This window comes from Homarus americanus, unplaced genomic scaffold (genome assembly GCF_018991925.1).
Source record: "Homarus americanus isolate GMGI-L3 unplaced genomic scaffold, GMGI_Hamer_2.0 scaffold32583, whole genome shotgun sequence".
NCBI lineage: Eukaryota > Metazoa > Arthropoda > Malacostraca > Decapoda > Nephropidae > Homarus > Homarus americanus.
Genome location: NW_024713129.1, coordinates 5772752 through 5916930, shown reverse-complemented (window position 1 = coordinate 5916930; position 144179 = coordinate 5772752). Strand labels below are relative to the sequence as shown.

Here is a 144179-nt window from a genome sequence, read left to right as displayed (position 1 = left end):
TGTTAGCAGACCGTAGCGGTGTCCGGGGCTGCCGCACAGGAGCAGGTGTCCTCCTTCGCCCTGACCGCATGCAGTGGTCCTTTCTATTCCACTTGTATTTGTACTGACAAGAAGAATTCCAATTACTTTATACTTATTTTCAAATACAAGGTTGTTGTAACCATGTTTTTTCTTTCATTCCAATATGCTGGGCACTATGTGTTCTTCCTTGTGAGTCATTTTCTTTCATTTATTGGCAGTATATTTGTTCTGCGTGGTGAGATGGATGATTGATAAGCAGTATCTTCGCCATACCGATTTCTCGGAAAATTTGGGCCGTTTACCCTCCACTTATACTAAAAATTCCTAGCTACGTCATCGGGCATCAGTAACTTCGGGTACCAGCGACTTTTATATGGTACCGCCAACCCTTGTGTATCGTGCTGAGAGTGTACTTTCTCCATATTTAATGTTGTGTGGAAGCTTCACCATTGTTGCATAACTCATAACTAACTTATAAACAGAAAATAAAGTTCTTTATGTTTGCTACCGTTGTAATTTCGTAGTGTTGTTTTTACCAATTATAGTCGTTAAAGTCCGGTTTCGCTGTCAGTACCCGTAAAAATAAATAAATAGTGATATTTAATGTACAATATTTGTAGGCCTATGTGGTAAATTCAGCATCACATATAACTTTTTGTGTCTCTTGTACAACGAAATTTCACCAAATCCGACTTAAAATTTAACCTTATTTAGCTTAACATTATAATCTTACATAATTTACTCAGACATAATAATCTCATCTAATCTAACGGGATATAGTCTTATCTAATCTAGTATTGCGTAACCTAACAAATATAAGCTTATTTGTCCTAACCTTACATAATATTCCCTTACCAAATTTCTAACCTAATCGAACACATTATAATACCTAACCTTATACAGTACAGTATTAGCAAAGTTATCCTGACCAAATCTAACACCAAAAAAATTAATAAAGTAAAATAAAATAATTTCATACAAATACGTACGCAGATTTCCCTCTCGCATTGACCGCTTGTTTGTATAATGACGACAAAACAAATCTGACTTTGAAAAACAAACATTAAGTGTTCGTTCATAAACTATCTCCCTTAACCCCTTCATTACGGGGAAGCCACTTTTAATGTTTTATTTGGCAAACGCCAGGCAATTTTATTCAGCAGAAAGGGGGCCCCGTATAGATTACACAAGTGGTTAGACTCGTGAACATTTAACTGTTTGCTGGGGAAGTGTTGGTATTAATGTTATAACGTATTACTCTGCTTCAACAAATAAGATTTAAAAGCGCGTATTCTAGGTTAGTAAATGCTTTAGTCGTCAACAATTGAAAAATTAAAGAAAAATATCTTTAAAAAAAAGCGTAGTGGAAGAGAACACTTCCTAAAAAAATGACAGTGATGCGAGAATTCGTATATTAAGCGCTTAACTAGATCTTCTATTCTGGTTCATTTCATATCATTACTCTGTCAATCCATGTAGAAATTATATAAGCGAGGCGTGACAAGCCCAACTGTATATAAAAAGTGGTATGTGATGAAATAGTTGGGTAGTATGGTCAGAGAGGACGTGACCGTGTACGTGAGGGAGCCCAACTGTATATAAAAAGTGGTATGTGATGAAATAGTTGGGTAGTATGGTCAGAGAGGACGTGACCGTGTACGTGAGGGATACTGAGGAACTTCTGCACGTACGCCAGGCTCCTCGTACACACGCACGTTTACCGACACCCCCCTCATAAATTACACGCGCTTATGATCCTTACATAAAATAGATACACTTATACCAATGTACACATCCTCCAACACATATACATCTCGACAATAAACTTATACGTACACACTTCTATGATTCTTAAAGATACACAGACAGATATAAACACAATAAACACACACACACACACACACACACAATAAAGGCCGGTTCACACTGGCCACGTTTTGACGGCCGTCTCTGACGTAGTATAGTCATTGATGATGTCACGTAAACGGTGGTCCGTTCATAAGGGGGAGTTAAAAGGTAAACAAACAGGGGTATCGGCCCACACATGCAGTTAGTGTTTCATCCTGCTGTTCGATCCACATTATAATGTAGATGTTGTCCCTTTCATTTCCTTCTTGTCCTACTTCTTTAATATCCTGTTGTGGAATTCTCCCCTACAAACGCTGTTTGTCGCTGAGTAGCCGACCCCACCAATTCCCCAGTGTATGCCTCGTGATCTAGGTCAACCAGCGCCGCCATACATCACGGAGCGGGGGTCATCTACTAAGCCACGCCTACCCCCGCTATATAAGACCTGACCTCGTGGTGACCTGTCTTTTTCTACCTACACCAACTAGCCAGCAACACCTCCTCCTCCTCCTCCGCCTGCCTGGCGGTCCTCGCTCCCGCCGGCGAGCATGGCGACCCACAAGCTGTCCTCCTCTGAGCACCCTCACCAACCAGCTCTCTCTACATCACGCTTGTAACCATGCTGCCTTCCCAGCACCAAGCTGCATTGTACATCCAATACAACATGTATACAGAGAGCACATTGTGAGTTTCCTTTCTCCATCCCATCCTGAGTGAACACCAAACTACCATACCCCACAATCCCTTCATTTTCTTTATTTTTCTTTATTTTCCTTCTCTTCATCTCTTCCAGAGTCCATCACCTTCTAGCATGGGTATAGTATGACGTCATCAATGGTTATATTACGTCAAAGACGGCCGTCAAAACGGGCGAGTGTGAAACAGTTTAAGAAAGTCTAGATCTTTTCTAGATTCCAGACTTAGAGTCTAGACTCTAAGCTCAGACTGCTTCGTTAATTACGTTCGTGGATTACTATCACGGATTATGTTGATAGTTAACGTCCGCAGGTGATGTTTTTGGGTCAGGTCTAAGGTTAGTGGTATTGCAAAATGTCCGTGCACAGTGACCGTGGATATTGTTTTGGATTAAGAGCGCGGCGGTCAAATGGATAAAACGCACGCCACCTGTTTCCGGGCTGGTGGCTTGATTCCCGGGAGTTCCCAGTTCACCCAACTGTAAATGGGTACTGTATTATACAGCACTTAAGTTTACAACTTATGGAATTGAAGGTGGTCGAGAGCAGTACCGACCATGCTGCTCCATGTGTCCCGAAGGCTTAGTATACTGTACTGTGTACTGTATCCACACTGTTCCTAACTCACGTTTGTGGATTATTAAGATTCATTGTGGTTTTGAATAACTTGTGGGTATTGTTAACGTTTGTATGTATATCATCCGAAGGGTTTGTCTGTAGGCTTTGTCAAAACAATTACTCTATCTCCAATGTAGAACTTAAAGAAAGATTTTCATGAAATTGCATGCGTCTCTTTTTTTTTTTTTTACCTCAATGGAAGGACGTAAGGCGGCGTCACCCTCGCATTTCTACTGTCAACTTTTTCATTACTGTCACCTCTTTTCACGAATCGTCGGAGTTGTCGTTGGCTGTTTGTCAGACGGTACAGACCAAAGACTATAATAAGTCTTTGGTACAGTCCGTCTGCACTGACAACTCGTACAACTTCGGCAGCTTACCAGTCAACTCAAGATTTATACTTAAAATATAAAGCCAGAGATTCGCCAGCCAGCCTTCGCCGTGAACGGACCTCTCTTCAGACCCCTCACCGCCAAAGCAGCCAGCCTTCTTTCTACTGTTGACGACCGGACCACAACTCGACCTCTCTGTCTACCACTGGACTTCCCAGAAATTCTGTTTGGGGCAACGCCCCTTATGGGCCTCTGCCTTTGGAAAACGACCACGACTGCCACCGGACTACCTCACGAGTATTCAGGATTGTCAACCCTAGTTAGCCCTCCCCAAGGGTAGAGTGAGTGACCCACACTCCTGCTGGAGGGCAGCCAGTGCCGGATTAACCATGAGGCACTTGTGGCACTGGCCTCAGGCCCCCCGACTCTAAGGGGCCCCAAATCCAAACATTCTCGAAGTTGAAGCATATAAAACATGAACTTCGTTCAACGATGTCCTAGCAACGTCTCAATTTTCTGTCTCTTATGAACATTGAATGTGTTATTTTGCAGAAGCTTAATATTGATGAAATCATTGATAAATTTTGGTATATTTTGTTCTTGCTATATATATATATATATATATATATATATATATATATATATATATATATATATATATATATATATATATATATATATATATATATATACCTTGAGGGTAGGGGGCCCCAAGTTGATCTGTGCCTCAGGCCCCTATTAAGCGTAATCCGGCCCTGAGGGCAGCTATTGATTAGCAGTACTGACGTGGTTTGAGGTCTTTCTCTCTTGTTGAAATCCTTCCTTACTTACCCTGGCCGTGGCACCTGCTTATATTAAAGTATCCGTGCTGGAGCCCCTCCCGTGGAGCACACCTCACAGTAGGTGGGATTGTGTGTGTCCGTTGGAGGTCAGGGGAACACAGGCCAATACGGCAGTGGAAAAACAGTGATAGTGCAGTTACACCACTGTCCGGGAGTCGCCTATAGGCACACTAAGAAGGGTCTTGAATAACCTTCTTTATCACCCACTATTAATACATGCTAGGAAGACATGAACAAATAAACCATGGCTACCAAGGTTAGACTCAACATCATAGACAAAAGAACAGCCCCTTCACGTTCTCAGATAACTGAAATAGCTTATGGTACACTCAATGTACCCTTCACAAGGATTTTCTCATCGAACGATGGATACACTGCAATATGCAGGGACTACAGAGACGCAGATACCATTCTGAGCCCCGGGGAAATGCAAGCCTTTGGAGGCATAGGACTCCAGGTCATCATGCCTCAGAGGTTAAAGCAAAAAGATCAGTATTTGTGCGTGGACTTGACTACGAATTTGGAAAGCACTCGGCACAAGAAATAAAAGAAGAACTAGAAATAAAAAACAACTGATTAAAAGTCGAAGAAGTGGTAAAAATAAAGCAATACATACATTGCTTAAAGTTGAGATTCAATGATACTTCAATGGCAGACAAGGCCCTGGAATCTGGAATCTTAGGGTTCAACATGTCAGTACTCCCTAAACAACTAGAAAGGGAGAAATACGTTAATATTCTCACCTACTTTATCTGCTATGCACATGAATCTCATTCAACAAAAGACTGTCCACAAAAGGAACTTAAAATATGCTCCGAATGCGCAGAAGAAGGCCATACTTTCCTGGACTGCAAGTATCAAGCCAAAGCGTGTATAAACTAAAAATCGGAAGCAGCCAGGATATAAGACCCACAGAACCCTAGCAATGGCCTGTCCATACAAAAAGAAAATAATAAATGAAAAAGTAGCAAAGGAAAAACAACAACAAGAACAGAAGGAGAATACAACATATGCTGCTATTGCAAAGAAAGTAGTTGAAGAAACAACACAACCACAGAATACCACTAAAATTGTACTGAGCGAAATACGAGACTACAAAGTGCTCATCTTCCTATTATATTCTCACATAATGAACATAGGGAACCCAGGCACGTTCGAAGTAGAGATGAACAAAATGCTTGGAAGAAACAATCTCCCAACAATGAGTTTCCCAGACAACTCAGCTTCTGGATCTGTGCTACAAGCGTCCCACTTAACCAACCCAGATGCACCACAAGAGACAGACAACGCAGAAGAAAAAGGAGCAACAGAGCAAACACCAGCCGCAACAGTACACGAAACAAACGTAGCTGACAAGGCAAAGTCACAAATGATGGAAACATCCACCCTAGGTACAGTACAGAGGCAGGACCTTCAAAATACCATCCAAAGAGAGACAGGTGCCGTAAGGAAAAAAGTCACAACAGCAACCGATAAAATATGACGACCCGATGGTAAAATTATCTGTCTGTTCCCCTGTCGCAAGAATTAAAGATAAAGTCATTGCATCACAATCAACCTTGATATCGTCATGTAGAAGACTGAGTCACTGGGCAGGGAAGGTCACTTCACTCCACACGACACTGCCACTTTTCTTCCTTGTACAAACAAAAACCTTTCCCGGATTACCGAAGATTAGACTCCATCTTATTTCACCTCAAGATTAACCACCCTCACGATAACGTAGCCTAACTTAAACCAACTCAACTCCCAGGTAGTTAGGGTGTTTAATCATCAAGTGAGATAAACTAGGTATTGGCGAGTAGGGTTAAAACCGAGATAAGGAAAGCAAAGAGGAATAATGAGGTAAGGATAGCAAGGGAGGCGAAGACAAACCCCAAAGGATTCTACCAAATGTATCAAACTAAAACACGAGAAAAGATTGGACCAATACGGTCAGACTCCGGCGAGCTCACTGATAAAGACGGAGAAATGAGCAATAATTTGAATAAATATTTTTCAACAGTTTTCACCACCGAAAATTTAAACATGATACCCGAGGCACCGACCCTATTCAGAGATAGTGAAGAAAACAAATTAAGTGAGATAGTAGTGACTAGTAACGATGTTAGTAAGCAAATAGACAAACTAAAGCCTAATACGTCACCTGGTCCCGATGAGATATTTGCCAGAGTATTAAAGGAATGTAAGGAAGAGCTTAGTATGCCCTTAGCAAAGTTGTTTAACATGTCCTTAAAAACAGGTGTAGTACCAGAATCCTGGAGGATAGCGAATGTAATACCGATTTTCAAGAAGGGGGATAGATCACTATCCTCTAACTACCGCCCAATCAGTCTAACATCAATAGTAGGCAAATTACTGGAAGCAATCATTTCAAACTCTATTCGAAATCACCTGGAGAAGCACCAATTGATCAATGATTCCCAGCATGGCTTCACAAGCGGACGTTCTTGCCTAACTAATCTATTAACATTCTTTTCATCAGTTTTCGAATCGGTGGATTTAGGGGCACAATTATGATGTGGTATATCTCGACTTTAGCAAAGCCTTCGACAGAGTCCCCCACGAAAGACTAATTAGAAAGGTAGAAGCTCATGGCATCAAAGGTGACATCCTTAAATGGATTAGGGCGTGGTTACAAGACAGGAAGCAGAGAGTGAGCATTAACGGCACTTAGTCCCATTGGAGCAACGTCACAAGTGGAGTTCCCCAAGGCTCAGTACTTGGACCATTATTATTTATTATATACATAAACGACATAGATATCGGCATAGACAGCAACATAAGTAAATTTACTGATGACACTAAAATAGGACGTGTTATTAAATCTGACGAGGACTCGGCAAAACTACAGGAAGATCTAAACAAATTTTTCGAATGGTCTGAAAAATAGCAGATGAAATTCAACGTCGACAAATGTAAAGTACTCAGTATAGGAGATGTAAACAGGGAAACCAGATACCAGATGAACAACGATGCCATAGAGAAATCCGACTGCGAGAGAGATTTAGGAGTAATGATAAGTAGGAACCTTAAGCCAAGTAAACAATGTGTTTTTGCTCGTAACAAGGCTAATAAAGTACTTGGGTTCATACAAAGGAGTGTTAGTTACAAGACTAGCGAGGTCATCCTAAAACTGTATCTTGCTCTTGTGAGACCACACCTGGATTATGCAGTTCAGTTCTGGTCACCGTATTACAGAATGGATATAGAATCCTTGGAAAGAATTTAGAGGAGAATGACAAGACTAATCCCGGGCATTAGGAACCTTGAGTATAGAGACAGGTTAAAGCATCTTAATTTGCACTCCCTCGAGAGACGTAGAGCGAGGGGCGACCTGATAGAGGTGTATAAGTGGAAGGCAGGGCTAAACAAAGGGGACATTACAAAGGTACTCAGACTATCCAACCAGGAGCGAACTCGTAACAATGGTTTTAAATTAGACAAATTTAGATTTAGGCGTGAAATAGGTAAACACTGGTTTGGAAACAGAGTAGTGGATGAATGGAACAAGTTACCAAATATCATCATTAACTCGAATACGCTGAATAACTTCAAACATAGGTTGGATGCTTATATGAGCAATAGGGCTTGGGTGTAAACGGGACTGCCCAGTATGGGCCAATAGGCCCGCTGCAGTTTCCTCCTTTCTTATGTTCTTATGTAATCTAGTCTATCTCTGAAACACCCTCGTAGCCACCGTTCTAACTTACAGAAATTAAACCACAGTCTCGTTAAGCTTCCTCAGGTCTGAGGTGAAATATTAATGTAGCCTAGTAAAATCATACCCAAGTAAGCCATAATTTAAGATTGGTATTGATTTTGATATAAGTATATTATTATCAACCAAACCATTCTTTTTTCAATTAATACATAATTTTGGTGTGTCTGGGTATAGATCATCCCATGATAAAGAATGAAGACAGAAGACTACCCGACCGAGGTTAACAAGTATGTCGTCAGTCGGTATCTGATAAAAATAAATAATAATAATAATAATAATAATAATAATAATAATAATAATAATAATAAACGGTTTGTTGAAAATTTTTGCAGCCCGAACGCTGAAAATATACATTGGACATAAATGACTTACTACATACATTGGTGGTTTAACAAAAGCCTTCATTAGAGAAAGGTGAAGGAACATACAGTGAACATACAGATTAATGTTTACACACGTAGATCATGTGAGCTGAGGTGTTGAACAGCAGACACGCAGTGTAGTAACTCCCTCACAGATGGCGTTATGAGGGGCATCACGTGGAGTACTAGTTCCCTCACAGGTGGTGTTATGAGGGGCTTGACGTGGTGTAGTAATTCCCTCACAGATGGTGTTACGAGGGGCCTGATGATGTAGAAGTTACCTCACAGATGGTGTATGAGGGGCCTGATGATGTAGTAATTCCTTCACAGGTGGTGTTATGAGGGGCCTGATGTGGTGTAGTAATTCCCTCACAGATGGTGTTATGAGGGGCCTGATGTGGTGAAGTAATTCCCTCACAGATGGCGTATGAGGGGCCTGATGTGGTGTAGTAATTCCCTCACAGATGGTGTTATGAGGGGCATCACGTGGTGTAGTAATTCCCTCACAGATGGTATTATGAGGAACTTCACATGATTCTGTAGCAACTCATTCACTATGTGGTGTTGTAGCATAATGGGGACACCACGTGGTCAGTTGTCACAGGACTTCACTCACTCAAGTGGGTGAGGTGTGGTCCCAGGCTTCTCTATCGTGGAGTCTCAGGGGAATTATCACTGGGTACCTGGGACCTCACTGTGTGAAGGTTAGCTTGGGTAAGACTCAACTGCCGAGTTGTTTTTCACTGACTTAAGCACTGTTCACCACTATTCAACACTGGTTCCATTCCTTTCCCAAATGAAATAGTAACTTCTGGCGAGAAGTTGTTGATATTCCGGTGGGGAGGAGGGTTCAGCGGAGGGAGTTGGTATGGGCCAGAATAACAGTTGACGTGGCTGCTGCTGAGCAGCGCCAGGTGCGTCTGACCCGTCTTGACCCATCGGTGTGTGTGTGTATGTGTGTGTGTGTGTGTGTGTATGTGGCACACAAGGTGATGTAATGGGTCTATTGGGGCAGCATTATGTTAGTGTTAAAGTGCAAGCACTGTTTACTCCCTCTCGCTTTCAGCTACCGCCCCTAGCTAGCCCTTGTGGTGAACAGGGAAGCAACTTGCACAAGTCTTCACCTGCCGGCACACAGCCTCTTCACCATCAAGACTCCTGCTGTGCCTTCTCATGGCAACACACGGTAACTGGGGTGCCTCGTGGGCCCAGGCTAGACCAGCAGGGGATCTTAGAGCAGCAGTGGGCCCCAGAGGAACGGCGCACAGGCCCACTGGCATGTGGACACACTCTGGCACCTAACAACCACTGCCCCGCTGCCTTGTGGATTAACCTTGGTAGGTAGGTATAAGGCTACGGGAGTAAACCCCAAACGAAAAATCTGCGGTGGAGCCCCGCACCAGGCAGACATGCCTACAGAGTTCCAACAAGACCCCAACGGCGGTATAGGCAGAAGAGGTGACCAATATGGAAACCCAACGACTACACCTGCGGATGAAGGCAATGCATGATGGACAGGCTACTAAGGCAAAACCCAACAAACTGGGCTATCGGCAATCCATTGCTACTCTCCCTCTCCCCAGTCATTGCAACACTTGCACTATTGGACCAGGAAAAGGGAGAGCCAAGATGTGTGGTTGCAGCCTGCGCTCCTGCCTCACCACATAAATCAAATCATGCATAGCCATTATCCAGCTCATCATACTTCTCATCATTATCAAAACCCCTATACCCCCAAAAGTCCTATGGCGAAGGACGAGTGGCGACGAGGAAAGGCAGAGATGACTGCTGGGAGTCTCTAGTCACAACTCTGCACATGGGCGGCAAAGATAAGATGGTCGTTTATGCACTGGGATCTAGGTAGCAGTGCAATCCGGTCCTGTCTATGTGACTGAGCAGCCCTCTCGATGACCCAGTCTGTTCACCCCACATGGAGAAAGGGCTAGAAAATGTGCCCTAAACATAGGCTGCCGAAGGAACCAACTTGACTCTTCAACCGCACCCAGTAAGGTCATCCTAATGTGGTAGAAAACATAATCATAATCACAGATCCTCCCCCCCCCAAAAAAAAACAAAAAAACTATACAACCTCTTATGGTCGCTGCATGGAATGTCAGGACCCTTCTGGATACTGACACAAATGAGCATCCTGAAAGAAGAACTTCCCTTGTGGTCAAAGAGCTGGGTAGGTATAACATCGATATAGCAGCCATTAGTGAGTCCTGACTCCCAGACGAGGGTCGACTCACAGAATGGGGTCTGGCTATACCTTCTTCTGGAAGGATAAGCCTGATGCGGAGAGAAACCGCATTTATGGAGTTGGCCTTGCCATCCGCCAATGCATCCTACATAGGCTAACTGAAATGGCTGTTGGGATCAATGAGTGCCTCATAACTTCTTCATCAGTGCATACGCCCCAACATTGGATGCAGAGGATGACATCAAGGAGGCCTTTTATGCTGACCTTGACAGAGTGCTAACTTTTATCCCCAAAGAAGATAAGGTTGTGCTCCTAGGCGACTTCAATGCAAGAGTTGGCAGAGATGCTGACAATATGCAGGGAATCATAGGGAGAAATGGACTAGCCAAGTGTAATCCCAGTGGCCTACTCCTCCTCAACAAGTGTGTTACACACAACCTCACTATCACCAATACCTTGTTTAGGCAAGCCGATAAGTTAAGGGTTTGTGGCAACACCCACAATCCAAACACTGGCTACATTATTGTCAGAGAACGAGATCGCCGAGATGTCCTCATCACCTGAGCCACGCGTGGCTCAGACCACTGCGACACTGATCATTGGCTCACCAGAGCCAAGCTCTCACTTCACATTGCCCCAAAACGGCAAAAGCAAAAAGCCTTCAGAAGAGATTTTAACAAGAAGTATCTGGAGGATCTAGTGGTAGCACATGCTTCCAGAGAGCAGGTCGAACATGGGCTGATAAACAACCCAACAACAAACAACCCAAATCCCAGTGCCGAAAGGGCTATTCTCGACAGTTTCATGACAAAAACCTGCAGAGAGACCCTCGGCCAGATCGTAAGCATACACCAGGACTGGTTTGGTGAAAATGACCCGGAAGTCAATGGACTCGTCAATGATAGACGTGGTGCTTTAACTGACGGGCATAACAACCCTCTTTCAATGCTAGAAAGCGCACTACCATTCATTGCTCATCCGAAACACCGATGTGGATGTCCTGACTACCCAGCAGGTCCCCCAGCATCCAGAGCTGACCCACCTCAGCTATCCTCCATCCCTGAATGAGGTAGCTTCCGCCATCAAACAGATGAAAAATAACAAAGCCTCAGGGCCTGATGGAATTCCAGCCGAGGTGTATAAAGCAGGAGGACCTCTGCTTACCAGCCGTCTCCACTCTCTCCTGGAGAATATATGGGCAAAAGAGGAAATCTCCCATGCTCTTAAAGGCGCCCCCATCGTCAATATTTATGAGAACAAGGGAGACCGGTCAGACTGTGACAACTACCACAGGATCTCGCTGCTGTCCGTAGGTGGCAAGATTATCGCCTGAGACCTCCTAAACAGACTTCTTCCTGAGGCGGAAAACTTCCTCCCAGAATCTCAATGTGGCTTTAGACCATCACAGGGCACCACTGACATGGTCTTTGCTGCCCGCCAGATACAGGGAAAGTGCAGAGAACAGTGTCGTGACCTGTACATGGCCTTCATCGACCTAACCAAGGCCTTCGACTTGGTAGACAGGGAAGCCCTCTGGCGGACCCTCAGCCGTTTTGGCTGCCCACCTAAATTCATCGCCATTGTGAGGCAACTCTACGATGGCATAAACAGCAGTGTCCTACACAATGGTACCCAGTCTGAGTTCTTCCCCATTCAAACAGGGGTAGAACAAGGATGTGTACTGGCACCAACTCTCTTTTCCATTTTCTTGTCTGCTTTCCTTACTCGTGCCTGTGCCAAGTTAGCCGGTAGGGTGAACATCCAGTACCGGAGGAAAGATCTTTTCAACATAAGACAACTCCAGGCAGAAACAAAGGTGTCCGTAGTTTCCATTACTGAACTTCAGTATGCACACGACCTCACCATTGACGTTCACACTGAACGCGACCTACAGGAGATCCTGAACACCTACGCTGATGCTTATGCACACTTTGGCCTTGAGGTGAATTTCCGTAAGACTCAGATTCTCGTTCAGCCTGCCCCTGGCTCAGTCACACCTCCACCATCCATCCAACTTAACGGCACTACCCTCTCTAATGTTACAGCATTTGATCAGATGTGGATCTCTAGCCTTTGGCAGACTCTGTACCCGTGTCTTCAGCTGTAGGGAGCTTAAATTATCTACAAAGTTGTGCATATATCGAGCAGTGGTCCTCCCCACCCTGCTATATGGCAGCAAGACATGGGTACTTGAAAACTTTCACCATCGTAGTCTATGTTCCATCCCCTGAGTTCGCTGGGAAGACAAGAGAACAAATGCCAGTATTCTCGCTGACACCAACTGTAGGAGCAGCGAGGCTACCATTATCCATGAACAACTACGTTGGACTGGCCATGTTACCCACATGGAAAACAGTAGACTGCCAAAGCAGCTACTTTACAGCCACCTAACGGATAGTAAATGTAACGCCGGTTGGCAACTGAAAAGGTATAAGGACAGTCTTAAGACAAACCTGAAAAAGTGCCAGATCGACCCCCTCAACTGGGAGACGATTACTCCACACTGTAACGCTTAGAAGGTGTCAATACTTTCGAGTTAGCCCGATTGCATAACAAGGCAGACAAGCGCCAATGCTGGAAAGACGCTGCCGTCGCCCCTCCACACGTGCAACATCTATGGACGACACTGCCGGTCCCGTATCGGCCTCTCTTGTCACCTCAGAGCTCACCAACGAAGGTGACATCCCTAATAACTCGTATCATTGTCTCATAGCTGGATGATCGTCATGCTCGATTTCGAGTGATAGCTCAGTAGTAGTAGTAGTAGTAAGGTTTCACATGGGTGCGGCGGTTGTGTGGATACAACCCTTGCCTCGAACTCCAGCAGTAGGTCGTTCGTTCCTCGGGCTGTCCTAGTACCTAAGTCTACAATTTGGAAAGTGTAGGTGGTCGAGTGCAGTACCGGTCATGCTGCCTCCTTGTGTACCGAACGCTTACCAAACAGTGTACTGTATCTAGGGGTGGCTCTAGTGGGGTCGCGAACAAACAAACGAGCGGCGGACAACCATCCCGCTCGTTACCGACCTTACACCGAGTTTGTGGTGTACAGGACGCACGTATTTACTCCAGACCGGGCCCAGAGAGAGAGCCAGCCTTCTCACTGGGGCAAATGCACACGTCCTGTCCAAGAGTAAATGTAAATAGTATGTAACTGGTAACAGTAAGACGTTTAAAATTGCAAATAACTGTACAGTATATATGAGATTTCTTTTCTTGAATGTAGATCCAGAGGTTTGGCGCCCTCCACTATATTTACAAAATCAAAGAGAGGATGCGATTAACCTTCCTGCGTTTGATGACAGACGGTTCGACACAGCACTGACCCACTGACTGCATTAATTGAGACCGAATGTGAAAAAGACCTTGGTGTGTATGTCGACAATGAACTTAAGTTCTCGGGCCATTGTGAGAAGAAGGTGAATCAAGCAACGAAGCTAGCAGGTCTTATAAGAAGGTCTTTTAGATTTCTGGATGGTCCGTCGCTTGTCACGATCTTCAAGAGTGAGGTGCTTCCCCGTCTGGAGTACTGTCACCCCGCCTGGTCCCCAAGGTATGCTAGAGACTGTCAATTGATTGAAAATGACCAAAGGAGGGCCACCAGACTGGTGCCTGCTTTACGGAACCTCAGTTGCCCAGAGAGATTAGAACGCCTGCAACTACCTAGCTTATACTACAGACGGGCGAAGGGTGACCTAGTGACCTAATCGAAGTGAATAAACATCTCAGAGGGCACTACTCGGTCGTTTGTCCATACCTGGAGCTGGCGGACGTCTGCCCCACAAGGGGTCACAGTTCAAGGTTGAAGAAACCACAAGTCCAGAAAACAGTGAGGGCAAACTTTTTTGGAGTGAGAGCGTTGTTACGGCACCGAGTGTGAGCTTATTCAAGTCCAGACTTGACCAACAAGGGAGCAGGTTCCGATATATCCAGGAGCCAGTTTATGCCCAGTACTTACCAACAGTGCGTAACAGAGACGTGACCGACCGTCCAAGTGGATAACGAGCCGATCAGTGGCGAAGAGGATAAAGGTAAAGGTATTAGACAGGGTGGGAGACGAGGACTCAACGCGTTATGCACCCCGTCAACCACCTTCCCCAACCTTCACCCATCTGGAAGTGGTTATACAGAATTTTCAGTCACACAAAACTAATCAAGGTCATCGTTACTACCAGGCAAGTTATGACACAGGGAGGGTGTCATAACTGATCGTACAGTAAGAACACTGGTAAGACCATTTTGGGATGACCTACTGTAATACAAGTCAGCTCATCATCCAACAGTATAGCGATCATAGGTACTGTTTAAGCAAAGTAGTGGAGTTAGTACTGTATATGTGCCCAGGCTTTTGGCGTGATGAGAGTTTCAGCATCCTGAAGCCGCCCCTGCCAGTACAATACATTTCTACGCCTTCCTCCTAGTCCCTATCAAATTCACTTTTTCTCTCATCCCCCATTACGAAGAATCTGTGTAGATAATGTGCAACTTCGGATTTTTGGTAGTCATAGTATCATATTACGTGCTTGCTAGGTGAGCTGGCTGTCAATTTGACGGTCTCCTCGAGACTGCTTAGGGCTCTGTAAGTTTACACCTCGTGACTTATCTTTTTTTTTTTTTACTTTTTTATTCTTTTCGCCACTGATTGCCGTTAGCCACTTGGACGGTCGGTCACGTCTCTGTTACATACTGTTGGCAAGTACTAGGCATTTGCTGGTTCCTGAATGTGTCTGCTTATTAGGTAGTAGGTAGTAGGCAGCTATCAAACAGGGAGGTACTACCGCCTGGGAAGATATTGGAAGCATAATTTGTTGTCTAATGGTAGACTCTGCTGCCATATGGCATCTAAAGTTTGTGACCAAGTCCCAGGTTGCTGATCTGACTTTCTGCCTCATTTACACACAATTTCAGGGTCTCAATCGTTTCTCTTCTTTAACAACGCAACATATACTGTATTTCCTTCTTTACACCATGATCTGTTCTATTTTTGTAATTTTTATATTTATTTATTTATTTATTTATTTATTTGTTTATTTATTTATTTACTTACTTACTTTTTTATTCATTTATTATTTACTTATTTATATATTGTTAGAAAAAAATCACCCCTCAGGCCCCGATGTGGGTCGGTGACCTGTTCCCGGCTGCACTAACTTGAAAGAGCTCACGCTCGGTGCCGCTGCAACACTCTTTGTCAGAATGTTCCAAGAGTTTACCAATCTCAATCCGAGAAAAGTAAGACGAATTTTTCTTACACTTACAATTACAACCTTTTAGCCTCGCTAAAATAGATTCGAAGATAGGTTGATTAAACTTTCGAGAAACAAGAACGTTCCCTTGCATACAGTAACTCAACCATTGAAGATGAAACAATCGATTGTTGTTGTTATAACGTTATAACTGCGTTTCAACAATTAAGCTTTTAAGCACGTAACTAGGTCAGAAATTACACTATCCCATCAACAATTAAAAATTATGAGAGATACAACTTTGTAGATTCAAATGATATCTGTACCAAGGACTCTAGACCTTGATCTGTACCTTAACAGCGGAAGTCGTGCGATCGTGCTCCCGCTAGAGACCAAGGAAAATGGCCGCTTTGGATCGTTGTGCCATGAGGGAAGAGGAGGGGAGTGTGGGGAAGGACGACCTCCTTGCCACGCTGTTAAGGCAGCTGGGGCAGTTGAGGAGTGAGGTTGACACTCTAAAGGGGGAAAATGAAGCCCTCAGGACGGAACTCCTTCAGGTAGGTGTCCTGCCTAGCAGGACACCTGCGAAGGAGGAGCAGGCGTGGAGAGTGGTTGTCTCCAAGGGGACTAGGGTCAGGCTCAGGAAAGCTGACCAGGGTGTGGAGTGCAGTAACCCTTACCAGGTGCTGCAGGAAGCTGGAGAGGAAGAGAAGAGGCAGGACGGTATGGATCAAGGAGAGGAAAGGGCAGTTGTACAAACCCTGCCCACAGGTAAGGTCGTAGTAGTTGGTGACAGCCAGGTGAGGTTTATGGATAGGGCTTTTTGTGCGAGAGATAGGAAACGTAGGACTAGGGTATGTTTTCCTGGGGCTGGGATAGGGCATATAGCCGAGAGGTTAGACAGAGTTTTGTCAGGGGAGGGTACCAATCCAGTAGTGTGTCTTAGTGTGGGAGGAAACGACATAGGTAAGGTTAGGAGTGAGGAACTTTTCAAGAGGTATAGGGAGGCGCTGGGGAAGATTAGAGATAGGGGAGGGATCCCGATGGTATGTGGTGTCTTGCCTAGAAGAGGGGTTGGTCGTGAATGGCTGTCCAGGGCAATTGCTATTAATTGCCGACTGGAAAAACATTGTGCAAACAATGGTTGGGCATTCATTGATGACTGGCAACGATTTTATGGCAACGACTACCTGTACTGTCGCGACGGAGTACACTTGTCTCGTGAGGGGGTAAAGACGTTGTCTGCATCCCTGGAGGGTGAAATTGTCACTCCGAAGGGGGGTTTTCGCCAGTAGAGAGGGGTCGGGGAAAATGGGAGTCAAAAAACAAGCAGGTCCTGGGAAGTAGTGAAACAGAAGTAGATAATGCTGAAAATATAGTTCGTCATAATAACAAACATCAAAGTAATAAATGTAAAACAGATAGAAACGGAAGAAATATATTGAGTGTTTATTATACTAATAGTAGAAGCCTGTGTAACAAAATGGACCAGCTCAGGGCCATTGTTAGTAAAGAGAACATAGATATAATTGCAATAACGGAAGCATGGATAAATTCAAACAGCAAGCATTTTTTAGCAGAATTTCATATTCCAGGATATAACCTATTTAAATCTGACAGAGTAGGAAGGAGAGGTGGCGGTGTAGCAGTGTATATCAGGGTGTCATTAAAAAGCTGCAATAAATCAAACATTAAAACAAATAGCGACAATGTAAGTATTTGGGTAGAGATTGGTGAGGGCAGTGAATCCGTAGTCATTGGTGTTATATATAGACCACCTAATTTGAGTAGGAACGATGGTAAATTGCTATGGGAGGAAATAAAGAAGGCATCTAATAGAAACAATGTATGTATTCTAGGCGATTTCAACTTTTCGGGCATAGATTGGAAAAATCAACTTAGCGATAATGAATCTGAAGATTTTCTAGAAGTAGTACAAGATAGTTTTTTATATCAATTCATAAACTCGCCCACTAGAGGAAATAATATCCTCGATTTAGTTCTCAGTAATAATGAAAATCTAGTAAAAGATGTTGGGATTGGAGACGAACTAGGAAACAGTGATCATAAAGCCATATATTTTAACATAATATGGGATGGCAGGAAGAAGGAAAATTCGGCCTTGATCCCGGATTTTAGGAAGGCTAATTACAGTAGCTTAAGGAGAGACCTAAGGGATGACCCTATGGTCAAAAGATTAATCCCCCCCACACCTCTGGAAACTGTCAACTTAGGACGGGAGAACCCCGAATTTAATTTAGCAGCTACTTATGAACAATTTATTGCGACAATCCATAATGCTCAAAATAAACACATCCCTAAAAGAAAATTCAGATCGATACAGAACAAACCAAAATGGATGAATAATAGACTCTTAGATCTTCTAGGGAAAAAAGAGGTATATAGAAAAAGGATTAGAAAAGTAAAATCACTTACTTGGTTACTATCAGAACCTAACAAGACAGGTAAAAACAGAAATTAGAAGCAAGAGAGAATTATGAAATCAGGTAGCAAAAGCGAATCGAAAAATAACCCCAAAGCTTTTATCAACCTTATATAAATCAAGGTTAGAATACAATAGGTCCCTTAAAACTACATTGGGAGAAATGACTGATGATGAGTTAGAAATGTGTGGTACGTTAAATAGTCATTTTCATCGTATTCACAAATGAAAACCTAGCACAGTTTCAAGTTCCATAAAATTTATATAACGACAGTATAGAAAATATGTTGATGAATATCAATATTACTAGTAACGATGTGCTTAAAGAAATTAACAAACTGAAGCCTCATAAATCGCCTGGTCCAGACGAGGTATATGCTAGAATATAAAAAGAATGTAGAGATGAGTTGAGTAATCCATTAGCAGTTTTATTTAATAAGTCATTAGAATCGGGCCTAGTGCCAGAAGCTTGGAAACTTGCAAATGTAGTTCCGATTTTCAAAAAAGGTGATAAATCAATTGCATCAAATTACCGTCCCATTAGTCTCACGTTAATCATAGGCAAGTTGCTAGAGTCAATTATTGCTACAAAAATCAGAAGCCACCTTGAAACATTCAACTTAATTCATTCTTCTCAGCACGGTTTCACCCAGGGACGTTCTTATCTCACAAATTTGCTTAGCTTTTTCTCAGAAGTATATGAAGCGGTAGATAATGATAAGTCATATGATATAATTTATTTAGATTTCAGTAAAGCATTCGATAGAGTCCCTCATGAGAGATTGATAAGGAAGGTAGAAGCACATGGAATAGGTGTATCATTATTAAAATGGATTAGGTCATGGTTAACTGGTAGGAAACAAAGAGTCAGCAGAAATGGATTTAAGTCAGACTGGGGTGCGGTCAAAAGCAGAGTTCCCCAGGGATCTGTATTAGGCCATCTGCTGTTTGTTATATTCATTAATGATCTTGATTTAGGTATAACTAGTAGGATTAGTAAATTTGCAGATGATACCAAAATGGGGAGAGTGATAAATTCAGACAGTGACTTTGAACACCTTCAAAGAGATCTAGATACCTTACATGAGTGGTCAGTAAACTGGCAAATGAATTTTAATACTGATAAATGCAAGGTACTACAGATAGGGAAGACGAATACAAACGTTAAGTATAAACTAGGTAACACGGAAATAGAAAACTCAGTTTTGTGAAAAAGATCCTAGGTGTGTTGTTAGCAGCGACTTGAAACACAGAAAACAATGTGCTTGGCACCAACAAGGCAAACAGGATTCTTGGGTTCTATATCTAGGTCTGTAGTAACAGAACTGCTGACGTTATCTTGAAACTTTTACCTAGCATTAGTGAGGCCACACATGGATTATCTTGGTTCGGTCTGGTGTCCTTATTATAGAATGGACATAGATTCTTTGGAGGAAGTACAAAAGAAGAATGATAAAAATGATCCATAATATTAGAAACCTTCCATATGAAGAAGACTGAAAAGCTTAGGCTTACATTCATTAGAGAGGCGTAGAGTTAGGGGAGATATGATAGAGGTGTACAAGTGGGTAAGTGGGATTAACAAGGGTAAAATGGAAGATGTTCTGAAGCTCAGTAATAACGAAATAACTAGAACAAATGGATTTAAATTAGATAAATTCCGATTCAGAAAGGATATAGGCAAGCACTGGTTTGGTAATAGAGTTGTGGATATGTGGAATAGACTACCGAGTGCTATAGTAGGATCGGGGACGCTAGGGAGCTTCAAGACGAAGTTGGATAGGCACATGGAAGTGCTGGGATGGGTGTGAAAGGGATCTGCCCTGCATGGGCCAGTCGGCCTCCTGCAGTATCCCACTTTCTTATGTTCTTATGTTCTTATGTATGATGTTATGGGGTATGAGTTATTTGGGTTCACACTCAGGATGGGATGGAGAAAGGAAACTCACAATGTGCTCACTGTATACGTATTGTATTGGATGTACAATGCAGCTTGGTGCTGGGAAGTGGCAGCGTGGTTACAAGCATGATGTAGAGAGAGCTGGTTGGTGAGGGTGCTCAGAGGAGGACCAGCTTGTGGGTCGCCATGCTCGCCGGCGGGAGCGAGGGCCACCAGGCAGCGGCGGAGGAGGTGATGTTGCTTGCTGCGGCTGTAGCTAGAAGAAGAGGGTGGTCACCACGAGGTCAGGTCATTTATAGCGGAGGTAGGCGTGGCTTAATAGTTGACCTCCTCTATGTAAGGCGCGCTGGTTGACCTAGACCACGAGGCATACACTGGGGAATTCGCGGGGTCGGCTAATCAGCGACAAACAGCGTTTGTAGGGGAGGGATCCACTACAATATCTCAACTCCGCAATCTATTAAGTAAGAGCTTGACGAGTGATTATCATAAAGGACGGGCGTCATAGAAATATGATAGACTTACCTTATCAGCTTCAAGCCAGCTAGCATACCTAAATCTTAGCTAAAAAAATATTTATAATTCCTCATGCTTATCAACACTCTCAAGATATGTTTAGTACTTCACTTCCAAGGTCACTGATATCGACAACGCATTTCATAGTTTGTTTCACTAACATGATTCACACCGTCATCACGCTGGTTTTCTAGAGGCAATATTATATTTCGAAAGCATTAATTCTTCATATAATGGCATGCGACCTTGGCGCTGGTGTTGATTAAGGTTTCAATAATGAAAAGAAGGTGAATCAAGCAACTAAACTTGTAGGTCTCATAAGAAGGTCGTAACGATCTTCAAGAGTGAGGTGCTTCCCCGCCTGGAGTAACCACCCCGCCTGGTCCTCGAGATATGCTAAACTCGGGCAGTAGTCCCCAACCTTCTATAGGCTCTGGGCCACATTTATCATTACTTTTACTGTTATCCTCTTCACCACTGATCGGTTCGTTAGCCGCTTGGGCGATCGGTCACGTCACTGTTACTTGGCAAGTACTGGGCATGCACCAGCTCCTGAATGTACCTGAACCTGCTCCAGTGTTGGTGAAACCTGGTCATGAAAGAGCTCACACTCGGTACCGTCACAACACTTTCTGGTAGATTGTTCCCAGAGTTCACAACTCTCAGTCCAAAAAAGTTTGCCCTCACAGTTTTCTGGACGCGCGGCTTCTTCAATCTTGAGCTGTGACCCCTTGTGGAGCAAGTTCCTTAGAACACATAACACAAATCCCTTTACCACTGACGTCAGCTACACCATACTTGTCGAGGAATGATGGATTGATAGAGCGTTTCCGTTTCTTGGTGGCTGGCTCCGATGATGTCTTCAAAAACCTATCCATAATGCCTGGAAAATATATTGCATATAGTACTAAAAATATTTCAATTTTACAAACACTTAAGATAAAATACAGTGTGCTTATAACAGGCAAATAATTGGTAATACGCAAAGAAATTAAAATACACGACAAAGTGAATGCATACAAAATACCATGACATAATTAAATTTGCTTAATAAATCAAGTAGCGCTGAGTTGGCCTTCATCTGATATTGCAAATTAATTTTAGTGTCACAAAGTAGGCCGTGGCCGATCAATTTGTCAGACTCAGTGCAGGTCCACTGGCATAGCACTAACCTACTGATAGTAAGGATTGTCCTTACTAAGGATTAAACTGGTGAGGCTGAAGATAATCCACAAGCGTCGGCAAGAGCAAAGGTTGCAACCTGTTTCCTGGCCTGGGTCGGTGACCGTATCAGGCCAGGTACCTATAGGTCACAACCTTTGATCTTGCGGCATCTTGCCGCTGCTTGGCAAGTGTCGGCAAGATCAAATCATCATATGTTGCGACCTGTCACCTGGCCTGACAGTCACCGACCGGCCCCACCCTTTACTGGGGGTGGAGGTAGGCGGGGTACTGCACAGCTCAACTGTTCTAGGTTAGTGGTGGGAGAGTGGGAGGGACTGGTCAGTTACTCCACCCATCCTCTCCCCATGTGACCTTAGCTGGCAGACCCAAAGGACCCCAGCGACCCCACCGACCCCATGACCTCTTTGCGACCCTACCTAATGAGCCTTCCGACCCCAGGTTTGGGAACCCCCGGTCTAGATATCTGAATGACCTACTTATAACACCCAAAAATTTATTTGCCTAATTTACCTTCTTCTCGCAATGGCCTGAGAACTTCAGCTCATTGTCAACAAACACACCTAGGTCCTCACATTCAGTCTCAAATAGTGCAGTTTCTTCATCCCGCCTTTAAGAGCATGGGAGATTCCCTTTTTTGCCCATATATTCTCCAGGATAGAGTGGAGACGGCTGGTAAGCAGAGGTCCTCCTGCTTTATACACCTGGGCTGGGATTACATCAGGCCCTGAGGCTTTGTTAGTTTTCATGTTTGAAGGAGGTTGCTACCTCATCCAGGGATGGAGGATAGCTGAGGTGGGTCAGCTCTGGATGCTGGGGGACCTGCTGGGTAGTCAGGACATCTACATTGGTGTTTCGGATGAGCAGTGAATGGTAGTGCTCTTTCCAGCATTGAAAGAGGGTTGTTATGCCAGTCAGTTACAGCACCACATTTATCATTGACGAGTCCATTGATTTCCGGGTCATATTCACCAAACTAGTCCTGGTGTATTCTTTCGATCTGGCCGAGGGTCTCTCTGCAGGTTTTTGTCATGAAACTGTCGAGAATAGCCCTTTCGGCACTGGGATTTGGGTTGTTTGTTGTTGGGTTGTTTATCAGCCCATGTTCGACCTGCTCTCTAAAAGTATGTGCTACCACTGGATCCTACAGATACTTGGTGTTAAAATCTCTTCTGGAGGCTTTTTGCTTCTGCCGTTTTGGGGCAATGTGAAGTGAGAGCTTGGCTGTGACGAGCCAATGATCAGTGTCGAAGTGGTCTGAGCCACGCGTGGCTCAGGTGATGAGGACATCTCGGCGATCTCGTTCTCTGACAATAATGAAGCCAGTGTTTGGATTGTGGGTCTTGCCACAAACCCTTAACTTATCGGCTTGCCTAAACAAGGTGTTGGTGATAGTGAGGTTCTGTGTTACACACTTGTTGAGGAGGAGTAGGCCACTGGGATTACACTTGGATAGTCCATTTCTCCCTATGATTCCCTGCATATTGTCAGCATCTCTGCCAACTCTTGCATTGAAGTCGCCTAGGAGCACAACCTTATCTTCTTTGGGGATAAAAGTTAGCACTCTGTCAAGGTCAGCATAAAAGGCCTCCTTGATGTCATCCTCTGCATCCAATGTTGGGGCGTATGCACTGATGAAGAAGTTATGAGGCACTCATTGATCCCAACAGCCATTTCAGTTAGCCTATGTAGGATGCATTGGCGGATGGCAAGGCCAACTCCATAAATGCGGTTTCTCTCCGCATCAGGCTTATCCTTCCAGAAGAAGGTATAGCCAGACCCCATTCTGTGAGTCGACCCTCGTCTGGGAGTCAGGACTCACTAATGGCTGCTATATCGATGTTATACCTACCCAGCTCTTTGACCACAAGGGAAGTTCTTCTTTCAGGATGCTCATTTGTGTCAGTATCCAGAAGGGTCCTGACATTCCATGCAGCGACCATAAGAGGTTGTATAGTTTTTTTGTTTTTTTTTGGGGGGGGGAGGATCTGTGATTATGATTATGTTTTCTACCACATTAGGATGACCTTACTGGGTGCGGTTGAAGAGTCAAGTTGGTTCCTTCGGCAGCCTATGTTTAGGGCACATTTTCTAGCCCTTTCTCCATGTGGGGTGAACAGACTGGGTCATCGAGAGGGCTGCTCAGTCACATAGACAGGACCGGATTGCACTGCTACCTAGATCCCAGTGCATAAACGACCATCTTATCTATGCCGCCCATGTGCAGAGTTGTGACTAGAGATTCCCAGCAATCATCTCTGCCTTTCCTCGTCGCCACTCGTCCGTCGCCATAGGACTTTTGGGGGTATAGGGGTTTTGATAATGATGAGAAGTATGATGAGCTGGATAATGGCTATGCATGATTTGATTTATGTGGTGAGGCAGGAGTGCAGGCTGCAACCACACATCTTGGCTCTCCCTTTTCCTGGTCCAATAGTGCAAGTGTTGCAATGACTGGGGAGAGGGAGAGTAGCAATGGATTGCCGATAGCCCAGTTTGTTGGGTTTTGCCTTAGTAGCCTGTCCATCATGCATTGCCTTCATCCGCCGGTGTAGTCGTTGGGTTTCCATGTTGGTCACCTCTTCTGCCTATACCGCCGTTGGGGTTTTGTTGGAACTCTGTAGGCATGTCTGCCTGGTGCGGGGCTCCACCGCAGATTTTTCGCTTGGGGTTTACTCCCGTAGCCTTATACCTACCTACCAAGTTTAATCCACAAGGCAGTTTGGGCGGGCAATGGTTGTTAGGTGCCAGAGCGTGTCCACATGCCAGTGGGCCTGTGCACCGTCCCTCTGGGGCCCACTGCTGCTCTGAGATCTCCTGCTGGTCTAGCCTGGGCCCACGAGGCACCCTAGTTACCGTGTGTTGCCATGAGAAGGCACAGCAGGAGTCTTGATGGTGAAGAGGCTGTGTGCCGGCAGGTGAAGACTTGTGCAAGTTGCTTCCCTGTTCACCACAAGGGCTAGCCAGCGGCGGTAGCTGAAAGCGAGAGGGAGTAAACAGTGCTTGCACTTCAACACTAACATAATGCTGCCCCAATAGACCCATTACATCACCTTGTGTGCCACACACACACACACACACACACACACATATACACACACACACAAATCAGATGCCGACTGACGACATACTTGTTAACCTCGGTCGGGTAGTCTACTATCTTCATTCTTTATCATGGGATGATCTATACCCAGACACACCAAAATTATGTATTAATTGAAAAAATGGTTTGGTTGATAATAATATACTTATCTCAAATTCAATACCAATCTTAAATTATGGCTTACTTGGGTTTGATTTTACTAGGCTACATTAATATTTCACCTCAGACCTGAGGAAGCTTAACGAGACTGTGGTTTAATTTCTGTAAGTTAGAACGGTGGCTACGAGGGTGTTTCAGAGATAGACTAGATTACCTGAAGATTAACACCTAGTTTATCTCACCTGATGATTAAACACCCTAACTACCTGGGAGTTGAGTTGGTTTATGTTAGGCTACGTTATCGTGAGGGTGGTTAATCTTGAGGTGAAATAAGATGGAGTCTAATCTTCGGTAATCCGGGAAAGGTATTTGTTTGTACTAGGAAGAAAAGTGGCAGTGTCGTGTGGAGTGAAGTGACCTTCCCTGCCCAGTGACTCAGTCGTTTACATGACGATATCACGGTTGATTGTGATGCAATGACTTTACCTTTGATTCTTGCGACAGGGGAACAGACAGATAATTTTACCACCGGGTCGTCATATTTTATCGGGGCAAATTTCTTCCCCAATGTTTCTTAGGATATTCTGTCGAATAGACCTATTTACCAATATATACCTTCAGTGTGTGTGCTGTACTGTAAATTGCATACCTTCACTGTCTATAGAGTACTGCACATTGCATACCTATAATCTTTAAGTTTTTATTTGCTGTTTCTAACATTGACACGGCACAGTTTATTATTATTATTATTATTATTATTATTATTATTATTATTATTATTATTATTATTATTATTATTATTATTATTAAGCATTCAATATCGGATAGCTCATCAGTTACACCTAACTCGTCTCCCTGAAGGTCCAGTCTTCAGGGCCGCCCCTCATGGGTCCAGTCAGAGCCATCTCTCATGAGTCCAGTCAGGGCCATCTCTCATGGGTTCAGTCAGGGCCATCTCTCATGGGTACAGTCAGGGCCACCCCTCATAGATCCAGTTAGGGCCATCCCTCATGGGTACAGTCAGGGCCATCTCTCATGGGTCCAGTCATAGGTCCAGTCAGGGCTATCTTTCATGGGTACAGTTAGGGTCATCCCTCACGAGTCCAGTCAGGGCTATCCCTCATGGTACAGTCAGGGCCGTCCCTCATGGGTATAGTCAGGGCCATCCCCCATGGGTACTTTCAGGACCACACCCTCATGGGTCCAGTCAGAGTCATCTCATGGTCTAGGCAGTGCCATCCCTTATGGGTACAGTCAGGGCCATCTCTCATAGGTCCAGTCGGGGCCATCTCTCAAGAGTCCGGTCAGGTCCATCTCCCATGAATCTGGTCAGGGACATCTCTCATAGGTCCAGTCAGGGCCATCTCTCACGAGTCCGGTCAGGTCCATCTCCCATGAATCTAGTCAGGGCCGTCCCGCATGGGTACAGTTAGGGTTATCCATATGGATACAGTCAGGGCCATCCCTCATGGGTTCAGTCAGGGTTATCCTTTATGGATACAGTCAGGGCCAATATCCCTTACGGATACAATCAGGACCATTTCTTATGGGTACAATCAGGGCCATCCCGTTTGGATTCAGTCAAGGCCATCTGCAAAGATAAATGAAGTGATATACTGTATGTACTTGTTCAGGGATCATCTCAGTCGATCTTTGTTGCACTTTTTCTTTGGATATTAAGTATTTTTGGAGGTAATGTTTCCGTGTCTGTATACGGTAATCCAGATGGGGAATCAAGGACGTACTCGAAAGACCAATAAAGTTTAAGAAGCATTTTCTTATCTTTGTTTTCGAAGGTACGACTTATAATTACTAAATCTGGGTTGACTTTTTTTTCACTGGTGCTTCCACTTGTTGCGCCGCCTCCAGTGACTGAACTTTCACAATTCACAATACTTAGATATTTTTTCTTACCAACTGTATATATATATATATATATATATATATATATATATATATATATATATATATATATATATATATATATATATATATATATATATATATATATATATGTGAATGACACGAAAGCGCTTGGGAACTTCGTGTTTTCTTCCTTCCTTGTGGTTATCAGCATATACCTAGATCACGCGCACCTACAGTGATTTACTTGCATATATATATATATATATATATATATATATATATATATATATATATATATATATATATATATAATTGTCACACAAATATGGATACCATACTAGACCAGTTCCAGTTAAGCTTTGAAACATTTTGAAGCTCTGAAGATAATTATAATTAATGAATTATAGGAAGTGGGTCGATCGTTTCTCATTCAGGAGCTTAATGAATTAGGAAGAAATGAAACTGGGAACTATTGTCATAGATATTGTGGTTCATATTACAAGGCCTCGAAGGAAATTATGCAAAGCATCGTGACAAAGCACTATTATATATGTAGTCGCCAGACAGTGTCATATGGAGTAACTACATAAGAAGGTTTGTGCATAATTTGTTATATCAAAAATAATATCCATTTCAAATTTAAGTTTTCGTAAATTGATAGTAAAGATTAAAAACGAGTAGTTCCAGGACTGAGTCAGTTTTTTTTACACATCTCAAAACTATTTCTTCAAACAAAACTTGATGTGTCATTTTCAATACAAAAAAGTTTGACTCCTAGATTTTCATATGTAGTTCTTAAACCTGATAGGATATATAAACTGCATTAAACTACTTGTCAGCTATTTTAAGGTCAAGGAAGCTAGAGTTGTTGCGTGTGTGTGGGTGGCGTTTGAGTTGTTAGTTAGCATATTAATCGCAACCTTGTTTATGACGGTACTATCTTTTTGTAGCATTTAAGGCTTTATTTTTATTTACTTTAAACGTGTTTATAGTTTCTACTGATAGAGAAACCCGAGGGAGTTTGTAGAGCGCAATGCGACAAAAGATAGTCAAGGGTAGCCAGTGAGCTGTGAGCTGCTGTACTGCTAGTTAGGTGCGGGCAGTGGTGAGCTGTGTTACATAAAGTTCACCTCTACCCCGGCCCACATCACTCTGTACTACTTCTATTAAGGTAAACCATTTCCACAGTGTTAAGGTGCTTCTGCTGGTTCACCTGGTTGAAGGGTTGTCACAGTGTTTTGAGGTGAGATAAACGGGGATTGGTGACCTACCCTGGGAAACTACTGTGTACTGTTGTTGCGGGACTTCGTTTTGAATTTAGATAAAAGGAAATAAATGTACCCAAATGTAGCCGCAAGTCAAATAATGGTCCTACATGAATAAATCGGGTTACCAATCACTTCTTGACTAGTATTTGGTGTCACAAAGTCATAAAATATTGGAAAACGTAATTTAATCTGAGTTAATAGATCAAGTGCATGTACCTAACCTAGCCTAGCCTAACCTAACCTAACCTAACCTAACCTAACCTAACCTAACCTAACCTAACCTAACCTAACCTAGCCTAACCTCGACTAGTATTTGGTGTCACGAAGTCACAAAAAATTGGTAAACTTAATTTAATCTGAGTTAATAGATCAAGTGCATGTACCTAACCTAACCTAACCTAACCTAACCTAACCTAACCTAACCTAACCTAACCTAACCTAACCTAACCTGACACAACACAACTCAGATTAAATTAAGTTTACCAATTTTTTGTGACTTTATGACACCAAATGATAATCGAGAAGTGATTCACAGCCCGATTTACGCTTGCACGACCATCATTTGACTTCATTGCGACTACATTTGGGTAATTCCTCGCTCCCTCGGTACATGCACGCGATGTATTAACTCAGATTAAAGTAAGTTTTCCAATATTTTATGACTTTGTGACACCAAATACTAGTCAAGAAGTGATTGGTAACCCGATTTATTCATGTAGGACCATTATTTGACTTTATTGCGGCTACATTTGGGTAATTAGTCGGACCACTAATATACAGTATTCTATAGTTACCATGCATGGAACTCTAAATGGATTTTTAAGGAGATAAAGCAAAAAAAAAAATTAATCTATAGCTTTCCATTGGAATTTTACAGTGTTCAGTTTACTTAGACTTTTTTTATTTAACCTAGGACGATACAAATTTGGGGAGATATACATTGTTTACTTCTTACTAGGCCAATCAAAAGAAGTGTTAAATTTATATGATACACATGTGCTTACAGCTTTGTTGGAAAATAATATTTTTGTAATTTATTATTTTTTTTGTACTTTTCGATTTCAGGCTTAGTACTTTAGGGTCCTTTGTTTTTTGTTTTGTCTTGGTGGGCTAGATTAGGCTTACATACCATGGGATCCAGTCGGGCTTGGATAAGAGGTTAGGTTAGGTACTTCTGGTTTTCTGGTTAGGTTAGATTATACATGTATACAGGCATCCCTTGTTTAACAGTGGGGTTGTGTCCTCAAAATCCAAACGTTATATGAGCGATAACAGCAAAGCATGGAGGGTGAACAATGGGTTCAGACGGCAAGGAGGTAATCACTAAGCACAGTTCTGTATTCCCTAATGATATGAATGAACGAATTTTATATAAACGGTTTCAAAGTTAAACAATTGATTTATTAGCACCAAACTTCTTTATAAATGATGTGGTTTAGAGTTAAAAAATTTAGTGAGCAAAAGGTGAGCCAAATTTGAACATGTTTCAAATTGCATACGTCAAAAGCAAACAAAATTTGCTATGATAAACAATAAAATTAATGCATAGCATATCATAAATTACATTACAATAAGTGCACATTTTATGTACAAAAAATAGCTCCTTTCAAACTCAAACCATCATCTGGTCAGAAAAACAAAGTGTAAGCATTTGTCACAAAAAATAGAGCAGATGATAATAATGTTATTTCGGCCAACACTGCTCACATCATGATCACAACAACAAAGGCAAAGCACTTTACAGTTAGAAAAACATAGCAAAAATTGCTTCACAGTCACCAAAACAGATACATTGTGAATGTTAGTGATGTTCTCTCACTGTAAGATAAAAAAAAACAAAAAAAAAACACTGATAAGTAACAACACCGTTACTGACTGATAATCGTTGAGCTACATTGGACATGTGTGATCACCATGGACCAATGCTCGGGATTGTAGTGCACCGGGTGGTGGCGCACGGGTAAACCGCAGCTGATCAGTGCAGCGAGAGATGCGCTCTATATTCAGCTAATTTTTTTAATCGTAAATAGGTGGAGGTGGTCGTAATACATTACTGTACCATCGTTCAAGCGAAATATCATAGAAAGGCAGATTGTAAATTGGGGGTTACCTGTACATTTGTTGAATTGATGAGTTCCTTCATTGTGTATACCTGTACTTATTTAATTTATTGGTTTAACATGTACCATACAACTTATTGACACAGCTTATAAATTTAAAGAAATTTGCTTAGAAAATAGATGTTTTTAAATTATTTTCTTCACTCTATGCTACATTATTGTACATTTTGTTTTTAACATAGTTCATGTAACTTACTAATGTACATTTCAGACAAACTTAAAGATAACTTTTATTTTTAAAAGAATGTGTTTTTTGTTTTTGTTTTTTTATACATAAACTCAATACCTACCTGTTACAGTACTACATTCAAATATTAATGTGTAATACTGTGCCATACACATAATCTGTATAATACTGTACTGTAGATAAATTTTTCAGTGAAGGATGAAATTCAAAAGCCATTTAAGCATAGGAATAGGATTCCTTCCAACAAGTCATTTTTCATGTTTGACCGTCTTTCCCGGAGAATGAACTTCAAAGCTGAAAAAAGGCTGTTCAACAGATAGGTACTTAAGTACAGTGTAATGCTGACATGGTGTATGCAGTTTCTTGAATAATGGCAGGAAAATGTGGAATCTCATTAAAATGATGTCAACTTTCAGCCTCTCTCTGAAGTTTTCCTTAGTAAAGCATGCTTGATTTATGGTTGTCTGAAGTTCAGCTTCTGAGTTTGCCAATGTGCCCTTCTTAACTTGTGTGATGAATTTACTTCATCCGGGTAAAATTCAAACTCATCTTCTTCAAGTCACACAGTGTCTCTCCATTTTCATAGCATGCACTTGCAATTTCATGTTTCTTTTGTTTTTATTTTATGAAGTTCAGTTTCATGCCTGTGCAAGTGAAGCTTCATAAGCCAAAGAGCCATGGACTCCAATCCTCTCTTTCCCTAGATCTTCTGGTTTTCAATAACCAGGATTCGATAACAAGGGTCAACATTAACCACCACCAAAAAGAAAGTGATTTTCATCACAGCTACTGTACCTCCCTCCTTTCCCTAGAGCTTGCAATGCTGCCAGAGAATGCTTCATTCCTATGCCATAGGATTTGAAGCAGATTTTTTCCAGTGTTTGAGAAATTCTCCTGAAGTTGAACTCTCTGCCTGCAAACGAGTACAGGTTGATAATCCTTTATCTGAAAACCGAAAGTTGTTTTTTTTTTGGGGGGGGGGCAATTTTTTTTTTTTTTTTAAACCAGGAATTAGCCCACCCAGGCATAGATCACTGACCCACATCGGGGCCTGGGGGGCAAAAATGTAATAGTAATAATAATTATTATAATAATAATTATTCATAGTAAATAAAAATTTTAATAAAAATACACCAAAATAAAATAATAATGATGACAATAATAATAATAATAATAATAATGATGATAACAATAATAATAATAATAATAATAAAATTAATAATAATAATAACAATAATACTGTAATAATAAAATAATACAGTAAAGAAATACAAGAATGAAAAAAGATCAAAAGTGAGAAACACGACATAGACCTATGAGTTATTATTATTACAGGTATTATTATAATTTTTATTATATTTTCGCCCCCCAGGCCCCAATGTGGGTCAGTGATCTATGCCCGGGTGGGCTGATACACACTAAAAAAAAAAACTGACCATTCTGAAAACCGAAAAATTCCGAAAACCGAAATGCCTCTGGCCCCAAGGATTTCGGATAAAGGATTGTCAACCTGTAGTGAGTTCCTGGGTATATTTCATGTTATCCTGAAATGTTCCATACTCCAGACTGTTTTAGAGAGATACAAATCCTGATTTGCAGCACTCCTCTCCTTGCACACTTCACAGAAAGCTAAATGTCTATCAAGCATGGCATTTAGACTCTTCCATCTCGCCTATTATCGATGACAAGCATTAAACCAGTTCTTTTCTTCATCAGAGGAAGCAAATTTTGTACTCTGAGCTTCCACACAACATGTTGAGCTTGTGACTGGGACTTTAATCCATACCTAATAGCTTATTGGAGAGTGTGAGCAGTATAATTCTATGTACAGTACACAGAATCATCAATCCAGTGGAGAGGAACATTTATGCCAGGATGTTCTGTCTAGTTCTCTGCATCAATTTGTACTTCCAAGAGAGAATCTGCATTTCCTAGTTGTTCAGCCTCCAAGTTTTGGTCATCGTCCTTTTCTTCCATGTCTTCCTCTTCATCATTGTTCAAAACCTTAATTGTCTTTATCATATTAGAGCCATTATCCACACTGAAAATCAGAATGTTTTGCTTTTGTATACCATAGTCTGTCAGAGTTTCCTGGACAAGTCGTTTCATATCCTCGATCTCATGTTTGCCTTTGGCGTCTTTTACTGCAACTGTCTTCACGCAGAGGTGATTTTCCTCGCAGTACTGAACGTTGATCGTGAGATACGATATCATCAACCTAGTTCCACAGTCCATTTTGACGAAAATAAACTTCTTGCTAAGAAGTGACCTAAGCTCCTGGTTCTTTTCTTAAAATGGGCTAATGAGGTGGTTTTGTATATGTTCTTGATGAGTACGTATTTCCAACTTCCTTGCTAGATCACCAGCAGTATTCTGAAATTCCTCTTCTTCAAAAAATTTAAGTGTGACCCCATTACCACACACCATTTGTCACAACTCTTTCCTGAATGTTTTAGGGTTGATTTCAGTGGTGACCTTCTGGTTTCCACAGTAGGATCCTTTGAGTTTCTCTCCACAACTTTTCCCCCCACTGTTGACTTCTGTGCACACAGTTTTCCTTGTCGAAACTAAAGTATTCAAAAACTCTGTTTTATTTACTGTTGAATGTCATCAGGACCTGACAAAAAAAAAGATAAGCTGTGCAGTAGAAATTCATTAAACACTCAGTACTAGACACTTACTGGATATCACTTAAAAATTATGTTAATTAATATCTTAATTTGTGCTTGTTAGCACGGCGGTTGAGTTGATACGGCTCTTGACTCCTGTTTCAGGGGTCGGTGGTTCGATTCCTGGGCGTTCCCAGTTCACACAGCTGCAAATGGGTACCTAAGTTTGCATGGTTGAGAGCAGTACCGGCCATGTTGCCTCCTTGTTATGCCTTTGGGATCCACTTTCACTTTTTTCAGCATGACAGCAACCGCAGAAAGAATCCAATTTATCTCCACCCTTAATCCTTTCACTTCGATATTTGGCTTGATGTCTTGTTCTAGCTGTCTAGCTTAGAGAAAAGAAAGCCCTAAAGCAGTCAGGATTAGAAATACTGTACTGTAATGTATCTTAAATGATCATTTAATTGAAATATAAATGTTAGTATAATTCTAGGTACTGTACCTAATTCCTGATAATTTCATTCAGCTGAGATAAAGCACTAGCACAGGCAGATACTGTATTGTACAGAATCCCTGAGTACTCTGGGAGTCAAAAATATATTGCTGTATCTGAAAAATGCCAAATAAGTGATTTAGTGTAACTTAGGCAACTGCATACTATTCAGACAAATATTCACTTGTGTAATCTTCTGTACAGTGGAGTCTGCATTTTCGCGGTCAATTGAACCCGTGGAGGCCCCGTAAAATGAGAAACGCGTAAATGAAATAACAGAACATATGGGATTAACTGAAATAGAGACTGGGCCGACCCCCAAACTCCACTTTTTCCGACACAATATCTACATTGTAGTAAAAATAACATTTTAATTTTATGATGGTATGCACACATAATTAATATTTAAGAGAAATACAGTCGCCGGTTAATGTCCATTCAAATAATGGACTCAACTCTCTTCCCACGCTCGCTGGCTCCTCCCTCTCTGAGAAATGTTTGGGTGAATACAGTAGGCTTACATTTTTAGTAATAAATAATACCTCAGACTAAAGTTAGGATAATATAATTGACATTGCTGGATTCCTTGCAAGACAAGGAATATTTTGAATATAAACATCATATATTTTGCACAAAAGATAAAATTTTTGCTCTTTCTAATCAAAATTTTTAAATTAGATCTAAAATTTGTATGTCTAATGCAAATTTTATGATGTTTATATTCAAAATAATCACAATCTCATAAGAATTCCAGCAATGTAAATTATATTCTGGCCGGGTAATTTGTATGAATTTTATGAGCTAAAACAATATCTTCCGTAAATAAACAAATTATACTTCACCCAGACACTATCTGTCAATCAAAATACCCCACCTCCGCTCCTCCCCCCCCTCTTCCCACGCTTGCTGGGTCCCTCCCTCCCTCCCCCCCACCTTCCCTCCCTACCAGAGAAATGTTTGGGTGAAAACAGTAGGCTTACATTTTTAGGAATAAAAAATACCTCAGACTAAAGTTATGATAATATAATTGACATTGCTGGATTCCTTGCAAGACAAGGAATATTTTGAATATAAACGTCATATTTTGCACAAAATCTAAAATTTTTGCTTTCTAATCAAAATTCTTAAATTAGATCTAAAATTTGTATGTCTAATGCAAATTTTATGATGTTTATATTCAAAATAATAACAATCTTATAAGAATTCCAGCAATGTAAATTATATTCTGGCCGGGTAATTTGTATGAATTTTATGAGCTAAAACAAATATCTTCAGTAAATACAGTAAACAAATTATACTTCACCCGCGTAAATGACCAAATTTACCACGTAATTAAAGCATTTCGATTCTGGCAAGGCACCGCGTAAATGACCAAACGTGTTAACCAAAACCGCGTAAATGCAGACTCCACTGTATATCACTTACATACAAAGGTAATAATATTCCCAAATATTGGAGATAACAAATGTTTACAAGTTAACATGGAATACTGGTTGGTATCTGAAGCCATAAAACAGTGGAGCAAGCAGTAGGCTACACATATACTGGTACTCCTCAACTTACGACCACCTGGACATACGACCGCCGCAGTCTAAAAAAAATCAAACTACGTATTTTCGAGTCCCGACGTTAGAGATCGCGCTGTGTACTGACAAAATTTTCGTTTGTAATTCCCTTTGAAATGGCTGGCAAGCGTGAAAGTGAGAGTTCTCGTGGTGCTTAGAAGAAAAAGAGACACCCATTTTAGATTTTCTATGTATTATTTTCGCATTTTCGACTTACGACCTGGTCGTCGGTCCCTAACCCCGTCATAAGTCGGGGACTGACTTTACTGTACATTCAGCTTGAACTACGGCTGAAGGGGACCTGGCTTTGTACTGTACACCTGCCATTTTCAATGAAACATACGCATCTAGAACGAGGTAAGGTGGATCTACCCGCCCGCAACCGTCACTGTCAGTTGGTGGTCCAAATGGAGTCGGGGAGATAAAAAAAAAAATTTTCAGGGGTTTTATTTAGTGGTGACAGAGGCCTCATTATTGCTATTACGCCTTGAAACCGAGCCAGAACCAGAAATCAGTAGGATTTTTGGCGATTCCTGTTCAGGATTCAGTTCCTCTAAAATATACTGGTTTTGGGTTCTGGTTTGACTCCACATCACTGCTGTAAAGATAAGCATGCAAAGCAGTTTAAGTTTACAACTGTAACAATTACTTTCACTAGCTATATTCTCATTACAGTACAGTATGGTATGTACAGGTAGTCCCCGACTTACGACCGACTCGACTTATGTCCACCCACACTTACGACCTGCTTCAGTCGTACCAAAATGTGGTCAAATTATGTATTTTTGAGTCCCAAAGTCAGTACACAGACAAAATTTTCATCTGTAATTCACTTTAAAATGGCTGGCAAGCTTAAAAGTGAGTGTTTTGTGGTGCTGAGAAGAAAAAGAGACCCAAATTTTCGATTTTCTATGTGTTATTTAAGCATTTCCGACTTACGACCATTTCGACTTACGACCTGGATGTCAGTCCCTAACCCCGTCGTAAGTCGGGGAGTACCTGTATATATGATCATCCTTGGATATCTTATTTATTTACATTCATGTATTTTTTTTCATTCTTATTCAATAAATATTTTTTTGCTAATGTACTGTGTATACAAAACAAACATATCTGGTATACAGTGGGGTATGCTATAACGAATGGATCCTACTACGAATATTCCTATAACGAACGGTTTTACCTATAAAATTGAGAATGCTATAACGAACGAAACTCCTACAACGAGCATTATTTAAAAAATTTTTTTTTTTTTTTACTAATTTATTGTTTTTTATTATAAGTATTAATGATATTCTTTATTTCAGGGGTTTAGATGCATATTTATGCACTTTTTTACAATTTTTACAATTTTATATTATATTTTTCAGTGTTAAGTGGTTGTATTTGGGGGCCTGGAACGGATTAATCCTATAACGAACGAATGCTATAACGAACAAGGTTCTAGAACCAATTAGATTCGTTATAGCATACCCCACTGTATTATGACAAATGACAGGAGAAGTCACTCGTATTTTATATACAGTACCATATCAGGAAAGCAGGGCTACTTGTGTGATGCAAGACCATAGAGCACATGTCAAAATCATTCAACTTGTCATATTGTCTATCACAAAAACGTATGATAGTTTTTTGATGGGTGCACATACACAGTTCAGGTATACAAACAAAGGTAAAACAGTAAGGTGGCCTTTCTTTGTACTGTACAGGAGGTCCCCGACTTATGAACGAGGTTAAACATAAAATTTACAGCATTTTATTTACCTGATGACTTATATTTTACTTTAATTGACTGTATTTTGTCATTCTTTTTCTTCTTTTTCTTAAATTAAATGTTTTTAGATGTATATAAGGACTTAGGCTATGATCTAGTGGGATTTTTAACATTGCTTTGTAAGTACGGTATGCACATGGCATGTGTTCCGACTTGCGTACAAATCCTTAAGAACGTCCTCAGGAACGGAACCCATTCGTAACCTGGGGACCCCCTGTACAGTTTTCTAATGAAATTAGCCCACCAGGGCACGGGTTAATGGCCCACATCAGGGCCTGGGGGCAAAAATATAATAATAGTACAGGGTAACAGAAATAATTAATAAAAATGTAAAAAAAATACATAAATTTTAAAAATTATAACAAATATTAAATGAAAATATAATACAGTACTGTATAATATAATGATAATAATAATAATAATAATAATAATAATAATAATAATACGTTAATAATATTAATAATAATAAAAGACTATAAATTAAAACAGAAAAGAAAAAAAGATCAATATAGTGAGAAACAATATACAGTAGATGCTTGCCATTCGTGAGGGATAGGTTCCAAGGAATGGCATGAATTTGCAAAACGGCGAATAGCCATTTTTATAATATATTGTATACCTATACAGTGGTCCCTCGGTTAACAAACTCAATCCGTTCCAGCAGGTTGTTCGTTAACCGAAAAGTTCGTTAACCGAAACCATTGTTTCAATGGGTTTTTGGGTAATTGGTTCCAGCTCACCAAAAATTTCCTAAATTCAACAAAAATGGTAGAAAAGTTCACTTACTTTGAGGTGTGTATGTAGAAGGCTCCTGGATGATGATGATGATGGGAATTAGAATGGGGGTGGAGGAGAAGGGAGAAGAGAAGGCATTGGGGTGGAAGAGAGGTCACCCTATGGCACCATTTCACCCATAAAATTTTAGTTCTCTTGGTGTATTTCAAGATTATTTCTTTAAATCAACACTGCACTGCATTATATATTGTCAATATGTAAAATATATTTCAAAATGACCAATAATTTGCTTGGAAACACAGAAATAAAGCGTTTAGTTGAAGAGAGTCTCAAGCAAGAAGTTACCTCCAGTGAAAACAGAGAGAGACTAACGCCTGTCTGGTGTGTTAACAGGCTGGATGGCACGCCAGAAACTTTTTCTTTACCTTCAATTATGTTCAATAATTGTTAAAATGACTAAAAAAGTTAATATTAAACTTTTAAAATTATTGAATAGTATAAACTTCTTGATATTTACTAAAATAGTAAGGAATTTAAGCCCTAGAACCGATTAATGTATTGGCGGACTGATACTAAAGCTGGTTGCCCGGCCAGTGCAAGCGAAAACATGTTGAGGTCAGTTCGTAAGAAATTCGTTAACCGAATTTTTGTTCGTTAACCGAATTGAAGATTCTTATGGAAGGCAGTTCGTTAACCGAGGCATTCGTTAACTGAGGGATCACTGTACAGGTATTACTTGTTTGTGCATTTGCATGCATGCAGTGAATTGGATTTTTGCTGTAGCTATTCTATGAAGGTAGAAAAATTGATGGCCATGATTTTCAGCTTTTAGTATGGAAAAGTAAATACAATTCAATAGTTGAGATTATAGTAAACTGTTAATCATATACAGTAATGCTGTTAAATTTTGTCTGAAATACCAACACTTAAGATATAATTGATATACCATACCTTTCATGACAGGCAATTCTCACAGGAGAGAAAGGCAAGACAATTTTCACTCCTGGGTTATGTAAGATATGTACTGTACAAAGTTGTAGATAAAGTCATTGATAACAGTGTGAGGCAAACCTCCAACACTGCTCAATCAGTAATCTAGAAAAAATCTCAGTAAATTTCACCATTGAGTATTAAGTACAGGTACAGTATACAGTACAATACAGTATTACCCCGCCTAACGCGGTTTCACTTAGCGCGGTTTCACTTAACGCGTTTTACCCGTATACGCGGTGCCTCGCCAGAGCTGAACTTTCACTTAACGCGGGTTTTTTCCACATATACGCGGTGAGTGTCCGGCTCAGATGCTATTTTTAGATTTGCCCCACCCGCCACCCTGCCTGACTGCCTGTTTTAGCTCATAAAATTCATACAAATTACCCGGCCAGAATATAATTTACATTGCTGGAATTCTTACAATATGATGATCATTTTGAATATAAACATCATAGATTTTGCATTAGACATACAAATTTTAGATAAAATGTTTACTCTGAGTAAATATGTTATTTTTTGTGCAAAATATATGACATTTGTATTCAAAATATTCCTGGTCTTACAAGGAATCCAGTAATGTCAATTATATTATCCTAACTTTAGCTTGAGGTATTATTTATTACTAAAAAGTTAAATATTCTGGTTTTCCCACACATCTCCTTGGGACGGTTGGTGGGGGGGGGACCGACCGACCATCTGTTACCCTGTGAAGAATATATTTTTTTTTTATTAACTGAAGATATTTGTTTTAGCTCATAAAATTCATACAAATTACCCGGTCAGAATATAATTTACATTGCTGGAATTCTTATAATTTGATGATCATTTTGAATATAAACATCATAGATTTTGCATTAGACATACAAATTTTAGATAAAATGTTTACTCTGAGTAAATATGTTCTCTTTTGTGCAAAATATATGACATTTATATTCAAAATATTCCTGGTCTTACAAGGAATCCAGCAATGTCAATTATATTATCCTAACTTTAATCTGAGGTATTATTTAATACAAAATGTTAAAATTTAGTTTTTTCACCCAACTCTTTCTCTTGGTGGGAGGTGGGGGGAGGGTTGGGACTGACCACGCGGTTGGAAGAGGGGGGAGGCAAGGTGGGGTACTTTGATTGACAGATAGTGTCGTGAAGAATATTTTTTTTTTTATTAACTGAAGATATTTGTTTTAGCTCATAAAATTCATACAAATTACCCGGCCAGAATATAATTTACATTGCTGGAATTCTTACAATTTGGTGATCATTTTGAATATAAACATCATATATTTTGCATTAGACATACAAATTTTAGATAAAATGTTTTCTCTGAGTAAACTATGTTATCTTTTGTGCAAAATATATGACATTTATATTCAAAATATTCCTGGTCTTACAAGGAATCCAGCAATGTCAATTGTATTATCCTAACTTTAGTTTGAGGTATTATTTATTAAAATTTAGTGGTTTTCCCCAAAAAATTTCTCAGAGAGGGAAGAGCCAGCAGTGTAGTGTGAGAAGAGGGGGAGGGAGTTGAGTCCATTATTTGAATGGACATTAACTTGGCGACTGTATTTCTCTATTTCTCTTAAGTATTAATTGTGTGCATGTACCATCATAAAATTAAGATGTTATTTTTACTACAACATAGTTATGTGTCGTCAAAAAGTGGAGTTTGGGGGTCGGGCCGGTTTCTATTGGAATTAATCCCATATGTTCTGTTGTTCACTTAACGCGGTTTTCACTTAACACGGTACCCTCTGGGTTTTATTGACCGCGTTAAGTGGGGTACAACTGTATATATGTATTTTTCAATATTATTTATATAAAGTGTGTATATTTCATTATACAGTACAATAATTCTAAAGGTACATTATCCAATAGTGGTTTTAAGGAAAATCCTTTCATGCACAATTAATTCATTGCCAAGCCACTTTGTAAAAATGTGATACTGTTACAAGTACAGTACAGGACTGTCGTTGATAATTGTAAACAAATGATTATCTTTCCCTCAAGCTCATATGTACAGGTAAATGGTTCTTGAATGTGGTCCCATATTCACTCAGTTTTGTTTTCCATGTACAGTACTGTATGTCTTTTTAAAACTTGTGAAATTTAATGTTCACTTATTAGAAATACTGTACAGTATACTTTAAATTAGGATGAGTAAAAGTTCTATACATGTATTTCACTTTTATTCCAAGTACAGGTAATTACTTTGTTTACTCACAGAGTGCCAGAATAACAATCTTTATAAAGTACTTTATGAGCCTTTTTTTTAACTGGATTGTATGATTTGGCCATTTTAGATAAACCTAGATAGCCATTGTGATTCTTTTGGTTTGCAGGATGGAGGGAGGACCAGAGAAGGTCATGGAAGCAGCAGCTGAAGCTGCAGAGGAAGTTGGGGCAGAGCCGCTGGTGGGTATGTTGGATGTGTTACTTCTTACTGTGCTTGCTGGGGTGTCCGTCTACTACTTCTTCTTGCGAGACAACAACAAAAAGGAAGAAGTTTCGGCCCTCAAGAGCTTCACCATATCGTGAGTAGTGACATTTTATTTTTATTTAATTTTTTTCTCTTCTGGCATTTCTTTGGGGGTATTGTAGGGCCACCCTCCATTGTTTACTTTGTTAACCACGAAAGGTCACCAGTTGACAACAGCTACATGGGCTTTTATTATGTACAGTAGACTCGCAACTTACGAAAGGGTTACGTTCCTGGGACTTCGTGTAAAGTCAGAAACACTCCTAGAAATCCCCTAAATTGCACATCGCGGAAAGTTAAGTCGCGATAGGGTCGACGAACAAATCTCAAGTGTCCACGGACACTTCAGGTTATTTCACGCCAAGTTAAGTCCAATCCTGCCTTTACAGCACACGAAGTGAAAGAGAGAAACCCCGTCTTCTCAGCCACGTCTCCTTAAGCTGTGTTCGGCAACCCTTACATGATGCCCTTGGATTTAAGAGCGTCCGTGCACCGTTGTAAACCTCTATTGACGAAGAGACAGAAGGAAAATAGAGTGAAATTTTGCAAGAAATATGCAGTGTGGGGCTTAGAATCATGGAGGAATGTTTTGTGATCTGACAAGGCTACATTTTTTGTGACTGGCAGTGGTGGAGGGAGGGTGTACCGCCCTCCTCACTCGGATGCAGATTTCCCACAGTACACAGTGAAGACTGTTAAGCACCCTGCCTCACTTATGGTTTGGGCTTGCTTTATGTATTATGGTGTTGGCGAACTAGTAATCCTCCCTGAGAACCAGATGATGAATCAGTACAACTATTTTGAGCTGCTCAGTGATTTTTTACCTGAATCATTTGATAAAGCTAAGGCAAGCCTTTTCATGCAGGACGGTGCCCCATGCCACACTGCTAAAAGTGTCATACAGTGGCTCAAAGACTGTGAGGTACCTTTCTTTAATGACTGGCCTGGCAGTAGTCCAGATCTCAACCCAATAGAAAATTTGTGGTCCATTGTTAAGCATCGTTTGCGCGACACTGACACATCATCAATCTCGAAGCTAGAGGCAGCTATCAAGGATATCTGGGCAAACTTGCCACCTGACCTCTTGCAAAACTTTGCTAAAGGACTGCCTGAAGTGCAAAGGGAACTTTACAAAGTATTAATTGAAGTGGTAAATGTTATTTGACTTTATTTATATAACATAACAGTAAATATGCATTTTTTTTAAGCAGGCGAACTAACTTTCCGCGCAGACTGTATGTGTGTGTATATATATACAGTGACCCCTCGTTTAACGAACGCCTCGGTTAACGAAATTTCGGTTAACGAACTGCCTTCCATAAGGATCTTCAATTCGGTTAACGAACAAAAATTCGGTTAACGAATTTCTTACGAACCGACCTCAACATGTTTTTGCTTGCACTGGCCGGGCAACCAGCTTTAGTATCAGTCCGCCAATACATTAATCGGTTCTAGGGCTTAAATTCCTAACTATTTTAGTAAATATCAAGAAGTTTATACTATTCAATAATTTTAAAAGTTTAATATTCAATTTTTAGTCATTTTAACAATTATTGAATATAATTGAAGGTAAAGTGACTAGTTTAAAGCGCAGCATCCAGCCTCTTAACACAGCAAACAGGCGTTAGTCTCTCTGTTTTCACTGGAGGTAACATCTTGCTTGAGACTCAAACTAAACGCTTTTTTCTGTGTTTCCAAGCAAATTATTGGTCATTTTGAATATATTTACATATTGACAATATATAATGTAGTACAGTGTTGATGAAAGAAAATAATCTTGAAATACACCAAGAAACTGAATGGGTGAAAAAATATGGTGACTCTTCCATCCCAATGCCTTCTCTTCTTCCTTCTCCTCCACCCCCATTGTAATTCCCATCATCATCATCATCATCATCCAGGAGCCTTCTACATACACACCTCAAAGTAAGTGAACTTTTCTACCATTTTTGTTGAATTTAGGAAATTTTTGGTGAGCTGGAACCAATTACCCAAAAACCCATTGAAACAATGGTTTCGGTTAACGAACTTTTCGGTTAACGAACGACCTTCTGGATTCAAACCTCCCGCCATACGCCATGTTGTGTAAGCGGCGCGAACATGGTGCGCACAAGGTCGCCCAGTCATCAAAACATTACCAGTTCTTCACCCGCCACCCACCACAGCCGGCCCAAGTCAGTGATAGTGATAATTATGGTGAGGATATGGACTTATATGGACTTTGGGGAGTTTGACAAAGAGGCCCTGCAAGCCTCTGTGGTGGATAGTGATACAATTGATGCAAGTGACACAGGTGAGGGCCAATAATCTGCCCTCTGCCTCGGAACCAACCGCCCATCCCCGTGTGCCCAGCCATTTTTTCTACTAATGTAAGTGTTAAAAAACCTAATATTATTGATATTTCTCTTAATTATTAATTGTGTGTGCATACCATCATAAAGTTAAGATAATATTTTTACTACAACATAGTTGTGTGTCGTCAAAAAGTGGAGTTTGGGGGTCGGCCCGGTCTCCATTTCAATTAATCCCATATGTTATGTTATTCACTTTACACGTTTCTCACTTTACGCGGGACCCTCCGGGTTACATTAACCGCGTAAAGTGAGGGTTAACTGTATATATATATACACACACACACACACACACACACACACAGTGGTCCCTCGGTTAACGAGCACAATTCGTTCCAGAAGGTTGCTCGTTAACCGAAACCATTGTTTCAATGGGTTTTTGGGTAATTGGTTCCAGCTCACCGAAAATTGCCTAAAATCAACTAAAAAGGTAGTAAAGTACACTTACTTTGAGGTGTGTATGTAGAAGGCTCCTGGATGATGATGATGATGGGAATTAGAATGGGGGTGGAGGAGAAAGGAGAAGAGAAGGCATTGGGGTGGAAGAGAAGTCACCCCATGGTGCCATTTCACCCATAAAATTTTAGTTCTCTTGGTGTAATTCAAGATTATTTTTAAATATCAATATGTAAAATAATTAAATTGACCAATAATTTGCTTAAACACAAACTTAGTTGAAGAATCTCCAAACAGATGACTGGCCTGTATGGTGTGTTGACAGGCTGTTTGGTAGCCAAAAAACTAGCTTCCTATACTTCAATTATGTTCAATAATTGTTATAATAAAATTATAAAGTAGAGGATTGCTCGTTAACCGAAGTTAAGAATCTTATGGAAGGTAACTCGTTACCTGAAATCTCATTAACCGAGGCGCTCTTGAACCGAGGGATCACTGTATATATGCGTACATAATTATACACTAGAACTTATAAATCACTACTGTAATGTGATACAGGTGATTAATTTTTATCTCTTGTGCAAAATATATGATGTTTACCTGTACAGTGGTCCCTCGGTTAACGAGCACAATCCGTTCCAGCAGGTTGCTCGTAAACCGAAATCATTGTTTCAATGGTTTTTTGGGTAATTGGTTCCAGCTCACCGAAAATTGCCTAAATTCAACAAAAATAGTAGAAAAGTACACTTACTTTGAGGTGTGTATGTAGAAGGCTCCTGGATGATGATGATGGGAATTAGAATGGGGGTGGAGGAGAAGGGAGAAGAGAAGGCATTGGGGTGGAAGAGAAGTCACCCCATGGTGCCATTTCACCCATAAAATTTTAGTTCACTTGGTGTAATTCAAGATTATTTTCTTTAAATCAACACTGCACTGCATTATATATTGTCAATATGTAAAATAAATTTCAAAATGACCAATAATTTGCTTGGAAACACAGAAAAAAGCTTTTAGTTGAAGAGAGTCTCAAGCAATATGTTACCTCCACTGAAAAGAGAGAGAGAGACTGGCGCCTGTTTGCTGTGTTAACAGGCTGGATGGTGTGCCAGAAACTAGTTTCTTTACCTTCAATTATGTTCAATAATTGTTAAAATGACTAAAAAATTTAATATTAAACTTTTAAAATTATTGAATAGTATAAACTTCTTGATATTTACTAAAATAGTAAGGAATTTAAGCCCTAAAACCGATTACTGTATTGGCGGACTAATACTACAGCTGGTGGACCGCCAAATGCAAGCGAAAACATGTTGAGGTTGGCTTGTAAAAAACTCGTTAATCGAGGGATTGCTCGTTAACCGAAGTTAAGAATCTTAAGGAAGGTAAATCGTAAACCGAAATCTCGTTAACCGAGGCGCTCGTTAACCGAGGGATCACTGTACATATATTCAAATTATTCCGTCTTGCAAGGATTCCAGCAATGCAAATTATATTCTCCTAACTTTAGTCTGTGATATTATATAAGATAAAAACTTTAAGCTTAAAACCACCCAACCCTCGCTGGGAAGATGGGGGGGGGTTTGATATGTTTGACAGTTGGCGTCGAAGGTCAAGTGCGTATTTATTTATCAATCCTTAAGAGTGACTAAGTTTTTCTCTTATAAAATGTTACTGAACTGACCGGGGAGAATATAATTTACATTGCTGGGATTCTTGTAAGATAGTGATTAATTTAAATATAAACATGCTGTAATTTGCACTAGACACAAAAATTTTATTAATAATTTAGTACAGTACATGTACAGTACAGGTTTGCACTTAGTACAATTATTTCTTTTACTTTTCCTTAGGATGGTGTGTGCATGTATTTGAATAAAAATAAATGTAGAAATTTATGTAAATCTACCCAAAAATACAGTTGAAGATCTTGTACATTACTAAGATGTACTACACTAATGTACTCAAATTTTTATCTCGTGCAAAATATGTATTTATTTATTAATTAATTTATTTTTTTATTATTATTTTTTATTTAAATTTTCTATTTATTTTTTTACAGGGATTAGCCCATCCGGGCACGGGCACAGGTCACTGACCCACATCGTGGCCGTGGGGGCGAAAATTTAATATAAAGAAATCTCACTTAACGCGGTCAATAGAACCCAGAGGGTCCCATGTTAAGTGAAATCCGCGTTAAGTGAACAACAGAACATATGGGATTAATTCCAATAGAAACCGGCCCGACCCCCAAACTCCACTTTTTGAAGGCACATACCTATGTTGTAGTAAAAATAACATCTTAATTTTATGATGGCACATGCACACAATTAATACTTAAGAGAAATAGAGAAATACAGTCGCCAAGTTAATGTCCATTCAAATAATGGACTCAACTCCCTCCCCCTCTCACACTACACTGCCGGCTCTTCCCTCTCTGAGAAATTTTTGGGGAAAACCACTAAATTTTAATAAATAATACCTCAAACTAAAGTTAGGATAATACAATTGACATTGCTGGATTCCTTGTAAGACCAGGAATATTTTGAATATAAATGTCATATATTTTGCACAAAAGATAACATAGTTACCTAGAGAAAAATTTTTATCTAAAATTTGTATGTTTAATGCAAAATATATGATGTTTATATTCAAAATGATCACCAAATTATAAGAATTCCAGCAATGTAAATTATATTCTGACCGGGTAATTTGTATGAATTTTATGAGCTAAAACAAATATCTTCAGTTAATAAAAAAAAATAATCTTCACGACACTATCTGTCAATCAAAGTACCCCACCTTGCCTCCCCCCCTCTTCCAACCGCGCGGTCAGTCCCAACCCTCCCCCCCACCCCCCACCAATCCTCCCTTCCAGAGTTTTTAACATTTAGTATTAAATAATACCTCAGATTAAAGTTAGGATAATATAATTGACATTGCTGGATTCCTTGTAAGACCAGGAATATTTTGAATATAAATGTCATATATTTTGCACAAAAGATAACATAGTTAATTTGAGAAAAATTTTTATCTAAAATTTGTATGTCTAATGCAAAATATATGATGTTTATATTCAAAATGATCATCAAATTATAAGAATTCCAGCAATGTAAATTATATTCAGACCGGGTAATTTGTATGAATTTTATGAGCTAAAACAAATTCACGGGGTAACAGATGGTCGGTCGGTCCCTCCCTCCCCCCCACCCCCTACCAACCGTCCCAAGGAGATGTGTGGGATAACCACTAAATTTTAATAAATAATACCTCAAACTAAAGTTAGGATAATATAATTGACATTGCTGGATTCTTTTGTAAGATCAGGAATATTTTGAATATAAATGCTCATATATTTTTGCACAAAAGATAACGAAAGTTACTCTTGAGAAAAATACCTGCACTTAGGCGTCTGATGCAAAATATATGATGTTTATATTCCGCAAATGATCGCAACAGGCACCAGCAATGTAAACAGATTCTGCCGGTATCGTAGGCGAATTTTATGAGCTAAAACAGGCAGTCAGGCAGGTGGCGGTGGGCAAATCTAAATAGCTGCCTCGCCGGACACTCACCGCGAGATATGTGGAAAAATCCGCAGCAGGAAAGCCTGCTCTGGCGAGGCACCGCGATATATAAAACGCGTATAAAACCGTTAGGGCGTGGTAGTACTGTAATAATAATAATTAGTTCATAGTAAATAAAATTTATAATAAAAAAAAAAATAATTGAAATAAAATAATAATAACAACAACACTGATGATAATGATAATAATAAAGAACCATAAAGAAATACAAAAATGAAAAAAAGATCAAAAGTAATAAATGATATATATACCTGTATGTTGTGTTGTCAAAGTAAGAGAAGCATTTGAGACCCTGCAATTGTGTGTAAATGAAGCAGAAAGTCAGATCAACAACCTGGGACTTGGCCACAATTTTTGTGATGTCATATGGCAGCAGGGTCTACCATTAGACAACTGTGATATTCTATAAGATAAAAACTTTAAACCTAAAATCACCAATCCTGGCTGGGAAGATGGGGGAGAGGGGGAGGGGAGGTGATATGTTTGACAGCTGGTACCGGGATATCTAGTGAAGTATTTATTTATTTATGTCCTTTAGATTGAGTTTTTGTTTTTTGATTATAAAATTTCACTGAACTGACCTGGGAGAATATAATTTACATTGCTGTGATTCTTATAATAAGATAGTGAATAATTTAGATATAAACATGCTATAGTTTGCACTAAACATAAAGTTTTTTAAATTTTTTAGTTTGAAATTGGAAATAGTACCGTAACCCCCGGGGTAATCCGCGTATAGTTGAAACCGCGTAAGAAAAATACGGGTAAGTTGGGAGTGTACTGTATTACAAATTATTATGGTTTTGTAAGCAGGATGATGTCATTTTTGTAGGAATTTTTAGTGACTGACAGTATGACTCACTACATTGCTGCCATTAATCCAATTAAAACTATTGTGAAATGTATTACTTCTTAGGTAGGAGGCAGCTATCAAACAGGGAGGTACTACCACCTGGGAAGATATTAGAAGCATAATGTGTTGTCTATGGTAGACACTGCTGCCATATAGCATCACGAAAATTGTGACCAAGTCCCAGGTTGCTGATCTGACTTTCTGCCTTATTTACACACAATTGCAGGGCCTCAATTGTTTCTCTTACTTTGTCAACACAACATGCATACAGGTATTGTTTATAGTTTCTTAATCTTGATGTATTTTTAATTTTTGTATTTACAGTATTTGTGGTTATTTTTATTATTTTTATTTTTTATTATAATTTTTATTTATCTTTATTAATTTTATTATTATTAATATTTTATTTTTACTCCCCAGGCATTGATGTAGGTCAGTGACCAGTGCCCAGGTGGGCTAAGCCTCATAAAAAAAAAATCTGTATACTTGTACTGTATTACTGTACCTCAATCTCTTTCTGAATATTGATGGAGCTTGCAGGAGAAATTGCATGTATTGCACCATTTGGAAAATATGGCTGTAAATATGTGAGACTACCACATTATCTATTACTGTACAGGTACTCCTCGACTTACGACCACTCGGACATACGACCGCTGCAGGACATACGACCGCTGCAGGACATACGACCGCTGCAATCGTATAAAATATTTTTCAAATTACGTATTTTCAAATCCCGACGTTAGTGATCGCGCTGTGTACTGACAAAACTTTCATTTGTAATTCTCTTTAAAATGGCTGGCAAGCATTAAAGTGAGAGTTCTCATGGTGCTGAGAAGAAAAAGAGACACCCATTTTAGATTTTCTATGTATTATTTTCGCATTTTCGACTTACGACCTGGTCGTCGGTCCCTAACCCCGTCGTAAGTCGAGGACTGACTGTATTTTGTTTCCCACAAAGTCCAAATATCAACAACCCCCATATCACCTTCACATCAGTATATGATATAGTACAGTAATATGACTTCAATACTTGATCTTGCTCTTCATCTTTTAAGTACTGTTGTGGGCCACTTTGGAGGCTTGGGGTGGTTGTGTTCAGGAATATTAATTAATACTATTGATTGTTTACTTGAACAACAACTAGGTTTCGTGACATTTGTTCTTTTTTGCCATGGATAACTGGCTTGATTATTATTCTGGACCATTTATGGTGATTTGCATTTTGAAAATAAGAGGTACATTAGACATGTTGCTTTCTTTTTCACTCAGATTTTGAAGGTGCCTTCAATATTACCAGTCATTGATTCAGTTGCTCATAAACTAGTGGAAATGTTTTGCTTTTACTTTCTATTAATCACACCAGAAGTATTGAAAGATTTTGATGTAAACAATATGAGGTTCTATTTTAAGTTGTCTTGGTTGTAGGTAGTTCAGATACCAGGATTGTTGCTCAAGAATCATAAGTATTATTTTCTGGAAAAGATAAGTATTTTTAAGTACCGTATTAGTGAATAATGACCAGCAAATAAACGAACCCTGTTTCTTTCGACTAAGTGTAGTGACAGTTGAATTGATAAAGCATTCAGCCCATGATAGGTAACTGGTGTAATTCCCACAGCAGACCACTGAATGAGGTGTCCCCACTCAGCTAAACTGTAGAATGGGTACCAAACTTTACAGTTGGGGAAGTGAAGGTACTGTACGTGAGTTCAGTGCTGGCTATATGGTGTCCTTTTGTACCAAAATCTTAGCATTCAGTGTGCTGTATCATCACTGGCCTCTGGAACCCACTTTCACTAGTTGAATGTTTGTAATTCACCCACTTAGTAGGCTTACCTGTACCATTGCAGTGGGAGCTTCTCTGTAGGTAAAACAAGACCTAATCAATGATGATCTGTTTAAACCCATTATTGTTAGTCAAATTCTAATTTCTTATTTGCCATGATTTGCCAGACCCACACAACTACAGTCACGTGTGAACGACAACAACTTTGTATCAAAAATGAAGTCATCCGGAAGGAATGTCATAGTCTTTTATGGCTCTCAGACTGGAACAGCTGAAGAATTTGCCGGACGACTGGCTAAGGAAGCTACCCGCTATGGCTTGAAGGTTTGTACATGTACTGGCAAGGCGTGATAAACCCCATCATGAGAATATTTGAGGAAAAGCATAAAGTTATACATATCAAAGAGGATGAATATTTTATATCAACTGAGGCTTTTTTTTTTTAATAACTTAATTTGTGAAATGTTTGATGCTAAGAAAATTCAAAAGGATTTTTTTATTATTATTATTATTATTGTGCATTTGAACATGCATTTACTGTATTTGTGTGTTGAGGGAGGGATGTGGTGTTCAGGTTTCCAGTACTAGTCATCTGATGACTTATGATATCCTGTTTATTCAATGCCTCAGCTGGTTCACATTGCAGGACTTTTATTACCAAATTTTATTTAGTCTACTATTAGAAAAATTATAACTACCCTGGGCTAATATGCAGAATATCTTTAGATTTATTTAATCATTCAGAGTAGCTGTAGTTTGTCAAATTTTATGACACATGGCTCTTGATTCCTGCTCTTTACAAATTGTAATTTAGCTTTTCGACCACATTTTAGATGAAAGCCGTATTACACCAGGGGACTAAGAATTGCCTTATAAAAATGTCAGTTTTTGCTGGGTTCCAGCCCATGTGGGGGAGAAGGGGAATGAGTGTGCTGATGCTGTGGCAAAAGCAGCTGCTTCTCACCCTGTGGCACATCATTCCTCCTACCTGCCTCTGATATGAAGCTGGTAATATGAGCTGCCATCCGCTTGAGTTGGCAATGCAGGTGGGATGCTGTTGGAGCAAACAAGCTCCATGGCATCCACCCTGATTTGGGTGCCTGGGGATATCAGGACTGTCGTACTGCTGAGAGATTGCTTTGGCCCGCCTTCTCATTGGCTACATGCATCCGACTCATTGTTTTTTAATGGAGAGGGTGCCCCCTCCCCATTGTGATGACTGCCTGGTCTCATTGACTGTTCGACACTTTCTGGTACAGTGCCCCAGTCTTACAGATCTTCATTATAAGCACTTCCCTGAGTTTTATCTATTAACATTCAAAGAGTTTTTATGAAAGTTCTATGCTGTTTATTATTTGGTCTGTTCTTTTACCTTGCAGTAATTGTTTTTAGCCTTCTAAGCTTTAAGTTTAATTTGGCAGCATATAACCTAAACCCTTAAGTCACGAGGGATGTAATTACTGTACCACAATCAAGCAGTCGCTCCCTAAGACACCATTTTTTGCCACCTTAGCACTAATTACATTATTTCAAACCACTTTTTTTTTTTTAATAAATTATAATTCCCCTTGAGTATGAACAACTGTTTCCTGGACTGTAATTGGTTAGACTCAAGGTAAGTAATGGCGGAGTGGAACTCACAGTGTCGTGAATCTTGTGATCTGCTATACCGATGCTGCTAGCCAGTCAGTTTTTTCATCAGCTGATTGATTATCTTTGTTTGCTTCAGTATTAAAGTTAAGGACATATGTAATGAATAACTTTTAATATACTGTATTTATTGGTAACAGAATGAAGCATTAAAAACACATTTAATGTCTTTACATTAAAGGCCCAATTAGCCAAAGAGCTGACCAGTAGCAAAGAGGATGATGTAAACAGTTCTTTAAGACATCACTTTTTCTGACTTCACTAATTCCAACATTTTAAAACACTTTTAAACTAACTATAACTTGCCTTGAGTCTGAACAAGTACTTCCATGACTGCATTTGTTCAGGGTCAAGGTAGCTTTGGGTGATAATCAGCTGGTGTCAACAGCCTCAATTTTGATATTATCAGCTGTTTGTTTTCTTATAATTTACCAATGATTATTAAATGTAGTTCTACAACTTCATTTTATAAAAAAAAAATAATGAAAACTTGCTGTAAGAAAACTAAGTGGTAGGTTTACATTACTACAGCTCACCACCACCACACATGGAGCTGATGCTTCAGGCCTCATGGCGGACTATCTATCACTCCCAACAACCACCACACTTGCATATCAATCATGGACCATTTTATATCATTCAATACGATTTATTATAGACAATTGGACAATTTTGAAATAAAGTCTTAAAGTCTTAAATTGGTCATTATTAATTTATTGTGTACTTTTCCTCCAATAATTAAATGTACATCCACCCACATGTACAGTAGAACGTCGATATAACGCAAGATACGTTCCAAGAGAGGTCGCTTTAAACTGAATTCGCACTTAATTGAAGTGTTGTTTCAATGGAATAATTTAGTTTGGTACTTGAGAGAAACAAAATACTAAAAAGACTGACAGTCTACCCAGATGCACCTTAGCCTTAGCCTATCTCCTAGAATAAACTAAACATTGTTTTTTGTAGTATTATGTTAACCTTTAAGCCCCGGGTTAGGGTGCTGCTGGCAGTACCCCACCCCCTTCACTCCCCTGCGGGGTTTAATGGAGAAAAAAAAAAAATAAAAAAAATAAAAATAAATAAATAAAAATATGGAGGCAAAATAGGTGGACGTTCTGGAACGTCACCCGGGGCCTAAGGGTTAAAACCAATACTCATAAATTAACACAACTAAAATTAAGGGATGCGAATGGTAAACGAAATGGTCTGTTTACCGGCTGGGAAGATGGGGGGGAGGGAGGGAGGTGAGATGATATGTTTGACAGTTGATGCCAAGGTCTATTGCTTATTTATTTATCTGTCCTTAAGAGTGACTTTAAGTTTTTCTCTTATAAAATGTCACTGAACTGACCTGGGAAAATATAATTAACATTGCTGGAGTTCTTATAAGATAGTGATTAGTTTGAATATATCCATGCTATAGTTCACATTAGACATAAAAATTTTAGTTTTAATTAATTTTATTACAAAGGGCTAAAATTTTTATCTCTTGTGCAAAATATATGACGTTTATATTCAAATTATTCGTTGTTTTGCAAGGATTCCAGCAATGCAAATTATATTCTCCTAACTTTAGTCTGAGATAATATATAAGATAAAAACTTTAAGCCTAAAACCACTCAACCCTGGCTGGGAAGAGGGGGGGCGGTGACAGTGACGTTTGACAGTTGGGGCTGAAGGTCTAGTGAAGTATTTATTTGTTTATTTATGTCCTTTAGTTTGAGTTTGTTTTTTGTTTATAAAATGTCACAGAAGTGACCAGGGAGAATAAAATTTACATTGCTGGAATTCTTATAAGATAGCGATTAATTTGAATATAATCATGCTATAGTTTGCACTATACAAGAATTTTAGTAATCATTTAGTACATTATTTTGAGTACATGTACAGTACAACTTTGCCCTTAGAACAGTGTAGCGTGAGAGAAACATTAGGCACAAATTTTTAAATATGATGCGCCAGATTGACTTGCACAAAATAGGAAAGATTCACTTTAAATTAAAACATTGTCCAGAATTGTGGGTGTCGCTTTAAATCAATAATATTAAATTGAATCGCTTTAAATCGACTTTCTACTGTATTTGTACCTGTATACACCTTAAAGGTTATAAATTATGCCCTAATTGGTCTGGTAACACTGTTCGACCACATGTCCAAAAGTACAATAAATCTCCACTCTAACCCCCCCCATTCCTCAACATTCCTCCCTCCATCCTAATGCATGGCTCGGTGTTGTATTTTCATTATCCCACAGTCTGTTTCAGCCGTAATAACCATCTAACAGTTTAAGGGTTAACATCCTATGACGTGTCTGTAGAGCTTCAGGTCACGTCACATGACATTTTAATCTCACAGGTCTATTTGAATATAAAGGGCGGGTCTGGCTAGATTATGTTGCCAAGTACCTGGCAGGTACTGTATTTATCTTTCATTCACTCACACATGAGAGCCTCCCAGTAGTTTCTCAGCTGTTGCGATGTCGGCACCTCACCCTTGAATTAGACTCGCATCACCATGTGTTTCTACCCCCAAGCACATGTATAGTATTGTGATCAATTACTAGAACACTAATAATGATTGTTAATAGTAATAACAGAGTAAAACTAGTGTCCTGTACCTCATTCTGTCCACAAATTAGTGTGTTTACCTTGTTATTGCTGCATCACACACATGCCAATTTATGAACATTCTCGATTCTTCCTAGCCCCGGTGTTGCCAACCTGTGGTAGGGACATGTATTTATTTCCTGCTTATATCATGCATGGCCAGTTTGCAAGACAAGAGTTGCTTTTTTATTTGTTTTTAAATATTCCTGAATATACCCGCGTGGGAGGGGTGGGGGTGCCAGACGACCATAGCCCGAAACACATGGGTTAAAACATGATTTGAGTCCCTTTGAATTAGCTTATATGTGCTGTACATCTTCAGGTGAGCATTAAGCACTAGATAATTCACATATTACAGCAGGTATTCAAGCACATTCTGGGAAACAGTGTAGCAAAGTAGATTTTATTGTGAATACAGTACTGTACATGTAATTGGAAACGAAGGATCATCTTGAAGTAAAACAGACTGTTACCAAATCTTGTTCTTGTGATTTCACATTAAGAGAAGTCTAGGTAAGGGAGGCTTCACTGCAGTTCATCATGGCTGACATTGCTTATGTATGTGAGAATTTGTTGTTAGATTAGCTACTGCTCTTCTGTCTAGATGATGTCTTTAGAACTACAGTGTGTCCTTTAGAAAGATCTCTGAGATTACATTCTAAAATATTTGGGGGGAATGTGTTTTTTTTTTTGCCAAAAAAATATTTTTCAATTTCAATTTTATTGTTTTAGAATTGTATAGTACAGTATCCCTGTCCCTCACAACAGATTTACTTCTCCAGTCATATTCACAGCTCTTTCAATAGTATTTTTTATGTATATAAAGAATGCTTGTTTTGTCTCCAGAAGGGGGGACATGGTGACCTTTACTTGTATTGGAACCAAGAGTTTGAGCTCATCACTTGCTGTACAGGGTCTACAGTGTTGACTTTTTCACAGGGCATGGTGGCTGACCCAGAAGAATGTGACATGAGTGAACTGGCACAACTTAGTGAGGTTGAGAACCATCTGGCCATTTTCTGTGTTGCCACTTACGGTGAAGGAGACCCCACTGACAACGCCCAAGAATTTTACGAGTTTTTGCAAAATGGTGAAGAGCAACTTGATGGGGTACAATTTACAGTAAGTAACTTTGTTTTTTTAAACAAATAATTAATTCACCTGGCTTCTATATTGTATCCACTAATCATATCACTCATGAAAAATTAGTGTTTGTTAATACACATTAATGATAAGAATAAACATTTATTGAAGGGGCATATCCTTTTTGTTTGTTGCAGGTATTTGGCTTGGGCAACAAGACCTATGAACACTACAATGCCATGGGGAAGTATATAGACAAGCGCTTGGTTGAACTCGGAGCATCCCGAATATACGAGCTGGGAATGGGTGACGACGATGCTAACATGGAAGATGATTTCATCACCTGGAAGGATGCCATGTGGCCAAAGGTATGTAGATTACAGTACTGTAATACCATAATCCTTGTTTCACGATTTTGTGTTACTTAACACACTTGGGGTTTTCATACACAAATTTGCATTTGATCTAAATTATCGCTTCTGGGTTTTCATAAGCAAATTTGCGTATGAGCTCAAAAATTACAATAAAATAATTTTAAGTTTGCGTATGAATGCCAGATATGCAAGAAGCACATTTGGCAACATCCGTGTGATCTGGCACCTATGTAGACTCCAAGGTTATGTGAGTGACTACACCAGTCACCCTTTGTGGATCAACAAGACAGGACATAACTTTGTCCCACATTTCCCACCATTTTCTCGTGGCTTTTGCCGATTTCTCGTGCATCACAGTGATTTAATTTATTGATAGTGTTGTGACAGTGACTTCATTTATTGATAGTGTTGTGATAGTTTTTAACCATGCTTATGTTGCTGGCAAAGGTGGAAGGGTGGGAAAATAAAAATTCAAGGAGATTACACTACATGGTGATAGTGTGGTGCCTCCTGAGGCCCTCCCAGTGTCCCTGGCCCTTGTAGTGCAAATGTTGTCTGGCCCTTCAACAAGCAGTCCTAGTGCAAAAGGAACTGCCTGGCATGTCACTGTGGCTAAAAGGAAAAATAAACAGTGTTGCACCTGTGGTATCTCAGCCATCACAGTGTGACTTACCTCATGACCGCTCATCTCCCTCACACTGTGCACTACCCGTACTCCCACTAAAATTAGATTTAGTCACCTTGTTCAGGCTAAGTGCAGCACTGTGGGGCACGGAGAAGGGGGGGGGGGAGGAACATCACCTAGTGCTCCAACATCTAACTTGTAAGTCCAGTACATAAATAAATTCAGTTATTTTTGTAAAAAAACAATATTTATATATTTTTATGCTCTACATTTAACCAATAATTTGCAATTATTATTTCATATGAATTGAAAAAATAATAAGTATTTATAAACAGATTATATATAATTTATGTAAAAAATATAGAAACTTTGAGTGAGGAACATTCAGATTTGGGAACCTGAGTGACAGCCATGTAATTTGTGTTATACTCGCGCTTACGTATAGATTTAATAATTTTATTGTGATTACCTATATAAAACTATTTGTAGATAATGTATTTACAATACTAATGCATCAAACCTGAACTTTTTACCTCCAATAATAAACTTGCTATGACTCAACATGTATAATTATCTTTTGCACTCAGAAGGAAAAATTAATAACCTGTACTTGGTCTGGGCGTGCTCATCAGAATGCACAATTTACACCACTATTACCAAACAAAATATATTTTTTTTTCACAACTTTTATTCGTTAACTATTTTTTTTTAAACTTGTATTATTTAAAATGGAATAAAGTTCATATTACAATCACGAAATAACGAAGGTGTAAAGAGATGGATAAACATTTTCATTAAGCGTAAACAAAACTTTTGTGTTCCATCATGTGTTCTATCATGATTACTCATAAAAAACTGTTTGTAGATAATTTATTTACAATGCTATTGCAACAAACCCCACCTTTTTATCTCGAATAGCAAGTTTGCTATGACTCATTACTGTGCAGTTATCTCCTGTGTTGTGCTGTCAAGTGCGGTGAGGTTAGTGACCAGCCAGACCCCGAGCATCTCGCTGGAGAGCACCTCCCTAAACCCAAGAGTGTTAATACGACATAAGCAACTTGATGGGGTACCCCGGGCAGTTATTTTGTGATTTGATGTGAACATTAAAGTTATAATTAATTTTATGGAAAATGGTTGATAACAATGGTGATATATCTTTTTACTGAATAAACTTAAACTCGCTCTACTCCTTTATAGGTTTGTGAAATCTTTGGCATAGAAGCTCAGAACCTGGACATTAACATGAGGCAGTACAGGTTGACTGTTCACGAGGAGTATGACCCGGCTCGTCTTTTCACTGGAGAGATTGCTCGTCTGAATTCACTGAAGGTATGTAAATATATGAAGCAACATCAGAAAATTGGAAATAGGAATTGTTTATGTTTAAGTTAGTCAAGGATTGAGTTGAGGAGCAGCACAGATATGATGCCTATATTATCGTTGATGAGGTGAATGGTAAGTATGTTTGGTCATCTGAAAGCTGTAACAAAGTCTACCTCTGTGTTTCAAGATCAGGATTTTGGTGCATGTGGAGTTCTGGAGTACAATTTTATTAAGAAAAAGACTTCACTGTCTTTATGGCTATAATAAGGCATATGTGGAAATATAGACAGTCTATATATTAGTATAAGGATTGGAAAAAAGTACTTTAAGAGAGGGTATATAATGATAGAGTGTGACTCGAAGTTGTCAAGGAGAAATGAGTGATTCTTTGTGGAAAGAATTGTGGCTATAGTTAAACCACTGAAGAGTGGAGTGTATGATCATATCACTAATGACACAATATATGGGAGATTTGATTAGTAAATTATGCATAGTTATTTCAAATACCTAATATATAAGTAAACATCTTTCATAATCATATACCATATACGTATACTCAAATGCAGTTTTGATTTTTTATGATCAAATTTTTATGCAAACAGTAGGGGGTCGAACTATATACACAATATATATTTGAGGGTTTATACTGTATACTGTACAGTATTATAATAATAGTGTATAGAAGAAAATTTAAGAGAGTTGGGGTATACTATATTCTGTGTGTATGAGAGTAGCAGGCAGTTTGGCAACACACCATAACTTGCTGGACTACTGTATACAGAAAATTTCCTCTAATTCGAACTAATTGGGGGGGGAAGCCTGTCCAGTTTGGCCCAAATTCCGAGTTGGGTGGGGGTTATTTTCTATAGTACAAGGTGGAAAATTCCAGAGGATGGGGATTTCTGACTCAAGATACCTAAAAACACCAAACCTACTGTACAGGTAATTTTTTTACTAGATTTAACGTACCCAGTGTTTTTATATACCACATTAAATTTTTTTGTTTTTAGTTGCACAGGGTTTTAACATCTGGAAAAAAGTTAATTTTTCCTTGGTATCACATGCGCTCTCGGCAGCTCTGTGCTGGCTCTCAGCAGCGACTCACCCATCAGCTGGTGTTGCCGAGTGCTCTCATATATCTGGAAACCTTGTGTGCTGTTTTGGCTGTCACACTTGGCTGTATTGAAGCCTTGTTCCTTGAAAATAACTCCATTTGATGACCCATATTATATATACATATGCAGGGGGTCCCCCAAATTCGCGGGGGTTAGGTTCTCAAAATGGCCGCGAATCGCCGAATCCGCGAATAACATTTGCGTGTGTGTATGTAGACACACACACTCAACACATACAAATAAATAATACAGGGCGTCCTTGTTTAACGTCTGGGTTATGTTCCCGAAAACGCGACGGTAAGCGATACAACGTTGAGCGGATCAATTTTCTCTATTAGAAATAGATAAAATACGGGAGTTACGTTCCTGAGCCTCCCTTTGCCCCATGAAAAAAGTTATATATACAGGAAATCATCGCCATTTCTATAGAGATCAGTATATAGAACTACAGTACTAAGTTTGTGTTGGTACTCACCGATGGGCGAAGGTGGTAGAGCGAGTGTGTGTGTGTGTGGAGGGCGGTGAGTCACCGAGACTCTGCGACTACCTCCTCCTCCTGCGCTGACTGGGGTTCCTCCGCCACTGCTTGCTCCTCCTCTGCTGCTGCTTGCTCCTCCTCCGTTGTAGTTTGCTCCTCCTCGGCTGCCGGCTGTTGTGAAGAAGCTCTTTCTGCAGTCCCATGATGAAAAACCAATGTTGACTGCTTGGTGCTACTCATCTTCTTCTCCTTATAGATCTCGGTAAACAACCAAGACTGTCCTCAATACTGCGTTGAACCTTTGAGCTACGTTCTCTGTTTGGGTCGTGATCTAGAAGCATTTGCATTACTACTTGTAACATGTTCAACGATTCTCCCAACCCCTTGGAAGTTAGCGCTTGTTGAGATTCTTCTTCGTCATCGTCATCTTCAACAGGACTGTGTTCTGTTAATTGTTGCGGATCTTTGTTGGCGAGCTCTTCTGTATGGGATGCCAGTACGTCCTCAATATCTTCTGATTCCAGTTCATCAAAGCCTGCCTGTCTAGCCAAGCTGAAGATATCCCAGCTGGGACTAAGTTCCATGAATCCCTTAAAACTGTTCACGCACTCAGGCCACAGTTTACGGCACACACCATTCAGGCAACTTTCTGAAACTTCTTCCCATGCCGTGCCAATGGTGTCAGTTGCATGAAAAATGCTGAAGCCGCGCCAATATTCTCGGATCGTTAGTTTATTTTCTCCCGTTTGTAGCCTTGAGCAGCTGGGCCATGGTACGGTGTAAATAATACACCTTGAATATGGCGATGAAGCTTTGGTCCTTAGGCTGCATCATTGCTGTCATGTTGGGAGGCAGCAATACAACTTTTACACTGTTATGCAAGTCGTCGAAATTGGGAGGATGAGCTGGAGCATTGTCAAGGATCAGAAGAATTTTGAAGTCAAGGTTCTCCTCGTTACAGTATTCCTTCAGTGCAGGGACGACGAACACGTTCAACCACTGGCTAAATATGGTGCCGGTTATCCATGCCTTTTTGTTTGCCATGTAGATCACATGAAGGTGATCCTTAGAGTAACCTTTCGGGGCCCGTGGGTTGGCAGCGCAAAAAATCAGCATAGGCTTCAGCTTGAAGTCACCGGCAGCGTTGGTGCCAAGTAGCAGCGTCAAGCGGTCTTTTGCCGCTTTAAAACCTGGCGCTCTTTTCTCCTCCTTGGAGATATAGGCTCTTAGGCATCCTCTTCCAAAAGAGACTAGTCTCATCCACATTGAAGACTTGCTTCGGTGAGTAGCCTCTTTCCTGGATAATCCGTTTGAATCCTGGCGGTAATGTCTCGGCAGCAACCGTATCTGAACTGGCAGCTTCACCAGTTATCTTTATGTTATGGAAGTTATAACGACGCCTAAATCGTTGAAACCATCCTCGGCAGACTGTAAAGGTCTCTTCCTTCGATCCTTCACTCTCTTCTGCCTTTAAGTCGTCAAACAAGGATCTGGCCTTATGCTGGATAACCATAAGGCTCACAGGGACATTGCGTTGCTTCTGGTTCTCCATCCACATTGCCAGCATCTTTTCCACCTTCTCTATCACAGTGCTTCTAGTATGAGTCGTCTTAGTAGCACTCAAAGAAGAACCACTTCCAGCACTAACCTTAATCTTGTCAGCGTTGGTCTAGATAGTACGCACAGTTGTGGGATAGACCAAGCACAGCAGCTATGTCCACAGCATGTTCCCCCTTTTCAAATCAGGTTAATACATCCATTTTTGTAGCCAGAGTAATGGTCTTACATTGCCTTTTCTCTACACTAGCATCAGTAGCACTTGATGGGTGCTTGGAAGCCATTTCGAATGGTTAGTGTACAGTTTTAGAGCAACAGCACTTAAGTATACATGAATGATGTGCAGTTGTAACAGAGACTCTCTTGGGAACGCTGTGACGTTACGCAAGTGAAGGCAGCGCGCTGAGCCGAGAGAGCATAGCGCGGCCAGATAAGAGCGGGTCATGTGTCATAAAAAGTAGTCCGTGACGACACAAAACGACTTGGTATCGGATTTTTGGTCTCTAAAGTTCAGCGATGTAGTACCGAAACAACGGTAAGCGAGGACTTACTGTAATTGGAAAATCTTCTCACAAATATTCAGAAACAAATTTACTACAAATGTGACTGTCTACCCTCAAGTCCCTTCTCTATTAATAAATACTATAATAGAGATTGGACCTGAGGGTTGACTGCCACATTTTTAATAAATTTGTTTCTGATTATTTGAATATTTTCCCATTATTATTTATTTTTATGTGTTTGGTGTGTGTGTGTGTGTCTACACACACACACACACACACACATATGCACACGCACACATTTACAATATAGGTATGCTGTGAAGGAAATTACTGTCTCTAGAACAAATGGCTCCCTGCCCTAGCTGCAAAAATGATAGCAAATTTAAAACTACCCACAGACATTCTTGGGTACATCCATGGTGTCATCCGCGAATAACCGAGAACCACGAAGTAAAAATCCGCGAATTTGGGGGGTCCCCTGTATTTATTTACAGTGATATCCCCATTAGCCGGAACAATTGGTACAGAGCACTTCCGGGGATGAGAGATTTCCGGCTAACCAGATGACTTTCATAAATACTGTATACGTACGTATATTAAAAAAAAAAATCCCTGAAAATCTCTTTATTTTATACCGTATTACTCATTAATGAGTCATCCATCATGCCACAAGTTGACTTGTGTTTCTTGAACTATACATGTATGTGTAGTGATCTCTTGGTGACGGGGGGGGTGCAGTCGGTATTTCCTACCTGACTCAGGGGTGTCAAACTCATTTGCCAAGGCGGGCCAAATTTAATATGAGTACACAGTATGCGGCCAAGTAACATAATTATGAGCACTTCGCAATCACCTCTTAGGTGAGTAGTACGACAAAATAAGAAAGGTGGATTTAGTCTGCGCTCGTGCGAAACCCTTAAAAACAAACAAATCAAGTGTTTACTTACCTTGATCAATCTTATTGTTTGCGACTGCTGCTTCCTGATAATTGGCGCCTCTTGGTATGGATCAGTGCATCAATGTTTGGCACTAACGACTGAGGTGTAGCAACCTTCAGTATTGAATTAAGGTGCGCATCAGTAATTGAGACCGAAGCTGAGACTTGTTCAAGTTCATCACAGAAAAGAGTTGTTCACAGACATATGTACTTCTGAACATTGGCATAATCTTTGAGGCAAAACATTTAATCCTGGGATAATTTGGTCCAAAATATTGATAAAATGTGCCAACATCAACACTCGAAAACTTGTTCCTCAACACAGAATCACACTGGAGCTCATTGGTGATGATGATTGAGTATATTGTTCTAGGAAACAGCAGACTATTTTATTCAGCTGAGGGATACACTCACTATTTAGTTTTAGCTCCTCAAGGTAAAGCTGGAGCAGCAAATGGGCCGCATGCAAGAGTGTGTCGGCACGGGCCGCATGTTTGACACCCATGTACCTACCATATGGACAGGACTAATTCGATTCCCATCAGCTTACAGTTGCCATTTATGGATTTTTCCAAAGCAATTATCCAATAGTATTTGGGATGAAATGAGTGGGTATTAGAGCTTATTGTATTGATTTTGTGTACATTAAAGCCTTGACTAACGATGGTTGTAGATGCACAGTAGTAAAGTTAATATAAAAAATACTGTAGGTATCTTTTAATTAATGTTATGCAATGCACGTACAATAGAAGTGAACAATGAATTGGTAGAGAAAAAAGTGAGACTGCGCGGGAGGCCAACATATGTACTCATGGAAACAGTGTCATTTATCTTATGTACACACACACACACACACACACACACACACACACACACACACACACACACACCGTGAATTAGCCATTTAGGGAGGGGGGTTGTCGCGGTCACTCTTACCCCCTATATGACCCTTATACCTCTGGCTGGGAGGAGGGGGGGGGGATTACTTATGGGTAAAGGTAGAGGGGTTATATTGTTTTGCTTTATAAAATGTAACTGATTTCACTTAGGAGAATACAACTTGCATTGCTGAAATTCTTGTAAGATAGCAATTAATTTGAGTATAAACATCCATTATTTTGCACCATACATAATAATTTTAGTAATTAACTTAGTACAGTACATTTAAGTACAGGTTGTGATAATTTATGTGGTTGTAGTTTCAAAGCTTTGTGACATCACTAATGAGTCTCCATATGCCCTGGTTTATTCATTGATCAGTTGTCTAAGTGCAAAAGTGCCCTGTTGAGCCATCATGTATCAATTAATTTTAAAATAGAAATTATAATGTAAAATGTTATAAGACAATGGTTTAGTAGTGCTGTTAATGTGTGCTGTGTAAGTGTCTTGGCATGTCACCTCACCACTTGACCCTTCATCAACTTCTTCAAATCCTACAATGTGCTTGGCAGGCTAAAACACACACACACACACGGGAATTAAGACGACAAGCATCTAGTGAGGGTCTTGTTGTGTGACTGCATGGAGGCAAATTAAAAGCTCAGTGTTGAGGAGCTTATTACTTGGCAACACTGGTGCATGTTACCTTTCCTTTCCACTCCGTCTCTCTACCGTATATCACGGCCTATAATGGGTATAAGACCCCCCCAAATTTCCATTTAAAAAGTAGCTTTTGAGCTCTATTTGCTGTATAAGACCAGTACCCCAAATGTGACACTTACCCACTGACTCAGTAGTCCTTTACCAACCATCCTTGATTTTTTAAAATAAGGCCAATTCACTTCAAGTAATGTCATCAAATTATACCCGCTGGTGTAGTGTAAACACTAGTGACGTCACTGAAGCGTGGTGGGAGTGTTCCCTCGTCTCGGTGGTGTGACTATTTATACAACATGTGGTTCAACAGCAACCACCGTATTCTAATTGTGGTGTTTCATTAGGATTTGAGTGAAAAAGGTTACCAGTATGTACTTACTACATACATTTATTACACATATATATATATATATATATATATATATATATATATATATATATATATATATATATATATATATATATATATATATATATATATATATATATATATATATATATATATATATATATATATATATACTGAATATACTATGTACAAAAAATGAATGTTCAATGAATTATTTATGGTGCATTAGGGTACTGGTCACTTCTGATGGGCTATAAATAGCTTTGTTATCTCCCCTCCATCTCACCCTGAGCCAGACGGAAGGGTCTTGGTAAATAACATGTTTGCTTATTTTCCATTTACTTTAAATAGATTTACCGAATTATTTGTTTTATTTATTTATTTATAATATACTGTAATATATTAAACACACTGTAATTATTTTCTTTAATTTATAAACTGTTTTGCGACAAAGGAATGTTCTCCAGTAGTGTTTCATTAGGATTTGAGTGAAAAAATATTACGTACTTACACAATTGTTCCTCTTACTTTGACAACACAACATACATACAGTATATTATTTCTCAGTTTTGATCTTTTTTTTTAATTTTTGTATTTATTTATAGTTAGTTACTTAAAATAAGGCCAATTCACTTCAAGTAATGGCATCAAATATTACCAGCTGGTGTAGTGTAAACACTAGTGACGTCACTTGAGTGTCTGTAATTAACCGTCGATAGTTTCAAGAATTAATGCACTCATTTACTGAATATTCTTTGTAAAAAAATAAAATTTAAATCAATTATTTATAGGAGATAAATATTATTATGAGTAAATATACCGATACCGGTATGCATTACTGACCACCTCCACGGCTAAAAATAGCCCAATCTCGGGTCACTTTCCCTTTCTTGTCTCCTCACTGGCAAATGGGGGGGGCGTGGGGAGGGGTGTGTGATGATAGCTGTGTTTATTACAGGGGTATAAATCTCTTTTACGGTATGTTAGACAGGTTTATAATACATTTTTATTATTTTAATATACCGGTAATCTTAATTTTAATCCAGCTTGCCAAACGTAAGTTTCAGTATAAAATAATTAGTGGTAAGACCTTGTGAGTGGCTTACGATGTTTTCATCACCACTCTTGACACACTAAACCACAATATTTAAGAGGTAAGAATTTTAAACTTGGTGGTTTAGACGACCCCCTAACTTTGGGCAGATTTTTTTAATGTTCAAATTTCGTCTTATAGGCCGTGATATACGGTAATCATCCACACCTTTCTGCTTTCTTACTCCATATTTTAAAATGTTATGTAATGTAATGTTGAAGGGATACAACTTTGCTCATTTATGCTTTTACTTATCACAATCTCTCTAAAATACTTTAGGTTTCGTGTTTATTTAAGACATCTTCAGGTCATGAGACCCACTTATCCCTTACCCAAGAAAGGGTGATCTGACATTCCATCAGAAAGTCAGTAATATGAAACCACTAATCCCCCACCCTACCTCCACCTGACATTGACTCAGGTCTGGTCCTTCCCCAAAATACTTGAGTTTTCATCTTTATTCAAGACATTATCAGAATATACTCTCAATTTTTTACCTCGGGAAAATTTGTTCCCAAAGCCGGAATTTTTGTTTAATTTCAGCTTTGGGAATGCTTTTCCAAGCGAGTTTCAATCCCAGCTATCGGAGAGTTCCGAGTTTGAGGGATTCCGGTTAACGGAGATATTACTGTGTGTATATATATATGCTGTAATTCTTTTAGATCTAGTTATTAAATTTTATTTTATTTTTTTATCGTAGCATAGCTTTGTCATTTAACTATTCATGATTCTCCTTACATTTTAGGTTGGCAGCCAGAGACCTCCATTTGACAGTAAGAATCCAATGATGGCAGAAATATCTGTCAATAGAGAATTGTTCCAGGGTGGAGATCGCAACTGTATGCACATCGAGCTGAACATTGAGGGCTCAAGAATAAGGTATTATTTAATATTTTAATAAGAAATGTGTTTTACAAAGTTTAGAAGAGTACTTTAAATATAAAGTCAAATAAGAATATGAACAAATTAAGTTTGGAAAGCTTAAATAAAAAGAAGTAAATGGAGTCACATGAGTGATTGTTTGAATATGAATACTGTACCTGTATCTTGCTGTTGGTGTGAGAAGGTAACTGGACAGTTCGTGTTGATTGCTTTAGTGGTCAAATTATGAAAGGCTGTTCCCAGTCCAGATATGTTGTGGTGGTTTCAGTCCCCAGAGGTAAGCTTCGGTGACTAAGTTGTTTCTTTCCCTTGACCTGTTGGAGTGGTAGTTATTGACTTGGTACTTGTCATCAGTGGCTGTTTAGACATACAAAGAGATCTATTAGTTTGGTCAGATACTGTACATCAGCTCAGGGATAGAGTCTCCATCTCTTGGAGGAAACAGTAGACAAGAGAACTTGGTCTACAGCTTGGCCTGAGATTAATGGATCATCAAGATTCTGTTACTTTTAGGAGTTTCAAAGTACTTTTTCTGTTTCTTATGGACTGAGGATATGCATTTTGTAGGAAGATTTAGTTTATAAAGAAGTTGCTTTATCAAGAAACAAGGAAGCCATTTGAATGAATGATACTTGGTAGATCAAAAGGACTTTCATTAGTTAATGTGGGAATTGAAACCATATCAGATGTAACCATGTAATAATATTTAGGGAATAGAAATAGCAAGAGTATGTTGAGCAAAGCATTATTTAGACAGTGAGTGGACTTAAAAAATCTCTTAAATTTCCAGGTATGATTCCGGTGATCATGTGGCAATTTATCCCATCAACGACCCTGCCCTCGTGAATCGACTCACAGAACTTGTTGGAGAAGACCCTGATAAAGTGATCACCTTGACTAATGTTGATGAGGACAGTAGCAAGAAACACCCCTTCCCTTGCCCCTGCACCTATCGCACAGCCCTCTCACACTATGTTGATATTGCCTTCCTGCCCAGAACTCATGTCCTTAAGGAACTTGCAGAATACACAACTGATACTGCGGTAAGAAATTGTACTGTGTAGCTTGAATTGCATAAAGAATGTATAGCTGATACAGTATCTGCTATACACTTTTAGATGATTGCTAGTTAATCAGCCTGCTGTTAATTTTTTTCTTTCCTTTTTTCTTTTCTTTTCTTTTCTTCTTCATATGCACTAGCTGGTGTAAAGTGTGCATGAATAATCCAATTGTATGGTTTATAGCAGTGGCCTCAACCCTCTTCTGCATTGAAGTGTCAAATAGGTATGTGATAGCCATTTTGGAGCAGATAAGGGAATAAACTTAATCATTAACCTAATAAACAACTTAGGGTAAATTGAATAGGCAAAATATTACAGTAAATGTCAAATTTTATTATGAAAAATTTGTGAAGTTTAAAATTAACACTCACGGTCTTGGCCACAACTGACATGTCTGAAAAGTTTTGCTACACTCATGGTCTTGGACTCATTGATTGTGTCCTCAAGATACAAATAATAGTACAGTCATGCGCCAGTTAACGTCCTAGATACGTTCTTGGAAACGTGATGTTAACCGAAATGGACGTTGTCCGAAATTACATAAACCTATCGGATTTATTCTAATGGGGGTTCCAGGCACCCAACCCCAAGTTTCCCATTTTACAACCATTTATACCCACTAAATATATATATAATGTTATGGTAAATATCATAAACACACATAGGCATGGCTAGGTTTATTACAAAGTGATGAAAAGGATACTGTAAAGTGGGTAGTCCACAAAACATGTAGCTATGTCTCTCTTTATTTGAGAGCCCCGTCAAAGAAGTCTGTTTTCTCTCAATTCAAGATGCCTGAGTCGTCCGTTTTCTCTTAATCTTAGAGTGCAGTACACCAGATACTTCTTTATTCCGTAGTAATGACACAGAATTTGAAATTGCAACCCCAATTGCACCTGGAATTGCAATTGTTGAGGCAACTAGATATGTCTGATTATAGCAAATGTGTTATTGTCAATTTGTGGGTGAAAGACTTTATCCTCAATAGATGTAGGTTAACATTACACCTGGAGGCAAATGCCTAAGGAAGGAAGGATATTCCTTTAACACATAATATCTGGCCAGTATGGGGAGGATCATCGTGTCTCCGTCAGGGTGTCGTGGAGTGGTGGTCCAGCAGGCATCACTTTTGGGGGCACGGACGTATATGCGATCGAACGTTGTCGGTTGGACGTTAACCGGCGCATGACTGTATTAAAAATACTATCAACTATAGACACGTGAAATTTGAATGTAGCACAGGTTATAGCATGAAGATCAATGGTGAATGTATCATACCTCTGGCACCCTCTTGGGCTTTGCCCAAAGGTTAATTTTATCAAAATTCAGTCTGGTCCGTGATCTTCAGTGACGAGAGTTACAGACATGTGACCAAATATTAAATCCTACCACACTTCCTTCCCCTAGATTACCTACGTGTGTGTGCGTGCATGCGTGCGTTGGTCAGCATGCTCGCCTCACATGTGAGCGGACCCGTGTTCGATCCCCGAGCAGGGTGAAACTATGGGCAAGTTTCTCTATGCCATTTACCTCTGTCTACCCAGCAGTAATTGGGGACCTGGACATTAATCGATTTGCAGATCATATTCCGGGGTAATGGTTAGCCAGTGCAGTTGGCGAGTTGTCCGGTCTTCTCGGACTATTCCTTGACGCGGGTCATGCAAATCGTTAACTCAGGGTGTGGTTGTTGTGTTGGCGACAGCTTCTACACCTTAAAATTCACACCTAGGTGGCCCAAGGACCGGATATCCTCATACATGAGGGGCAACCATTATATATAGTACAGTAAAGCCTCCAATAACAACAATTTGACCAACAACTTTTCATATTTAAGACCCTAGTTAATTTAGGACCCAATTCAATTTACGTCATTATTTCATTCGTATTTACGACCAAAATATAATAAAAGTAAAATAAAATTACATTTCATATAAATAATAACTAAATCCCGATATGTATTATAAAATAAAGACAATACTGTAAAAAAATGAAGAGCACCTTGCACAAAGAAGCTGCCTGGCTAATAAGTGGCAAACAACAGTCGGAGCTTGGCTGGCCTTTTGTTTTTACGCATCTGGAGCGGAACAGGAGAAAAACTTTCTCAGGTTTCTTACAGCATTTTTGCATCCCTATTCAACATGAGCAAGAGAGCAAGTGATGGTAGTGTTGTTTCTAAAGCTAATAGAAAGAGTATAAGCTTAGCCAAGGAACTAGATGTGTTAAAACGATATGAAAAGGTGAGAGGTCTGTGGATATTATATGAAGCAAGCAATGAACATATTTTCTGAAGTGGATCCCTTAACAGAACAAAGCATTAAAATTTAAATAAATGCAAATGACCTCTACATAAAGATGTATACAGTGACCCCTCCGTTAACGAACTCAATCCGTTCCAGAAGGTCGTTCGTTAACCGAAAAGTTCGTTAACCGAAACCATTGTTTCAATGGGTTTTTGGGAAATTGGTTCCAGCTCACCGAAAATTTCCTAAATTCAACAAAAATGGTAGAAAAGTTCACTTACTTTGAGGTGTGTATGTAGAAGGCTCCTGGATGATGATGATGGGATTTAGAATGGGGGTGGAGGAGAAGGCATTGGGGTGGAAGAGAAGTCACCCCATGGCACCATTTCACCCATAAAATTTTAGCTCTCTGGTGTAATTCAAGATTATTTTCTTTAAATCAACACTGCACTGCATTATATATTGTCAATATATAAAATATATTTCAAAATGACCAATAATTTGCTTGGAAACACAGAAAAAAAGCGTTTAGTTGAAGAGAGTCTCAAGCAAGATGTTACCTCCAGTGAAAACAGAGAGAGACTAACGCCTGTTTACTGTGTTAAGAGGCTGGATGCCGCGCATTAAACTAGTCACTTTACCTTCAATTATGTTCAATAATTGTTAAAATGACTAAAAAATTGAATATTAAACTTTTAAAATTATTGAATAGTATAAACTTCTTGATATTTACTAGAATAGTAAGGAATTTAAGCCCTAGAACCGATTAATGTATTGGCGGACTGATACTAAAGCTGGTTGCCCGGTCAGTGTAAGCGAAAACATGTTGAGGTCGGTTCGTAAGAACTTCGTTAACCGAATTTTTTTTCGTTAACCGAATTGAAGATCCTTATGGAAGGCAGTTCGTTAATCGAAATTACGTTAACCGAGGTGTTCGTTAGACGAGGGGTCACTGTAATGAGAAAAAAAGCAGCTGTGCAAAGTTCTTTCAACAGCTTTATTATTCGAAGGCCTGAACCACCAACTTCAGCTACACCATCAAATTCAGCATCATAAGCAGCTTCACCATCAACTTCAGGTTTAGTAACAGTTTCAGCAACAGCTTTATGGAAAGCTACAACTTCAGCCAGAGTTGAACCTGATGACTTCGTCATCTGAGTAAAAACTCGCACAATATTCATTGGCTGTCCTTATGTTTTAGACTTTACCACCATTGGTAAGTAGAATTTTTTTTTTACATTCATAAATGTTATTTAAAACATATATGAACAGTAAATAAGTGTTGCTTTCATATTCATATGTAGAGAAATGACGATATGTTTTCACATGTACGCACTTACTGTTCATGCGTTGGCGTTCCCAATCGTCTCACTTTATTTCTTTACCATTAGTGGTTAGCCTACTTCTAGTGTTCCATTTATTAACATTAAATAACATTTCTTGAAACATACATACAGGTATTTAATTTTTTTTTATTAAATTCACTACAGCTACAACCAGGGTCTTCTTTTCTTCAGTTTCTTATGTAGAACCATCGTCACTCACGAAAACAATGCCGTCTTGTCTCCTCGTGTGTGTTTTAATATTCTACGTATTATTAATGAATTGCATTGTTCATTTCACATATATAAACATTAATTCAATCAAATACATATTCAGTAATAAACAATATTGATTCTTTTGTACATATTCTTAAGATAAATGACTATGTTTCCTTGAGTGCGCACGTATACATTGGCGTTCCACTATCAGTCTCACTTTTTCTTTAATATCAGTGGTTACTTCTACTTTATATTAAATAGCATTAATTAAGCATACATAATTTTTACATTAATTTTACTACAACAACAACCAGGGTCTTATTTTCTTCAGTATCAGGTGGATAACTGACATTATGGGTGTAAACACTGACAACAATGCCGTCTCTTATCCTCTTGTGTGTTTTAATATTCTACGTATTATTAATGGATTGTATTGTTCATTTTGCATATATAAATATTAATTCAATCAAATACATATTTAGTAATAAACAATAATGACTCTTTTGTACATGTCTTAAAAAGATAAATGACTCGGTATCCTTAAATGCGCACGTATATGTTGGCGTTCCCAATCCATCTCTTTTTTTCTTTGACATTAGTGGTTAGCTACTTCTATTGTTCCATTTATTAACATTAAATAATGTTACTTAAAACATGTACAGTATATTAATTTTTTTACATTAATTTTACTACAGCTACAACCAGGATCTTATTTTCTTAATTTTTTCATGTAGAACTATCGTCCCGGACTCCTGGCTGTAAACACAAACGAAAACAATGGTGTCCCATCTCTTGTGTGACCATATTATTAGTCATTTACATTGTATAAGGTACATTGAGAAACATTATTTAAAGAATATGGTTTGCAATTTTCATTCATTGTATTGTTTTTGGGGGAAAAGAGGGTAAAAAGCCACACAAAAGATATGAAAAGGTCACACTTGGGAATGCATCTCATTATTATTGCTTTATTTTAATGGTAATTACTGATTCGCGATAAGGCAATTCACCTTAAACTGCAATATTGGAGGTACACATTAACGTCGTTATTCGAGGCTTTACTGTACTTACTTTACTCAGGCGGGTTGGTACTGTAGTTACTAAAGGGGGTCACTTGACTCTATGTACATTTTGGTATCCAATATCTGTTACTGGGGAAACCCTTTGTTTTAGGTTAATGTATTAGTTAGTGAGGGTAGTGGAAAGAGATATTTTCCATTTTAAGTTTATTCAGCAAGGACATGACATGAGATCGCCTGTGTTCATCCTATTTTTAACTAGATACTGTGGGGGAATGGAGCTCACTATACACCCGCAAAACTAAAGAGAAAATATTAGGTACACATTACCGATCCTTCAATATTGCCAGTCGCCGGGCCACACAGAGGAACCTCACACCCACACTCCAACAGCCAAACTGTCTCTCCTTTCTTACACTGCCTATCCTGTTGTCGATGAGGCCTTTTCATCTCCAATCAGAGTGGGTTCTTTCCAAGGGTCCTTATGCTCTGTTACCCTGATTGGTTGGCACATTGTATGGGCAGGGCTATCTCCATGGCACCCCATATAGGTTTACATGTTATTCTTTAAGGCTGTAACTAATTGTGTTCATCCAGTCTGACAAGTGCCATAAACATTTTAACGGTCGTTCACATGGGTGTATGGGTGCCTGCCTGTGTGCATGGGCGCCGATCTGTGTGGGTGGTCCTGTTTATTACAATATATATACAGTGGTCCCTCGGTTAACGAACGGTTCGGTTAACGAAATTTCAGTTAACGAATTACCTTCCATAAGAATCTTCAATTTGGTTAACGAAAAAAATTTGATTAACGAAATCCTTACGAACATCACGTTTTGTTGTGAGCATCAGCTGATCAGCTGATGGGCTAGTCTGCTAATTCAGTAATCTGTTCTATGTTTGCATTCATTTCCAATGGAGTATATATCAAGAAAATTATGCTCTTTAAGTAATATATATATATATATATATATATATATATATATATATATATATATATATATATATATATATATATATATATATATATATATATATATATATATATATATATATATATATATATATACTATATATGTATATATATACTATATATATATATATATACTATATATATATATATATACTATATATATATATATATACTATATATATATATATATATACTATATATGAAGTCAACCCTCACATTAGGTTAATGTCCCACGGAAAGTGAGGAACGCGTAAGTGAATAACATAACATATGGGATTAATTGAAATAGAGTCCGGGCCGACCCCCAAACTCCACTTTTTGACGACACACAACTATGTTGTAGTAAAAATTTTATCTTAACTTTATGATGGTATGAAAAAACAAGTAATATAGAAGAGGTTAGGTTAGGAAAAATAAAGGTTAACATAGGAAAAATAAAGGTTAGGTTAGGAAAACTAAAAGTTATGTGGAACACTTACTTTAGTAGAAGAGATGGGTCGGCATACGGGGATGGAGGCTGGTTCCGAGGCAGAGGGCAGATTACTGGCCCTCAGGTGAATCACCATTACTAGGTGCATCACCATCACTGTCACTTACAGCTGTCAGGGCTTCCCTGACAAATCCCTCAAAGTCATCTTCACTGTCACTATCACTGGCTTGGGCTGGCTGTGGTGGGTTGCGGGCGAAGAAATCTGTTATGCTTTGCTGACGGCTGGTGTTGATGTTGTCGTGATACACCTTGATGTAGGGCTCTATAGTCTGCAACAGCTGGGTAGTGAAGATTTCATACCTGTTTGCGTCAGGGTCGTCGGAAAGGAGGAGCTTGGCTTTCTCGATACACTCGATGGCACCCCTAACATTACTATGGGATAAGTGTTGTTCTTCTTGGGATGACGCACCACCTGCCTCTTCACTGACGTCGTCATCATCATCATCTACCATCTCGTCGGTAGTCACATCAGGATCCCTTATCACCTCTAGGATGTCGTCGTTGGTGGTCTCGGAGAAGCCTGGAACTGTAACAGTCTGCGCAGCTTCTCTGGCAAGGTCCACTGCTACTGCAACAGTCTGAACCTCACCAGTCACAGATTGACTCCTCCTCTCACCTGGTATTCCATGCAACACATGTCTCCATGCGTGACGAATTGTAGCAATAGACAGCTGATCCCATGACTCCACCAAGAAGTCCACAGCTTTCTTGATGTTAAATACTCTCCAGAATTGTTTGAACAGTATTTTTTGCTGTGCCAACTGTTGATCCTCATCTTCTTCGCTCTTGCTATCGGTGGTGGTGTCACTCAGGTTGCGCAACTCTTCCCTGGTGTTGGTGTAGTCGTTCAGGAGTTTGAATTTTTTCGTAGAGAATGCAGCTTTTACATAACAGATTAACTCTTGGTTCATGGGCTGTAATATAGACGTAGTGTTGGGATGACGATCTAACAGTAGGGGCGAGTGTCCTGGTGCGTTGTCCAGCAGCAACAAAATCTTGAATGGCACATTCTGTTGCTCACAGAATTTCTTTACATCGGGAACAAAACAGTCATCAAACCAGGAGAAGGAGAGTGTAGAGAACATCCACGCCTTACGTGCGGTCAGCCAGTGGACATTTAGCTTGGTCATGTCCATGGTTTTGTAGGCGTGCGGCTTGCGTGCTGTGTGGATCACCGATAACTTGAGCTTACTGGTACCGGAGGCATTGGTGGTAAACAGGACGGTGATGCTTTCCTTCTGCATCTTCCGGCCCCGAATCTTGCTGGCATTCTTTACAACGGCGACTGGAACATAAGAACATAAGAAAGTGGGATACTGCAGGAGGCCGACTGGCCCATACAGGGCAGATCCTCACACCCATCCCAGCACCCTCCATGTGCCTATCCAACTTCTCGCCTTGAAGCCTTCCCTAGCTGCCCCCGATCCTACTATAGCACTCTCGGTAGCCTATTCCACATATCCACAACTCTATTACCAAACCAGTGCTTGGCTTCATATCCTTTCTGAATCGAACTCTGGCCTAATTTAAAGCCATTTGTTCTAGTTATTTCGTTATTACTGGAGCCAGAACATCTTCCATTTTTACCCTTGTTAATCCTACTTACCCAGGTAGCTTTTTCCAGAAAAGACGAGATTCGTCCATGTTAAACACCTGGTCGTCACTGTACTGTCCTTCCTCCATAATCTCACGTAAAAACGGAGGAAATTCCCTAGCCGCAGCACGGTCAGCACTCGCTTCTTCACCACCAATGTTTATATTGGTGATCTTGTTCCGGATCTTAAACCTCTGTAACCACCCAGAGGAAGCATTAAAGGGTTTGGGCTCTGTAGTTCCCATCTTTCGTGCCACCGCGATGTACAGTTCACGTGCGTAGTCCTTAACAGAGTGCGTGTCGACCGCCATGTTCCGTCGCGCCTGACGCACCAAGTACCTCACAAGTAATTTTTCTGTCTTGAGAAGCACCTGGTTGTGAAAATACTTGATCATAGAAGCACCTGTAGACTTTGTGATCTTCATGTGCTCCTTTAGCTTGGCTGCATCCTTCTTTATTGTTCGAATCGTAGATTCATTCACACCATGCTGGCGCGCCAAATCAACCTGCCTTGTTCCTTTCTCCAACTCTTGGATGATGATATACTTCACCTCGTAGCTTAAGGAACGTCGTGTCTTCTTTGGCTTAGTGCCGCTGGGTCCAGGTAAGGAAAGGTTTCTCTCTGGGGGTGGTGGTCCGGCGGAAGCCATTTTAGAGAACAATGGATGCACGTTTACACGGTCTGGCATGGAGGGATGAAACTGGCGCGGCTAGGTCAAGGATCATCTTTCCTCCCTCCCTCCCTCCCTCCCCTGGGTGGACACGTCATAATACTTTAAGCCAATTACAGCTAGCAGCAGAGGGGGGTAGGGATGCATGGCCAATCACAGTCCGATACGTCATATGACGTTACCGTTAAGCGCCCACTTAACTTGTTTCGCATACGCGGTGCCTTGCCAAAGCTGAACTTTCACTTAACGCGGGTTTTTTCCACAGCTACGCGGTGAGTGTCCGGCTCGGATGCTATTTTTAGATTTGCCCCACCCGCCACCCTGCCTGACTGCCTGTTTTAGCTCATAAAATTCATACAAATTACCCGGCCAGAATATAATTTACATTGCTGGAATTCTTATAATTTGGTGATCATTTTGAATATAAACAACATATATTTTGCATTAAACATGCAATTTTTAGATAAAAATATTTCTCTAGGTAACTATGTTATCTTTTGTCCAAAATATATGACATTTATATTCAAAATATTCCTGGTCTTACAAGGAATCCAGCAATGTCAATTATATTATCCTAACTTTAGTTTGAGGTATTATTTATTAAAATTTAGTGGTTATCCCACACATCTCCTTGGGACGGTTGGTGGGGGGTGGGGGGGAGGGAAGGACCAACCGACCATCTGTTACCCTGTGAAGAATTTTTTTTTTAACTGAAGATATTTGTTTTAGCTCATAAAATTCATACAAATTATCAGAATATAATTTAATATTGGAATTCTTATAATGGTGATCATTTTGAATATAAACAACATATTTGCATTAAACATACTTTAGATAAAATGTTTAATCTGAGTAAGTATGTTATCTTTGTCCAAAATATATGATACGAGATTCAAAATATTCTGGTCTTACAAGGAATCCAGCAATGTCAATTATATTATCCTAACTTTAATCTGAGGTATTAGTTTAATACTAAACAAAACTCTTGAATGGAGTGATTGGTGGGGGTGGGGGAGGGTTGGGACTGACCGCGCGGTTGGAAGAGGGTGGGAGGCAAGGTGGGGTACTGTGATTGACAGATAGTGTCGTGAAGATTATTTTTTTTTTATTAACTGAAGATATTTGTTTTAGCTCATAAAATTCATACAAATTACCCGGTCAGAATATAATTTACATTGCTGGAATTCTTATAATTTGGTGATCATTTTGAATATAAACATCATATATTTTACTTTAAACTTACAATTTTTAGATAAAAATTTTTCTCTAGGTAACTATGTTATCTTTTGTCCAAAATATATGACATTTATATTCAAAATATTCCTGGTCTTAAAAGGAATCCAGCAATGTCAATTATATTTTCCTAACTTTAGTTTGAGGTTATCCCACACATCTCCTTGGGACGGTTGGTGGGGTGGGGAAGGGAGGGGACTGACCGACCATCTGTTGAGCTGGCTGCATCACTGTGGTGTGAGAGGGGGAGGGAGTCGAGTCCATTATTTGAATGGACATTAACTTGGCGACTGTATTTCTCTACTCCTCTTAAGTATTAATTGTGTGCATGTACCATCATAAAATTATGATGTTATTTTTAATAGAACATAGGTATTGTGTCGGAAAAAGTGGAGTTTGGGGGTCGAGCCAGTTTCTATTGGAATTAATCCCATATGTTCTGTTGTTCACTTAGCGCGGTTTTCACTTAACATGGTACCCTGTGGGTTTTATTGACCCGTTAAGCGGGGTACTACTGTATATATATATATATATATACATATATATATATATATATATACATATATACATATATATATATATATATATATATATATATATATATATATATATATATATATATATATATAGAGTATATATATATATATATATATATATATATATATATATATGCTGATAACCACAAGGAAAGAAGAAAACACGAAGTTCCCAAGCACTTTCGTGTATATATGTATATATGTATATATATATATAATGTAGATCCACAATGAAAATGTGGATCAGATAAATCTTGATAAAATCACACAGGGAAAAGGGGAAAGGCTCCATTGTTTCCCTTTTTCCTGTGATTTTATCAAGATATACAGGTACTCCTCGACTTACGACCTACTCGACTTACGACCACCCGGACATATGACTGCCCCAGTCGTACCAAAATTTTTTCAAATTACGTATTTTCGAGTCCCAACGTTAGTGATTGCGCTGTGTACTGACAAAATTTTCGTTTGTAATTCCTTTTAAATGGCTGGCAAGTGTTACAGTAAGAGTTCTTGTGGTGCTGAGAAGAAAAAGAGACACCCATTTTAGATTTTCTATGTACTGTATTATTATTTTTGCATTTTCGACTTACGACCTGGATTTGGGTCCCTAACCCCTTCGTAAATCGAGGAGTGGCTGCATATACGGTACAGTGGTCCCTCGGTTAACGAACACAATTCGTTCCGGAAGGTTGTTCGTTAACCGAAACCATTGTTTCAATGGGTTTTTGGTTAATTGGTTCCAGCTCACCGAAAATTACCTAAAGTAAAAAAAAAAAAAAATGCAGTAAAATACACTTACTTTGAGGTGTGTATGTAGAAGGCTCCTGGATGATGATGCTGATGTGAATTTGAAGTGGGAGGTGGAGGAGGAGAAGGGAGAAGAGAAGGAAGTGAGGATGGAGGAGAAGCATTTTACTGCTTCTTGGAAGGTGAGTCACCTTCCATGAAAATGTCAAGAACCTCTGGACTGACAGATTCTCCAGCAGGAACATCCTCTCTCCTTCTTGAAGTGGAAGGCTGAGGGGTAGCATCTGTTTCCCGATGCCTTTTAGTGAAGAAACTGGCAATTTTTGTTTGTGGGGCATTTCTCCTCGTCATCATTAACTGATTTTTGAAGAAGGAGACCACTCTGTCCTCAGCATTACACGAAATAGGTTCTGTTGTTTCCACATCATGGTGCCTTGTAGCCAGTTTCCTGAACTTCTCCCAGTGGTGAACAACATCCTTCAAATCTGAAGTAGACATATGGTCGTCACTTTCCCTTTCCTCTTCACCATTGTCAGCCTCTAACATCTCATCCAGTTGCTGCAAGTCATCAGGAGTAAGTTCCTGCTCATGAGACATCACAAGCTCTTCCACATGCCTCCACTGACCAATGGACACAATCTCCTGGTCCAACTCTGCTTCGTCCTCAAATCCCTCAAAATCATGGACTGCTGATGGCCACAGTGCTTTCCATGCAGAATTGAGGGATCTAATGGAGACTTCTCGCCATGAGGACACAATCAATTTTACAGCCTCCAGGATGTTAAATTGTGTCTTCCAGAACTGTGCCAGTGTTAGTTCAGGGTCAGTGGAAGTTGCCTGATAACACCTCCTGAACATTATCTTCATGTACAACTTCTTGAAGTTGCTGATCACATTCTGGTCCATTGGCTGCATGATTGAAGTAGTGTTGGGAGGCAAAAACAACACTTTGACAAAGTCAAATTGAGCCTCCAAAGTGCTGGCAAGTTCAGGGTCATGACCAGGGGCATTATCCATAAGGAGAAGAGCCTTTAAAGGGAGTTTCTTGGTGGTTAGGTAGCTTTTCACAGAAGGGCAAAACACCTCAACAGCCCATTCATTAAAGAGCTGTCTTGTCACCCATGCCTTACAGTTGGACTTCCAATAAACTCCAAGCTGTCCTCTTTCCACTTTTTGTTGCTTGAACACCCTGGGGTTCTCAGAGTGGTAGACAAGCATAGGCTTCAGTCGGAAATCCCCTGAAGCATTGGCACCAAGCAATAGAGTGAGACGGTCTTTCATGGGTTTATGCCCAGGTAAAGAGGCTTCATCTCTGGTGATGAATGTCCTTTTGGGTATTTTCTTCCAGAACAGCCCAGGTTCGTCCACATTGAACACTTGCTGTGGAAGATAATTTTCTTCATTCACCAGTTTCTTAAACTCCACTACAAACTTTGCTGCTCCTTCTTTATCTGCACTGGCAGCCTCACCATGCCTAATAACACTGAAAATGTCACTTCTTTTCTTAAATTTTTCAAACCAGCCCTTGCTTGCCCGAAAATCTTCGAACTCTGTGCCAGAAGAACCAGGTTGATCTTTCTTTAAATGTTTGTAAATCTCCCTGGCTTTTTCACAAATAAATTCTGTAGAAACTGAATCACCTTTCATTTGTTTTTCCCTGATCCAAATGAGAAGTAACCTCTCTGTTTCTGCTATCAATGATCTACCTTTAAACAGTCTGGTAGATTTGTCTCTCACTTTCACTTCCTTGAACTTGTCTTTCTCACTTTCACTTCCTTGAACTTGTCTTTCTGTGCAAGAATTGTCGACACAGTTGATGCCGACATGCCATAGTCTTTACTAAGCACATTTGTTCTAATGCCCTGTTCATGTTTCTTTATTATTTCCTGTTTTACCTGGATTGAAATAACTTTTCTCGATTTCTTTGGAGCCGTGCTGGATTCGATTTCAACACTGAAATTTTAAGTTTTATTGCTGTAAATAAAGAATATTTTCTTTAAATCAACACTGCACTGTGCTATACATTATCAATATGTAAAATATATTTCAAAATGACCAATAATTTGACTGTAAAAATGGAAAAAAGAGTTTATGTTTAAGAGAGTCTCAAACAAGATGTTCCCTCCACTGAACAGATACACAAACTGACGCCAAGCTTGGTATGTTGAGTGGCTGTTTGGCGTGCTAAAAACTAGTTTCCTGAACTTCAATTAGTTCAATAATTGTTAAAATAACTAAAAAATTTAATATAAAACTTTTAAAATTATTGAATAGTACAACCTTCTTGATATTTACTCAAATGGTAACGAATTTAAGCCCTAGAACCGATAACTATTGGCGGACTAATACTACAGCTGGTGAGCAGGCGAAAACATGTTGGGAAAAATTCGTAAACCGAAGTGAAGATTCTTATGGAAGGTAATTCGTTAACCGAACTTCGTTAACCGAGGGACCACTGTATATATATATATATATATATATATATATATATATATATATATATATATATATATATATATATATATATATATACAGATAGACCCCGACTTACGACGGGGTTAGGGACCCAAATCCAGGTCGTAAGTTCGACATGGCCGTAAGTCCGACATAGATAATTTTTTTTAAATAAATAATCTACAATGAAATACAGTACAGTAAAAGTAATGAATAATGAGGAATGGATACAGTACAGTGAAAGTAATAAATAATAAGGAATGGTTACAGTGTGACTGAGCACTTACCTTTAATGTAGCCAGCTGAATGCACATGGGGCCCCCATAATTTTCTAATTATACATGGAGACTACATTAACTGGAAACGTTTCGGTATAGAAAATGCGTGTCATTTGAAGAAAAAAAAAAATTTTTTTTAATAAAAAATCTGAGGCGGTCGTAAGTCCCGACGGTCGTAAGTCGAAGCAGTCGTAAGTCGGGGTCTGTCTGTATATATAGTGTATATATATATATATATATATACAGTATATATATATATAGTGTATATATACTGTATATATTTATTTATTTGTTTGTTTTTCTTTTTAACAGGAGAAGGAAAAACTGCTGCTCATGAGTGGAACAAGTGAGGCAGGTAAAGCAGAATACCAGCGATGGATTGTCCACGATACACGCAGCATTGTTCACATTCTGGAAGACATGCCATCTTGTAAACCACCTCTTGACTACCTTTGTGAATTACTTCCCAGACTTCAAGCAAGATACTACTCCATATCTTCATCTGGAAAGGTAGGGTAATATGTTTGCCTGTCCATGTTTTGAATGACACTGATACTAGTATTTTGGGTTCTGTAGGTTCTCATATCTGGTGAAGTTTAGTTAGTTTCTCTCTTCCTTCCTAAAGAATTATTTTTAATTCTTGAAAAATTTATACTTTTATGTTGTGAGTTAAATAGGTTTTATGTACAGGTATCCCTCATTTAATGATGGGGTTAAGTCCTGAAAACCTAACTTTTAGTGAAATTATCACAAAATGAGAGATAACAGAAAAGTTCGAAGGGGGAACAACAGTTTCAAACGATAGGGAAGTAAACACGGAGCACAGTACTGTATACCCTAATAATAATACAGTAATAATAAATGAATTTGTTTTAAACGGGTTTGAAGTTAAACGATTGATCTATCAACACCAAACTTTTATATAACCACTGTGGTTCAGAGTTAAACAATTAAATGAGGACAAGTTTAGCTTAATTTGTATAACAATAAAATTTATACAAAACATTTCATGAAATACAGTTGCGCATGTTTTATGTATAAAAAATAGTTTCTTCCACACTCAAACCATCCTCTGGGCAATGCAATACAGTTCAGCCAGGCAGTCACCCAGCTGTATGGTGATTGAGTAGAGGAACTGGGGTGTTCCACATACCTGGGAGTGGATGAGTCAGCAAAGAGATTGATGAATAGGTTGAGAAATGTATTAAGAGAGATAACCAGTGCAGAAGAAATAAAGTTGGAATATCCAGGAGACTTAAGCTGACATTGTAATGTTGGTATGATGCATGGTTTCTGGATGCAAGAGCAAGGGGCACATTATAAACAACAGAAATTATTTGCTTGAAAGCAGGATGTAAAGTCTAGTAATGCAGAGAATAAGAAATACAGATATTTGGAGATGGAGTAGATGGCATAGATATATGCGAGAATGAGAGGTGAAAATTTGGAAGAAAACATTTTATACACTATTGTATAATTTAGAAGTGGGGAGTAATAAAGAGAATGGAAGATCAAGAAGGATATGGAAGAATGAAGTGAAGATTGCACTAGATATAGGGGGATAGAGATCCAGGAAGCAGCCGTGTGTGTGTGTGTGTGTGTGTGTGTGTGTGTGTGTGTGTGTGTGAATGAATGGATGGAGAGCATGGCTTCAAGTGATTTTTGGGGAAGCATGGGCTGCTAATGGGTGATGCTGGCTTGTGCGAGGTGTCAGGATTAAACCAAACTTAGTTCCTTATGATGGAATGAGCATACCACTGCATAACACATTTATAACAGAAGTAAAAATACCTGAATGACCACAAATAAAAGGAAGATGTGTGTGTGTATTTCTACATTAAACAAGAAAGAAAGAAGTAATAAATCTTAAATTTTCCCTTGCAGCTCCATCCTAGCAGAATCCATGTGACTGCGAATGTATTGAAGTACATTACACCTACAGGGAGAACAAATAAAGGAGTGTGTACCACACATCTTTACAAGTTAAAGCCTGACAATGGCATTAAGTATTATGTACCAATCTTTGTCAGAAAATCACAGTTCAGGTTAGTTTATTATTTTGTGAAGTGCTTTGTGTGAAACATCAACACTGTTATCTTTTTATTATTGGTTTTTGCTTCTCCAGCTCTTGATATGGCTAGTTCCTTTTTCATTCAAATTTTACCTCTCTCTTTTGTACAGTTTTTGTGTAGCACATGCCTCATTTATTTTTTCCTCTAAATCTTATTGACATTCATATGTTTTTAAGAATTCACTCTCACCATATATTCAAAATACGTATGATTTATATCTTATGCTTGTCATCACATGTACAGCACAGTAATTGGTAAAGGCCCAGTAAAGAGTCTATCAGTATCCGTTGAAAAATAATGCATGAGAAAAGTTTGTAAGTTCCTATGTCCAGTGTATTCATTTAGCCATACTTATGTTGCAGTGCTGAATATACTAATATTAGTATAATAAGTAATAGTACTGTAGTTAATTGCCATTAAAAATTTTCCTTTTACATAAAGGTTACCCAGTAAGCCACAGACTCCAGTGCTGATGATTGGACCAGGTACTGGTATTGCTCCTTTCAGAGGGTTTATCCAAGACAGAAGCCATCAGAAAGAAGAAGGTGATATTTTATATACTGTACTGTATATACCCCGGTTTATATATATAAACCTGATTTTGTGACCTTTGATTTCTTGATTATTGGTTTAACTGACCTAAAGGAGGTTGAATAGTTATGGGCAAAGTCCAGGCAGTTTATCTGACAAAAGCTATAAGCTGCAGAACCACCACTACAATACATGGAAAGTGATTCCAAATGACTAGTAAGTAGAGAAATTTGCTAAATTAGTTATGCAGTTAACCCTCCTACAAAATGGGTAAAGACAATCCTGTACTGTACAACATTGGAGCCATAAAATTTAAATTAAGAGATAAATATTACACCTAAATAAGATTGTAGAAAAAATACTGTATTTATCAGGAAACATATGGCAGGAAGCATTAGGCTGAAAATAGCCTCTGGCTTGGCGCTCACAGCAATTTTGCATAAACATCAAAATATGCAACCAATAACCACTGACTGACTTATAATCTTTAGCCTTTGGGGAATGTTATTCATTAAATGAATATTAATTGTTCATAAAATATTCCTGATTGTCATGCATATCACTTACACAACAGAAGAGAGAAACATCAAAGGTACCATAGGTAAAAGTGAGGTTAATAGCTCTTTGAATAAACAGTGAGAAATGTAGCTGATCAGCATCACTGACATAACATTTATCATATCATATAATTAATAAAACAATAATTTACTGAACTTAACTTGGTTAAGTTATTGCTTCTTAATAATTAAAATTATTTTTGTTATCTAGACTTCCTCCCTTCATCTCTCTTCTTCTCGCTTCTCTCTCTTCCTCTCCCTCCTTCTCCCTTCCTCTCTCTTCTTCTCACTTTGTTCTTCTCTTCTCGTCTTCTTTTCTCATGCTCTCTGTCACTACCAAGATGAGGGAGAGGTACAGTCTCACCCAAAAGTTTAACTCTCCTTGCCAGCTATTGCTGCACTGCCTGCTTCAGATGTTTGAAACTGTCTCAGTACCAACCAGAACATGAAACCAATACGAATGAATCTAAAGGTTCGAATTAACAGACTCAAGTTCATACATCTGAAGCAGGCAGTGCAGCAATAGCTGGCTGGAAGAGTTAATGAACTTTTGGGTGAGACTGTACCACAATCTACCTCAGTCACTACCACTCTGGGGGATATGTACCACACCAGGTGTTACTATTATCATAATTTATTGTCTATTTTTTTTTCTTTGTAAAAAAAAGAAAAGAAAAAAATGCTCCTTTTGCCTCCTCTTCTCTCCTCTCTTTCTTCTCCTCTCTTTCTTTCTTCTCCTTTCTGCCTTTCTTCTCCTTTCTGCCTTTCTTCTCCTTTCTGCCTTTCTTGCTCTGTTTCTTGTGTACATTATATCTGGCGCACCTTTGTTGTTATTCAATGAGCAGTTTGCAGTTGTACATATCATGTCTTGATATTTCACATGTACTGTATAACATATATTGACTGTTTTGTAACTCCTCAGGAAAGCCTGTTGGGGATACCATCCTTTACTTTGGCTGTCGTAATAAGGCCAATGACTTTTTGTATGAAGAGGAGCTAATGGCATATAAAGAATCTGGTCTTTTGAAGGTACAGTAATTTAATTCTCACACACTCTAGTCAGAATTCTCTTGATATTTCAGCATTTTTTCTCTCCAAATAAAACCGTGTTACAGGTAAATCTCACGATACGATATTCCGAGATGCATCTCTACCTTCACTTGTAAGCCTACCCACGCGCCTCCACACGGCCAACCCATATGCTCTACAGCCCTGTGTTTGGTTCTTTGTCGATCGTAAACCCACCATTGCATGACATTGCATGATTATCAGCCAGCATCATACATTGTACTTAGCAACAGTGTTTTATTGTGTTTTATTTCTTCTTATATAGTGAGAGGACCGCACTAACATTTAGATAGAACTGTGTTATGGAAACTGTAAAGTGATATTTCCAGTATTTTTGTGACTGTAGAGTGCGTCGACTCTGTTGTTTTGAAAATATGAGCAGTGTCAGCCGCTATCATTGTTTTTGTTATCGTTGTTCGTTCTGTTTTCGTGACAAGTGCTTTTGCTATGTTTTTGTGACTAAAGTGAGCAGTGTAACTTTGAAAATGTCTGGGAAGGCCAAGGCATCCAAGACATTATTAAACAGCATAGAGACTTCCTAGAGGCTGTGTGAGAGTCAGAGTGACGTCTCCACTCCTCCTACAAGAGTCCCCTTAGCCTCAAAGGGGACACGTGATGATGACCAGGCTTATTCTTCAGGATGTGGTGACTGTTGTTTATTTGAAAATGTTTTGTACTGATAGTAGTATTGTAGGAATTGTTTTGTCGATGATACATGTGTGTTTGAGGACTGGCTGGGAACATATCCCATTGAACCCCATGTTTTAATGCTCCCTGTTTACGATAATTCACCTAGCGATGGGTTTTCAGGAACCTAACCCCATCATATCGCAAGGTTTACCTGTACTATTATATGCAGTCATGTTAAATTTTCTGTCAAACGACTCTTTCAAGCTAGATTACTATTGCTTACAACCCTGTCATTAATTTACTGTTGATTTTTAATATTCTATACAATTACAGCATCCGTCATTTAACAATTGGGATGCGTTCTTGAAAAACCAATTGTTAAAGAAGATGATAGCTAAATGAGGAATATTGAGAAATAAAACCCTAAACGAGGGATAATGCTGAATAATATCTGTGGAGATGGTATGTAGCCGAGTCGCCACCCAGTTGGACTCAAAGTGGGTGAGGCTGAGCTATGAGCAGTGTTATTGTTCACCTCGTATTTTTGAGTAGATATAGTAATACCCTGTACAGTAAGTCCGCACTGAACGTTAATCTTTTGAACGAATCCACACTATAATGAATCAAGTACAGTATTTACTACCCATTTGCAGATTAACCAAAGAATTTTCTACTATTATGAAAGGTACGTCACCCCCACCTTTCTGCTTTCTCACTACCAGCTCCATGATCACCACCATCACCTCTATTATCACCACCTAAATCATAATTTCACCTTCCTCCCTCCCTTCCTCCCTCCCACTGCATCTCACCAACACTGCCTCTCTCACTCATTTTATGACTGTCATTCATGATAGTACAGTATAATATTGTACAATACTGTACAGTGTTTATTTGTTATTCTCTCTCCATAATTTAAAATTTATGTAACATAATGTAGAAGGAATACAACGTTGGCCATTTATACTTACGCTCAATTTTGTGGGTAGACATCCGTTGTTAAATTGTCTGGCAGTCCTGCAGCCAGTGTTACCAACCAAACTGACTGACGCATCATCTGCTCACCACTTACTATCTTCCTCCCGCCCTCCCTCCCTCCCTCTGCATATCACCGACACTCTTTATGTACCTTTAAGTTTTACAAGTTTTATTGTTTTTATCTTCAGCACTGTGTTTTGATGTGTTGCAATTATTTTGTCACAGACCTTAGAAATGTACAGTATATTAATCTATCACAGAGCTTAGTACAGGAACACATCCTCCCCTTATTACATTAATTTATATGGGAAAAATGGTTTCGATGAATGTAATCCACATAACGAAAGCGTTTTAGTGGAACCTAACCCTTTCATTCAATGGGGACTTACTGTATCTCTGTTAGCCGGAATTTTTCCGGAAAATTCTCTAATTCAGGGTTTGTTTATGAGTTTCTCAGGTTAACAATCAGGTGCATTTTCTGAAAAAAAAATCTATCCAAATCACTCCTTTCTGGGCCTGGGAATAAAATTTCCAGGGGTTCCGAGAAATTGCATCATGCTCCAGTGCATCCCCATATGACAGGTAAATGGGTAGACTAGCTGCTTGAATCGCTTAGTTCATGTTGTAGTACTGCCATTGTAAAAGGTTGTTCCTTCGCTAGCTGCTGTTTTTGCGTACAATTTATGTTGTGTACAGGGAGCCTCCCAAATTCGCGAGGGTTAGGTTCTCAAAATGGCCGCGAATCGCCAAATCCGCAAATAACATTTGCTGATTGGGGGTGGGGGGGGTACATTTTTACTTCTGTACAAAGAAATGTATATTCTTTTTATGTGTTTGCCCTTAAGACAATTATTTCTTTTACCTGTAGTACTGTATATGTGTGTGTGTGTGTAGACACACACACACACACACACACAAAATACGTACAAATAAATAATAATTGGAAAATCCTCTCGCAAATAATCAGAAACAGATTTATTAAAAATGTGAGTTTACCCTCAAGTCCCTTCTCTACTAATAAATACTATAATAGAGATCGGACTTAAGATTATTTTCCCATCATTATTTATTTGTAGGTGTTTTGTGTGTGTGTGTGTGTGTGTCTACACAAACACACATATTTACAATACAGGTAAAGGAAATTATTGTCTCTAGAACGAATGGCTCCCTGTCCCAGCCGTGAAAATGCCGGCAACTATAAAACTGCCCACAGACATTCTTGGGTACAACCAGGGTGTCATCCACAAATAACCGAGAACCGCGATGTAAAAATCCGCGAACTTGGGGGCCCCCTGTTCTTTACTGTATCAGAACAAAATCTGCCAAGAATGCAGTGTTGAAGCGGTGTTAAGAATGTAAAAAGTGATTACAGTTACGTAGACTATACTGTACATTCAGTATAGGTCAGGTTAGATCAGTAACATGACCCACTAATCCCTCACCCAATCTCCATCGGAAGTGTTAAGACAAGATTACAGTTAAGTATTACAGTCAGCTGAGTGGACAGTGTATGCCTACTCTAGGTTCAAGATGACAGCATCTGCTGGTGAGTAGAGTATATAGAGCAATGGTCCCCAACCTATAGTCCGCTGGCGTCATGCGCAGAACCATATTATGGAGCTTGCATGAGTTTATTAGAAAGTTTTAAAATATTTGTGAATTTTTGTCAGAGTGAAAATGATGAAAATATGTAATAACTTGATACGACTTTAGTGAGAGAGAGGAACTGCCATTTATCTCGAGTCTGTTGTATACAGGACATGTGTATTTACCCCAGACTGGGCCCAGAGAGAGAGAACCAGCCTGAAAGAGTAAATGTAAAAAGTATGTAACTGGTAACAGGTAGACCTGTGTAAAACTGCAAATAACTGTACAGTAAACCCTCGCACGTCTGGACACTTCAGGGGGAGACGGTGTATGGATGTGGTAAATGTCCGGATGAACCAGGGGACGAATTCACTTTACTTAATCTTATGGGGAAAATTAGAATGTGTTCCACAACTACTAAAAATCAACAGTAATGTTATAAAAGTTGTGGAAAAATCATTACAATACTCTGATGTGGGTGAGAAATGAAGACAATATAATATAAAACTATGAACCAAGACATATGAAGAGCGTGGGTGTTTGTGTTGAAAGTGAAAGTGTGTGGAGTGGCCGACTCACCACTCCAGCCGCGTCCTGTGATGTTACATACAGCGCAGTAGACACACACACGCACTCACTGTGCCACGTTTCTTAGCCATTTCTTGAGCATTAATGCGATAAAAGTTGTATAAAATCATTAAAATACCTTAATGTGGCTTAGAAATAAAGATAATATCATGTAAAACTTTAAAATAAGAAAAAATAAAGAACATGGATGTGTGTGGGTGGAAAGTGAGTTGCCTGATAACTGAGGAGCCCTCCCTCCCTCGGCCTCCAACCCTCCCTCCCTCAATAAGATGTCACATACACACACATTAATATACAGGTAGACCAAAAATACAGTATCATATTTTACGGCAGGGAGTATTTAGGAAAAAAAAAACTTTTTGTGTGTATTTACCTCCTGTAGCCATAGTTTTCTTAAAATAATATATACGGGCACAGTGATAAACAAATTATATAAACCATGCAGTTACCTACGATAACATAATAAGAAACATTGTATCATTACATGCCATCTCCATGGATATTATTCCTTGTTATCCCCCATTTAGGATATTATTTCTCATTATCCCTCATTTAGGATATTATTTCTCATTATCCCTCATTTAGGATATTATTTCTCATTATCCCTCATTTAGCTATCATCGCTTAACATTAGGTTTTTGAGGAACGCATCCCAATTGAGAATAAGCCTTTTACAAGCAGTTTCATTTGTCACCTCATTCTGTATGCATCCATTACTCAGGGCAATTGATAAAAATTATGCCAAAGGTTAAAGAAAGTGATTTGATACTTCCTGGAAGACAGAGAGATTAAATTTAATAAATAGCAATTATTTGTATGTTATTTGTACATTTATAATAATCACACCAGGAGAGCACATACACAAAATGTAAGTACTGTATAGTAGTGGCATACCATGGTTGCACTGGTGAGTCATGCAGAACACCACATATATCAGTTATCAAATCAAATATCAAGTAGGATATGGCCTTTCTCTAAACAAGGGTTGTCAAGCTTTTATAAACACCTAATTTCTTAAATTATATCAGTGGCATCTGACAAAGTATCATTAAATAATGGGTGCAAAAATACTTATGGCAAAAGAATATTAAGCTTTCAGTGTGATCTACAGTAATTTAGAAATAAAGTAGTTAAAAAAATGGCTTGGCATCATGCACAATGCTGGCCCTCTGTAAAGTTGTCAATTATCTTATTGCTGAACATTTAAATAATTTGTAAATATTTTTATTTCTATGATCCAATTATTATTTCAATTAAAACAGAAAACTGAATAACTTTCCCAAGTGAAAAACTACATCTGAAAGCTGACTGTAAGGTTATTTAGAAATTTTAAGTTATAATGTGGACCAGTTTTGTCCAGCTGACTGAGAGCTGCTCGACAAGTGAATGCAGTTTTCTAATTGCATGCATTTGTACCCATTACATTTACAGAAACCTTATTAAATAGCCACTCTTATGGAACAACAACTCTTAGGTAATATAATATCACCGTATAACATAAGACTTCATGCTTATTAAGGGAAAAAAGTATTACATTTTACTAAAATTGTTCAAATTCTTTATGCTTCAACACAATAAAGTTCATCTTAGCATGTTATTGATAGGATGGTTACGTTTATATGTCCATTGAGGGCATGCGGCTTATTCTTTTGCATGCATTGAGGGATGCCAAGTCTCCTCGACTTTCCTGAGTGAAAACTGTGAAGAGTAAAATTAGATCTGTATTATTGAAGATACTATTTAAAAATATATTTTGCTGTATGCTAGGCATGCAATGCATGCCTTGCGCTCATTAAGAATACGTCACTGCTGTACAGGCATTCCTTGATTTACAAAAGGGTTCCATTTCTTAAAATCATTTTGTTAATTGACTTCTCATAAGTTGGATCCCATTTTCCCATAGACTCCCATAATAAAAAGCTGAGATACATCCCTACGAAAAAAAATTCTCCAAACAAAATGACACAAGATAATTTTTGGTGTTCACAGTTATTATATGCCAGTAATAAATACAATAAGTTAAATTCATGTTGTACAGTAATAATTTTATGCAGACACTCCCCGAGTTACAGATTTCCAACTTTATGGATACTCTTTCCCAAGTCCATTTTCGGGTTGCAGACAAGTATCCGTCATTACGGAGGTCAAGTAGTTTAGAAGAGACGCACTGAGTAGGCGTAAGGCGGCTGGACGAGGTGTCCTGTAAGGTGCCATTTTGCACTCGGTCACGTTGTTAGATCACTACAGCGTGCATCCTCTACGCATCATCTTCGAATTTGCTTTTGTAAATCGCCCTTAACCCTTAACGGTCTGACGTCATCCCACAGCCCCCGTCATAGTAGGGGTCTGATTTCGTCAATCTAGCACTTAATTTTTTTCTTTCCGGCGTGAGTAGTGTGATTCTTAGTGTGGCACTAGCTTATCCCCGGCACCCACACTTCTCCTTGACTGCATCTTCAGCAAATAATCAGTATAACAGTTGTCACTATGGAGGAAGGTCACATGTCTACCTTTCTGGATTATCCACTTAGAACTCCAGCTCCCAAGCCCTGCCACTCCAAGCCACAGAGTGGTGAATGTACTATATATATAGTGTAATAATAAGGAACCATGTGAAGTTGTAAGAACATGGAGTGAGTTGGTAGTGCACCACCGTTCACACCTAGATGTACGATAACTGCTAGAGGGGTGCTGAGGTACGATGTCTCGCCAACTGGCCAATAACCATAGGTGGTGAGTACCGTAATAATTACCTTATTTCCTATTAACTAACATGTATGTCTGACATTTTCATAAGACTAGAACGTTCATTTTATGATTTTAATTTTTTAGCCTATTATTCAGTTTTTGAAGGGAGACTTCCCAAGATTCGTCAGACCTTTAAGGGTTAATTGTACTGCAAAATGACTTGAAAGCTCCCATGTCATAGTAAGAGTGCAGGACCTGCTCATAAACTTAAAGTGATAGATCTAGAACAGAAAATGAAAGTCCAGGTAATTAAGCAGCATGAAGGAAGAAAAGCTATCGCCTCGCTTTCACATGATCTCCGTCTCACCACCTTAACCGTACACATAATTGTGAAGGACAGGGCTTGTATAAAGGAACATGTGAAAGGCTCAGTGCCTTTAAAACCTTCTGTGTAGAGTGAAGGCTGGTCACTGGACTGCTGGTTTCACCACTGTACTGTTGATTATATTTATTATACAGGTATCCCTTATGTAGCGTTAATTCACTTAACGATAATTTGGTTTAGCAATATAACATTTTTAACACCCTTTCTCATTTAACATTAGGTCAAAACCCAGACTACCAATACAGGTACACCACCGATTATCCGGGAACTGATGGTCCGGCACCTCCTTTAGTCTGGACAAAATTATGAGGGGGCACTTAACTTCCCTCCCTCCCTCCCAGCCAGGGCGAAGGTAGTTTTAGGCTTAAAGTTTTTATCTTATAAAATGTAGCTGACTGGACTTAGCAGAATATAAATTGCATTGCTGGAATCCTTGTAAGATAGTGATTAATTTGAGCAAAAACTTATAGTTTGCACAAGAGATATAAATTTTAGTCCAGTGTAGTATATTTGTGTACAAGTTTTTTAACTCGTATTTTCGGGAAGATATATGTAACTTTCTTGATATCTTTTTACTAATTTACATGCACACACCATCCTAAATATATATTGTGAAAAAGGTAAAAGAAATAATTGTCCTAAGGGTAAACTGTAATGGGTTAATTACTAAAAATTTTATGTCTAGTGCAAACTATGTGATGTTTATACATACCCAAATTAATCACTATATTACAAGAATTACAGCAATGCAAATTAAATACGGCCTTGTCAATTCAGTGACATTTTTTAAGGGAAAAATTAAAACTCCTTCTGTTTTGATAACTATCCACTTTGTTATCTCCCCTTCTTGACAGCTGTCAACATCTCAACCCCTCCCTCCCCTTCCTCCCAGTCAGGGTGAAGGCAGTTTTAGGCTTAAAGTTTTTATTTTATAAAATGTAGCTGACTAGACTTAACAGAATATAAATTACATTGCTTGAATTCTTGTAATATAGTGATTAATCTGAGTATAAACATCACATAGTTGCACAAGAGATAAAATTTTTAGTCTAGTGTAGTACAGTACATATGAGTACAACGTGTGTACAGTAATGTTGCTCAAAATTTTGGCTTTTTTCACATTTAATTTACATTTAATATTTGTTTAATTTAAGTTTCTAGCAGTCCATAGTGCTTTAGAGACACAGGAGGTGTATAATTAGTGGGTCAGAGGCGTATTGTTGAATTATTATTACGTGACCTCAGTTGGTCTGGCAAAAAGGATAATCCGGCAAGGCTTTGGAACCAATGGTGCCGGAAAATCAGTGGTGTACCTGTAGCTTGACTCACTATGATGGGGAGAAAAACTGGGTATGAGGTGGCCTGTGAAATGGCATGTTGCCTTTGATTGATGTTATAAAATTATAAAAGTTGTGTAAAAATCATTACAGTATTCTAATGTGGCTTAGAAATAAACAGAAAATGTCTGTACAATAAGGGGCAGTGAAATTTTGCTCAAAGCTGCACTCTTCAGGCATTGTTCCTTATACATATCTAAGACTCCATGCCAAATTTGAAACTGATATGTCGAGGTTTAGTCTGCCGCATTTTTTACTGAAATTTTTAAATTTACCTACAGTACTAGCCAAACAGCCGCTGTGGTGGTGCATTGTTCTGTTCAGTGTCCTTCTCACCATGTACAAGTCCTTTGTCCGTTCCTGTGTCGACTACGCCGCCCCTGCCCTCGTCAACATTAGTTGGACTGCTGTCAACCGTCTCGAAGTTATCCAGAGGAAAGCTGCTCTTATCATCCTTGGGGCTCCTCAGTGGACACGCTCTACTTTTCTATATACCGAACTTGGTCTTTCCCCCTTACAGGATCGTGTCCAGGAGTTTTACCTAAAAACTGCCATTTCCATTCTACGGGATCCTCGGGGCAACTATGTCCAAACCAACTTGACTCCTGCTGTCCGAGACCGACCTCCATCTAGAAGACAGTGGCGAGGGTCACTCATCCGAGCCCTTCAGGAACACGACCTCCTGCCTGATATTGTTGTCACCCCTGCTGTTGGTTCGTCTCCTTCTCCCTGGCTGGATTTTCAACCTGAAGTGATTGCCCTCGGTGGACCGCTCCCGAAATCGCAGGTGAACCCTGTTATTCTCTGCAAATACCGCCTCTCCAGGATCGCCCACTGGTCCCCAGGTAGGGTCGTCCTCTACACTGATGGTTCTGTTGACCCCGCTACAGGTAGGGCCAGGGCTGGTGTCCATCTCCCGTCCTGATGCCCCTGAGCCTATCAAACTGTCTCTCAGAGTTTCTGACGGGGCATCCTCCACTCAGGCTGAACTAATAGCCCTCCTTGCTGCTCTTCTCGCTGAGGAATTAGCAGATGGTTTCTGCCCCTTGCTTGTCTGCTGCGATTCCAGGTCTGCTCTCGACGGGATCGCATTTGGATCAGGGGAAAATAAGGACCTCATCCTCCGAATACGAGGGTTAACATCCACACTTCAGGATGCAGGCCGTCCTGTGACATTCCTATGGATACCCAGTCATGTCGGTATCTTGGGGAATGAGGCAGCAGATGGCCTTGCCAAGACTGGCTGCAACAAGGCCACACCTGACTACATTGTTCCTCGAACACTTTTACAGATTAGGACCCAAATTCGCCGCAAACAGAGAGAAGCTCGGGAAGCAGCCATCCCCCTGGACTCCCCGCCCACCTGGTACGATGTCCTCTGTAAACTTCCTGACCTCTCGTACGTCTACGGGAAAGGGTCGCGGAAAGGGGACGTGATTGCTGCCCGTATCATCATTGGGTATGACTTTGCTTGGGAGATTGGTATCCCCGCATCCCCTGAGCAACGCTCTTGTGCATTATGCAGAAGACCCAACAGCAGCACCCTTATCCACTACCTCCTAAGATGTCCCCACACACAACGCTTCCGTGACGCCTGCTGGACCACCACTCCACGACCCTCTGACGGAGACACGATGATCCTCCCCATACTGGCCAGATATTTTGTAAATAATATTGATTATGTGTTAAAGGAATATCCTTCCTTCCTTAGGGTTTAGTAAGCCCCTTTATAATATTTATACTGTATATACTTGTCACACTTGCCAGATGATTCTGGTGTCATTGTACAGGGGCACCTAGTGACAGCACAAGGATCCCGCTTCCTCTGTCAAGGAATAAACAATTGAAATTGTTATACGAAACCACATTAAGCGCATCAATTTTCCCCATAAGAAATAAATAAAATACAGGAATTACGTTCCTGAGCCTCCCTTTGCCCCATGAAATACTTTACATATACAGAAAATCATTGCCATTTCTATAGAAAATAGTTCATACATATACAACTACTAAGTTTGTATTGGTACTCACCGATGGGCAAAGGTGGTAGAGCATGTGTGTGGTGGGGAGTGAAGCGGAGGGGGGCGAATGGCGGGAGGGGAGGAGTATGGTGGGAGGGGAGGAGGAGGGTGGAAGCGGAGGAGGAGGGTGGAAGCGGAGGAGGGGGGTGGTGAGTCACTGAGACTGCGCCAAGCCGAGAGAGCATAGCACGGCCAGATGAGAGAGGGTTATGCATCGTAAAATGTAGTCTGTGATGACGCAAAACGACGTACATAGTATCGGATCACTGGGACTTTAAAAATTTTTGGTCTCTAAAGTTTAGCGACGTAGTACCAAAACAACGTTAAGCGCGGACTTACTGTACCATATATATTTTACTGTATTTACAATATATTGTACGTGTACAGTTATGTTCAATAAATAAATATAGTTCTGCATCTGTTTGACTGCAGTTAAGTCGCTTCATGCAAGATGCATAATTTTTGACTAGGAAAAACTTCCACCAGTACGTGAAAAATTTTCATGGATGACAGAATTCATCTCCAAACCCGGAACTGTTCTGCATCAATTATTCCGGCTAACAGGGAGATTACTGTATACCAAGGTAAACACACTCGTAGCATATGTTTGGAACCTGGATTGGCAATAGTTAAAATCAATGTATAAGTCAGAAGTGAATGGTAAGAGAGAAAGGAAGAGACTTAAGAAGGTGTAAGAATAGGGCCAACGTTATACTAGTAGTGAGTGGAATGTAAATTCAGTTAGCACTAGAGAGTATAAACGAGGAGGGTGTAGAGTATTGAGTGAAATGGGGAAGGATTTAATGCTGGCTTGGGTGAAGTGCCAGGAGCCTTGTTGTAGAAGGGGAGTTCCATAGCAGAATACATCTACAACAGCAGTAAGAATGAATAAATGATAATAACAAACAAAAATACATGGTATACTGTATGGGAATATTTGTTTTTATTTCTACCCAGTATATACTTTAAATGAGAAAAGCCTCAAAAGTGTAAGAAAATATAAATGTATGGTACTGTATTCCCACCACCAGTACAAAATCATTCTAAAGATAATTTGCTTTTGCAGCTGTATGTTGCATTTAGCCGGGACCAACCAGAGAAGCGGTATGTAACTCATCTACTGGAAGAAAACAAGGCTGAAGTGTGGCGGGTAATTGGAGAGGAAAATGGTCATCTGTATGTGTGTGGGTAAGTACTGTACCTGGATACAATGTGAAGTAAAAACTATTTTTTTCTAGTATATATATATATATATATATATATATATATATATATATATATATATATATATATATATATATATATATATATATATATATATATATATATATATATATATATATATATATATATATATACAGTACTGTATATGTATCATCTACTCAGTGTTAAGTTCATTTAACTAATGAACTGTATAGGTAAAATTTAAACTTATTTATTTTCATCATAAATAGTTATTTCTAGGTGACAAGTTATTAATATAGATAGTGGAGATAGGATATGCACTGCTGCCTCTTATGGTTTAGCTGTGGTTATCCCACCAGCTACCACCTTATGAACCAACTGTGGATATCAGGTAATCTCACCACTGAGTTCTTTGAACCTGATATTATTATTATTATTATTATTATTATTATTATTATTATTATTATTATTATTATTATTATTATTATTATTACATTTTTGCCCCCCAGGCCCCGATGTGGGTCGGTGACCTGCCCGGGGGCTAATCCCCAAAAAAAAAGTCGCTGCCTTGGGCAAATGACTTCTCTGTTCCTACAGTGTTTCACCAAATCCCCCTCCTCAACCAGGGAAAGAACGTGTGCGAACCGTTGTCCGCTCAGACGAAAATATTCTTAGAATTTTTCTTCATCCAAGCTTTGGTCTTTTACCAGAGTACTGTAGGCTGAGGGTTGGCGACCACAGTCCTCCACTCTAAACGTTCTTGGACTGTTTACATTAAACCTCCACGGTTTTGTATCTCACTAGGGGTCCAGTTTTTGTTTTCATTCATCCATCCCATTTATATGTATACAGTACTTATTTTTTCCTCCGATTTTCAGAGATGCCAAGAGCATGGCTCGGGATGTGAACACACTCATAAACAAGATTTGTCAGACAGTGGGGGGAATGACTCAGAGTGAAGCAGAACTATATGTGAAGAAGATGATAAACACAAAACGCTATTCTTCTGATGTGTGGAGTTAAAAAATCCTTTTTGTAAGAAATGTTTTTTATATAGATGTTCACAATATTAAAGTAACCATACATCAGTTCTTTAGTAAGATTGGGAATGTGGATTTTTTTTTTCATTATGAAATTTTACTAAAAGTGTGTTAAGAATATCTGTTGAAACATTCTGTGTTGAATTTTAGCTTGTATCAATACTTTTTAAAATACCTGTAGTATAGGAACAAAAATTTGCATATACAGTATTTTTTTGTATATAAAATTAATTTAGGCTGTTTTTATTTTAATATATTGATTTTAGACTTTTATATTAAACATATTACATTATGATATTTAACTTTTAGAAGTACAGTATTAAAGACTTGCAGAAAGTAAGTCTCAAAATTAATAGATTTTATATTTTATCTGCATGAGACTAAAGGCTAATGAGTATGCCTAGCCTTAGAGTTTATACAGATTTTTATTTACACAACTGATATTGCATGTGTATCCTCCTTTAGTCCTCTGCAGTATCAGTCCTGTGCAGAAGACATGTTTGTGTCTTTGTCCTGGTTCAGGTAATATCTAATGAGTGTGAGAAAATAGTAGTTGCACTGCCTTATATAGTATTTACCATAAGGGCATTAAGAAACCTGCACTTAAGACTTAATACAGTTCTAACTGCCATTGTCAGTAGTAACATTGTATATGGACTCGGTAGATACTGTACCAATTGAAACACGAATAGTTTGATACGAGGACAATTGCTGGTTACATTTGTGTGAAACTTTTATGATGTTGCATTAGATATTGTGGTGAATTCACAACTAGAAGATGTCTGTTCAACATTAACCCTTAAAAGGCGGCCATCATCATGGGAATTTAGCTGTACTGACAGCGGCCATTATCAGTTGACGTTTTATGTTCCTTGCTTTCCATTTTTGCATGTATGGGGGCAGAGTAGGAAATCCTCAACTGCTGATTAAGGGTTAAGTGTGTGTCATGGTGGTTGTTCTGTTGCCCTGAAAGAGTTAAGTACTCACTCACCCAAAAGTTGCAACCTCCATTAAATCAAATAGTTTAATATCCTGTGGTTCATTTCTTCTTCTTTCACCCTATGTTCTTCTGATAAGGATTTTTTTTACTCAGGCAGTGAAAATAGAAATTAGGTTCACTTCCTTAGACTTTGAACTATGACTACATCCAGGTTGACTGAAGTGGATAGAGGGATTTTTATCTGGCGATCTGCGAGTATATGCAGCAACAGTAATATCATCTGATTCCTGAGGTATTTGTTGCTCCCCGGGGTCTGTGAAGTAAAATACTTTGTGTACTGACTCTTATGATTGTCCTATAACATTAATTTTATACAGTTTTGTCATGAATACCGGGTCTAGTATTTGTCCATAATAATTGTTGTTTACACTACTTCATATTAATGAATCTATCATTTTCATATTCCTTTGTCCCTCAGGTCCTGTGGCATGGTCACCTTTGTTATTGATAAAGAAATTATTCCCCAATCATTTCCAGCTCATTCTTTATCACGAAAAGTAATGGAATGCACACCTAATATTTTCTTTATGGGGAATGATAGTTTATTTTTTACCATCATTAAAAGTCTTTTAACATCTTATGAACAGGACTAACACCATTGTTGATCTATGAATAAACAGTAAATACGTGCTGTATTTTGACGAATATAAGCTGAACTTTTGTCCTAAAAGGTTTTGCAAAAGTGGGGGTGCGGCTTACTATAAGATACAAATTTTAGTAATGCCCTGAAAATAGCCTCAAGTATTACCATAATTCTTTGTGCATTCTAGCACCACCTCTCACCTGTCCCCACCACCATTACTACCTCACCCAAAGTCAAATTTACCATTATTACCACCATTACAATCATTACTCTGCATGTCTTCTGCCCATGAGTTTTTTTACAAGAACGAAGTTCAGTGAACTGTGTACCTACTGTGTCCAAAACCCCACAGTAGGAATATAACAATTACTGATAATGACTTGACCATATTTATTTATACTTTTTTATAATCAAAATAGATTATTATTTGTATGGTACATTTAGGAGGGTAAATATCTCTGTACAAAATTGACATACATTACTGTTATTGAGGTCCAGGAAGCAAATGGTTAAATTTTACTTTATCCTCTTCGCAACTGATTGACTCTTTAGCCTTTTGGATGGTCGGTCATGTCTGTTACTCATTGTTGGCAAATACAGCAAATCCTCGCTTAATGTCGTGGTTACGTTCTTGTAAAACACAACGTTAACGGAATCAAATTTTTTCTCATAAGAAATAGATAAAATACATGATGCTAGTTACATCCTCCACCCTCCTTTCGCCCCATAAAATAAATTTCATACAGTATATATAAATTTAATGCAATTTTTAAAGGAAATACAGTATACCGTATATATTATACAGGTATCCCTCGTTTAACGATTGGGATGCATTCCTGAAAAAAAAATGATTGTTAAGCAAAAGGATCACTAAACGAGGGATAACGAGAAATAATATCCTAGACAAGGGATAACACACAGGTACCCGTCTCACCCTCTACTCTTGTTAGTTAGACGAGATCCTTCACAGACATTCATACCACAACTAGATTTGCGATCGGCATCATTAGGTCGTGTAGCGACAGTAAGCACCTCAAAGTAGCACCAACACACCTTCACACCCAGGGTGCTGAAAGCATGAGATATCCAAAGATCCTTAGGGGAGGTTGCATAACGGCCACAAACATTACCCACAACACCAGGTGGGCTCCTCAAAGTACCACCACTATTAACACAACAATCATCACCACCATCATTACCGATTTCATCCCCCCTGCAACATGGCACCCTACATTACCCCTTCCATTCCCCACCACCAATGAGGCAGCCTATATCATCCCTCCCCTTTCCCTTTCTGGCAACCACAAGCATGGTTTGATAAGATTACACTAAATAAGAATGGATTGACAGGAAAGAATCCACGGTCAGGTACCTTGTGATACCTAGTCTTATTTCTAGACATTATTCAACATTTATTGAGTTATCTTGAATGCTGATGGCCTTAACATGATCATAATCTCATTATGCGAGTACACGCTTCGTAGTACAGTCGACCCTCGTTAATTCGGACTAATAGGGGGGAAGGGTGTCCGTTTTAGCCGATTAACCGATTTAGGGGTTAATATTGCATTATATTTCAAAGAAAATGCAGTGAGTTTGTCCTTAGCCTTGCATATGTCCGAAACTGTTTGCTTTTTAACACCATACTCGTCACAAACTCTAGCCACCGAAGCACCAGCCTCTAACTTCCTTATAGGTTCCAGTTTCTGGTTCACAGAAAGGGTCACATACTTCCTCTTCGGCGTATTAGAGGTACTGTACTCCCTTGAAGACATGATGTAAAATACAAGGCTGAAAGATGCCTAATCAATGAAATATCAACGAAAATTGCAGGGCAACACAAAACTGATACTCGAATATGACGCTAAGTCAACAATGACTGGCGGTCTGGTGCACGCGCGCCATCTATTGGACAATCCCAGAACCAGAAATTTGATACGGACAATCCCTCGCTTAGCTCAGATTTCCTCCGAATTATCCGAAATCGGGATTAAAGGGGTCCGAATTAACGAGGGTCGACTGTATGTTGAAACGTGTTAGTTTGAGTGATGTATGCTCTCAGAATAGCAGGAAAAATTAGCTGCTTTTTCATCAGCCAAAGTCGCCAAAATTGTAAACACGACGTGGATGTGGTATTACGTTTTCCTATAACATGCACCACAGAAAACATAATTATGAGCCAAAAAAAACTAACATGGCTGCAGTAAAAATAATTGTTTTTTCATTTGAGATCAATTAACTGTGAAAATAGGATATAAATTGATCCCTCGGTTAACGAAATTTCAGTTAACGAATTACCATCCATAAGATTCTTAACTTCAGTTAACGAGCATTCCCTCGATTAACGAATTCCTTACAAATTTTTCCCAACATGTTTTCGCCTGCATTTGGCTGCCCACCAGCTGTAGTATTAGTCCGCCAATACAGTAATCAGTTCTAGGGCTTAAATTCCATACTATTTTAGTAAATATCAAGAAGTTTGTACTATTCAATAATTTTAAAAGTCTTATATTAAAATTTTTAGTCATTTTAACAATTACTTAACATAATTTAAGTACAGGGAAACTAGTTTTTAGTGCGCCAAACAGCTTGTCAACACCCCATACAGGGGTCAGTCTCTGTGTCTTTTCAGTGGAGGTAACATCTTGCTTCAGACTCTCTTCAACATAAACGTTTTTTTCTGTGTTTCCGGTCAAATTATTGGTCATTTTGAAATTTATTTTACATATTGACAATATATAATGCAGTGCAGTGTTGATTTAAAGAAAATAATCTTGAATTACACCTAGTGATCTAAAATTTTATGGGTGAAATGGCACCATGGGGTGACTTCTCTTCCACCCCAATGTCTTCTCTTCTCCCTTCTCCTCCACCCCCATTCTAATTCCCATCATCATCATCATCATCATCATCATCATCATCATCATCATCATCCAGGAGCCTTCTACATACACACCTCAAAGTAAGTGTACTTTACTACCTTTTCTGTTGACTTTAGGCAATTTTCGGTGAGTTGGAACCAATTACCCAAAAACCCATTGAAACAATGGATTCGGTTAACGAATTTTTCGGTTAACGAGCAACCTTCTAGAACGAATTGTGCTCACTAACCGAGGGACCAGTGTAATTAGAAAATACAGTACTGATCATTACTGATGCATAAAAGAAAATAAAGTTCATCTCTTGAGAGAGAGAGATGTTGGGTTCCACACCAAAGCTAACCCGAACTGCAGTCTTCCAATTGAGTGCCCCTGGTATACTGTATACTTTGAAATACTGTACTGTATTGTATACAGTTCAGTATTTTCTTTATTTCTAAGCTAAATTACAGTATTGTAATGATGTACACTTGGAGTACAGAATCCCCAGTTTTTCCGACTTCCCTCCTGATTTTTTCCCAGCGAGTCGAAGATCACTAAACCAATAATTTTCAATTGTTTAACGAGAAGGGGTGTTAAAAAATGTGAAGCGCGAAACTGATAAATCACTAAATTAATAATTAATTAATAAGATAAAACAATCATTTTGTATTTTACTCACTCTTGTCTGTTGGTCTGGAAACTACACACTGTTGTAGGGGTTAGGCTACACCAAAGTCCAGAGCACATTCGCCTTTATCAAACGGGTATAAAACATCCATTTTCGTAACAAGGCTAATGGGCTTGCATTTCTTCTTCACATTACTAGCATCACTACCACTTGATGGGGACTTGGAAGCCATTTCAATGGGTTACAGTACAGTACAGTATTTGCAACAAAAACACTTAAAAACATGTGTACGCTGTGGAAGCTTAACATAGTCTGAGAAGATGGTGCTTGGGGACGCTGTGGTGCTCCGCTCGAGGCCATATTCAGCGCGCCATCTACAGTAGTCCATGCTTGGGTGACAACGTTAAGAGCGATGCTATAATGAATCAGGTGGGTCATAAAATATTGTCAGAATCCTGGGTATCTAAACAGTAGCAATGTTATAATGAAACCATGTTGTCTTGATCACTAAGCGAGAATTTACTGTACTGTGCGTGTACTGGTTTCAAAATGTATCTGTACCTGGGACAGTGATGGTCAAGTCTGGTCTTGAATGAACTCGCTCAGTGCCTTCACAATACTGATGATCTCATTCTAATATCCTAATTTTTTTGCAATTGGAACACTGAGGCATAAGAAAGGGTAGACTTTCCATATGCATTAAATAATATATCAAGCCACTGTGAAAGCTTTTCAAAGTCAAGTACAAGTACTGTATATGATAAAAATATTGAAAGTGTATGTATGGCATTCTGTTAACAGTAATATACACTGTTGGTCTTTGGTAACTTAATGATATTCAGATATAATAGCAAGTTATGAATCGCACTCTTGTATCAATGTATACATATTAGTAAATTATGATATAAAATTTTTTTGTCTAATAATATATCACAAATGGCAACGTGGGAGCAAGTTCATGAATCAGTCACACAACATACAGACACCATCATGGCTCACACCAGTTGACACTTGGGGGATACATGATGCACATTGCTCCTATCACTCCACAACTTTTTTTATGCTTTATCACATTGTCATCTTTCCAAAAGAATTGGCGGCATACTCTCAGGTATGACTGATGTGTTCACCAACATTTGTGAAGACATTTCTTTTTGTTACATCATTGCTAGTGATTGTGCCTTTTTGCTCACTGGCACTGTTGCAACATCTACTCCTTTTGTTACATAGTTATGTAATTTTCACCACACTTTTGTTACCCTAATCAACTATTCTTATACTACTGTATGTGCATTAGGGTGGTCCAAAAATTAAAAGCTGGAATTTTAATTTAGACACATGTCACTTAATACCTTTACCCCAAGCATGTCTTAAGGCAAAATTTCAGTTCCTTAGCTCAATATTCAGGGGTCCCGCATTTTGTGAGCAGTGAGGGTGAACTGCTTTCTGAAGAGGAAGATCTTAATAGCATAAATGGCCTTTGCCATCCAACTGGCTTGGTGGAAGGTCCCAGGTGCCCTGATCTTCACACCTCCTCCTGGAATTTCCCCCAAGAAGATATATGACAGGACAATGAGTTTCTTGTAATCGTCCCTGAGGTGAGCTAGAATTTTTATGAGACTAAAATAACTACCCCGGTAAACGTTTTGCGGGACCCTTAAACATCATCCAATTTACTTCAAATTTTATACAAAGCTAGTGTACATGAAGTGCAATGAGGGTACCATGTGCACACTTGGTTCAGACAACTTTCAAATTTTCGCCCTATAATTTGGACCACCCTAATGGTCATATGTACTGTACTGTACTGTATATAAGTACTCAATATCATATATGTATAGTAAACCCTTGCAATTCACGATTTTGACTTCGCAGTAAGCATATGGTAGCTAGCTTACCAGCCTCTCCCACATCGCAATGAGTCACTCCCACGCGCCCACAGTGTCTCGTCTCCTTCCCTTCCCTTTGATTGCACTCAACCATTGCCTATGATGCAGCATCTCCTGTGTTGTACTCAAAACTTTAGTGTTTCTGTATGAGATGGCCCCTAAAAGACTTCTTAGTGTCAGTGCTAGTGGAGTGAAACGTTTGGAGACCTCGAAACCAAGAGGAAACAACTACTATTCACTATGTTTTTCAAGAAAAAACCAGCTGCTCGTCCAGCTGATTCGTCTCCCTAACCTACTCGGTCAGCTGCTGCCGCCGCTCCTCCACCCTCCTCCCTGCCAAGTACCACGCGCCTCACCACCACCCGCCTCTCCACCAACCACCATTGCATCACCCTCTTCCAACAGTGATCCTGATGATCCCCCTATGCTTCAGTAACCAGATTTCATCCTGCTGTACAGTACACTTCATCAAGCTCCAAACTTCCATACACGAAGGAAAGTAGTGTTGGTGACCTAAGTTTCTCATACACAGTATAGGTATACAGTAGTGCATTGAGGTAGTATATGTTGCTATTCTCGGTTTTGCTAATTCGTGCCATTCCTTGGTCCCTAACCCCCCGCAAATAGCAAGGATTTACTGAATGTATCTCTTGTGTTATGAACAATTTTGAATGTATTTGTGATTTTGATCACCTCCAAATTTCTGGGTGCGGCTAGGAATTGAAGGCCAAGCTTTTCTGCGTGAATTCTGTCCAAAACTTGCCCTATGGCTTATATTCGTCAAAATACAGTATTTTTTTAAAGATGAAGAAGTTTTGGTTAAGAAAGGTCCAGCTAGTATAGTTCTGGATTTCATAGACTGCCCACATAACATTTAGGGCTCTAAATATTTTAATTGTCAGACATGTATAGTAGAATGGAAGTGTGACATAGCACTGACTTTGGCATCTGTGTATGTCCATCTGTCCAGCCACCCAGTTTTTGTTAGGTCAGCTGTTGTCAGATTGTGATAAACGGCAATAACTCGGTAAATTGTATGAATTGATGAATTGGTAAAAGGTGTGAGTTACAGAATTGTGCAGCTTTTACAAACTTTTGGGGGAACAGCAGTCAGTACTGTATAATGAAATACTTTAAACAGGTTCCTTTCACTCAGCTGCCACAAGCACCTCAACAGATTTAGGATTCTTTGTATTAGAAGCTTTATTCTTTTCATTGTTTGGATCACATTAGTGTGCCAATTTTTTAAAACTAATAACTTTAATCAAATGAAATTACTTGGCAGCCAAAAGGCTGAAAGTGCTATATACAATAAACAAAAATGACAAAATTACATAAGGTGAAATTGAGTAGTGGGTCATTTGATTGAGAAAAGCTTTCAGTACATACACCAAAAGAAAAATGGAATGAACATACAAATCAACTACATACATCTAGTAGTATTCTCAGTGGCTATATGGAAGACAGTCTAGTAGACTGCCTTGTGAGTTGATAGTGGCACCAACAACAACCTTCCCATGGCACTGTAAGCTTTGCCTTTGGGTGCCAAGGACAGTTCTGGCCACTCCCTACCTCCAAGCTGGTCACAATGTACAATGAAAGACAAAAGTCGTGTCGTGAAATTTGGTGAAAACATATGCCGGAGGGCTAAACTTTAAACTTTTGGTGTGCTCTGTCTTGTGGTAGGGGGCTCTCTTAATGTTTCACCAGTTATATACAGGTAGAATCTTCGGACAAAACCGCGACACGACTTTTGTCTTTGATTGTAGACATTTTTTTTTTACTCCCAACACAGTCCTGATACACCTATGAGCTCACACAGGGTGTTGGAAAGAGTTCTTGTTTCCTATTTGGTGTACAGGTAGCTGGAAATTCTCATTTCTCATCCAGCAGAGTTAGGAGTTCTCATTTCTCACCTGATGTAGCTGGGAATTCTTCATTCCTCATCCGGTGTTCATGGGGTAGTACTGTATACAACTGGGACTTGGGTGTTTGAGGACTGTAAGGGCCACAACTACTGTCTGCAGAGCTCTGACTTGTCACTGTCTAACACTTGTTTCCATTCATTTCGAATTGAACTTTTCACTTTTGTATATCAGTTGTAGGTTGATCGTAAATTTTTGCACTGCACTGTATTGTTGGTGGAGAGATGTTGATAAACCCTGGTGGAGAGGAGGAAAGGGGATCCGACAGGCCAGCCCTGGTAGCAGCACCAAATGCCTTTGTCCCAGTTAAAACAATATCACCTTTCTCCTTTCCAGACATGAACATTTTCTTGACAAGTTACATTTTATAGACATGTTGTGTCACAGATATTAACTCCAATAGTGTATATTTTGATGGTATTTTATCAAACTTGATCACTCATAATATCGGGTGAGGCAGTTAAGGCTTGATCAGAATTTGAGGCTTATTTGAGTAAAATAAATTTATTTATTAAATTACTTCCTTTCAAACAAAGTGATCATACCATTACACATTATAAGTTAGTTATCATTTTCTTGACAGCCTGTTTCTCAAATGGCTGTTTTATTCTAGATTCTCCTCTTTAATTGAGTGTCAATCCTTATCTGATTATAGTACCAATTTTTCCAAAGTTATACAGTACATGGCATTTATTGTTTTTTTCCCATATACAGTACCATATTACACCCATCATATACAAAGCACTTTTGCTATCAACTTTTAGTCACTGTATGCCTAAATCTTTTTGCAAGTGGCATTTGCTTTATGAGTATTTAAGCAAAAAAAATATGGGAATTAGGTTCGTATTACGACACTGACATTAAGGTTGACATGATCAGGGTTTCAGCTATCAGCTTAAAGAAAGTTGTATCTGCATATGTGTCAGTCTTCGCAAAGAGGATAATGAATTTTTATATGAGGCCCCCTACATTGTAAGGGGTTACTCGCGCCAAAATTTTATCCCGCCACAACAAAAGAGAACTGGAGGAGAGAGAGAGAGATTCCGCTCTCATTGGCTGGAGGGGCCATGACGTAGATAGCAGATGCTCACTGTCATTGGCTGAGACGGAGGAGGCTGCGGGCCGGCTGCTGTGATTGGCCGCCCGCTCCTCTCACTCACTCACTGACGGGACAAGAGCACCAGAAGACGCGAAAGCCAAGCTCATACTTTCCTGTCTGCCACAAATCAATGTTACACCCTATTTTCAAAGGGCTTTCAATCTTATTTACAGTGTAGTAAGGAGACCTTTTCAACTACCATCATAGAGAGCTAGGCCGAAAATAGTGCTTTCCAGCAAAATCAGGTTTCGCCCTGGTCTGAGTTACCCTTATGATGCAGGGAGCCTCATATACGAGGTCTGTCTAAAAAGAAACAGAACTTTTTAAATAGCGCGCCAATGAGCCGGCACAGCGTGCTATGTAGCGGTGACCCTGACCTTTAGTCTAACACTACCCGTATCACGCCACATCAATTAGTCATCGAGCTACACCCGCTAGAGTGAACGTGTGTTTAGTGCACTTGGCGATTTGTTGCAAGTTGAACAATGAAGGATTGCGTGTTTGCGTGAAATTCTGTTTTAAATCGGGAAAAACTTTTAAGGAGATTTTTCAGATGTTGCAACAGGCTTATGGGGAGGATTATTTGAGCCGTACGCAATATCACGTGTGGTACCCGCATTTCAAAAGGGAAGAACATCCACCGAAGACGATCCCAAATCTGGACGTCAGAGTCGCTCAAATGTGGAGGTGATGTTGATCGTCTTTATTTATTGGAATGGAAGGGCGTCGTTCATCATGAGTTTGTTCCATGAGGTCAGAGAGTCAATAAAGAGTTTTACTATGAGGTCCTGAAGCGTTTGAGGGAGGCAGTGTGAAGGAAGAGGCCTGAGGCGTGGACAAACAAGACCTGGATGCTGCACCATGCCAATACACCTGCTCACCCGTCGCTCATTATCCGTGACTTTTTGGTGAAGCACGAGACGACTATCGTCCCCTAGCCACCCAACTCTTCGGATTTGTCCCCTGCGGACTTTTTTGGGTTCCCAATGTTGAAATCCATCCTGAAAAGTCACCAATTTCAGACGATAGAAGATATAGAATAAAATTCACTCCGAGACCTGCACACCATCCCTCAAAACGCGTTCCAGAACTGGAAAAAATGTTGGGAGCGGTGTATCAACAGTGGAGGAGAGTACTTTGAAGGAGACAAGATCTGATTAAGTTGTAAGTAAAGCAATAAATTTGTTTTTAAAAAGTTTGGTGTCTTTTTGGACAGATCTTGTATATCTATATGAATTTTGTATATGGCTTTTATATTACCGGATTTCACTTGGAGTTTCATTTCTTGATTCTTGGCAGATAGATCAGGAAAATATATTAACTTTTAATGATAGTGCATTGCTTTACGTTTACTTTTATCCTCTTCACCACTGATCGGCTCGTTAGCCACTTGGGCGATCGGTCACTTCTGTGTTACGCACTGTTGGCAAGTATGGGCATGCACCGGCTCCTGAATGTACCTGAACCTACTCCAGTGTTGGTCAAGTCTAGTCTTGAAAGAGCTCACACTCGGTGCCGTCACAACACTTTCTGATAGACTGTTCCAAGAGTTCACAACTCTCAGTCCGAAAAAGTTTGTCCTCACAGTTTTCTGGACCTGCGGCTTCTTCAATCTTGAGCTGTGACCCCTTGTGGGGCGAGCGTCCGCCAGCTCCAAGTAAGGACACTCAACTGAGTAGTGCCCCTTGAGATGCTTATACACCTCAATTAGGTCGACCCTTGCCCGTCTGTAGTATAAGCTAGGCAAGTTCAGGCGCTCCAATCTCTCAGGTAGTTGAGGTGCCGAAGTGCAGGCACCAGTCTGGTGGCCCTCCTTTGGACATTTTCAACCAACTGACAGTCCCTAGCATATCTCGGGGACCAGATGGGGAAGCACATCACTCTTGAAGATCGTTACGAGGGACTGACCGTCTAGATATCTGAACGAACTTCTTATAAGACCCAATAATTTATTTGCCTTATTTACCTTCTTCTCGCAATGGCCCGAGAACTTCAGCTCATTGTCAACATACGCACCTAGGTCCTTCTCACAGATTTTACTCTTCCATACAAATGTGTTGTATATGCATTATAAGAAGCTCACAGATGCTTATCAATTTAGAGAAAGGAGCTTTTATCTCATCCTTTTTAATCAGATTTAGGTAAGGAAGAAATCACCAATATATACCAGAATGCCTACATATTTATTGTAATTGAGTTGCTGCCATTTAAGTATATACTGTACTGTATATCTTATCATCTTTCTTTATCACTGTGTTGGCCTTTCCCCTTAAGCGATGATTTTTGGTGCATTGGTTGATTTTCTTGACTTATAACCTCAATATCTCTAGTAGCTAAATGGAATCTTCAGGTAAATTGACAAAAGAGCTATGGGCACTAGAGGACTACATGGAAGTCCTATTTTTAACCGACACTAGATTAGGCAAGTCATGAACTGCATCAACATTCCTTTGGATTTGACTCTTATTTTCGTGCCTGAAATTACATTTCAGAAAATGAATATATTAACTGAGAAAATCAGAAGAATCATCTGTCTAAACTCAACTGTGATCACTAACTCTGTTGCTGCAGTGTTACACATGCTCTGTGATCCAAGCAGGCAGACTGGAATTCCATAGTACTGTATTCAGTCACACTGTCTGGATGTCTCCTAGTTGACTCCAATGCTTTTAACAGTTAAGGTCTTTGTAAATCTATTTTTGAGTGCTGTACGTTCTTGAAGCTTGATTAGTTACCATGAGTAGCTAGTCATACAACCTTAACAGAACTGTTTAGAAGTGTCCCTACCTCAGAATACAATCAGTCCCCAGGACTTGGCAGGGTCTGCTAGGAGAGTCTTGCAGATTATTTGCCTCTTTCCCCGAGTCTTCAAATTAAAGTCCAAATTATTTTTGTTATGTCAGGTCATGCGGCTGTATTGTCATGGTGTTTTCTTTATGAAATTTTGTGAGGAAATTAGTAACAACAGGAACAATGAGCTGGCCACTTTATGATATTTGATAAAATAATGAGTTGTAACTGTAGGTTGGAATTTTGAGATTTTTTGGTGTTACTATTATTGCTTGTAATACAATAATAATAACTTTATTATATATATATATATATATATATATATATATATATATATATATATATATATATATATATATATATATATATATATATATATATATATATATATATATATATATATATATATATATATATTGATGATACTTTAATTAATCAGTATATTACACAATTCCAGTAGCTTTTATAAAGTACTGTATAAAACTTCAAACCTATATCATAAAAATTTCCCTCATATTTTATATGAAGGACAGGCAAGGTTTGTCTCTTGAACTGCACATCATTTGATTGTGGTGATTATAGATCAGTATATACATACTGTATATACAAGGTACATAATATGCATGAATTTGTTTATGCAGTGTGTGAAGGCTTCAAGACATTAACACATCTGTTCAATCTATGAGACTGCTGTGTAAATTGTTCTTGTTTTATCAGTGAATGGGAAGTATACATTGTCTTGGTGTAAGCCCTAGAAGTATATTTTAAGCTTTGTAAGTAAAATGGGAGATTTTATATTTTAACACTACCTGAAGACTTCCTCTAACTTGTACAAAATGTAAGTTGTGGAAACTTAAGGCATCAGTGTCTTTAGTAACCTTGGTTTTTCATTGTATGCTCAAAGTTATTATTAAAATTAATTTCAACAAAGGGCACCATGGATTACTTTAATCCAGTGCCAGGCAGTGTTGGATTGTTATTGTGTTATAGAGTCACTGAAGTGTCATGTCAGTGCCCTGGCTGGGCTAAGCTAGCCATTTTCATCTGGGGACTGCCACCCCTCAAAAATATAAATATAAATATAAACATAAATATATATATATATATATATATATATATATATATATATATATATATACAGTGAGTTCTGCTATAACGCGTGTTTTGATAACGCGAATTTGCTCTAACGCGATTTATGAATTCGGAACAATATTTGTATAACGCGATCGCTTGTTTGCTATAACGCGATTTTTGCTTACTATTTCTCCAATTTTGTGGTATTAACTGTGAATATGGTAAAGAAGAATATCTCCAAAAAGCATTCTGATGATAGAATTCCCGGTGATTATCGTAAAAGAAAGGATATAACACTTGAAGAGAAGCTTGATGTTATCAACCTCAAAATCACCCTTCTCCCCCATCAAGTTACATTCATATTTTTTCAAGGTAAAGTGTTAAATTTACTGTATGATTTCATTATTAGATATGAATGTAACATTTATTTAGACTGTGCTATCCTTTGTGTTAGGCTAACTACTAAATTTTTTCGATTTCGAGTAATCTGCACCTAACCCTATTTTCTCCATAAGCCCTGTTATTTCTATTACGCGATTTTCTATAACACGATATTTTACAAGAACACATATATATATATATATATATATATATATATATATATATATATATATATATATATATATATATATATATATATATATATATATATATATATATATATATATATATATATGTATATATATATATGTATGTATATATATATATATATATATATGTATATATATATATACGTGACGCTATTATAGATTCAGCCACCCGCCCGCCTTATATATATATATATATATATATACCGCCTGCCTCTCCCTCCCCTCCTCCTCCGCTTGGGCAAGCGGTAGCGGTGGTGCGCAGTGTGTGTCTTTGTTCTAACGTTATCCGCGACGTCATATGGCGTATCAGACCTGTGATTGGCCATGCATCCCTACCCTCACCGCTGGCTGTAATTGACTTAAAAGTATTATAGCGTGTCACCGGGGAGGGAGGGAGAAAAACCGGCAACTTGACCCTAGCATGACGATTTCATCCCTCAAAGACCCTCCGTGTAGCGTGCATCCATTGTTCAGTAAAATGGCTTCCGGTTCCCACCACCCCAGAGAAAGCAACTTTCATACCTGGACCGTGACACTAAACCAAAGACAGCGTTCCTTAAGCTCACGAGGTGAAGTATAGCACATCATCCAAGAGTTGGAGAAAGAACAAAGGCAGGTTGATTTAACCAGCATGGCGTGAAACGAATCTCACGATCCGGACTATAAAGAAGGATTCAGCCAAGATAAAGGAGCACATGAAGATCAAAGTCTACAGGTGCTTCTATGATCAAGCCATACAACCAAATTACTTCTCAAGACAAAAATTACTTGTGAGGTACTTGAAATTCGTCAGAAAGCCTTGACGGAGACATGGCGGTAAACCGCAGCGCTCTGTTAAGGACTACATACGTGAACTGTACATAGCGGTGGCACGAAATCCGAACTTCAGGCCCAAACCGCGCTTTAATGCTTCCTCTGGGTGGTTACAGAAGTTTAGATCGAACAAGATCACCAATATAAACATTGGTGAGGTGGCGAAGAAGCGAGTGCTGATGGTGCTGGCTCGGGAATTTCTATCACGTTTTCATTGAGATTATGGAGGAAGGACAGTACACCGGCGACCAGGTGTTTTAACATGGACGAATCTGGTCTTTTCTCAAACTACAGCCAGTCCTTGAGTTGCTGAAGAATGCCAGCAGGATTCGGGGCCGGAAAATGCAGAAGGAATGCATCACCAAATCCTGTTTACCACAATGCCTCCGGTACCTGTAAGCTCAAGTTATCGGTGATCCACACACAGCCCATAAGCCGCACATACCTACAAGAGCATGGACGCAGCCAAATAATGTCACTATTTGACAGCATGAGCATGGATGTTCTCTACACTGTCCCTCTCCTGGTTTGATGACTGTTTTGTTCCCGATGTAAAGAAATTCTGTGGCGACAGAATGTCCCCATTTCATATTTGTTGCTGCTGGACAACGCGCAGGACACTACGCCCTACTGAATCGTCACCCCAACGTAAAAAAGTGGTCTTCCTTCCTCCCAACTTTTCGTCTTTAATCCAGCCCATGGACCAGGAGTTGATTTGCAATGCTGACATTCTCCAGCAAAAATTCCAGCTCTGGGCAGCTACACCAACACCAGGAAGAGTTCGTAACCTGAGTGGCACCACCACCGATAGCAAGGCCCGAAGAAGATGGGATCAACAGTTAGAACAGCAAAAAATACTCTTCAAACAATTCTGGAGTATTTAACATCAAAGAAAAGCTGTGGACTTCTTGGTGGAGTCATGGGATCAGCTGTCTGTGCTGCAATTAAATCACGCATGGAGACATGTGTTTGCATGGAATACCAGGTGAGAGGAGGAGTCAATTTGTGACTGGTGAGGTTCAGAATGTTGCAGTAACAGTGGTTGCTTGCCAGAGAAGCTGCGCGAACTGTTACAGTTCAGGCTTCTCCGAGACCTGTGACAGCGACATCCTGGAAGTGATCAGAGATCCTGATGACTGCCGATGAGATGTTGGAAGAAGAACCGATCAGTGAAGAGGGGAGGAAAGAAGATGCGTCAGTCTCCGAAAACACAATTTAAGTCATAGTGATATTAGGGGTGCCATGGAGTGTGCAGAAGATGAAGTCCTTCCCTTTCGCGACATTGATGATGGCCGCTATGAAGTCTTCCATACCCGAATGGTGCGACTGGAGCCGTACATCAAAAGGTGTCTCAAATTAGCATGCGCCAACCCGTCAGCAAAAGCATAACAGATTTCTTCGCCCGCAACCCCACCACAGCCAGCCCAAGCCAGTGATAGTGGCAGTAGAAGATGACTTTGAGGATTTGTCAGGGAAGCCCTGACAACTGTAAATGACAGTGATGGTGATTCACTAGTAATGGTGATTCACCTGAGGCCAATAATCTGCCTTCTGCCTCGGAACCAGCCTCCATCCCCTGTGCCGACCCATCTCTTCTACTACCGTAAGATTACACCTAATTTTTAGTTTTCTAACCTTACCTTTATTTTCCTATGTTAGCCTTTGCTTTCCTAACTAACCTCTTCTATATTTAACATGTTTTCATACCATCATAAGTTAAGATAAGTTTTACTACAACATAGTTGTGTGTCGTCAAAAGTGGAGTTTGAGGATCGGCCGGACTCATTTCGAATAATCCATATGTTATTTATTCACTTTCTGCGTTCCTCACTTTCCATGATACCTCGATTACATTAACGCGTAAAGTGAGGTTATATATATATATATATATATATATATATATATATATATATATATATATATATATATATATATATATATATATATATAACGTATATATATATATATATATATATATATATATATATATATATATATATATATATATATATATATATATATATATATTATGACGGTTTTACCTATAAAATTGAGAATGCTATATATATATATATATATATATATATATATATATATATATATATATATATATATATATATATATATATATATATATATATATATATATATATTCATTATTGGATCTACAAGAATATATATATATATATATATATATACAGATATATATATACAGTTAACCTCACTTCTGTTAATGTAACCCGAATGGCGCGTAAAGTGAATAACATAACATGGATAATTGAAATGAGTCAGGCCGATCCCCAAACTCCACTGTGACACATAACTATTTGTAGTAAAAAATAACATCATAGATGGTACATTTAATACTTAAGAAATAGAAATACTGATGCGTAAGTTAATGTCCATTCAAATAATGGACACGACTCCCTCCCCTCTCACACTACACTGCCTGCTCTTCCTCTCTGAAAATTTTGAGGAAAAGCAGGTATATTAATAAATAATACCTCCAAACTAAAGTTAGGATAATATAATTGTTGATGGATTCCTTGTAAGACCAGGAATATTTGAATATAAATGTCATATATTTTTCACAAAAGATAACATACTTACCCAGATTAAACATTTTATCTAAAATTTTATGTCTAATACAAAATATATGATGTTTATATTCAAAATGATCCCAAATTGTAAGAATTCCAGCAATGTAAATTATATTCTTGGCGGGTAATTTTGTATATGAATTTTATGAGCTAAAACAAATATCTTCAGTTAATAAAAAGAAAAAATATTCTTCACGACACTATCTGTCAATCAAAGTACCCCACCTTGCCTCCCCCTCTTCCAACACGCGGTAAGTCAGCCCTCCCCCACCCACCAATCCTCCTTCAAGAGAAGAGTGGGTGAAAAATTTAGATTTTAACATTTTGTATTAAATAATACCTCACATTAAAGTTAGGATAATATAATTGACATTGCTGGATTCGCTTGTAAGACCAGGATATTTTGAATATAAGCGTCATATATTTTGCACAAGATAACATACTTACTCAGAGTAAACATTTTATCTAAAAATTTTATGTCTAATGCAAAATATATGATGTTTATATTCAAAATAATCTCAAATTGTTAAATTCAGCAATGTAAATTATATTCTGGCGAGTAATTTGTATGAATTTTATGAGCTAAAATAAAAAATCTTCAGTTAATAAAAAAAAAAAAATATTTCTCACACAATTACTTGGGGTCCTCCCTCCCTCCTCTCCTCCCCCCACCCCCACCGCGTCCTACTTGATAAATGTGCAGGAATACCAGACTGTTTACCTTTTAGTATAAATAATAAATCAGACTAAAAGTTAGATAATATAATTGACATTGCTGGATTCGTAAGAACTAGGAATATTTTGAATATAAATATCATATATTTGCTAAAAAGATAACATATTTACCAAGAGTAAACATTATATCTAAAATTTGTATGTCTAATGCAAAATCTATGATGTTTATATTCAAAATGATCATCAAATTAAAATTCCAGCAATGTAAATTATATTCTGGCCGGATAATTTGTATGAATTTTATGAGCTAAATTAAATTATACTTCACGTGTAAAGGGTACACCCACGGAATGTGAGCATCCTGGGTTCTGGCAGGGCACCACGTGCTTCGCGGAATGTGGGACGCTAGTGAGATTGAGCTATATATATATATATATATATATATATATATATATATATATATATATATATATATATATATATATATATATATATATATATATATATATATATATATATATATATATATATATATACCACCATGTCTGCTTGACAGGATGCTGGCAATTCATTATGAAATGGTAAGATAAACCCCTTCCATACTCTTTTGTTTGGGCTTGTTTAGTAACAGGTACTATGATAGCAACTACATTGTAGCAGAAATTGCGCCAATTTCCAGCACCTTCAATATTTTAATGTTCATTTGTATATGTTTGGCAATACAGTATAGTAATGATGAAGGGACTGTAATTATGTATGAATCAAACCAGATCATGTACCTGTGTAGGGAAATTAAAAATGTATATCAACTCCCTTACAGGCTTTATAAAATTAGGGAGATGAACAGTGATTAAATAGCATAAATGAAACATTTGCCTGAAAGTGTAAAACAGTGGTGTCAGAGTATTCTAATATAAGGGCCTCCATTTAAGACCAAACACTCATTAATTTCATTGTAAATGGCTCATTGACTGAAAACATTTTCAAAAAATGCTGTACAGTATAGTAGAGTACAGTATACTGTTTTTTTCATATGTACATTACAGGTATTTGTTTACTGTCACAACACCTAATGTTACCACTGTGTTCACTGTCCCTTTCCCACAAATGTCTACACACAAAACTTGAGACCAATGAAGGGTGTCTTACATGGTTCAATATGCTGTATAATTTATTATAATTTATGGCCAATAGGTGCATAGGAGAGTGTACATTATTTCATTATATATATATATATATATATATATATATATATATATATATATATATATATATATATATATATATATATATATATATATATATATATATATATATATATATATATATATATATATATATATATATATATATATATATATATATACTATACAATACGTGGTCCTGGTTAAATTAATCTAAGTTCGATTAACAAAATTTCTGCTAACGAATTACCTCCCAAAAGGATTTCAATTGGTTAACAAACAAAACTTCGATTAACGAAATCCTTACAAAAACATGTTTTGTTATGAGCATCAGCTGATGGGCTAGTCTGCCAATTCAGTAATCTGTTCTATGTTTACATTAGTTTCCAGTGCTCTTTAATATTTTTGCATTTTTCTATTAAAATTATTAGTCATTTTAAAATTTAGTTAACATATTGATAATATATGCAGTACAGGGAACTAGTATTTTGTGCGCCCATCTGCCGCTTGACTCACCCACCAGGGGTCAGTGTGGCTTTATACAGTGGAGTGAACATCGATTTTGTTGGTGTCTTGAATATTTTTGCATTTTTACATTAAAATTATTGGTCATTCTGAAATTTAGTTAACATATTGATAATATATAGTGCAGTGTTGATTTAAATAAAAAAATCTTGAATTACACCTAGTGAACTTAAATTTTATTGTGAAATCACTGCATCAAGCATGGGTCCCCTGAAAGGTGATTCATCCCCACTCTCTTCTCCTTTCCTCCACCCCACTTCTAATTCCCATCATCATCATCATCAACCAGAACCTCTACATACACACCTCAAAGTAAGTGTACTTTTACTGCATTTTTTTACTTTTGTATGTACTTTTCTGAGCTGGACCACTACTCCAACATCCCATTGAAACAATGGATTCAGTTCAACGAAATATTTGGTTAATCTAACGACTCTGAATTAACTGTGTTAGTAATATATATATATATATATATATATATATATATATATACAGTGGTCCTTGGTTAACTAACCCCGGTTAACTAAATTTCGTTAACTAACTGCCTCTCATAAGATTCTTAAATTCGTTAACGCAACGAACCGTTAACTTAACAAAAAATTCGTTAACTAATTTCTACTTAACTGACCTCAACATGTTTTCGCTAGCACTGGCCGTCAACCAGCTTTAGTATTAGTCCACTATTACATTAATCGTTCTAGGCTTAAATTTTACTATTTTAGTAAATAAAGAAGTTTATACTATTCAATAATTTTATAAGTTTAATATTCAATTTTTAGTCATTTTAACAATTATTGAACATAATTGAAGCTAAAAGTGACTAGTCTAATGCGCGCATCCAGCTTCCTAACACAGCAAACAGGAGTTAGTCTCTGTTTTCACTGGAGGTAACATCTTGCTTGAGACCTCTTCAACTAAAGCTTTTTTTTTCTGTGTTTTTAAGCAAATTATTGGTCATTTTGAAATATATTTTACATATTGACAATATATAATGCAGTGCAGTGTTGATTTAAAGAAAATAATCTTGATTACACCAGAGAGCTAAATTTTATGGGGAATGGCCATAAGGACTTCTCTTCCACCCCAATGCTTCTTCTTCCTTTCCTCCACCCCCATTCTAAATCCCATCATCATCATCATCCAGGAGCCTTCTTACATACACACCTCAAAGTAAGTGAACTTTTCTACCATTTTTGTTGAATTTAGAAATTTCGGTGAGCTGGAACCACTACTCAAAACCCATTGAAACAATGGTTTCAAGTTAATCTAACCTTTTCAAGTTAACAACAACCCTTCTGGAACGGATTGAGTTCGGGGTAGTATATATATATATATATATATATATATATATATATATATATATATATATATATATATATATATATATATATATATACACTCCAACACCAATTGGTGTTAGATTTTTTTTTTTTTACTCTCCCTTTATTTGCCTCTGAATGGTCCTGCTTTCTTCTGTTCTCTTCCTCTTGTTTATATCTCATTCTTTCCATTCATTTTAATTTCTTATTACAAGCCAATGGTGGCTTCATAGAAAGAAAACTTAATCTATTGTAGCTAGTCTGGAAAAGATACTCTGTGTGGCTTCTCCTCCTGTTATACAGGATAGTCTACTAATCAAAATTTGAGCATCATTTTCGAGAGTGAGTACAGTAAATTTGGTCAGGTTTCTTAACCAAACTCAAACTAATGGTGGACTTACCTATGCATTCTCCCTTGAGTATGTGGAGGGGGAGAAATAGCAGATATATAGCAATGGTAAAAGTTAAATGTAGATTATAGATGGTGATAATTATATTATACAGTACTGTATATCTTACTTTAATGTCCCAGTCTTTTCTGTCATTTGTAATGAAAACTTGCTGTGAGATATTTTTTTTATCGAGTGAAGGGATTATTAGATAGGTTTTTAAAATACTGTGCAACTCCATAATTTGTATTAGTTTTATGCATTTCAAAATAATTTGACAAATCAAATTACTGTACTGCTCTCTCTGCTCTGTAGCTTGTCTTATACTTAAAACATTCAATTTATCTAAGAATTATTCCTTGCCTTGTAGCTGAAGTCATTGTTCTTTAGCCATAATTCTGTACACTAACATCGTTTTATACTAGAATGGCATATATTATAGTACAAAGTCAATGTACTCATGTGAGCTGTAGAGGTGAATGGTTGTAATAATGCAAAACTTTTCAAAGAAACAAATGTTGATATTAAAGTGTATCAGTAATATGAAGATTATTAACCCGTCATTATCACATTTTGTTTTTATCTTCTTGCTTTGAGGGTGATTGCCTGCTTCACCTTGTATATATGGGTTACCCGGTACGTACTAGATTTCCAAAGAAGTCTTGGGGATTCCTTATAAAATTTTAACTGATCTTTGTAAGGCCTGATTTTTATCATAAATATTTCCCTGCCTTTTATGTGAGGAATGAATAACTGTGCAAGAAACTAATACAGTGATAAATATAAAAATGATTTTGTTCAAATAGAACAAAATGCACATGAGTCATCATATATAAGGTTATGTAATTTTTCCTTCTTTATACAAAGAGATTTCTCTAATGCAGTGGGATATAGTTACAGTTCCAGATGTTAAAATAAAGATTAAGAAGAATTCCTCTAATACTGTACAGTACCACCTTCAATAGGTACATCTACTGACCTTGGAGATTTAGAAAATGTATGAGTTCATTGTTACTTATTCTTTTTGTTCAATCTAAAATGCGATGCCTAGCTTATACCTAGGTATGTTAATGCCTAGCAATAACTTGCCAGGCCCAACATACTTACGACCTGGATTTAGGTCCCTAACCCCGTCGTAAGTTGGGGAGGAGCTGTATTGTATTAGACTCGACATATTTTGGATAGTCAAGAAAAATTTTTAATTTTGCCTCAATGAATGTAAATAAAGAATTAAAACTTCATGCCTGACATAGTTGAGTAATCAAAGTGGCAATGCCATGCTCACAGCCACTGAATCAGTTAACACATGTGTGGCCAGTCTGGGAACATCAAGGGATATTCCTTGGTATTATTTTTGTCCCAATCTTTCAAAAACCTGTAATAGCTCTTTTGGTATTACCCGTACATTAATTGTTTTAAATAAGTTCTGGAACTCTTTAATTGGCTGGGCTGGAGTAAACACTTTTTTTCTTTTTTGTAGAAAAATATAGTTTCACAGGTACTTAGTTCAGTTAAGAGTATACAGTATAGTCTGGATTTACGCGGTTTTTGTTTACACGTTTGGTCATTTACGCGGTGCCTTGCCAGAATGAAATGTTTTAATTACGTGGTAAATTTCATCATTTACGCGGCTAGCGGCTGGAGAGGTCCAGACGCGCCACGCCATTTTTTACTCACACGGTCCATTCTTGACCATACGCGGGAAGCGGCGCGGTGGGGGGTGCGCATAGGTCGCTCTTAAGTTATCGCTGACGTCATATGACGTATCGGACTGTGATTGGGCCACGCATTCCCTCCACCTCTAGCTGTGATTGGTCTAATGTAACATGATGTGCCCTGCCACCAGAAGTCGCTAACCTAGCCGGGCCAGTCTCATTGTTCTCAGTCCGTGTATACAGTGCCCGCTATTCCCCTCACAATGGCTTCCGCTGGAGCCCCACCATCCCAGAAAAACCTTGAATTACCTGGACCAAGCCATGATTATGTGAAGGAAATCATCGAGTTGGGGGAGAAAATTAAGCTCATCCTTGACAACGACCCAGACAAGCATCGGTATGAAGTGTCTAATAACCATCTGTCGAAAGTTATGGAGCCGTATATCCAGATCTATCTTGACAACATCAATGCTAGTCGTCAAATAGTAGTATTAAGGACTTCGCCCGCAACCCACCACAACCACAGCCAGCCCAAGTCAGTGATAGTGACAGTGAGGATATGGACTTTGAGGGGTTTGTCTGGGAGGCCCTGCAAACCTCTGCAAGTAGTGAAGGTGATTCACCGGAGGGCAACTAATCTGCCCTCTGCCTCGGAACCAGCCGCCATCCACGTGTGCCGACCCATCGCTTCTATTAACGTAAGTGTTGAACACCTTTAGATTTGTAGTTTTTTACTGTATTTAGATATTATGTGTGTAGCAATACCATCATAAAATTATGATGTTATTTTTACTACAAGGTACGTATTGTGTCGGAAAAAGTGGAGTTTGGGAGTCGGCCCAGTCTCTATTTCAATTAATCCCATATGTTCTGTTATTTCGTTTACGCGTTTCTCGTTTATTCGGACCTCCACGGCTTCAATTGACCGTGTAAATGCAGACTATACTGTATTATGCCTTCTCTACCAGGGGAAGTGTCTTGAATGCACTTATATATGAGAACACTAAGCGAGATGTTCACTGGGTAACTAGTGATAAGAGTGATCTCTGTGACTGTGAGAAGAGGAGCCGGCTGGCAGGCTTCGGTGCTTAGTGGTTTGACCTCGCCTGACTCCTGATGAAGAGATGGATTCAGCATGTATAACATGAACAAGTACTGAGTCATTGTTGAATAACTTCGTGAATAATTTAGTTTTATACATTTAAGTATTATACATTTGGGTGAATTTTTATATAATGTAAGGGTGTTATTACAAACCCTTAACCATGAGTGGAAATTGTCTGTATGCATATACCCATATACTAGTATCCATACTCATTTAAGTGTCTATTTATGTATTTCATTTGTGTTCTATATTGATTTGTTTAATTTCTCGCTTTAATATTGAATTAAATGAGGTTTTTAGTTAGGTTAAGGTGAACAAGAATTTGCCCTGAGAATGGTTCCCCCATTTTTTTGGGGGGGAGGGGGGATAGGCACCCCCCTACATCCTTGTGTAAGGTGAAGCACAGCAGCGTTTACAGCGCTGCTAAGTTCATGCTTGCCATTATGTCTCATGAGTTAAGGGCATAGAAACCTGAAGAGTCAAGGGCGTAGAAGCCTGAAGAGTCAATGGTTTATGTCTAAGCAAGTTATTGGAAGCTCCAACAACTTGTCCCTGAATTCGAATTCGCAACTTTCGCTTTACACGAGGAACCTACTTTGTTGCTAGGTGAACAGGGACCAAGGGAGGCTGGGAAGTGTGTCCGAACAACTTTCCACCTGACCGGGAATCGAACCTGTGCTCTTGCTTGCGAGGCAAGAGTGGTACCGTTCTACCCACCGGCGCCCCCTATTCCCCCATTTAAAATACTAAAGTTTGTGGGAAAAACATGCCTCATGTACAGTATGTTGATCCTATTTACATCACATTTTCTAGGAACATATCCCTGACATAAATTGACAACTTACTATACAGTATTGTACTGTTAAAACTTAATCCAAGCCACTTTGTAATTGAAAGAGCTGTCTTAGACAGTTAACCAAAAAAAATTTTCTACAAAACTATTGCTTGTTCATTTCAAGTCACTGAGAAAGACACCATTTAAAAAAAAAACTACAGTACAGTATTCATTACTGGCGTGTATAAACTGAGGAACATTGGACCAATTAACTTTATTAAGCAGATATCATCTCAAATTCTGTATCAATTCTTGCCATCTCCAAGCATTTGAGTTCATAAACATCTTGGCAGAGGACCTCGAATAGGCTCTTGGGGATATTCCCTGCTTCACCTTTATCTACAACCACAGGTCTCCAACTTTTAAACTGACTTCAGAGGGAGCTACCTCTCTCACTTTCCATTACAGTATTGGATACTTTGTGTATCTGAGCATGAAATATAGTATCCAGGTATCTGAGTATAAAATACAGTATCTAGTTATACTCAGTGGGTGTAGAGATATAGGTCCAACAACCTGGGGATGGCAGCCATTACCCTGTATTATACCTGTAAAATCTATCTCAGGACAAGATCTTAGGACCCCCTCACAGTACAGTACATCCATGGAATTAAAAAAAAAATATGTTCCTCTTTATTGCATTTGTGTCAGTATAAAGTAACATTCGTACAGGAATATACCTTTTTTTTAAATTATGAAATACTGTAATTCAATTTAAAAAAGTGAAAGTTACTCTGATTTATTTTTCACCATCAATGACAGCTGTTAATGGAGTTCAGATGACAGTAGATATTTTCACAACATGGGTATAATCTTAAGTGAACTACTGTAGATGTTTAATTAAGATTACTGTACAGATGTATAAACTTGTGCTAAAAATCAAGCTTAAACTAGCCTTTACTCCATGAAAATGGTATAGGTGGACACCCTTCAAAAACTCACAAGCATGCACTCTCTCCTGATCCATGTGCTGATTGGGCATCAGCACTGTTCTAGGTCTCGGCATGTTGATTGGCTATTGGACTAGCCGAGAAGAGAATGCAGTTGGACCAATCATAGACTAGCATTCGGGTATAAAAGACACACAGCAGCAATCCTCAACCTATTCTGGAGTTGAACCTCGGCAAGTGAAGACAACTATCTCTGCTCCCGAGGTACCATGTGGATATGACGCTGCATTGGGACCAAGTGAAGGTGCTTTGGCTATACCTGGTCGAGTGCATCTATCCCAAGAAACTCAACCTCCTTCTACTGAGGAAGTTTTTTGACTCTGCAAGGATCAAGGGGGTTATGAAGGTCGTCTTCAGCCTAGTGAGTGGTAACCTTATGGTCACCTCCGAATGGAGACACACCAGGCAAATGTCAGATGTCAACGTCATCAATAACGTCCCAATCAAGGTTGAAATTAACGAAGACGACAACTTGGTACTGGGAGTGATCTCTCATGCCGAAATTTAACACCTGGACCAAGATGAGTTGGCCCAACAAATCAGCAACCAGCTCCACGGCGTAAGGAATCTGACCAGTGAAGTGGCCCCGGTTGGCTGTCCGAAGACATTATCACAAGTATGCCTGGAATGGGAGATCATTCCAGTTAAGACCTACATATCAAGACCCACACGATGCAACAAGTGTCAACGCTATGGACATCCTGCAAAGAAGTGAGTGAGAGTGCTGGGCTCAGGAAGTCTGTGCCATGTGTGGGACCAATGGGCACCAGCACATCACATGCTTGGCGACTGACAAGAAATGTGCAGTTTGTGGCAGCCCTCACTCCTCCGACTGGGAATGTCCCAAGTGGAGAGAGGAGTGCAGGGTAGCTAAGCTGCAAAAAAATAACTGAGCTACAAGGAAGTTTTTGTAGTGAATGAAGAAGAAAAGAAAAAACAAGAACAAAAGAAGACAGAAGAACCAAGAAAAGAACAACAAGAACCAGATATACAGTGCTGACAGTACGAAATTCAGAGTTCATCAACCTCTATGAATTATCACCAGACCTAAAAGACCAGAAAGAAGAAAAATGGGTAGAACAAAAGGAAGAGGTAAAAAGAAAAGGCCTATGGTCATAATGACCATCAAAGATGAAGGCCAGTAAAACAAACAAACAAACAACAATCCTCAACCTAGACCTGCACTTTGGTGAGTGACATCCATCTCTGGTCCTGAGATACCACATGGACATGACGGGACGCTGCATTGGGACCAAGTGAAGGTGGTTCGGCTGTACCCGGTCAAGTGCATCTCCCCCAAGAAACTCAATCTCTTTGTACTGAGGAAGTTTTTTCGACTCCACAGGGATCAAGGGGGTGACAAAGTTCATCCGCAGGGAGGTTAGTGGTGGCCTTATGGTCACCTTCTCCAAATGGGGACAAGCCTGACAGTTGTGAAACATCGAAGTCATCAACGACGTTCCAATCAACATCAAAGATTTATAAATGTTAACTTGACAATGGGAGTAATCTCCCACTCCGAAATTGAACACCTAGATGAAGACGAGCTGGCTGAACTGGTCGGTGACCAGCTCCATGTCATACCGTAAGTAAGCTGACCAGTCAAGCGGCCCTGGTCGGCTCCCTGAAGACAAGAACCAACACTGGGATGGGAGACCATCCCAGTTAAGCCATATGTTTCCCACACCATGTTACAAATGCCAGCAATATGAACATCCTGTGAAGAAGTGCCGGGCTCGGGAGGTCTGCGCCACCAGCATACCACGTGTTCGGCAAAACAGAAGAAATGTGCTGCTTGTGGTGGCCCTCACTCCTCCTCCGACTAGGAGTGTCCCAAATGGAGGGAGGACTGTAGGATAGTCAAGGTGCATCACCAGAAATGACTTGGCTACAAGCAGGCTCTCCTTGTAGTGAAGAACCAAAAAACCCAACACGAAAAGAAGAAACAAGAAACGAAGAATCACGAGGAAGAAATGAAGAACTGGGAAACAAAGAACCAAGAAAATGAAGAAAAAGAAGAGCCAGAAGAACAAGTACAAGATGTAGAATAAGAAGACCAAGAAAAACATGAGGAAGCGGTCCAAATAACAAGTATACAGCAATAATGGCAAATAAATTAAATCAGCCAACCATCAACTTTACATTCTTCCTCTCCAGCCAAAGAAGGAACAACACCTCTCTTCCAGCACCAGATCTAGCTCTCCACCAAGCTAATCCAGACTTAATTTTCAACCTGTAGCAATCCGCTGAATATTCTATAAGCATTATTTTTGTACTACTATAGAATTTATCTTTTCCCATCTCCAAGTGCTTGAGCATCACCAACCATAGTGTGTGTTATAAAGAGAAGAGACAAAAAACTAAAGAGAATAGACAAACACACTACACAATGGCATCTGATTGATTCGTGCATTTCAGACAAGTCTACTGTAATTCAGAAAATAGTATTAAATTTTGCACACTCAGCAAAATAGTTCGAATTTTTTTTAGAAAATAATTATAGTACACCGAGTTAAAAATTGTGTAGGGACCTTAACACTGGGTTTACTACAAAACATGTGCTGTACTGTATATGAAGCCAAACATGATACAGTACCTACCTAGTTCTATATTTTGCTTCAGAAATCTGCAAGTATTAGGCAGCTATCAAATAGGAAGGTACAGTTGCAGAAATGTGTTCCTACACCCCTGTGGTAACCAGTGTCTCCAAACGGCACCGTAGCAGTAGTAGTATCATTATTTATGAATACCCCCGTATTGGTTGTGTAACGACGGATGTTATTGATAGATAGATTTGCTACAGGTCATAATATGTTGGCCATTTGGAGACACTGGTTACTACAGGGGGGCATAGGAACATATTTTTGCAACTGTACTACCGCCTGGGAAGATATTGAAAACATTATGTGTTGTCTAATGGTAGACCCTGCTGCCATATGGCATCACAAAAATTTTGACCAAGTTCCAGGTTGCTCATCTGACTTTCTGCCTCGTTTACACACAATTGCAGGTCTAAATTGTTTCTCTTACTTTGTTAACACAACATACCTGTACATATAAAATTAATTTTATTATTTTTCATCTTTCAAAGGTATTATAATTTTTATTAGTTTATTTCTTTATTATTATTATTATTATTATTATTATTATTATTATTATTAATTATTATTATTATTATTATTATTATTATTATTATTATTATTATTAGTATTAGTATTAGTATTAGTATTAGCATTAGTATTAGTATTAGTATTATTATTATTAGTCAGCATTGCATAGGTTTGAGTTTAGAGCTTGCTGGGTGGACCATAGTGCTTGTGGATGAGTTGCTGGGTGATGGTGGCGACCTCCTGGCTGCAGCCCCAGAAAAGGGAGATCCCAGACCCACCATGGCCATAGTTATGCACTACCTGTATATGCATTATAAATTGTTATCATAATTCTCATTTATATTTCTAATAATAAATGCTGTCAGCCTTTCTCTTTATTTTTTTTACCTTTATCCTCTTCACCACAGATCGGCTCGTTAGCCGCTTGGGCGATCGGTCATGTCTCTGTTACGCACTATTGGCAAATACTGGGCATGCACTGGCTCCTGAATGTACCTGAACCTGCTCCAGTGTTGGTCAAGTCTTGTCTTGAAAGAGCTCACACTCGGTGCCATCACAACACTTTCTGGTAGATTGTTCCAAGAGTTCACAACTCTCACTCCGAAAAAGTTTGCCCTCACAGTTTTCTCGACGTGCAGCTCCTTCAATCTTGAGCTGTGACCCCTTGTGGGGCGAGCGTCCACCAGCTCCAAGTAAGGACACTCGACTGAGTAGTGCCCCTTGAGATGCTTATACTACACCTATATTAGGTTGCCCCTTGCCCGTCTGTAGTACAGTATAAGCTATGCAAGCTCAGGCGCTCCAATCTCTCAGCGTACTTGAGGTGCCGAAGTGCAGGCACCAACTGACAGTCCCTAGCATATCTCGGGGACCAGACGGGGTGACAGTACTCCAGATGGGGAAGCACTTCACTCTTGACGATCGTTATGAGGGACGGGTCTGATTTACCTTCTTCACGCAATGGCCCGGGAACTTCAGCTCATTGTCAACATACACACCTAGGTCCTTCTCACATTCAGTCTCAAATAATGCATTTTTTTCATCCCGTTCGGACATATGATACGCCTCCTTACCGCTGGTACACCACAGGTGCATCCTTTTTACTCTTTGTGACATTGGATTTCAGCAGCCATTTCTTCGACCATTCTTGGAGCTCACAAAGATCCCTCTGCAGCTCTTCACAGTCCACATGGTTCTTAATTTCCCGAAATAGCTTGGCGTCATCGGCAAACATTTGTATGGAGGAGAGAACAACGTCAGGTATGTCATTTATGAAACAAACAAACGACAGTGGGCCCAATACACTGCCCTGTGGGACCCCACTCGTGACAGGTACAGATGATGATTTCATGCCATTAATCACCACACACTGCTTGCGGTCATGTAGAAAGTCTTCTATCCATGCTAGGACATTTCCCTGAATTCCGTACCCTTCCAGTTTGATTTTCAGCTTTTCGTGGGGTACACTGTCGAAGGCCCTGGCAAAATCTAGGTATATATTGTCAATATTACCACCCCGTTCCAAAATATAGGTCCAAATATCCAATACCTTGAGCAATTGTGTTAAGCAGGAACGCCCAGGCATAAAACCATGTTGGCAATCCTTTGCAAGGTTGTTTCGTAGATGTTCCATCGCGGCATCTCTGATAATACTCTCAAGTACTTTACATATTAAGCTGGTCAGGATCTTCAGAGGCTCGGCAAGCTCGTTGCACAACTCTCTTAGCACTCTAGGATGCACCAAGTCAGGGCCAGAACTCTTATGGACCTTTAGCTTTGACAGTTTATTTCTAATACCCTCTTCTGTGAACACAATGTGGGTCAGTGCTGTGTCGAACTGTCTGTCCTCAAATGCAAGAAGGTTAATCGCATCCTCTCTTGTGGACACTGAAGAAAAGAAGCTGTTCAATGCCTCAGCTTTATCCTCGTCAGAATCTGTGTAACTACCATCTTCAAGCCTCAGGTCTGATACTCCTAGTCGTGTTTTTAATTTTGACTTTGCATAGAGGTAAAACGCCTTTGGATTTGACTTGACCTCTCTTGCAACCAGCCTCTGGAACTCCTTATCAGCCCTTCTACACTCTGCCTTTGCTTGGTTTCTGGCTCTTGGATACTGTACATCCTCCTGCCCTGCTTATCATTTGACCCAACCCACGTCTTGAATTTCTGGGTTTTCTTCTTAAATTTCTCGACCGCCGCATGATTCATGTGTAGGGATCCCCTTGTATTCCTAGAGGCACTGGGTTTGGTCTTGGGTATGTATTTATTGATCAAATGGTTCACTTTACTAGTTATGATATTCAGTGTAGTGTCTGTGTTCTTGTGCATTAATGAGTCAGGCCAGTGGATACCCCTCATCTCTTCCCTCACCCCGTTGTAATTTCCCTTGTAATATTTGCACCTTGGTCTGGCCTTATCTTGAACTCGGTAACAGTTAAATCTGAATGACAACACTTTATGGTGACTGGTGCCAACTGGGGCAAGGTGTTTCAATTTGGCCACCATACCTTCTTGGTTTGTTATGATGAGGTTTAGTGGCTTAGGTGTTTGCTCCCCTCTGTAATGTGTCGGGTTTCTAACATGTTGGAACAGAAAATTATCTCTCAAAGTTTCTACAAAAAGAGTAGCAGGGTTATTCAAGCCATTTGGGGTGAACTCGTTTCTTCAGTCGATGTCACCATAGTTAGAGTACCCCATGATAAGGTGGTGGCTAGGATTGAGCATCGCTGCGTTGTCTATAAAGGCTCTAAGGCCTTTGATTTAGTGGGCCACAGTTTGGGGATCTGTAGATACACCCGACAATAACCAAGTCCCCTCCCTTTAATTTAATTTTACACCACTTGGACTCTTCAAAAACATCCTCTCACTGTACCCTCACCTGGCTAGCTCTAAGGTCTTGCCCAGCATAGATAACCACACCCCTCTTGCAAGTTTCTTGACAAAGGTTCGTAAATGAGTCATATCCAGCAATACTGAATTCACATTCCTCTGGGTCAATTCTCCTGTTCTTGTACAACAGTTCTACAACCCCTACAATATCGGGTTGGTGTACCTTCAGTAGTGTTTCAAGCTCCTCTCTCTTATTAAGGAACGTGCCAGTATTAGTGTACATGACATTCAAGCCAGAATTTGTTCTCGGTAACGTCTCTGCTCTCATTACTAACTCCGGCCCCCCTCCATTCTCAGAAGCTGCAGCATTTGTTAAGTACACTGTATTTTGCAGGGTGTGGTTTGAAATGTCATTGTTTACACGGCGCTCGCCTCCTCCCGGCTGGTAGGCGGAACTGGTGCCATCTCCCTGGTGGGAGGTAGAGCAGGTGGAGGGTGCAGCATACTTGCTTCCACTACCCTCCCCTGAATATAACCCATGTACACCCATCCCCGTTCCTCCTTGACTCCTCCCTCTTCTGCTTTAAGCCCTACAGGAGCTTCTTGTGCTGTTCCCTCTGCATTACCTTGCGATCTGGGTGATTGAATACACTCCGAAATGTCTCACTCGTTGCTAAGTTTTTTGCCTGCCAAATAACCTCCCATTTCTCCTCCTCACTCACTAGTGTGATTCTGAGAGGAGGAGGCTTGTTCCCCTGCTTTTGTCCCAGCCTCCTCACATCCTGAGGGGTTGATGGCATCTTCAGAACCTCTACAAATATTCTTAAACTGCATCTTATCGTGTGTTATCCTACTCTCACTTCCTTCCGCCTGGCTCTCAGGGACTCCAAAAACTATTACATTGTTCCTTCGCTGGAAACGTTCCCATCATTCCTCCTCTTCTCTAACAGTATGTCCGCTAATTGTCATTTCTTTGACACACTTCTTCAGAGTCCCTAGCTGCTGTAGAAACTCTAAATCATCATCTGTACCTGTCACGAGTGGGGTCCCACAGGGCAGTGTATTGGGCCCACTGTCGTTTGTTTGTTTCATAAATGATATGCCTGACGTTGTTCTCTCCTCCATACAAATGTTTGCCGATGACACCAAGTTATTTCGGGAAATCACAGAACCAAGCGGACTGTGAAGAGCTGCAGAAGGATCTCTGTGAGCTCCAAGAATGGTCGAAGAAATGGCTGCTGAGATTCAATGTCACGAAGTGTAAGAGGATGCACCTGGGGCGTACCAACGGTAAGGAGGCGTATCATATATCCCAACGGGATTAAGAAACTGCACTATTTGAGACAATGTGAGAAGGACCTAGGTGTGTATGTTGACAATGAACTGAAGTTCTCGGGCCATTGCGAGAAGGTAAATTTGGCAAATAAATTACAGTATTGGATCTTAAAAGAATGTCGTTCAGATACCTAGACGGTCTGTCCCTCGTAATGATCTTCAAGAGTGAAGTGCTTCCGCATGTGGAGTACTGTCACCCCATCTAGTCCCCAAGATGTGCTAGTTGGTTGAAAATGTTCAAAGGAGGGCCACCAGACTGGTGCCTGCACTTCAGCACCAAGTACCCTGAAAGATTGGAGTCCCTGAACTTGCCTAGCTTCAACTACAGACGGGCAATGGGCGACCTAATTGAGGTGTATAAGCATCTCAAGGGGCACTGCTCAGTCGAGTGTCCTTACTTGGAGCTGGCGGACGCTCGCCCCACAAGGGGTCACAGCTCAAGATTGAAGAAGCCGCAGGTCCAGAAAACTGTGAGGGCAAACTTTTTCGGAATGAGAGTTGTGAACTTTTGGAACAATCTATCAGAAAGTGTTGTAACGGCACCAAGTGTGAGCTCTTTCAAGATCAGACTTGACCAACACTGGAGCAGGTTCAGGTACATTCAGGAGCAGGTGCATGCCCAGTACTTGCCAACCGTGCGTAACAGAGACGTGACCGATCGCCCAAGCGGCTAATGAGTCAATCAGTGGTGAAGAGGATAAAGGTAAAAGTAAAAGTATGTTTTGTATATTTAAATACTATAACTGATATGGGGAGCCAGGTACACCAACATATTTTGATAATGCACTGTCAAAAATATCATAGTACTGTATTTCGTCCAGCATTTCATATTGTAAAGATGGAAAAAGTAATTTTTCTTGTTCACTGTACATGATACGTATAATGACAATAATGATTCAAAATACCAGTCATATATTTTTGCATGACTAGTGAATATGCTAACCTAGAATACGCGCTTAAAAACCTGAATCGTTATAACGTAGTACAACAGTACAGATATACTATAATGCGGTACAGTATAGCATCAGCCAGACAACATGCGCATCTCCAGACTTACCGGCACTGTTCGTGAGTTACAAAGTAGCTCATCAGCCTCCAGGCGAACACCGTTCTTCCTACACGGCCGCAGACCCACCCACTCCTTCACCACCTCCGCCGACTGTGTGGTGAAATATGGTAATGGAGGCACTATAGAATCCCGCTGTCAAATCTAAGTGTAGTTGCTACATAATTTAACCTAATCTGTAATATCCTAATCTAACCTATCCTACCCAAACCTAGCCTACTCTAACTTAACCTTTATTATCCTAACCAAACATAACCTCTGTAAATTAGTGTTAGTTTATACAATTACATCACACTAATAACTTCTATAACAAAAATGAACATTGAATCTTAACAGCCATTCTTCAACCATTCCTGAAGCTGACAAATCTTTCTGTAGCTCTTCACAGTCCGTCTGGTTTTTAATTTCTTTGTATAACTTGGCCTTGTCTGCAAACATATATATGCATGAGTGTACTACATATAGCTTCTTATAAGACCTAATAGCAGCTTGATTCAACTCACTAACCTAAGCTAAGCTAATCTAAACCCCCATCATTTAATGCTGAGATTGTAGGCCACGAACCCCTACAAGATATTTAATCATCAGGTGAAATAACTTGAGGTTCCCAATCTTCATCCGATCTTTTTTGTACTCACGGACATCAGTTCTGGCCAAGAACACACAAATGTAATATACCACTACCAGTAAAGTAACAAGGAACAGAGACTTTGCAGACTTGGAGACTGAGCTACTGACACTGAAATGAAATTACAGGGTTATAGTATAGACATAAGATGTAGGGCTATGAATCTTGGAAGTAGGGCTAGAACATTTGGAAGTAGGTCTAGAGCACTTAGAAGTAGGGCTAGAGAACTTAGAAGTAGGGCTAGAGCACTTGGAAGTAGGGCTAGGACACTTGGAAGTAGGGCTAGAACACTTCGAAGTAAGACTAGGAACCTTGGAAGTAGGGCTAGAACACTTGGAAGTAGGGCTAGAACACTTGGAAGTAGGGCTAGAACACTTGGAAGTAGGGCTAGAACACTTGGAAGTAGGGCTAGAACACTTGGAAGTAGGGCTAGGACACTTGGAAGTAGGGCTAGGACACTTGGAAGTAGGGCTAGGACACTTGGAAGTAAGACTAGGAACCTTGGAAGTAGGACTGTGGATTGTGTAAGAAGAACTTTGGACCTTGGTAGTAGGGTTATGTAAGTAGGGCTCCAGTTTACATACCTTGAGAGAGGGGATGTGGGCAGTACAGTTGCGCCAGATGGCCTCAGAGTCGTGAGGGTCAACCTCCAGCCTCCAGTCGTTGTCTTGGTGGGTGCCGCCCAACACCACAGTATCTGTGCTGCTCAACATCACATATACCATTATTTTGTTTTAATAATCGTGTCACGAATAATACTATTTCTACCACTTGTATTGTTGTAACAACTGTGACAAGAAACTTACTATTTCTACCACTTGTATTGTTGTAACAACTGTGATGAGAATAATACTGTTATGTCGAGGCATAATTTCGTATTATATTTTTGTAAACTAGGTCTTTTGATTGTTTTCTGTCCCATGCAGCAGTTATTTGGGTAAATTTAGTGAAATTTTCGTGTATATGTTGATGATTTTGATGTATTAATTATGTAAGAATATTCTAGAATGTATTGCATCATTTTTGTTCCGATTTACCTCTTATTGAAAGCCTGGATCATTCTAGAATTCTCCAGGCGAGTCAACTTTCCGCTGCTGGACATCGCTAGAATGTTCTAGGCGCCCAGCCAGACGGTAACAAGCGCCAATCAACAAAAACGCCATGGAGGGCGGAAAGTCACCTTGGACTTATACGATTTTGGACCCTATAAACTCTGAGCCAGAGGCATGGAACCCACAGACAGAAAGATGATGCAATGAAGTATGCCTTGAAACCAAAATCGACTTCTTGCGCTGGGTGGCGCTTGTTCCCCTCTGGCTGGAGGCTACTCATATAAGCTGCGCGGGCTGCCTAGGGCAGTTAGTTGCTGGCCTCACCTAGTGTAAAGAAAGTAGTCGCCCGTATTATTAATCATCTTCCCTTAAAGAGGGTCGTCGTGTTTCAACCCGAGTTTTAAACCAAATGAGTCCTGAGGGACACCGCAGTACTGTACGTAACGGGGTGGTGTGGCGGTAAAATTAACTAGTTCCAATAAAATTATTTTATAATATTGGAATTAGTTAATTTTACCGCCACACCACCCCGTTAAGTACAGTGCTGCATTGTCCCTCAGGACTCATTTGGTTTAAAACTCGGGTTGAAACACGACGACCCTCTTCAAGGGAAGAGGTTGTTTAATAATATGGGCATAAGCTTAGAAGAACAACTGAAGACAATTGTTGTGCAAGTATTGTGGAATTGTTGTGATTATTATTAAGTGAGAAGACTAAGGAATTGTAAACTCGAAGTGTGCTGGCTATATATTTGATGTACAGAGTTAAGCTGTGAAGACATTACCCTGTTAACAGTGTTGTGAAGAATTATTGTTTATTAAAGAAGGCTACAGTGCACAGGTGTGTTTCTGTGACCCGGTGGAAATCGACCTGCCTGTTGTTTGTCTGCAAACTGATACCGATCGTCGGGAAGTTACCGGAGACTGGCGGGACAGCCAGTGGTAATTCAACAACTCTTGCGAGATATCTACTGCTCTGTACATACAACCCTAGCCGCTGGTAACCAGTGGTGGAAGCTGGGTAAGCGATGGAAGGAGGACGGTCTTAATACTATTTCTACCACTGGTGTCTGGTACTACTATTACTGATGGTGGTGTTATTGTTAATACAACTAAGTATGCCTTCTATTACTACCCTGTACTACCATTCTTACTTCTTCTATTGCTAATCTTACTATGGGATGTCCCATAATGGATATTACTGTACATGACATAACTATTTTCTATCTCTGCTGCCATACGAGATGTTTAACAGCTGCCCAGTAGCCATAGGCGAGATGCCCGTTATGAGAGTCAGTGACCCGGTTGTGTTCCGGTCTCTAGACAATAAACATAACGCTCACCACTCGGCTATCCTTCCTCCCAGACACCATACATGGCACAGTGAGACCTTCTTGGAGCCTACGCCCTTTCTCATTATGGCTCCACCAAACAGACCTGCCTCTGTCACTCCCAGGGCCTGCAGATCTCCGGCTTCTATGCCCCACAGCTGTGTGTCGTCCATGGCCTAAGCACAGTCTGTGCTAGTTGCTCAACAACAGGCCATCCAGTCGCTGCAAGCAGGCCTTGCCACTGTCTCCCTGCAGGGCCAAGGGCCGCCCCCAAGAGTACTTGCCTCTACAGCGCCAGAAAAGTGAGAATTGTAGATGTCATCTGCAGCATTCTGTTCCTGGAGGTGCTCGATGGTGTGTTGGTTGCAGCTGAACAGGTGGCCGCTATCAGAAGCTACTCAACACGTTAGGCTATATGTACTGTGTTCCCGCCCTACAACGTGCCGTGGACACAAGATTCACCGACTAGTAATGGTGTGCCCTCACCCGAGTCCGCTCTGGATGCTATCGGTAACTTAGTGCTTCGTTCATCCAACCAGGCAGTGTTGTGGGCTGATTTTTTCAGTGATTTTGTCAGGGCCGGGAGGAGCCCGTAGGTAAATATTCTATTAAAGGGGCTCAAAAGGCTACTGATTGTGATTTTCAGTGACCCCAGTGTGATCATAATCTCTCGGAGTATATGTTGTTGCACAAGCTTTTAGATGGCCTCAGTGATCCAGCGTTGAAAGGGATTATATATAAAATTTGTGACTCTTTTTATTAGTGTTGACAGCCTGTGAGCTGTGTGTTGTGCATTCAAAGCAGCGCAGTTTGATGCAACGGCCCGGGCAGGAAAATTTGGCGCGAACCTCTTACGGCTGGCGCCGCTCCTGCTGATGACATTACTCCAGAAGCAGCCACGGTGCTCCACCGCAAATCAACCCCTGCAGTAACTGGCAACCTCCATGTCCCTGACAGGGCTCCATGTCCTGCCAAGTTAGTCACTTGCCACGGCTGCCAGATGGCGGGGCACCTTAAAAAGTGTTGTAGGAGCAGGAAAAATCCTGCAGGTTTCCAGACTGTGGCTCCCTTTGAATTGTCAGGCCCACTATCTTTCAGTTAGTCACTTGAACTTCTCATGCAATTATTATTTTTATGATATTCCTAGTCTTACTACTAAAAATTTATTATTTTTATTTTTAACAAATCCTCTTCTTCCTCTCTTTATTATTATTTATACTCTTATGATTTTGCTGCCAGTATCAGTGTAAAAGCATTAAGTAATCATAGGCATATGGGCTTGCTATTTACTGAGCGGTGTGGGGGGCGGAAGGAATACAAGAATTAAATAAAATAGTTAAAGAAAATAATAGAAATTGTTAATGAATAAAATTATCATCATTCTCTCTCCCAAAGCTATTCAGTAAATCAGTGAGTACAAGTACATATATGTAGAGGGTTTTCATTTATCAATATGGCCACTAGATATACTGTATTACAGATGACTAGACTATACAACAGTTTCAAGCAACAAATAGGTATTTGTCTCTCCACATCCGGTTTCCTGGCTGAGCGTTAGACTGTAGGGAATTTAAATTTAAACCTGCCAACGGCTCTCAAATATTGGCCTTCCTCCTGTTGCACCCTATATATTTGCTGCAGGCACAATAAAATCCACTTTTTTCTGTTTTTCATCCTTTGGAAATCGATGAAATCTCAAACTTTTATCATGTTGTCCGTAATTTGATATGCATCCAGATATGGAGCATCTATCAGGCATTGTCATAGACCTTCACACCACGAAAGCCAGCTGCTAACTGAAGTCCCACCATGGTGACGACGGACCATCCCCCAGGCTGTCGGCCAGATGACGTCATGCACGGTGAAGGGCGAATTTCAACTCTTAAGTGAGTTGACTTGGTATAATTAGATTTTTCATGGGCCATTGTTCCGCATCTGACGCATACACACTTAGATTTGATGATGCCATCCAGGATATACCCAGGAAATACAAGTGCATCGATTACACCCTACTGTACAACTTCAGTGTGGAGGGGGCACTTTGGCATACATACGACTTCTTGGTGACGTGCGCACTTAAAGGAATACCCCTCAAACCTGAGAAATTCCAGTTTGGAAGGAAGGAGGTTGACTTTGTGGGGTTTCACCTTGGTTGGGACTCGTACAAACCCACCAATGACCACCTATCTGCCGTTAAGGACTTCCCCATGCCCGCCCATCCCACTATCAACAGACACCAGGTCATGGCACGGCTTTGTCAACCAGCTGGCCCCGTTTCTTGCCATAGCCCCCATCATGGAACCCTTCAGGGAGCACCTCAAGAAGCCCTCTGGGAAAAAGGTTTACTGGGATGACCAGCTGCAGGCCAAGTTCCATCAAGCTCAGGACACCATCTGTCAGCTGGCCAGAGATGGCCTAGTCTATTAGGACAAGACCAGACAGCCGTCACCAACTGGAGGAGGGAATGAATCAGTTTTGTCGTCCTCCAGCAGCACTGCACCTGCTCCTCCACCAACACGCCATTCTGCTGCAAAAGTGGGTAGCGCCTCACTCTGTGGCAGCCGCCACCTTACCCCCGCTGAGGCAAGCTACGCTGCTGTGGAAGGGGAGGTGTTGGCAGTTGTATGGTGCCTTCAAAAGGCCCATTTGTTCCTGCTGGGTGCCCCAACCTCACCCTCGTCACAGACCACCATCCTCTCATCAAGCTTCTGGGGGATAGGGCACTTACAGATATCATCAACCCCAGGCTCTTCCGGCTCAAGGAAAAGACCCTATAATATAAGTTTCAAGTTTAGTATCTGCCCGGGAAGAGAAACTGCGCTGCCAACTTCCTGTCGCACTACCCCACCCTCCAGACATCCCGACACCCTCGACACTGACCACAACGAGGACATGATGGTGGCCATAGCCTGTGCCGCCATCGCTGCACTGGACATGGACGGCTTTATCATGGATGAGGAGACAGTCAGGAAAGCCGCTGCTGCCGACCCAGTTTATCAGCTGCTGGCGGCCAGGGTCTTAGCTGACGACTGGCACCCTCACAAGTCTCAAAAGATTGCCTGCCTCCGGCCATTCTACAACGTCAGAGAGAGGCTGGCCATGACCCAGGGCCTACTCACCTGTACCATTGACATGGGCAGTGTCCACCTCGTCATCCCCAAGGGCCTATACCACCAGGTAGCAGCCAACCTACATGCTGGCCACCAAGGACTGGACTCTATGCTGCGAAGGGCCAGGCAGTCAGTTTACTGGCCCGGCTTAGAAGGCAACCTTCAGTTCCACAGGTCTTTATGTTCTTCCTGTGACACCCATGCCCCATTGCTGTTACCTGAAGCCCTGGTTCTCACACCGCCCCCGGACTACCCCTTCCAGCAAACAGTGGTCGACAGGTTTCAGCTTGAGAAGCACATTTACATGACCTATGCTGATAGGTTAACTAGTTGGCTATAGGTGGTCCAATTCCCCAACGGTACTACTTCCGCCAGGATTAGGTCCCAGCTCAGGAACTTCTTCACCAGGTGGGGGGCCCCTGAGTCAGCAAGCCTGTCCTCCGCCCAGTATCCCCAGTCCAACGGCAGACCGGAAGTGGCTGTCAAAACTGCCGAAAGGGTCATCAGGGCCAACACCGGTGGGGGAGGCATCCATGGCCATCCCACAATATTTAAACAAACCACTTCACTGGACGAACAAATCCCCAGCTCAGATGGCCACAGGGAGGCAGCCATGTGACGGGGTACCCTCAACCAGGCAGCACTTCGAGGTGGACAGGCACTGGTGTCAGAACCCTCCGCAGGGAGCTTCAGTTGACCAGCAAGCAGCAGTCTTCTCTTTGTCAGGGCACCATCAGGAGGCTTGTGCCTTTGACGCCAGGTGCCCGGGGTCTGGGTACAGAACCAAGCTTCCAACCTATGGGACAGAACGGGAGTCGTGACGGAAGCTTTGCCACACCACCAGTACATACTCAAGGCAGACCGGAGTGTGTGATAGCTATTTTGATATCACATTAATTGTTTCAATTAAGTTCTGGAACTCTTTAAGCCGTCAGGTTTGATGTAAACACTTCTTGCCATTTTTCTTTATTGCCGAAGCAGGTATATACATAGATATAATTTTAGAGAATAAATTATGAATTCTCTCCAGGGAAGTGTTGATTAACACTTTGAGATAACACTTGAGTTATGTGTCTGACTTCCCTGTCCAAGTGGTAATCCCCTGCTGCCTCTCTGTGTGTGAGAGAAGCATGGGAGCGAACCGGCTGTTTTGATTAATCAGCTGACCTGCGCTCAACCTTTGAGAGAGATACAAGCCCAGTTGTCTGTTACCAAGGACATGTTGATCCACTTCGTGAATAAGGTGGTGTCATTCATTTGGGTGAATATTTCTATAAAGCAAAGGTGCTGTTACAGGTGGGCGCCTGTCAGTCACACACAGGAAGCACCTGCAGGTCGTTGACCTACCATCGTCCACCACACCTGCACTCCAGTCGCCTGCTACACCGACGCCTCCCCAGCATTCCCCAGTACTGTCTCAGCTGACGTAACTCTCCCGTCACTGGCGGCTGGCCGCCCCAGGAGAAAGATCGCACAGCCTATGTGGCTGGCTGACTGTATTCAGTGAGAAACTCTGATTTTTTCTTTTCTATATGGGGGAGATGTGGGATGTCACATAATGTATATTACCCGACATTACTATTTTCTATCTCTGCTGCCACACGAGATGTTCGACAGCTGCCCGTTTTGAGAATCAGTGACTCAGTTGTATTCTGGTATCTAGACAATAAACATAACGCTCACCACTCGACTATGCTTCCTCCCAGACACCATACTCTTAATAACAATTTCTTACATTATTTTATCCTCCACCATTGATCCGCAGGGACGGATCCAGGAATATTAAAGGGGAGGGGGATCCAAGAAGTTGCGGGTGGGGGTACATGGTGACCAAAATCATGGGCATTTTCAGGCCACTTTGAAGCCATGTGCACTTGTGTACAATACTGCATTAAATAAAAAGTTTTGGAATTTTCTAATGAAAAGGAGGAGGGGTCCCCCCCCGCAACCACCCTTGATCGGCCATTGGGCCTGTTAGCTGAATGTACTGGCTCTGTATCTGTACAGTACGCGCGTCAGTGTTGGCCCTTTAAGTTGGATAATCTCACTGAGAAAACGGAAATCAATAAACCAGATAACCGCAAAGTTCGCTGCAGTTGCAGCCGCCTATGATGTCACAGTGCATAGGTAGGTGTGAAGGAAAATTTTTGGTTGTGGTAGATTTTGCTTTTTTTTTTTTTTAAACTTGTGCCATTGACCGTCCACTGCCGAGAACACTACAGTGAGTTCTGCTATAACGCGTGTTTTGATAACGCGAATTTGCTCTAACGCGATTTATGAATTCGGAACAATATTTGTATAACGCGATCGCTTGTTTGCTATAACGCGATTTTTGCTTACTATTTCTCCAATTTTGTGGTATTAACTGTGAATATGGTAAAGAAGAATATCTCCAAAAAGCATTCTGATGATAGAATTCCCGGTGATTATCGTAAAAGAAAGGATATAACACTTGAAGAGAAGCTTGATGTTATCAACCTCAAAATCACCCTTCTCCCCCATCAAGTTACATTCATATTTTTTCAAGGTAAAGTGTTAAATTTACTGTATGATTTCATTATTAGATATGAATGTAACATTTATTTAGACTGTGCTATCCTTTGTGTTAGGCTAACTACTAAATTTTTTCGATTTCGAGTAATCTGCACCTAACCCTATTTTCTCCATAAGCCCTGTTATTTCTATTACGCGATTTTCTATAACACGATATTTTACAAGAACACAATTATCGCGTTATAGCAGAACTACCTGTATATGCCCTCAGGCCAACTAGGAAATCCCCCATGCTGACGCTATCCCTAACTAACGCCCCCACACTTCTGCTGTCAGCTAACAGTCGTCCTACCCTATTCACTGAAGTGTTGCCAACATGCCCAACTGATATTGAGATTCTGTATAACATATGTTGGTAAATGTGATTTCCAGCCTCGTATTCAATATTTGTCTTCATATCACCTTTATTATAAATATCTAATTACCGTTGCTTAAAACCCGATATACAGTACGTATAAGGAAATGGATGGCACGTTATCCATCTATATAAAACAAAGAAGTATGTCTGTTTGTGTGTGTGTCCGCACGAGAATCTCGGAAACTACTTTACCGATCTGTACGGACGATGGATGGTGTTATATGTAGTGATGATGGATGGTGTTACATGTAGTGATGATGGATGATGTTATATGTAGTGATGATGGATGTTGTTATATGTAGTGATGATGGGTGGTGTTATATGTAGTGATGATGGATGATGTTATATGCACTAGCGTAGCTAGGGGGGGGCGGTCCGCCCCGGGCGGCACTTTTGGGGGGCGGCACTTTTGGGTCTGCTCATCACCCATATCTGCAGCTACTGGAGATGTTAATCCATCCCTTTGTATCGGCGTCGACCCAAAAAGAAGAAACATATGTTTGGTGAAGGATCACGAGATGCTGAATTGCCATACGACATTGAATTGAGGAGAGAAATGTTTTCTTCGCTGGACAGAGTGATCCAAGAAATAACTTTGAGATTTCAACAGCTTCATGAACTTGCTGAGAAATATGCCTTCCTTACCCCATTGAATCTTTTGGATGATAAATATGAGTGTCAAATAGATCACGATCACGACGACATTGATAAAGAGGAGTTCCTCGTTGAGAGAAAAAGACTTCAGCATTTTGTTGCTGTTGCTGCTATAACTATTAAAGACAGAATACAGACGTGGAAAGAAGGCCCCCTTGAACTTTTGCAGTTTATTCAAAAGTATAACCTTAGGAACTCGGTTCCAAATATAGTAATAATGCTGAGCATTTTCCTCACAATTGCTGTTAGTGTTGCTACCTGTGAGAGGAGTTTTTCGAAACTAAAACTGATCAAGAATTACTTAAGATCTACTATGAGCACCTTGCGGTTGAGAAATCTTGCCATACTGTCTATAGAGCGACAATTGACAGATGAAATAGTTTTTGACAATGTCATTGAAGAATTTGCCAACAAAAAACAAGAAAAGTTACTTTGTAGAAAGTTGTAGTTTTCATTTCAGAAATAAAGATGGTCCTAATTTTTTACACTTTTTTTACTTTTTTCCCTATCCTATATGTCGTTTTTGCTTTTTGTTTAACTGTTACTTATAAAGTTTAAGTATGTTTGGTGTGTATTTAAAGCATACTATATTTGAGTATGTGAAGGTACAGTAATATTATAATGGTACACAAACTATTTAATATATATATATACAGTATTACCCCGCCTAACGCGGTTTCACTTAGCGCGTTTTATCATATACGCGGTGCCTCTCCAGAGCTGAACTTTCACTTAACACGGATTTTTTCATCATATACGCGGTGAGTGTCCGGCTCGAGACGCTATTTTTAGATTTGCCCCACCCGCCACCCTGCCTGACTGCCTGTTTTAGCTCAGAAAATTCATACAAATTACCCGGCCAGAATATAATTTACATTGCTGGAATTCTTATAATTTGGTGATCATTTTGAATATAAACATCATATATTTTGCATTAGACATACAAATTTTAGATAAAATGTTTACTCTTGAGTAAATATGTTATCTTTTGTGCAAAATATATGACATTTATATTCAAAATATTCCTGGTCTTACAAGGAATCCAGCAATGTCAATTATATTATCCTAACTTTAGTTTGAGGTATTATTTATTACAAAAAAGTTAAGTATTCTGGTTTTCCCACACATCTCCTTGGGACGGTTGGTGGGGGGTGGGGGGGAGGGAGGGACCGACCGACCATCTGTTACCCTGTGAAGAATATTTTTTTTTTTTTATTAACTGAAGATATTTGTTTTAGCTCATAAAATTCATACAAATTACCCGGTCAGAATATAATTTACATTGCTGGAATTCTTATAATTTGATGATCATTTTGAATATAAACATCATATATTTTGCATTAGACATACAAATTTTAGATAAAATTTTTAATCTGAGTAAGTATGTTATCTTTTGTGCAAAATATATGACATTTATATTCAAAATATTCCTGGTCTTACAAGGAATCCAGCAATGTCAATTATATTATCCTAACTTTAATCTGAGGTATTATTTAATACAAAATGTTAAAATTTATTTTTTTCACCCCACATCTCTTGAAGGGACGATTGGTGGGGGGTGGGGGGAGGGTTGGGACTGACCGCGCGGTTGGAAGAGGGGGAAGGCAAGGTGGGGTACTTTGATTGACAGATAGTGTCCTGAAGATTATTTTTTTTTTTATTAACTGAAGATATTTGTTTTAGCTCATAAAATTCATACAAATTACCCGGTCAGAATATAATTTACATTGCTGGAATTCTTATAATTTGATGATCATTTTGAATATAAACATAATATATTTTGCATTAGACATACAAAGTTTAGATAAAATTTTTAATCTGAGTAAGTATGTTATCTTTTGTGCAAAATAT

The 144179-nt window shown here is 39.5% G+C and overlaps 2 protein-coding genes across 3 annotated transcripts in view; one reads left to right on the top strand and one right to left on the bottom strand.

Annotated features, from left to right (window-relative positions):
* The first annotated feature begins 27854 nt into the window (after positions 1 to 27854).
* LOC121866482 (NADPH--cytochrome P450 reductase-like) lies at positions 27855 to 99091 on the top strand. 2 transcript variants are annotated; one of them, XM_042366196.1, is made up of 14 exons: positions 27855 to 28105; positions 41024 to 41215; positions 50301 to 50457; positions 55329 to 55511; positions 55670 to 55840; positions 57672 to 57803; positions 66171 to 66304; positions 67098 to 67350; positions 81460 to 81657; positions 83032 to 83192; positions 83661 to 83764; positions 85230 to 85336; positions 96656 to 96777; positions 97653 to 99091. In XM_042366196.1, exons 2-14 carry the CDS (start codon positions 41025 to 41027, stop codon positions 97795 to 97797), a joined length of 2058 nt encoding a protein of 685 aa, XP_042222130.1. In that variant the 5' UTR covers positions 27855 to 28105; position 41024; the 3' UTR covers positions 97798 to 99091. The 2 variants fall into 2 exon arrangements, with proteins under 2 accessions (XP_042222130.1, XP_042222137.1); XM_042366203.1 differs by lacking the exon at positions 27855 to 28105 and adding an exon at positions 28160 to 28177.
* Positions 99092 to 127495: 28404 nt separating this feature from the next.
* Positions 127496 to 144179, bottom strand: part of LOC121866475 (D-aspartate oxidase-like) — a gene marked incomplete at its 5' end in the record, with an annotated part of 40704 nt that continues 24020 nt past the window's right edge. Inside the window, 3 exon segments of the mRNA XM_042366186.1 lie at positions 127496 to 127713; positions 132635 to 132736; positions 133856 to 133973. Of these exon segments, the coding sequence (XP_042222120.1) occupies positions 127591 to 127713; positions 132635 to 132736; positions 133856 to 133973 (343 nt within the window).

Coding starts and splice junctions, on each gene's coding strand:
- LOC121866482 (XM_042366196.1), top strand. CDS start 41,025: ATGGAGGGAGGACCAGAGAAGGTCATGGAAGCAGCAGCTGAAGCTGCA. Junction 57,804..66,170: donor CTCGTCTGAATTCACTGAAG/GTATGTAAATAT, acceptor CTTACATTTTAG/GTTGGCAGCCAGAGACCTCC. Junction 83,765..85,229: donor AAGCCATCAGAAAGAAGAAG/GTGATATTTTAT, acceptor GTAACTCCTCAG/GAAAGCCTGTTGGGGATACC.